Here is a 144,179-nt window from a genome sequence, read left to right on the forward strand (position 1 = left end):
AAAATCTAATCTATTCAAACATTTTTATTTCATTCACGGTACTATACTCATAGAGAAAATATTTAGCAAACTTTTTGCTAACATATCAAACAATCTGCATTTTGGAACAACAGACATACTGCAGCTGAAAAGTCAGTAGTTTGCAAATCCAAAAAAAAAAAATCTATAGAAATAAAATTTTGACACAATTTTCTACTGAAAAAAAAAATTTGTAAAAATTTTCTGTAGAAATAAATTTTTGACAAAATTTTCTATCGAAATAAAATTTGGGCAAAGATTTCTATAGAAATAAAAATTTGCAAACATTTTCTATAGAAATAAAATTTTGTAAAAATTTTCTATAGAAATTAATTTTTGACAAAATTTTCTATCGAAATAAAATTTGGGCAAAGATTTCTATAGAAATAAAAAGTTGCAAAAATTTTCTATAGAAATAAAAATTTGCAAACATTTTTTATAGAAATAAAATTTTGCAAAAATTTTCTATGGAAATAAAATTTCGACAAAATTTTCTATAGAAATAAATTTTTCACAAAATTTTCTATAGAAATAAAATTTTGACACAATTTTCTACTGAAATAAAATTTTGTACAAATTTTCTATAGAAATAAATTTTTGACAAAATTTTCTATAGAAATAAAATTTTGATAAAATTTTCTATCGAAATAAAATGTTGACAAATTTTCGATAGAAATAATATTTTGACAAAATTTTCTATAGAAAATAAAATTTTTTTAGAAATAAAATTTTGACAAAATTTTCTATAGAAATAAAATTTGGGCAAAGATTTCTATAGAAACAACAATTTGCATTATACGCTCAACTTTATTGTATACAAAACAGAAAAATCTACAATATTCTTAATTATATCTATATAATTGTAATATGTATGCAAAATGCAAATTTAATATAAATGAAATGAATAAATAATAGTTTAAAAAATCTAATCTATTCAAAAAATTTTATTTCATTCACGGTACTATACTCATAGAGAAAATATTTAGCAAACTTTTTGCTAAAATATCAAACAATCTGCTATTTTGGAACAACAGACATACTGCAGCTGAAAAGTCAGTAGTTTGCAAATCCAAATAAAACTTTGACAAAATTTTCTATAAAAATGAAATTTTGCAAAAATTTTCTATGGTAATAAAATTTGCAAGAATTTTTTATAGAAATAAAATTTTGCAGAAATTTTTAATAGAAATAAAATTTTGACCAAATTTTCTATAGAAATAAAATTTTGACAAAATTTTCTATAGAAATAAAAATTTACAAAAATTTTCTATAGAAATAAAAATTTGCAAAAATTTTTTATAGAAATTAAATTTTGCAAAAATTTTCTATTTCGACAAAATTTTCTATAGAAATAAAATTTTGATAAAATTTTCTATAGAAATAAAATTTTGACAACATTTTCTATAGAAATAATATTTTGACAAAATTTTCTATAGAAATAAAATTTTGCAAAAATTTTTTATAGAAATAAAATATTGCAAAAATTTTCTATGGAAATAAAATTTCGACAAAATTTTCTACAGAAATAAATTTTTCACAAAATTCTCTATAGAAATAAAATTTTGATAAAATTCTCTATAGAAATAAAATTTTGACATTTTCTATAGAAATAAAATTGTCTATAGTAGTAATATTTTGACAAAATTTTGTATAGAAATAAAATTTTGCAAAAATGTTCTCTAGCAATAAAATTTCGACAAAACTTTTTATAGAAATAAAATTATCACAAAATTTTCTATAGAAATAAAATTTTGACACAATTTTCTACTGAAATAAAATTTAGTAAAAATTTTCTATAGAAATAAAATTTTGATAAAATTTTCTATAGAAATAAATTTTTACAAAATTGTCTATAGAAATAATATTTTGACAAAATTTTCTATAGAAATAAATATTTGCAAAAATTTTTTTTAGAAATGAAATTTTGACAATATTTTCTATAGAAATAAAATTTTGCAAAAATTTTCTATAGAAATAAAATTTCGACAAAATTGTCTATAGACAAAATTGTCTATAGAAATAAAATTTTCTATAGAAATAAAATTTTGTAAAAATTTTCTATAGAAATAAAATTCTGACAAAATTTTCTATAGAAATAAAATTTGGGCAAAATTTTCTATAGAAATAAAATTTGGGCAAAGATTTCTATAGAAGTAAAAAATTTGCAAAAATTTTCTATAGAAATAAAAATTTGCAAAATTGTTTATAGAAATGAAATTTTGACAAAATTTTCTATAGAAATAAAATTTTGACAAAATTTTCTATAGAAATAAAATTTTGACAAAATTTTCTATAGAAATAAAATTTTGACAAAATTTTCTATAGAAATAAAATTTTGACAAAATTTTCTATAGAAATAAAATTTTGACAAAATTTTCTACAGAAATAAAATTTTTGTTGTTTTTTGATTTCAGCTTAAAACCATGCATTGACTAAACTACAAGTGTAGCTTAACCAACTGAGGAAAATAATGTTTGTCAAAAGGAAAAAAAAGATATGTTTGTACGAATTTATTTCGGCATAAATAAGCCGGCTATCATGCAAAACCTTTTTTCGGAAGGTTTAAGTGTGTTTCATTGTTGGGTTTAATGAACTGCCTGAATTTATTCTGATAATTGGTTGATAGTTTTGCTGCAAATAGAGGATGCTGATGAGGAATGTGTAATTCCGAAACGTGCGTCCATCCACCCATCTTGCAGTCTATAGGGCTTAGCCCAAATAAATTTGACAAACATTCTTTTCCTCTGTTGGTTAAGCTACACTTGTAGTTTAGTCAATGCATGGTTTTAAGCTGAAATCAAAAAACAACAACAATGCTTAAAGAACAAAAAGCAACAATAACAAAACAAAACGAATGAAATAAAATTTTGACAAAATTTTCTATAGAAATAAAATTTTTTTATTACACTTTTATTTTCCTATTATCTAATTTTTGCAATTTGAACCACTTGAACCTGGGTGTATTGGCACCAGAACGGAACTCTTAAGGACACTCGCCATCGAACGGGAAAATAGCGTAATTTGTAATCCCGCGATGGGCTTAATAAGAAATATTTGTGGACCGGCATCGAATTTATTTTCTGGGAACGTGTTCCATTTGCTAAACTATTCATATAAAAATTATTTTCAAATTTTTTTCAACTACTGACTTTATGGCTGTAGCTATAAAAATTGCCATTGCTTTGCAATATCATCAGAAGTGCTTCTTTCAAACTGTTGAAAAAATTTCTGTTGATTACCGAAGGAATTGTTAATCCTCCATGTCAATTTTGTAAAATATACCAACACTATGAGTGTTGGTATATTTTACCAGCCCCTTTTATCAGAGATATAACAATAATGGATTACTCCGTTGTATTTGTCCGTGAGTCCAAACAAACATCAGATACGAAATTTTCAAATGCAAATGTATATAAAAATTATACCGTGATGATGTTATTCTCCCTAAATGTCAAATCTAAATTGATTCATCTTCATCCAAATAAATGCCTAATAACAAAACAAAACAAAATCTATCATGAAAAGTTTGAATTTTTGTTTTATTTAAAACTACCGCAGACGAAGCTTAAAACTACACACATCGCAATGTTGGGAAAAATGATATCAAATAACACGCCACCCGCCTACTGATTGGTAGTACGCCTATACCAAAATCTTGCACGAAAATCATCAGAACATGTTAGGAATGCTGGAGAATTCGGTGAATGCGTAATAAAACGTACTGGACCATTGTGGCCCAAAGACATTAAATTCAAACGGCTGCCATTACGAGAATTCCAAGAGCATAATGAAGTTGTGGCTTCGTCAGGAAATAGAACATAGTCTTCGGTATGATTGAAAACGGCCTGGGTATTGTGCTCTTGTTTTCCTGTAGTTCCGGCACCCGTGTATGTCTGAATAGGACGGCTAGTACAAAGTTCCCACAAATAGACCAATGAATCTTTGCCAGATGAGAGTAAATACTTAAAAGAGACAAGAAAACATTTAATATGTGCTACAAATAAACACACAATCATTTCAGTTACCTTTCCATTGCGTGTAAATTGCACTGAAAATATTTCAGCACCACCATGAGCATCCGGTATGGTATTTATACAACGGCCACTTACACCATCCCAAATTTTAATGCAACCATCAATACTTCCAGTTGCATATAATTTGGCGGTGGGCGCAAACCTAACACAGGTTATGGAACCATTATGGTGCTGTGAGGCTATAGCACTAACAAAGCACTGAGCTGTTTGTACATCATACAGTCTTAGCAGAGAATGCTCGGTACCAATTGCCATATAATCACCAGTTGGATGGAAGCCCAAACATGTTACTGGTTCACAGTCAGTAAATACCTTGTGGGCCTTTTTCACCGAGGGCTTGGCAATATCAAATAACTTGACGGTACCATCACGTGAACCTGAAGCCAAAATATGCTCCTTAGGATGAAATTCCAAAAATGCTACCTCATCCGTATGATCATAGAGAGTACGAATAACAGGATGACCTTGCTGTTCTCTTCCCGTATCTATTTCTTCGGGAGCTGATTTTGCCAACATACGCTCAACATCCAAAATTTTTATACTAGCATCTTGACTACCAGTGGCCACCAATGATCCATCGTGACTAAATGCTCCTGCCCGACACGAGGCTTTATGGGAGGTGACATAGGCCGTTTCATAAGAAGCAGGTTCCGGTGCCATAGCAGCAGCATCTGGCTCGAATTCCAAATCAATACAAGGTAATACATCATCTTTGGCTGCTGGCTCCTTGTCGGACAATGATTGCATGCCGGCTATCATTACATGTAGAAGACGCTCACTAGGAGTACACTCGTCGGCTTTAACCAGCATGGAAAGTTCCATAGCAAACTTCTCCAAACCATCGTACATAAGTTGACTAGAAATATAGGAGAAAGGTTCAGTTTTTTCTGAAGAATGCCGATTAACTCCTCCTTGAGGTCTTATTATCGAGGTGTAACCAAGACTATAATATCTTACCTGATGATCAGCCTATATAGTATTTCTCGGTTTTTAACTAGATTTCTAGGATCCAATATTTGTATGTCTCGCATTCTGTTCGTTTTTTAATACCACACAAATTTACAAATGATTTGTTTATACTGTGTATTATTCACAATAGACTGATTCGGTGTTTCATTGTTTATAATTAATGTCAAACGTGTTGTAGCGTATCCACTATGTCGTATCAATGAATCTCTGAAAAGTAATTTCTTGAGAATAAATAAGGAAGAAATTAATTATTCTGTAAAGGTGTGTACTATGTTCGGTTTTCGAGTTGAAAATCACTTTATTTTCGCGATTACTTTTCCTGAAATAATCAAAATTATAAATGAATATAGACATATTTCTGTAAAGTCTTGCCGAAATCTAGAGGAACAAGAAATTGCATATCAATTGACTTAATCTATCTGCTTTATATTGAACTGTGTTAATAAAGTAACCGCGAAAATTTCAACACGAAAAGCGAACATAGTACTTACCTTAAGCCGGTAGCTTTGGTAAATAGTGCTTTCAAATTTATTAAAGCTTTTAAGGGTCACCGCAAGGCATATTAATTAAAGGTAAAGTCACGAGCAAGCGTGTGTACCCCCCCCCCCCCATGATATTAATAATGTCAAACTAAAATGGCAGATCACTCAAGTTTTGTTTGTATGTGTAGTGTTGTTGTGTTTGTGTATGTGTAGTGATGTTGTATTGTTGAATGCATATATAAAACATCAACATTGTTGAATACTAAACGTAAACAAAGCCTTTGACAAGATGAATGTCGATATTAGTCACCTGATTGCATGACTTTACCTCTTTAATATGCCTTGGGGTCACCGTTTATCATGAAATCATACACATAATATGTGTATGAATGTCCTATTAATACTATAACGCAATATATCATTCACAATAGTAATCAAGTCACATCCAAACCTACTGGCAACTCTCTCTCTGATTTTTTTTGGAGTATGTTTACATTCTCCTTAGAGATCTAGCACGTGTAAACATCTTGGTTGTTCTCAAGTTCCAATCCATAGTATCGCTTCATAATATCGCTTCGAATAAAAAGCTAGTAAAAATATGAAAATAAGAAGGAATCATCGCCAAAAACGTTATCGTTATAATGTAAATAGGAAAACGCTTAATAAAACAAGATCATCGACTGGAAAAATCAAAGAGTGAGTATGCAAACAGATTTGGATGCAAGAATATAGTGACAGAAAGAAACCCTTTGGACAAAGAAATTCTTTTACCAACAAAATCTTCCGGTCTAAAATATCCATACATCCTGTATTATCTTTTCTTCTTTAAAATTATTGTTTACATTTATTTTGTAGTCCCGTGTTAAAGAAACTATGGGAGGAAACTAAGAAACCCGGCACTAACTTTCGTGAAATGGGATTAGCTGTAAATCCCAATAAATCTGTGCCCATACCCAACTTCAAATCAGATCGATTGAAAATGACGAAAATTGTTAATGGTTTTGTGGAAGAAGAAATCACCGATGAGGATATCAAACAAACGCCAAAGAGGGGACATGTTGTCCATGATTTAGAGGAAATGGCCAAACAGAAAGCCGACTCTAAGCTTAGGTAAAATTGAAATGAATTGTTTTTCCAGAAACAGAATATCTAAACGCTTTTTGTTCTACTCTACTTAGATTACCAAAAGGTGTTGTTAGTCATCTTACCTACTTCTTGGATAAATATCAATTTAATTATAAAGCAATGGTTACTGATAGACGAAATCACGACCAATGGACATGGAAACAATTTCGTATGAAAATCAAACAATTTATGAGTATTCCTGAACAATTCAACATGTATTTAGAAAAGAAAAAATTACCTCTGGATAAAAAATTAGATTGGCCTGAATACGATTCGGATAGCGAATGGAAATGAATGTTTTATCGTGGATGTAAAGGCTATGCTACTAGGATGTAAGTCGTCATTTTATTATAGTTTTTGTAGACATTAATAAAAACAAACAAAATTTAGTCTATTGAGTTATTTTTGCCAACTTTGGTCATATTTTTTTTATGAAACACTGAATATGCTTGAATCGATCATATATTAAACGGACCTATCAAAGAAGAGAGTTTCTAAATATTTGGAATAGTCGACTTTGCTTGAAATATTGAACAGCGGTTAATCTTTGTGTGTTTCATTTTTTTACAATCACGTTATATCCTTCAAAAATAGAGCTTTCGTGATGAAATTTTGCACAAACTAGACTTTTGTTTGGTAGCAAGTAGAGTTCAAAGATGAACAATAGGCTATTTTTTTAAATAGCCGTTGCTACTTTTATGCGATTTTCATGAAATTGAAAATGTAGAGTTATTTTAGGTCCATAAGAAGCTGTGCTAAATTTTGTATTTATCAATCCATATTTTGATATAGCCTCGATATAAACCGATCTCCTGATTTGATTCCTTGGGGATGTGGAAGCAGCAATTTTCATATAATTTACTAGGAATTTGAAATTTAGAGCTATTTTTATATTTTGTAAAGAGTTGTGCCAAATCTGTCCATGTTTTTATAGAGACTGAACTACCGATTTGACCTCTTGAGGGCTACGTAGCACAATTGCGCCAATCAAGCCAAAAATAACCTGCCATAATTTGAAGAAAAAATTACCAAAAAACTACCAAACAAAAAAATCTTAATATATTGCAAAATTTTATTTCTATAGAAAATTATGTCAATTTTTTTTTTTGTATAGAAAATTTTGTCAAAATTTTATTTCTATAGAAAATTTTTTCAACATTTTTTTTTCTATAGAACATTTTGTCAAAATTTTATTTCTATAGAAAATTTTGTCAAAATTTTATTTCTATAGAAAATTTTGTCAAAATTTTATTTCTATAGAAAATTTTGTCAAAATTTTATTTCTATAGAAAATTTTGTCAAAATTTTATTTCTATAAACAATTTTGTCAAAATTTTATTTCTATAGAAAATTTCGTCAAAATTTTATTTCTATAGAAAATTTTGTCAAAATTTTATTTCTAAAGAAAATTTTGTCAAAATTTTATTTCTATAGAAAATTTTGTCAAAATTTTACTTCTATAGAAAATTTTGTCAAAATTTTATTTCTATAGAAAATTTTTTCAAAATTTGATTTCTATAGAAAATTTTTTCAAAATTTGATTTCCATAGAAAATTTTTTCAAAATTTGATTTCTATAGAAAATTTTTTCAAAATTTGATTTCTATAGAAAAATTTTGTCAAAATTTTATTTCTATAGAAAATTTTGTCAACATTTTATTTCTATAGAAAATTTTGTCAAAATTTTATTTCTATAGAAAATTTTGTCAACATTTTATTTCTTTAGAAAATTTTATTAAAATTTTATTTCTATAGAAAATTTTATCAAAATTTTATAGAAAATTTTGTCAAAAATTCATTTCTGTAGTAAATTTTGTCAAAAATTTATTTCTATAGAAATTGTTGTCAACATTTTATTTCTATAGAAAATTTTGTCAAAAATTTATTTCTATAGAAAATTTTGTAAACATTATATTTCTATAGAAAATTTTTTCAAAATTTTATTTCTATAGAAAATTTTGTCAAAATTTGATTTCTATAGAAAATTTTGTCAAAATTTTTTTCCATAGAAAATTTTGTCAAAATGATATTTCTATAGAAAATTTGGACAAAATTTTATTTTTATAGAAAATTTTGTCAAAATTGTATTTCTATAGAAAATTTTGTCAAAATTTCATTTCTGATGAAATTTTTGTCAAAATTTTATTTCTGATGGAAATTTTGTCAACATTTTATTTCTGATGGAAATTTTGTCAAAATTTTATTTCTATAGAAAATTTTGTAAAAATTTTATTTCTATAGAAAATTTTGTCAAAATTTTATTTCTATAGAAAATTTTGTCAAAATTTTATTTCTATAGAAAATTTTGTCAAAATATTATTTCTATAGAAAATTTTGTCAAAATTTTATTTCTATAGAAAATTTTGTCAAAATTTTATTTCTATAGAAAATTTTGTCAAAATTTTATTTCTACAGTAAACTGAAAAAATTTAAATTGAAGAGTTGACAAACAAAATTTTATTTTCTTTAAAATTCAGTCTAAAGGAACTCTTGACAACAATCTTCCAATGGAATTTTGTTTTTTGAAATATAGTGAAAAGTACTTTTTCGCTTAAAAAATACCTTTTTTGTACTTTCTTAAAAATTGTATTTTCCATCGCTGGCACGCACCTTTAGACAGAATTTAAAGTCTCCCTCTAAACATACAACTTTACTGCATATCTAAAAACTTTTGTTACAAATTTCAAATTTATATTCGGAAATCGTATTATTTGAACCGATTGGGTTGGAGGTAGGGTTTTTTTCCCGAGAACGGGATCCCGGGAATTCCCGGGAAATTGCTATTTTTTCGCTCCCGCTTTCCCGGGAATGAAGTGCGGAAATTCCCGGGAAATTTTCTTTAATAGATATAATAGAGGGTTTTATATAGCAAATGACGGTTGAAATCTAGTTAAAGTGAATTTTGGAAGTGTAATGTGAATAACTATGGTACCAAGTCGTAGTAGTTGCCTTGAGGAGCATACATAGTCGTGGGTTCCAATCCAGAATCCAACGGGCTCCCAATTGTTAAAAAGAAGTTTGCACTTCCTAATTTATGATTGTCATATTTCTGTAAACCGACATTCCGATAGACTGGTAGGCTGAGTAAACCTTTAAAAACAACGGGACATTTTACCTTATGTAACCCACGTTGGCAATTGCATAATTTCAAAATTTCATAATTATTGCAAGGATGTTCTTTTTATGAAATAAGAAAATTCCAACCTTTTTAAAGATGTTTAATTTAATTTCAAAGTTATACCTTATACACATTAGGCTTGAAATCTATTAAAATTGGGGTTTAAAGCCCTTATTTATAGGGCATACGACAATTGAAATCTAGTTAAAGTGGATTTTGAAAGTGTAATGTGAATGTCGTATTACATGGTAGTGTTTCCCTTTTGGGAATATTGACTGAATATGTGCATTTATTGACCCCGTTGAACGATGGTGAAATCGAAATAAGTTTCTTTCATTTTCAAACTGGTTTTTAGTGTTACAAAAAATCCCACTATATAAATAGTGTTCTTCCGAAAACTATACCGAAAGAGACTGCCTTAACCATTGTCAAAATGTTTTGTATTACAAAATATTTCTTATTTTAGTATGATTTATGGCTGATGTAAGAGAACAACATAATATATATTATTATTATTATTACTACCTTATAACCGTAGCTTTAGGCTATTTCTAATTTATTAAAATGTCTAAATGTATTCCACATCAAAGTAGGTTTCCCTTTGACCGGGATCCCGGGAAATTCCAAAAAAAAAATCCAGCTTTCCCGGGAATGCAAAAAGTCCGGGAAAAAGAAAACCCTAGTTGGAGGAGCGAGGGTTCCACCAAATACACCTGAAATACTTTGTATTAAAACTTGTTTATCAGCAGCAAAAAGTCATGATGTTATATAGGTACTGTATATGACCATCCTTTACGAGGAGATCCTTTAAAAGAAAATTATTGTAGGTGTTCAATGGTAGTGGTTAGTTAAGTTAGATTAGGTTAAGTGACTAATTAAATTCTAATATGGTTAAAGGACATCAAACGAATCGGCCACAGAATTGCTAATTTCATATAATTAGTTGTATACTCATATTGGCCCCCATTTTATTGCCCACTCGTTTAAAATTGAGAGATATATAAAAATATGGTATGTATTAATTTTATTTTTTTTTTTCTTTTATTTACGATGTTTTAAGAATGAAGCACATACATTTATAGTATTTCATTATTTTCTTTTTATTTCATGGTATTTTGTTTTTTTAATATAATATGAAGTTGTTGTTGATCTTGTTGTGTGTGTATTTTTTTATATAATATTTTTCAATTTGTATCCCTTTTGCTTGTTGTTATGTATTCATTTCGTGAAAATATGTCATCATTACATTTGCTGTGATTCTCTAAAACCAGCATCTACACATAAAAAAGATCTCTAGATTTTGAGATAATATTGAGGTTTTCATTATATGGTGTGTGTTTGTTTGTTTTTTAATTTCAAATCGGAGCTGTTCATTTACTGGTGTATTGCTTATATGCGTTTTGTGTTGGATTTTGTTTTGTTGAACAAACAGATGATAAACATAAAAGCTAGTCTTGGGGCTTTTCCTTTTTTTCTTCCTCATTGGAACCAATTATATTGGAATTTTAATGCCAAAATGGCAAACGATCAAAGATCTCTTTGCTTTTATAAATAAGTAAGTAAGTATGTATGTATGGTATGTAATATCAATCAATCTTTGAAAAAAATGCACACATTTAATTTTATTTCCTTTGCGCAAATGGAAATTTATTATTTTTTAGAAATATTTTAACTTTTTGTAATGAATTCTTCTTGGGTTTCATATCAGTTTATGTGTAATCATTTAACAAAGTCAAATGAATTAGAAGGTTTAATGCAATTATGATGTTTTATATAAAATTGTGTTATTGTGTTTTTTATGAGATGACAGTTATCAATGATTTTAGGATAAGCTACAAAGAATTCAAGCCAACTGAACTACGCATTGATATAGGAACTCGTTTTTAATTTCAATTGGGATACTAGAAGGATAACGTTTTGCAAGGCAATTTCTTGGTATTTAGGGCTTTTAGTGAATAGGTATCATAATCAGAAACACACAAAAAAATAATTCTGATTCAAAACGAAATTAATTGATTCAATTAATTTTTTAATTGAAATGTCTTCAATCACAGAAATGATAGTATCAATTAAAAAAGTTAATTGATACTATAAATTTTTGTGATTGATTTTTGTTTCAATTAAAAAAATTTTAAATTTTTAATTGAATATTTTTTAAAACTCAATTAAGAATTTAATTGGAAACATTTTCGTGAATTTTTTTTTTGTGTATAAGCCTCAATTCTTGGCTACCTTGGACCCACCATGGCCAAGCAATTTAATATTCTTCTTACTTCCACTATCCCATTCTTCTTCAGATGTATATATACATATACGATTATTAGGTCCTATTATCTTTTGCAGTAGACTTTAAGAAAATTGTGTGGCATGACAAATATAGTATTGAAAATAGGTTGTGATTATAAAACATCTACAATTGAAATGGGCTCTTTGCAGGATTTAAATAAAATTGGCATATTCCTAGATTGATGCTGCATACAAATCATATAGAGATCTGATAAAGATGAGTTTGTAGATGAAATTGTTGTTGTTGTAGTTGGTGACATTGATTTCCTACGAAATGATTTACGATGTCTGCGTAAATTTAGATACAAATAATTATAATAAATTAGGAAAAATTCTATAAAAAGTTGTATTATTAAAATGCTTTCCAAATATTTAGTAAAATCTTCATAATTTTTAGTGATGTTAATGATGGTTGTTATGATTGATGAAAATGAATGTAAACCAGATGTTTGCCTTGTATTGGACTTAAGGAATGAAGCTGTTGATAATGCTGATGATGATGATGATGATGAACATGATGATGTTGTAATTGGTGTGGTGTATGCTTTGGTAATGTGCTGTTGTTGTTGTTGTTGTTTAGTATTAGGAAGAAATGTCTTTTCTATGCTTTTGATGCGATGTTTATGGTCTTTTTGGGGAGTTTGAAAGCTGTTCACGGGTGTTTTTATGAGACTATACTCTTGAGATTTCACATTAATAACTGTGGTAATATTTTCTTGTTGTTGTGATAATAGCTGTGACTGAAGAAGGAGTGTAACATAATGATCACTATTATCATTATCATTATTATTATTGTTAGTTGTATTTATGCTGTCATTATAATCACTATATATGTTAATAAGTTTTATAATAATTTTTATCAATGATGATTTCTCATATGCCATCCTCCTACTACTATCAATGCTTTCATGCATATGTATGGATATTTGCTGCTTTTGCTGTTGTTCTTGCTGTTGCTGTTGTTTGTTTGTTTGTGTTTGTTGTATTTTCTGGCTGCTCCCTAGTTATTTCTTCTTTTGGGCCTTCTCAGCGGCTTTTGTGACTTTACCCGAAGTCGTCTCTTTAAATGTTACCGACTTGATAACACCCACCGCTACAGTTTGCCTCATATCACGTACAGCAAAACGTCCCAATGGTGGAAACTCTTGGAAACTTTCCACACACAATGGTTTGGTGGGGACCAGCATAATAATGGCTGCATCGCCCGACTTAATTGCCTTCGGATCGGTTTCAGTTGTTTTACCAGTACGGCGATCGCATTTCTCTTTGATTTCAGCGAACTTGCAAGCAATGTGAGCAGTGTGGCAATCCAAGACTGGTGTATAGCCATTGGCAATTTGTCCAGGATGATTAAGGACAATAACCTAGAATAAAAAGAGGAAGGTAAAAAACGCATTTAAGTAAGGGATTTTTTATAAGGGATCCAAATTTCGATTTATGACCGCAGGATTTGGATGCAGCCCATGACCAAAGGTTTTCAAATCCAACAAACTCAATTGGAAATATTTGGACAAAATTTAGTCTACTTTTGATAGTCATTTATTTATATATATAGGGAATGGCATCTAGGTTAGGTTAGGTTAGGTTAAAGTGGCAGCCCGATTAAGATTCAGGCTCACTTAGACTATTCAGTCCATTGTGATACCACATTAACTAAAAGTACCTATTACATATGGGCACTTCTAGTTTTAACCGCTGAACCTTCTTGATTATTTTTCTTTGTTGAACCAACCAGATTGTTCCAAAAATATTAGCAGACTGCTTAAGTTAACGTTTTCCAGATCCGCCAGTAATCTGAAGCTATATGCTCCTAAAAGTTGCTTGCGCTTTACACAAAATGCAGGACACTCACACAAGAGGTGTTTAATTGATTATTTTTCCTCCGCATCATGACAGCTCATACAATAGTCATTATACTTCGCGCCAATAGTTTTTGCAAAATCTCCTATCAGGCAGCGACCCGTTATAGCAGATGTCAGGAGTGATATCTGACGTCTCGAGAACATTAGCTTATCTAGTGTGCGGTTTAAGTTGAAATGGGGCCATATTTGCTTGGTGTCGTTACAACCCTTGCAATTCTCCCATCGAACATTTGCCATCATAACAGCCTTCTCACGCAGCATGAGCTTGCAGGTAGCTAGGGGCATACCAACAAATTCTAGTTCCCCTGGAATATGTAAGGTAGTCCCTAGCCTTGCCAACTCATCCGCTTCGCAGTTCCCCGGTATGTTCCTATGGCCAGGCACCCATATTAGGTGAATATTGTACTGCTCAGCCATCTCATTGAGAGATTTGCGGCAATCGATGGCCGTTTTCGAGTTGAGGAACACAGAGTCCAAGAATTTTATTGCAGGTTGACTGTCTGAGTATATATTAATGCCCACATTTTTTGGAGCATTACTTCTCAGCCAATTCGCCACCTCTCTTATTGCTAATATTTCAGCCTGAAAAACACTACAGTGATTAGGTAATCTTTTCGCTATTTGAAGTTCCAGATCATTAGAATATACTCCGAAACCCACTTGTCCATCCAATTTGGAGCCATCAGTGTAGAAATCTATATATTCTTTATTCCCCGGGGTCTGTGTGCACCACGCCTCACTGTTGGGGATTAGAGTCTCAAACTTTTTGTCGAAAAGTGGACTCGCCAAAGTGTAATCCACTACGTTAGGCATCTAGAAAATAACTCTCCAAAATGACAGTAGCGTTAATGATGGGAGATAAGTTTAGGTTAGGTTAAGTCTTTTGCCAGCCCTTTATTTCAGGCTCATTTAGACCATAGACAATAGATGTTATATAGATAGGCCATGTGTCTCTTTAAAAAAAATGTGTCAGTTCCAAAAATTAATTTTCTGACATTTCGTTTTGATTTTTTCGTAAAGAGTCAGTCCCAAATATTAATTTTCGTGCATTTGCTTTTGTGTTGTTCGTAAAGAGCAATGTTTTTCAAAATTAAATTTCGTATTTTCGCGGTTTTGGTCACAATTTTTTGTTCAAATATGAACTTTTAATATATTAATTTATTTATAAATCCTCTGGTGCATCATAAACGGTCTAATTTTGTGTAAAATTGGCAAACTACAAAAAGGAAAACGAAAGAGATTGTAAGCGTGCTCTTATTTTTCTCGTTTATTCTTAATCTTCGGAACTGTCAAACATAGTTTGACACCCATGGCCCATCTATGTATTATAAGGTCTATGATTTAGACTATGCAGCCTGTTCTGATACCACTTTCACTCTCTCTTAAAACTCTCAGAAAAGTCACAAGCAGGGTTGCCATTTTGGTCCGATCGGACCAAAATTGGTCCAAGAAAAATATTAAATTTTAAATTTGGTCCGATGGTCCGACCAAATGGAATTTGGTTGATTTTGGTCCACTTTCGTCAAATCGACAATTTTTCAAAATTTTTAAAATTTTGACAAAATCTTCTGTAGAAATAAAATTTTGACAAAAATTCCTTAAGAAATAAAATTTTGGCAAAATTTTGTCAAAATGTTATTTCTATGGATATTTTGTCAAAATTTAATTTCTATAGAAAATATTATCCAAATTTTATTTCAATAGAAATTGTTGTCCAAATTTTATTTCTATAGAAATTTTTGTCCAAACATTATTTCTATAGAAAATTTTATTAAAATTTTATTTCTATAGAAAATTTTTTCAAAATTTAATTTCTATATAAAATTTTGTCAACGTTTTATTTCTATAGAAAATGTTGTCAAAATTTAATTTCGGCACGCCTCTAGATTTCCAATTTCAGGCAAATAGGATAAAAACTTCGGATTCTAGAAGCCCAAGAAGTAAAATCGGGAAATCGGTCTATATGGGGGCTATACCAAAATATGGACCGATACTCACCATTTTCGGCACACCTCTTTATGGTCCTAATATACATCTAGATTTCCAATTTCAGGCAAATTGGATGAAAACTACGGTTTCTATAAGCCCAAGAAGTAAAATCGGGAGATCGGTCTATATAGGGGCTATACCAAAACATTGACCGATACTCACCGTTTTTGGCACACCTCTTTATGGTCATACAATACCTTTCAAATTCCAGGCAAATTGGATAAAAACTACGATTTCTATAAGCCCAAGACCCCAAATCAGGAGGTCAGTTTATATGGGGACTATATCAAAACCTGGACCAATATAGCCCATCTTCGAATTTGACCAGCCTGCAGACAAAAGACGAGTTTGTGCAAAATTTCAGTACGATTGCTCCATTATTGAAGACTGTAGCGTGATTACAACAGACAGACAGACAAACAGACGGACATTGTTATATCGTCTTAGAATTTCTCCCTGATCAAGAATATATATACTTTATATAGTCGGAAATCGAAATTTCGATGTGTTACAAACGGAATGTCAAACTTATTATAACATACCCCCGTCACCATTCTATGGTGGTGGGTATAAAAATAAAGTTTTCCCAAAAATTTTCTATAGAAATAAAATTTTCCCAAAAATTTTCTATAGAAATTAAATTTGTCCAAAATGTTCTATAGAAATAAAATTTTGACTAAAATCTTCTATAGAAATAAAATTTTTACTATAAAAATAAAATTTTGTTCAAATTTTCTATAGAAATAAAATTTTGACAAAATTTTCTATAAAAATAAAATTTTGTTCAAATTTTCTATAGAAATAACATTTTGACAAAATTTTCTATAGAAATAAAATTTTGACAAAATTTTCTATAGAAATAAAATTTTGACAAAATTTTCTATAGAAATAAAATTTTGACAAAATTTTCTATAGAAATAAAATTTTGACAAAATTTTCTATAGAAATAAAATTTTGACAAAAATTTCTATAGAAATAAAATTTTGACAAAATTTTCTATAGAAATAAAATTTTGACAAAATTTTCTATAGAAATAAAATTTTGACAAAATTTTCTATAGAAATAAAATTTTGACAAAATTTTCTATAGAAATAAAATTTTGACAAAATTTTCTATAGAAATAATATTTTGACAAAATTTTCTATAGAAATAAAATTTTGGCAAAATTTTCTATACAAATAAAATTTTGATAAAATTTTCTATACAAATAAAATTTTGATAAAATTATCTATAGAAATAAAATTTTGACAAAATTTTCTATAGAAATATAATCTACCAGTGAAAATAATCTACCAGTGAAAAACTTTTTGGGTCTCGGTCGAAACTGGTTTTTAGCCCATGCTACACTGTTAGAAAAATATGTTTTTCATATGTTCCGATGTAAAAAAAATGTGTTTCGGGCTCGACTTTAAACCACAATATATTTAAGTGCGAACATGTAATGTTCCTGAACTAACACTAAATGTTTGGGACATCTATGTTAATATGTTAGAATATATTATGTTTGGGGCATGAATGTTTCATAAAAATCATAAGGCCAAAAATTTGATATGTTTAAGTCTAAATATTATTTAATTTGAATAAAGAGAATATACATTCTGAACCAAGAGAATAGACATTTGAAAAACAAACAGCTTATGTTTTCGCCTTGAGAGCAGCATTTTATGTATGTGTGGACATGTGTTTTGTTTATCATTTTGGCATTATGGACACAATTTTTTTCTTGGTTCGTTAAAAGAAATCAGGGGTCTTCATAAAAATAACGAAAGGGCACTATACTCTTTTTAGAGTTGGGACAGTAAAATGAAATAAGGAGGAAATAGTGAAAAATTACACAGTAAAATGTAAAAAAACAAACTTTAGTTCCTCTTTATTAAAAAGTAGTCCACGAGGAGTTGACGGACACCATCAAATATAAAAGCGGGCATTAAGTTCGAGTTTTACAGCTAAAACAATTTAAAAAGTTTATTTTCTTTAAAATGAATTATTAAAGAAAAATAAAAGGAATTTTAGAGCGATGGTGTTAAATGCTAGTAAAAAACTGTTCACTCCTAAATAAATTTATGTTTATATTATAAAATTATGTATGTATGTTTATACTCGACTCCACGTTCTTCTTTTGTTAGTTTTTGAATTCCTTCCAAATTTTAAAGTTTTGTACAAAAACAGTTTTTTATTACAAGATTGTTATTTTTGCAATAAAAAATAATATTTTATCCAAAAATCAGTCAATTTCGTTTATATCAAGCACTGTTACTGACTATAAATCTTTAATAACGCACATTTCGAAGTTTCATTTTAAAAAAAATTAATATAGTATAAATATAAATGTGTAAATTAAAAAAAAAAACAAAAAAAAATGTTCGGTCGGAGCAGGGATTGAACCCACGACCCTTTGCATGCAAGGCAGACATGCTAACCACTGCTCCACGTAGCAAACAAATGTATGTTTCTGTTAAATAATGTTATGTTTGCATAGGCTCGTGGGCGCTGCAAACTATGCTACATAAATGTAACTTAAAACGATAATTATCTACTGGTGACTATAACAGCTACGTAGCCCAGTGGATAGTGTGTTGGCTTACAAACTGTATGGTCCTCGGTTCGATTCTCCGTGCAGGCGAAAGGTAAAATTTAAAAAAATTTATAAAAGTGAATAATTTCTTCAACATTATTTGTATTACAGAGAAAGGTGCCAATAACTAAAAAAAATTCGTGGAAGTGAAAATTACGAGTATGTTAGGGAATGAGCACAATCGTGTTTGGGAAAAATTCTTCCAAGCATATAATATTTTTGGCTCAAAATGCTTCCAAACATATAATATGTTCACATAAAACAAACATATTAATGTTTCGGCAGTATGCAATAATATATGTGCTTCCTGCAAAATATGTTTGGAACATATGTTAAAGAAGCGATTTTTTTTGAGGGTGTAGTCATTGCACCATCGTGCCTCCCAATGGGAAATAAAGCACTGCTGAAAAAATTACGTTCGTCCGTAACTGGGGTAAGACTGAGAGGAAATAATCTACCCCTGAAAAACTTTAGTGTTCGGTCGAAACTGGTTTTGAACCCATGCAAGGCACCATTGTACCAATCGGTCTGGATATCAAAATCAAAACGTTTCTTTTCTAAACGTCGACTTTAAAAAATTTTGTGATTTTTTTTTTTCAATGCAAGAGCAGCCACAAATATTGCCTCTTGTTGTGTCCAATTGTTTTTTCTATGCTGGATCCATGAATAAAAACTAAATTTAATATATATTATCAATACCAACCTGAGCAGTAAAATCGGCAGCTCCCTTGGGAGGACAATTCTTGGAATCGCCAGCTACATAACCACGACGCAATTCCTTAACAGAAACGTTCTTAACATTGAAGCCCACATTATCGCCGGGCAAAGCTTCAGACAAAGCTTCATGATGCATTTCAACTGACTTGACTTCAGTTACCAGATTGACAGGAGCAAAGTTAACTACCATACCTGGAATGGATAAACGGAGAAATGAAACATACGCATAAACCAAAAACGGCATCCGAAGAGAATTTAATATAAAATGCAAGAGAGTCTAATGTGAATCATTCTAGGACATTAGCTATAGATACTAGAGGTCTGCACAATTCCATTTGTAATTGCAGAGTACACGTGTACTTGCTAAATGAGTACATCTATTTGAGAGAGTCGCAAAACAATTGGTACACATTTTAATGAACACCAAAAGCCACGAGTAACTTATTGTTGCTACTCTGATGTCTTCACTACCAACAAACACATATTCCTCTTTCTCTCTTATTGAAGTGTACTCAGAGTGATCACGTCGAGTATGTTGCGAGAACAAAACTTCATAGAGTACTCCATGTACCACGTGCAGTTTCAGAAATACAAGAAAACAGTTACTCTCCATAATATATGTTTTCGGATTGATATAAAGAACGGCAAACGTTAAGGTAAGTGTGTGACATACATAAATATATGAAATATGTGACATACATACATATCTATGATTAATAATAATGGAAAGATTTGCTTCTCACATAGCTAAGCAATACTTGTGGTACCACATGAAGTGAAGATAATCCATGTTGTACTTTTTCTCAAGTACTTACATTTTTATTGTTCCTTTTTTTCGGAACACATATTGTTTCGGATAAGTACTTGGTGGTATTTGACAAGCAAGTGTTCTCTTCACTTCACTACTTGCGCTCTGAGAGAAAGACAGTGTATGTACTATATTCGACAGCGAATTGCATACATGTAGTGAAAAGTTATTCGATGCAGACCTCTAATAGATACACACTGAGAAACACCCACACCCAAACCCGACAATCACAAACACAGCAAACAGCAACATAAACCACATAGACTCGTAAATCAGTAACAGAAAATAAATATCCCCTACAATCCTTTTTAATTGCCATCACAATGGACTGAATAGTCTAAGTGAGCCTGAATCTTAATCGGGCTGCCACTTTAACCTAATTGCCATAAAACAAAGGAAGGCCTTGTATGCAAATTAATTTACTCCCTCAAATGAATATGTAACCCAACGACCCACTTTAATACCTAAACGTTATTTGAGCTCTCTCTCTTGCATAGTATACTTTCCCCCATTTTCTCTTTATTTTGTGGCCATTTATTTAACTTACCTGGTTTTAGGATACCAGTTTCTACACGACCCACTGGTACAGTACCAATACCACCGATTTTGTAAACATCCTGCAATGGCAAACGCAATGGTTTGTCGGTGGGACGTGATGGTGGCATAATGGCGTCCAAAGCATCGATTAAAGTTTTACCTTCAACTTTACCATCTTTGCGTTCAACGGTCCATCCCTTGAACCAGGGCATCTTGTCGGATGGTTCCAACATATTATCACCGTGCCAGCCGGAAATTGGTACGAAAGCAACACCAGCCGGATTGTAACCGATTTTCTTGATGTATGACGACACTTCCTTCTTAATTTCCTCATAACGAGCATCGCTATAGGGTGGTTCGGTGGAATCCATTTTATTAACACCCACAATCAATTGCTTAACGCCCAAAGTGAAAGCCAACAAGGCATGTTCACGTGTCTGGCCGTTCTTCGAAATGCCGGCTTCGAATTCACCCGTACCGGCAGCAACAATCAAAACGGCACAATCGGCCTGTGAAGTACCAGTAATCATGTTCTTGATGAAATCACGATGTCCAGGTGCATCAATAATTGTAACATAGTATTTTTGTGTTTCGAACTTCCACAAAGCAATATCGATAGTAATACCACGTTCACGTTCGGCCTTAAGTTTGTCCAAAACCCAGGCATATTTAAAGGAACCTTTGCCCATTTCTTGAGCTTCCTTTTCGAATTTCTCAATGGTACGCTTATCAATGCCACCGCATTTGTAAATCAAATGACCGGTGGTGGTTGATTTGCCAGAATCGACATGGCCAATGACCACAATATTAATATGAATCTTTTCCTTACCCATGTTAAGAGATTTCGTTCAGATCAACACAAAATTATTAAAATAAAAAAAATTATTGGTCTCTTTTTGTTTAGTAGAGCAATTGTTTTATCGATGATGATGCTGCAATAAGAAAAAATTAAAATGATTATTTTTTTTTTAGAGTTTAGAGTGATGGATTTCATTATCATTTATGTCCACATCATAATTTTAGTTTGCCCAGTTGTGGCGGATATGGATTGGGAGCCACCGTGGTGCAATGGTTAGCATGCCCGCCTTGCATACACAAGGTCGTGGGTTCGATTCCTGCTACGAACGAACACCAAAAAGTTTTTCAGCGGTGGATTATCCCACCTCAGTAATGCTGGTGACATTTCTGAGGGTTTCAAGGCTTCTCTAAGTGGTTTCACTGCAATGTGGAACGCCGTTCGGACTCGGCTATAAAAAGGAGGTCCTTTGTCATTGAGCTTAACATGGAATCGGACAGCACTCAGTGATAAGAGAGAAGTTCACCATTGTGGTATCACAATGGACTGAATAGTCTAAGTGAGCCTGATACATCGGGCTGCCACATAACCAAACCTAACCATGGCTGTAAAACGAATTTTTATAAACTTCAAACTCTACTAAGCCAATTATGTTATTTACTACTAGTTAGTCACATAATGGAGTTATCGAGACTAGTTGTAGTATACATTTAAGCACCGCTATTTTTTTATATGCTTAAATAAAAAAAAAAATATGTTATGCCTCAAAATTCTCCCCACTCGGCTTTCGGACAAAATTTTATTTGACTAAAATCTTTTTATGTTGACTAAATTCTACTATCTATATTGCCTCAAAATTAACTTTTAATGATTTTACGCAGAGATAAATTCCTCCTAATATATGATATTGCAATCAGCGCATAAGTCGAATGTCTTATTTCTAAATTTTGTAAACATCAGAAAGTTGATCTACCCAATGTTCGAAAAATTATTAAAGACCATTCCTCTTGATATGTGATTTCCCAATCATTGAAAAATTTGAAATTTGTATAATCAAAAAGTAAATCTACTCAATTGACAATGGACTTGAACCTAACCTAACATACACACAAAAAAAAAAATATGATTCAATCACGAACTTAATTGATCCAATTATTTTTTTTAATTGAAATGTCTTCAAACACAGAAATGACAGTATCAATTAAAAAAAAATTATTGAGAGTCAATTAAAAAATTAATTGATACTGTAAATTTTTGTGATTGATTTTTGTTTCAATTAAAAAATTTGTTGAATCAATTAAATTTTTAATTGAATACGTTTTCAAACTCAATTAAGACTTTAATTGGAAAATTTTTCGTGAAATTTTTTTCTGCACACAAAAAAATATTTTTTTGATTCAATCACGAAATTCATTGATCCAATTAATTTTTTAATTGAAATGTCTTCAATCACAGGAATGATAGTATCAATTAAAGAATTAATTGACACTCAATTAAATAATTAATTGATCTAATTAATTGATACTATTAATTTGTGTGATTGATTTTTATTTCAATTAAAAAATTTGTTGATTCAATAAAATTTTTAATTGAATATTTTTTAAAACTCAATTAAGATTTTAATTGGAAAAATTTTCGTGAATTTTTTTCTCTGTGTGTGTAGTATATTCGTATCAATATATTTAGTAGAGTTTCGAAAATTTCCCCAACTCTGACAAACCCCAACGAATTTTAGTGATGTCTGACGTCTTCTAGCGACATTTCGGAGTGCTTGCTCCATTCTCAGATGTTCACAGAAATAGCTATACACAAAAAAATTTTTTTCTGTTTTAATCACGAAATTAATTGATCAAATTAGTTTTTTAATTGAAATGTCTTCAATCACGAAAATGATGGTTAGGTTAGTTTAAAGTGGCAGCCCGATTAAATTTCAGGCTCACTTAGACTATTCAGTCCATTGTGATACCACATTTAACTAAAAGTACCTATTACATATGGGCACTTCTAGTCTTAACCACTGAACCTTCTCTATTAGTTACTTTTGTTGAAGCAACCAGATTGCTCCAAAAACATTAACAAACTGCTTATGTTAACGTTTTCCAGGTCCGCCAGAAATCTAAAGCTATATGCTCCTAAAATTCGCTTACGCCTTACACAAAAAGCAGGACACTCACACAAGAGGTGTTTAATTGATTCCATTTCCTCCACATCATGACAACTTATACAATAGTCATTATATTTCGCACCTATAGTTTTTGCAAAATCGCCTATCAGGCAGCGACCCGTTATAGCAGATATCAGGAGTGCTATCTGACGCCTTGAGAACACTAGCATATCTAGTGTGCGGTTTAATTTTAAATGGGGCCATATTTGCTTGGTGTCGTTACAACCCTTGCAATTCTCCCATCGAATATTGGCCATCATAATAGCCTTCTCACGCAGTAAGAGCTTGCAGGTGGCCAGAGGCATACCAACAGATTCTAGTTCCTGAGTATATATTAATGCCAATATTTGTTGGGACATTACTTCTGAGCCAATTCACCACCTCTCTTATTGCCAATATTTCACCCTGAAAAACACTACAGTGATTAGGTAATCTTTTCGCTATTCGAATTTCCAGATCTTTAGAATATACTCCGAACCCCACTTGTCCATTCAATTTGGAACCATCAGTATAGAAATCTATATATCTTTTATTCCCCGGGGTCTGTGTACACCACGCCTCACTGTTGGGAATTAGAGTTTCAAATTTTTTGTCGAAAAGTTGTTTTGCCAGGGTGTAATCCACTACGTTAGGCACATCTGGCATTACTTTGAGGACCGAACTGTGACCGTACATTTTTTCCGACCACAGTGATAGCTCGCGCAACCGCACAGCCGTTGTTGCAGCTGACTGTTTGGCCAAAATGTCCAAAGGCAATAGATGCAGCATGATATTAAGGGAGTCTGTTCCTGTCTTACTAAATGCGCCTGAGATACATAAGCTCGCCATACGCTGAACTTTATCTAAACAAGCCGGTTTCTGAAGTGCCGGCCACCAGACTACAACACCATATAGCATTATAGGTCTAACTACTGCCGTGTATAGCCAATGCACAATTTTTGGTTTTAGTCCCCACTTTTTCCCTATTGCCTTTTTGCACGAGTACAAAGCTACCGTGGCTTTTCTCGCCCTTTCTTCAATGTTAAGCCTAAAATTCAGCTTCCTGTCCAAAATAACGCCAAGGTATTTTGCACACTCACCAAAGGGAATTTCAATACCCCCTAAGGAAATGAGCCTAACCGTGGGAGTTTTGCGATGACTAGCTCTGTCTTTGCTGGATTTACCCCAAGACCATTATCTTTCGCCCATTTCTCAGTCATCCGGAGAGCTCTCTGTATAATATCTCTGATTGTGGATGGAAATTTTCCCCTGACTGCTAGCGCCACATCATCTGCGTATGCCACCACTTTTACCCTTTCTTTTTCTAGGGAAACCAGAAGGTTGTTTATAGCAACATTCCAAAGAAGAGGTGATAGAACTCCTCCCTGGGGAGTGCCTCTGTTCACATACCTTTGTATGTTGCGCGAAAATGATAGTATCAATTACAGTTTTAATTGGAAATTAAAAAATACTTGATTAAAAACTTAATTGTTTTTATTAGCAATTTTCAATTAATTTTTTAATTGATTCAATTAAAAATTGAATTAATGTTGATGCAAAACTCAATTAAGTTTTTTTTTTATTAAAAACGTAACTATTTCTTAACTGACGTAGTGTTTTTAGTTTGATTAAAAATGGATAGTTTGATATAATTTTTTAATTAAAAATTAAAAAATTTTCGATCCCTTTTTTTAAGTGGCTTCTTCCGAGTTTGATTAAAACGTTAATTGTATCAATTAATTTCTTAATTAAAAATTTTAAAATTTTTAATCATTGACTTAATTAGCTTAATGTTTCTATCTTGATTAAAAAGTTAATTGTATTATCAATTAATTTATTAATTGAAAAAAAAAATTCAACTTCAAGCAACTTTTTAATTGGACATATTTTTGTGATATTTTTTTCTGTGTACTTGGTCAATAAAAAAAATTTGAATTGTTTTGAATTGAATTTCGAAGAATTTTAACATTTTCGATTTTCGGTATAAATTTGATGAATAAAAAAATTTTTAATCCTCTATCACTTCAGTCATAATTTTGATGATTGATTTGAGTGGACTTAATAGGTTGGCTGATAAGTCCCCGATCTGACACATAGATGGCGTCGCTAGTATTAAATGCATATTATTTTTATACAGTATCAACCTTCAAATGATTCGTGTCAAAATTTGACGTCTGTAAGTCAATTAGTTTGTGAGATAGAGCGTCTTTTGTAAAGCAACTTTTGTTATTGTGAAAAATGGAAAAAAGGAATTTCGTGTTTTGATAAAAATACTGTTTTCTGAAGGGAAAAAATACGGCGGAAGCAAAAAATTGGCTTGATAATGAGTTTCCGGACTCTGCCGCAGGGAAATCAACAATAATTGATTGGTATGCAAAATTCAAGCGTGGTCAAATGAGCACGGAGGATGGTGAACGCAGTGGACGCCCGAAAGAGGTGGTTACCGATGAAAACATCAAAAAAATCCACAAAATTATTTTGAATGACCGTAAAATGATGTTGATCGAGATAGCAGAGGCCTTAAATATATCAAAGGAAGGTGTTGGTCATATCATTCATCAATATTTGGATATGCGGAAGCTCTGTGCAAAATGGGTGCCGCGCGAGCTCACATTTGACCAAAAACAACAACGTATTGATGATTCTGAGCGGTGTTTGCAGCTGTTAACTCGTAATACACCTGAGTTTTTCCGTCGATATGTGACAATGGATGAAACATGGCTCCATCACTACACTCCTGAGTCAAATCGACAGTCGGCTGAGTGGACAACCGTCTCCGAAGCGTGGAAAGGCTCAAAAGTCCGCTGGCAAAGTAATGGCCTCTGTTTTTTGAGATGCGCATGGAATAATTTTTATCGATTATCTTGAGAAGGGAAAAACCATCAACAGTGACTATTATATGGCGTTATTGGAGCGTTTGAAGGTCGAAATCGCGGCAAAACTGCCCCATGTGAAGAAGAAAAAAATGTTGTTCCACCAAGACAACGCACCGTGCTTCGAATTGCTTCCCCCGCCCAGATTTTGCCCCAGCGACTTTTTCTTGTTCTCAGACCTCAAAAGAATGCTCGCAGGGAACAAATTTGGCTGCAATGAAGAGGTGATCGCCGAAACTGAGACCTATTTTGAGGCAAAACCGAAGGAGTACTACCAAAATGGTATCAAAAAATTGGAAAGTCGTTATAATCGTTGTATCACTCTTGAAGGGAACTATGTTGAATAATAAAAACTAATTTTGACAAAAAACGTGTTTATCTTTGTTAGACCGGAGACTTGAAGGGAATAATAAAAACGAATACTAAAAACGAATTTTGATAAAAAATGTGGTTTTCTTTGTTAGACCGGGGACTTATCAGCCAACCTGTTATTGTGAAAAATGTGAGTAAATCAAATGGATTCGCGGTTTGTCTCCAATAGCGATCCTCCAAAACAGCCGGAAGAGACGACCACAGATAACACGTGGAATATAAAACATCCAGAAGCGACAAACAAAGACAATTCAAGGAATGTAAATAAACGTAATTACGAAACCACCCATAAACATTCAAATATTATGGGAGTGAATACCGAAAGTCCGGCCAACAAACAGTCAAGATGTGAGGATTTTAATCTGGATATTTCCAGTCGTGGCTCCTGTCAAATTGAGGAAAGAGAAAATCAGAAAACAGATTTGCTATTCTGGGTGAGTTGAACTTCGAAGAAGAACCAGTTAGCTCCAGAACAATAGCTCCTCAACACACAAAAAATTTTTTTTCTGATTCAATCACCAAATTAACTGATCCAATTAATTTTTTAATTGAAATGTCTTCAATCACGAAAATGATAGTATCAATCACAGTTTTACTGCCTGTTCATGGAATTTTCGTTCGCCTCGAGACGAACGATTCGCCAAAAATCACATATTGATATCTCGAAAACCAGGGACTGTGGAATCCCAATTGTTTCGGTGTTCGATAGTAAATCATAAATAATGAGTTTAGAACTAAACTCAGAATTTTCTAGAAAATATATCTAAAGTTATTTTAGTTTCAATCTAGATGAACGATTCGTTTCAAGTCGATTTTGTGTTTCATGAACTGGCAGTTAATTGGGCATAGAAAAAATTCTTGATTAAAAAATTAATTGATTTTTTCAGCAAATTTCAATTAATTTTTTAATTGATTCAATTAAAAATTTAATTGATGTTGATTGCTAAACTCAATTAATTTATTAATTAAAAAAGGTAACTGTTTTTAATTACTTTCTGAATTGGCTTAGAGTTTTTATTTGGATTAACAAATGATTGTTTAAAATACATTTTTAATTAAAAATTAAAAAAAAAAATCAGCACTTTGTATCAATTAATTTTTTAATTAAAAATTTTAAAGTGTTCAATCATTGACTTAATTAACTTAATGTTTCTATCATGATTAAAAAGTTAATTGTATCAATTAATTTATTAATTGAAAAAATTTTCAACTTCAATTAACTTTTTAATTGGAAATATTTTGGTGATATTTTTTTCTGTGAAGTCACCACATCCAAGCAGACATATTGTCCTCCGTTCTTCCTTTATAACACCAACATGTCAGATCTAGGCCAGCAACATAGATCCAAAGACATAGAATTCAAAATTGTCAACAAGACCAAACGGAAAAGTAAGTTGCGTTGCTTGTGCGTTGGTGGCTATAGCGATAAATGTCTGCTGATGACAATAATAGCTACGTAAAAAATTTAAAAAAATCGAATAATTTCTTCTATATTGTTTGTATTACAGAAAAAGGTGCTAATAACTAAAAAAACCTCGTGGAAGTGAGAAAGATGTGAGGGAAAATGCAATTAGCCAGAAAATATTGTCTTTTTAGTTAGTCTTTTTAAAATTGTTTTTAGAGCCTGGAAAAGAATCAACGTTTATCACAAAAATTATATACTTTTCTACCAAATAAACTTCCCTACACCGAAAAGCAAATGTGAAACGATCTTTGTTTGTCTACAATTTCGTTTGGGAGGAAAGAAATTTTTTTTTTCGTGTACCACAGACATGGCGACATAGCGATATTTTGTTTCACACATCTATGTATCCATCACAAGTTGTAGTTCCTTTTCATTTTATAAATAAATAATATTTTACATTATGGTTGGATCACCTTTTAGCTATGATTCATTCATTGTAAAAGAAAACTTTGTTTATTTGTTAAAATATAATGAAATAAAATATGGGAAATTATTAATATTTCCTATGGTCGTAACATCTAAGTATATTCACATGAGCATGCGAGTGTCTGTGTGTGCCGAGTGGAATTCAATCTAGTATTGGTAGGGTCTGCTATTGTCTGAGGGTTCGGAAATGGAATGGTGAAATACTTACACTTTTTATATGCCGCTATACAAGAAAAGTAGCACAATTAACCGCTATTTGCTGGTACACCCCAAAAAGTAATTAGAGAAAGCACTGCAATTATAAAGAGAAAATTAATTATTATATAATTAATACACATATATTAACAAGATTATTTTATTAAAAAAAATATGGATATGGGATTATTATATTTTCAAAAAAAAGAAAGCTTGGTTTTAAAAATAATAATTCTGGTGATTTTATTTTTTAACATTTTAAAACTTTGATATTTTCTAACGTCTTTTTGTTTTTGTTTTTTTTTTTCTTTTTAAAATTTCATAAATTAATTTAGTAAATTTTTACCGTTTTTTATTTTAAATTTATTAATAATTTTTATACACTTTCTACTGCAGGTTCTTTGTGTTTCCGCAAGTCTGTCTAGATTGGAAATGTTGAAAATTTTTGTTGGCTTTTCCTCGTCACACTGAGACTGTCGTCGTGATATTTCTCTATACGGAAAATCAATAAATGTGTATGAAAAACGACAGTGTATACCCATCCCAATCCCAATCAAGTCCCCGAATAATTTCTCTGCATTTTTACTGAGAGCTTATTCCCGGTGTCCACCCGGCAACCCTTACTACTCTTCCATGCAGTTTTATAGCCATGCACATAACACACACACCGATTAGAGCCTGTATGCAAACACTATGAGAATGGGGGCTTAGTTCATTCTCCACACCGAATGAACTACAACGCGCCATGCTATGCAAAAGAGGCCGGCATATGGTGGCATGTGCATTGGAAACCAAAGAGTTTTCAACAATTGAGCGAACAAATATGTACTTCGTGTTTCCCAAAGTTCTCGTTTGGTTCACATACACATATACATAGATTCATCCACATGGATTTTTGTTTTTTGGAGCCCTTATCCACACCGGCATTTTGTCTCGAAAAAACATACAATTGGAAAATAAGAAAAAATCAATTCCCATAACGATGAACAACGAACAAAAATCCGTTTTTATCCTATAACTATGTATGCCATCTTCCATAGCCCCGCTTCATAATATAGTGGCTCCCTTAGTTTTTCTCTCTCGCCTTATGAACTATTCTCTTTTTTTTGCGAAGTCTTTTGGTTTATTTTAGGGTGCAGTTTTGTTCCATGCATGAGAATGCTGGGTAACATTATGGTACGAAAGGTGCATATATCGACTATGGAAGATTTTGCACTCTTATGGTACATTGCAACTTGCGCATTGTCATTTATAGTTTTTTTTTTTGGGGGGGGGGGGGGATCCCGACCGAGCATAATAAGTCCCTCCCTCCTTCCATCGATTGTATTACTCCATAGGCGTTCTATTGCATGTGTCCATAAATTCTTGGTGAAATTTCCTTCCTCATCACGATTTCGTTTGTGTGATATTCTTGACATAGTAACAAAATTTCTGAAGTCAGTTCCCTCAATGAGACGTGTCATTCATTTGAAGACAAGGCAGTCAAAGGGATTGAAATGAGAAAAAGATCGATTTTTAATACTTTCCGCCACTACAAAATTTTGCGATCATTGTCTCTATTTGGCGGATCAAATTTTCAGCTGCTTAGTGATTATTCTTCGCTATTCACGGTTGCTACAGTGGTAGAAAATTTTTTCTATATAAATAATATTTTGACAAAATTTTCTATAGAAATAAAATTTTGCCAAATTTTCTATAGAAATAAAATTTTGACTAAATTTTCTATAGACATAAAATTTTGACAAAATTTTCTATAGAAATACAATTTTGACAAAATTTTCTATAGACATAAAATTTTGACAAAATTTTCTATAGAAATACAATTTTGACAAAATTTTCTATAGAAATAAAATATTGCGATAACTTTCTATAGAAATAGAAGTTCGACAAAATTTTCTGTGGAAATAAAATTTGGACAAAATTTTCTATAGAAATAAAAGTTTGACAAAATTTTCTATAGAAATAAAATTTTTACAAAATATTCTATAGAAATAAAATTTTGAGAAAATTTTCCATAGAAGTAAAATTTTGACAACATTTTCTATAGAAATAAAATTTTGAGAAAATTTTCTATAAATAAAACCAAAACCTACATTTTTGCTCGTGCGAACAATTTTCAATACCGTAACGAAAAAGTCATCAAAAGGCATAAAAATCTACCCAAATCGAATGTCCAATGCTTTATGAAGGCAAAACTCGGTCGAATTTCAAAAAATTTTGACAAAATTTTCTATAGAAATAAAATGTTGACAAAATTTTCTATAGAAATAAAATTTTGACGAAATTTTCTATAGAAATAAAATTTTGACAAAATTTTCTAAAGAAATAAAATTTTGACAAAATTTTCTATAGAAACAAAATTTTGACAAAATTTTCTATAGAAATAAAATTTAGACAAAATATTCTATAGTAATAAAATTTTGAGAAAATTTTCCATATAAGTAAAATTTTGACAAAATTTTCTATAGAAATAAAATTTTGAGAAAATTTTCTATAAATAAAACGAAAACCTAAATTTTTGATCGTTCGAATAATTGATTTTAAATACCGTAACGAAAAAGTCATCAAAAAGCATAAAAATCTACCCAAATCGAATGTCCAATGCTTTATGAAGGCAAAAGTCGGTCGAATTTCAAAAAAGGAGTACAAATTTTTAACTCTTTGGAAATTTTTTAAAATTTTGATTTTCCATAATTTCATGAAGCGGCTGATAAAATTATCAGTCAAAAATCAACCAAATGTGGAAAATGAAAAAGTATATGTCGATATGTCAACCGTTACATATTTCGTGTTTTGTTTTTGTTTTTGGGATTTCTTGACCGACATTTTTGAGTTTACTTTTGACGTACTTGGAGTTCGATTTTGTTTACGTACTCGTAGACGTTTTTCTATGAGTGTAGTAATAAATTTTCACTGTGAATCATTCCTAAACTGAACTAAAAATCCTTCATGTTAGGAATTTCATACTTGGGGATCGATTTATATGGGGGCTATAAATATTTATGGACCTATTTGGACCAGTTTTAGAAGACATATATATGACAAATCTCTACAAGATAAAATTATTTATTGACAGTTTATCGAAGGAATTTAAGTAGGCTTGAAGTTTTCTCCAAATCTTTTGCATATGGGGGTATGTCTTTTGCTCAAGAATCTATTTTGTTTTTAATTTATATATCGGCATAACAACAATCAATTAAGAGAAGAGGACATGTAAGAGGTACACAAACAATTTTTTTTTCATATTCAATCATAAAACTAATTGATCCAATTAATTTTTTAATTCAAATGTCTTCAATCACGAAAATGATAGTATCAAATCACAGTTTTAAATGGCCATCAAAAACAAACTTGATTAAAAAATTAATTGATTTCATTAACAAATTTCAATTAATTGTTTAATTGATTCAATTAAATTTTTAATTGATTCAATTAAATTTTTAATTGTTGTTGATTGCAAAATTCAATTAATTTTTTAATTAAAAATTAAACTATTTGTAACCGCTATACTATATTTCAATCACTTTCTATAACTATTTTTAATCCTTTTTAGTTTGATTCAAAAATTTATAGTTTTAAAAAAATTTTAATTAAAAATTTAAAAAAAATATATCGATCATTTTTTAACTGTCTTTTTCTTCCCAGTTTGATTAAAAAGTTAATTATGTCAATTAATTTTTTAATTGAAAATTTAAATAATTTCAATCATTGACTTAATTAACTTAATGTTTCTAGTTTGATTAAAAAATTAATAGTATCAATTAATTTTTTAATTGAAAAAGTTTTCAACTTCAATCAACTTTTTCATTGGGAATATTTTGGGGATATTTTTTCTGTGTATGGAATTCACTAAAAACTATTTTTGGTTATTGAACATCCCGTGGGTTACCATTTAGAAAAAATACGCGTTTTACTATAATAGCAGACACTAAGTGCTGATTTTAGCAGACTTTTCTGCATTTTTTCAGTTAAAATAAACAAATGCATTAAAACGTACACAGAAAAAAATCTGAATATAATATATAATAGTGAATAATTTGACCTTTTAAATTTTTAATTGAAATTGCATCAATCACGAAAATGATAGTATCACAAAATTATTTAGAAATCTTGATTTAAAACTTTGTTTTTTTTTTTAACATTGTCAATTAATTTTTTTAATTGATTCAAAGAAACTCAACTTATTTTTTTAAATGAGTTAACCAATTATTTATTTATTACTAATTATTTTACCTTTATATGAAGTAATTTTCTTGTAATTTTCTTACGATTTCTATAATTTTTTTATTTTACTTTGGTTTTGACCCAAAAATTAATGATTTCAGTATACATACACAGAAAAAAATTTCACGAAAATTTTTCCAATTAAAATCTTAATTGAGTTTTAAAAAATATTCAATTAAAAATTAAATTGATTCAACAAATTTTTTAATTGAAATAAAAATCAATCACACAAATTAATAGTATCAATTAAATATTTAATTGGATCAATTAATTTTTTAATTGACTGTCAATTAATTTTTTAATTGATACTATCAATTCTGTGATTGAAGACATTTCAATTAACAAATTAATTGGAACAATTAATTTCGTGATTGAATCAGAAAAAAAATTTTTTGTGTGTATAGAAACTAATTATTTCCGAAAAGAATTTTCAAGTATACATCTTATTTGGAAATATTTGTTTAATTTAATTGAAATTGCATCAATCACGAAAATGATAGTATCACAAAATTATTTAGAAATTAAAAATATTCTTGATTTAAAACTTTGTTTTTTTTTGACATTTTCAATTAATTTTTTAATTGGTTCAATGAAACTCAATTTATTTTTTTAATGAGTTTACCAATTATTTATTTATTACTAATTATTTTACTTATTTATGAAGTAATTTTCTTGTAATTTTCATACGATTTCTATAATTTTTTATTTTACTTTGGATTTGACCAAAAATTAATGATTTCAGTATACATATAGAAACTAATTATTTCCGAAAAGAATTTTCAAGTATACATCTTATTTGGAAATATTTGTTAATTTATTCAAAATTTCAATTGGGATAATTAATATTTTATGTAAAATGGTAAAAAATGTTCAATCAATTTCTTAAATGACTTTATTTTTTAATTTGATTAAAAAGTTAATTGGTAATTGTAATCGTGTCCACATTTGAGAGGTTGATTTTAATGCATTATTATAGCAAATGTCTCATTACAACTGCCCACATTTGGGAGGTGTTCAATTTTCAGAGTTTCCGAGTTTGAGGGGTTTCACTGTGTAAAAAGAAATTATATTTTCTGAACTTTTTCGACTTTTATATCTACGTAAAGACTTTTTAAATTGTACTAGCAATTACATTATCGCAAATCCCACTTCTAAAAAGGGATCGGTACACATTTCATATATATATATATATATATATATATATATATATATATATATATATATATATATATATATATATATATATATATATATATATATATATATATATATATATATATATATATATATATATATATATATATATATATATATATATATATATATATATATATATTTTTTTTTTTTTTTTTTTGCAAATTTCCATTAATTTATTTGTCCTTATTTAAAAAAATCCAGAAAAAAAATTTAAACATAAAAATAACTTTGTGGAGTGAAAATTAAGAGACTTTTTGGCATGTACATTAAAAGTAATGACTTAGGAAGATCTTCCAATTTCTGTTTTTTTTTTGTGTGTAATAATAAATTACATTAATTTAACTATGGACTTTATTCTGTGTATACATATATTTTCTTTTATGATGGATTTACTTTTTACTTAACCCTTTCACTACCGATGTCCACCTAGGAGGACATTCGAAAACGACACCAAACTCTATTTCCCCATTTAGTTTCGATTTATTTCTCGATGTTATTTTAATGTAGATGCTTTAATCGAAATAAGCTATAAATATTTTACATATTGGTGAGAACTAAAATGCATTTTTTAAACTTCTTTAACAATAAACGAAAAATGCGAAATTTTGAGTCCATTTCTCTACTGTATGCCTCTAGTAAATTGACATTCGTACAAAAACTATAGCTGATATTTTTTTCGGGTTCTTTTTGTATTTTTTTCACACTTCGATAGATATAATAGGTCAAATAGCGCTTATTTTCATAAAGCTGTTTGGTCACAATTCAAGAATCATGTTTTCAGAACAAACTCATATAGCTCTTGAAGTAATTGAGGTAGGTCCTCAGAATTACAATTTTTATTCTACATGCTGTTAATACAAGTAAAAACGGAAGAAAAATTTAACTTTTTAACATTAGGTTTATTTCGGTAGTGAAAGGGTTAACGCAGATTATTACGATCAATAAATGATATGTATGCATATATTGAAATACATATATTGGAATTGGAACATAATTGTCTAATTTCGAAATTTCGGTAGATACACCATTAAAAAAAAACGCTAAATAGAGCAATCAGAATTGCACGAAAGGTTCACTTCAATAATTAAAGGAATAAGATAATACAAATTAAAGGAAAAAAAAAAACAAAATTTACCAAACAGATGATTATCTATTTTTTTTTTAAATTTTTCTATGTAAAATATTTTATATATTTCAGTATTCACACAAAATTTTTACACTTCGAAATTTATCGATAGTATCTACCATTAAAAAAAACGCTAAATAGAGCAATTAGACTTGCACGAAAGGTGCACTTCAATAGTTAAAGGAATAAGATAATAAAAATTAAAGAAAAAATCGAAAATTTATCAAAACATATGAACACATATTTCGTTTTTTTTTTTGAAATTTTTTCTATATAAAATATTTTATACTTTTCAGTATTCACACAAAAATTTTTACACTTCCGGTTAGATAAGTATATAGGATTTTCCACATGTCGCCATATTGAATTACGAAATAGCGACACATTTATGCATTTGAGTCATTCAAAAACGGAAGTCAAAAAACAGTGTATAACTCAATTTAGAAAAAAAAATGTATTTCATTTTGGAATCGCAGTTTTCCAGATAAGCGGGTTTTATTGGTTTTCTTAATACCGGCCGGTGAGGAACATTTTCTGTATGTACAAAAAATCCATTCACTTCTTTATTCCGATATATATGCACATATATATACTATATATATGTAAAATATCTATGCACTTGCACATATTTGAATTTTTAAAATTTAATTGTGATTTTGTTTTTTCACTTGAAGCCACTTGAAACAAACAAAAACTATTTTTTGTAATAACTTACCAATGTGGTATTTAGAAATATTTTTTAAACTTTTTCAATGGATGTTTTCAAATTCTTTGGATTTTTTTAGAATTTTTTGGGAGATGCAAATTTTTGCCTACCACTTACCTCGAGCACAAAAGACGGAAAGGCCGATTTTCGCAGTGGCCAAGATGCACATGCGCTGGAAAGCGCATCATACCCCAATTGTCATCCGGCAAATATACATGCACACATATTTGGCAAATATATTTGTCGCATAGTTAGCCTGAGGATGACATGGTGGCCACCGACCATCAATAATCTGGCTGTCTCCTGTTCGTATATGTATATGTCCAAATGAATGAGTGCACTATACTAGTTTTAGTTTTAATTTTAATGGGACTTTCGAAAGCTTTAGCCCTTATTGGCATTAGTGTAAGTGGGAAAATTCTTTGGTTACATCGTTGCAAAGTGAAATAGAAATTGTCAGCAAAACGAAAGCCCATATTACAACAAAACTTATGCATGTAAATGCATTCACATCTCGAACGATATCGAACAGTTTCTTTTTGGCATTTATTTGGGGCTACTGCACCTATGTACGTTGAACCCAAATTTTATTTTAAATTTGTATTTGAATCATATTAAAAGTTATATCCATGGCATAATTATTTACTTATAAGGTATCCTTAATCATTAATTAATATTAATATTATAATTAATAATTTCAAAATTTTATAAAGAAATAAAATTTTGTCAAAATTTTCGGTGGAAATAAAATTTTGAAAAAATTTCTATAGAAATAACATTTTTTACAGAAATAAACATTAAAAAAATGTGTATGCAATTATTTTGTATGCACAGAAAAAAATTTCACGAAAATGTTTCCAATTAAAATCTTAATTGAGTTTTAAAAAATATTCAATTAAAAATGTAATTGAATCAAAACATTTTTTAATTGAAATAAAAATCAATCACACAAATTAATAGAATCAATTAATTTTTTAATTGAGTGTCAATTAATTTTTTAATTGATACTATCATTTCTGTGATTGAAGACATTTCAATTCAAAAATTAATTGGATCAATGAATTTCGTGATTGAATCAAAAAAATATTTTTTTTTTTTTTTTGTGTAGGAAGAAAAAACTTTCTATAGAAATAGGGCCTCTATGAGGCTATGTTACTAATAAAGTTGAAATAAATAAAAAAAAATAAAAGTTTGACTAAATTTCTATAGAAATGAAATTTTGACATTTTCTATAGATATGAAATTTTGACAAAATTTTCGATAGAAATAAAATTTTGACAAAATTTTCTATAGAAATAAAATTTTGACAAAATTTTCCATAGAAATAAAATTTTGATAAAATTTTCCATAGAAATAAAATTTTGAAAAAATTTTCCATAGAAATAAAATTTTTACACAATTTTCTATAGAAATAATATTTGTACAAAATTTTCTATAGAAATAAAATTTTGATAAAAATTTCGATAGAAATAAAATTTTTACACAATTTTCTATAGAAATAAAATTTTGAAAAAATTTTCTATAAAAATAAAATTTGCCAAAATATTCTATAGAAATAAAATTTTGACAACATTTTCTATAGAAGTAAAATTTGTACAAAATTTTCTATAAAAATAAAATTTGGACTAAATTTTCTATAGAAATAAAATTTGGACAAAATTTTCTATAGAAATAAAATTTTGACAAAATTTTCCATAGAAATAAAATGTTTACACAATTTTCTATAGAAATAAAATTTGTACAAAATTTTCTATAGAAATAAAATTTGTACAAAAATTTCGATAGAAATAAAATTTTTACACAATTTTCTATAGAAATAAAATTTTGAAAAAAATTTCTATAAAAATAAAATTTGCCAAAATATTCTATAGAAATAAAATTTTGACAACATTTTCTATAGAAGTAAAATTTGTACAAAATTTTCTATAAAAATAAAATTTGGACAAAATTTTCTATAGAAATAAAATTTGGACAAAATTTTCTAAAGAAATAAAATTTGGACAAAAAAAAAATCTATAAAAATAAAATTTTGCCAAAAAAAAATTCTATAGAAATAAAATTGTGCAAAACTTTGCTTAGAAATAAAATTTTGCAAAAATTTTCTACAGATATAAAATTGTAACAACAACATTTTCTATAGAAATAAAATTTTGACAAAATTTTCTATACAAATAAAATTTTTAAAAATTTTTCTATAGAAGTAAAATTTTGCAAAAGTTAAAGATCAACAGAGCATAACTAGAACAGACTACAAACACTATCATTATATCTGAGAAACTGTCTCTTTATTCCATTTGGAAATTCGAAAATTGTTTCACAATTTTAAGCGTAACAACTATGTTTTCAGCACTTCATTTTTATTTAAATAATTTATAATTAGGTAGTTGCGCTTGGTGTTTCACAAAATATAAAATGGCTCTCGTAACAATAATGATGACAAAATATTTTCATGTACATTTCGTACTTTTTGATATGCTTCCGCCATCACAGTTGGCGATTGTTGTAGTTTAAATCGATTGAATTTTTTGGAGTCAAACAGCGTTCAGAAAGTGGTACAAGTTAAGGTATATCCCCTGTTCTTTTCAAAACGCAAAATTCTTGGAAGCTGTCAACGTTTTTCTGTAAACATTTTCTCAATTTTTTAATGTTTCTTCTGTCAGAATTGCCCTGCTACTAGTACTGCAAACGTACACGAATAAACCTAATGGCCGACATACATTATGAAAAACAGATCTGGCAACGCTATTCGCCGGTATTAACCAAGTGACTCACTTCTACTCCAAACAAAAAGCAGCAAATAATCTTGGACAAAGGCTCAGACTGCTGTTTAAGAAACACACAAAAACCTAAATTAAAAACCAATAAAAAGGTAAGAAATATATTTGCTCATATTATTTTGTGCAAAATGTAGCAATTACTCGAAAATTTATTAAAGATATGGCTGATCCTCGTCTCAGACAGTTGACTATTAAAACGGGTGTTGTCAAACGTTTAACTAAAGAGAGGACTGTGTATGAGAAAGAAGTCTTGACCGAGCGTAAACGTTTGGAGAAATTCAAAACAGAAGGAGCAGATGACCATGTATTGAACAAACAGGAGGAAGTTATTCAGGAATGTTTAATGATGATACCCGATGCGCTTAGAAGGTAAGGTAGTCGCCGCATTATGACACCAAATATAGAAGAGAATGTCGTTCAACTGAAAAACTGCATGCTCACTTTGTGGGAAACAAAATTCTTTCATTCCCAAATCCAAATCTTGGATGAATAAGTAGAGCTTACTGAAATTGTATACCATTCCAAGGGATAGTAAACAAAATGGAACATATCTACTTCGAAGTTATTTGGACCGAATTTTTCTTATGGCGTAACAAACCATTATTAGGATGTTTTTTTATACACTTCGCCACACGGTGGAACAGGGTATAATAAGTTTGTGCATATGTTTGCAACACCCAAAAGGAGACGAGATAGTCATATGGTGTCTTTGGCAATATTGCTCAGGACCGGCCCCTGAGTCGATCTAGCCATGTCTGTCCGCCCATCTATTTGTGAAAACATTTTTGTGATCAAATTTTGTATGTGATTTCGATCAGAATAGAACCCTATTGATTTTGGAAGAAATCGTTTCAGTTTTAGATATAGCTCCCATATATATCTTTCGTCCGATATCTACTAATATGGCCCCAGAAGCCAAAATTTCAGGTCGATTTGCTTTAAATTTTGCACAAGAAACGCAATTAATAGTGTCATAAAGTATGCCGAATTTGGTTGAAATCGGTTCCGATTTAGATAGTTCCCATATACATGTCTTTCCGATTTCGGCCAAAATGGACAAAATACCAACATTTTCCTTGTAATCTCGCCACTGGTAAATCGAAAACTTTAAAAATGACCTAAAGTTTCCTATATTTCTATTGACTGATAAATCACTTTTACGATGTTGCTTAAAAATTGCTTCAGACTAAATGTTTCCTATATATTTTTTTTACTAACATAGTGTTCCACCCCAGGGCATTAGCCGACTTAAATTTTAAGTCTATAGATTTGAAAGAAGTCTAACATATTTTTTCCAAACCGAGTCAGATTTAAATGTATGTATTTGAGACAAAAACCTTTATATATAGCACATTTGATGGATTTGATATGGTATCGAAATCTGCAAAGTGGTGTCGGGTATAATATAGTCGGCCCCGTCCGACTTAAGACTTCAGTTGGGTAGTTCGCGAACGAACTATTTCAATGGAACGGATCACTGAAATGAATGGGATGAACTAGTTCACATCAGACTTTCTTTTTTGTTCAGCATGTCAATTTAACTAACTAAGCCCATTGTATCAGTCTCCTCGCTCAGTTATTTTCGCTTTCCTTGGCAATATTACAATTTTCAGTCTCTAAGGTCATATCACCTTTTTACACAGAAATTATTCGGGATTTTAATCGCATATGTTTCTGTGTTACTTGTAATTTATTATGAACTAGACAAGAGTAACAAAAGATCTTGAAATGAACCAGTCACTGACCGACACTGAACTAGTGAACTAACTGACCGAACTAGTTCACTGAGCGGAAAAGAGCTAAAGTGAGCGATAGTTTCATTGAACTACAATGCCCAATACTACTTCAGACTTTCCTTACTTGTTTTTTTAATTATCTTAGTAATTTACTTGAGCATCGAAAATAATGAAAAATTAAGGTGAAATACATGATAACGTTGGTTATCGTGCTCCAAACCCGAATCAATTCCCTTATCGTTCTACAGTTTTCTACGGGTAATTATCTATCTACTGAGTATAAATCCTCTCTAAGTCGACCCTCGGAAATCCTCCGCAAGATATTCCGCATTCTGACAAATATTCAGTCCTAGTCCCGGACTCTTCACAAGGATTGAGTTTAATTGATAACATATTCCCTGAAGATGATGTCGTCAACAAAAACTTTTACATACACTGCTTGAACCATAATCGTACCTATAAAAAGAATCGCGCAATTTTATATAAAATATTTATTATAAATTACATTTTGATTACTCTTATGTAATATAATTAATCAAATTTTGGTTTTGTCTAATATCTATTTTAATTACCAATTCATTTTTTCTATGATCCTTGTAGATTAACCAAAGAAGCTGAGGTATTGGAAAAATTCCTAGAAGACGAAAAAGAATTGGAAGAAAGCAAAGAATACCAGGCGGCTTCCCAAGTTCTAGCTGAAGCTAAAGAAGTAATGAGCAGAACATAACCATAATCTACAAAACCGCCGATAAATGAACACACAAACACACATCTCCAAATTTTTTATGATACTTAAGCATTTAATTCTGTCAAATCCTATTTAATTTACATTTTACATTTTAATAACATATTGTTAACAAATTGAATAGAATCAAAACACTTTAATAGACAAAATATAGTACACTTCTAAACCACTATGTCTTCATCCAGAGAAAGCATACTTCAGATCAAGACGGAAATCAAAGCCGTACAAGAAAATTTGAAGATTTTAGAAAGCACACAATTACCAGATAATAAACAATTACAAGATCTAATATATAATACAGAAACAATACTAACAAATTTGGAAAATAAGCCATTAGAATATATTGGAAAAGCTTTAAGGAAAAGACAAAACAGAAGGAAACGCAAAAATTGTAAAAGGAAAATGCTTAAGGCTACACAAAATGATCTCCTCCAAGATAATGAGCTTACAAAGGAAACTTGTGGCACACATACAACTTCAGACACGAAAGTAACACCTTTGGAATGTTCAAGAAAATATCACCACCATTTAAGAACTCTTCATGAATGCCAAAAGTTTCTAAAGACTTTTGAACTTTTAGAAGAATTACATTTGGCTAGAGGACAAGATGCTGAAAAAACTAGAATATTCGCAAGTAAATTGCAACCATTGAAGCGGGTTTGGAATAGTATGTTGCAAGAGAAACAAAACGAAAGTCTGAATAATGAAAAACAAATCCAGGAACAATGGAATTGTGTATTCTTTGGAAGAGCGGAAAAAACATTTCTTGAAGGCAAAACAGATGAGGAATATTTCATACGAAAAAGGTAGGCACTTACTAAATTTTATTGTAAGGCTCTCATGAATCACATATTTCAAAACATCACAAAAAGGCCTTTTTTGGTTTGTTTTGGAAAATGTTGACCTTGAAGTGAGCATAGCATGCACATAGATTTATTAATTCTAACTCATACATTTTACTTTGTTGTTGTTTTTTTTTATAGACATATATGGGATTCCTATATAGACAACAAATACGGAACATCTATCCCCATCGGTTGGGTTTTGCCTCCCGCAAATCCTTCTAAGGAATGGTCCAAATATTTGGAATAGCCATAGTGAACGATTGTTAATCAATATATGCAAATAATAAAATTTTATCCAGTAAGGAAAGTAATAGCATTTTTTAACATAACAAATGGCATAAGAGTGAGAACATAAAGAGGCAGAAGGATTTTAAAATCTTTATTGTATTTTGTATCCACTTTTGACTAGTAAAGGATAAATTCAAGCCATTTTTTTTAAATCAAACTTTTCTATTAATACCTGATTTCTGGAATCTGAAAACTCTTCTCTACTGTTGAGTCAATTATTATTATTAAAAATCCAGGAATTGAGCCAATTCAAATAAGACTTTGTATGCTTGGTGGACATGCTAATCATTGCATCATCTCGTCTTTGGGTTAGCTAGAGCAATGGAGTCGTAGTGCAAAAATTAGCTCGAGTCTGAAAAATTTATTTCAAAAACGCTTAATATTTTATAACACAAATACTGGCTTAGTGTGATACGCATTTGGTCTCACCGTTTTATCGCAAAATCCATGTACTATTGTGTTACATTCTCATAAACATAAGCTTCGAAAATATCTGCCGGAAACAACTCCTACTTTTGTTTTTATTGTGTGGAAGCGAATTTTAAAAAAATTAAATACGGGCAGTATCAGTTGATAATCGAATCTTGCTATTGGAAAGTGCATAGCGACATCCAAAAGCGTTGTATACACTTACTCTTCTCCTTCAATAGCTACCGTTAAAAATTGTTTAACGAGGTCGCAAATGTTGATTATCTTCCTTGTGACCTTTAAAAAGTTTACCACAGGGAATAAAGTGACAAAAATCCACGATATCGTATTTTGCAGACCACCGAAAGTTGCAGTAGGCATTTCTCACAATCACGTGAAGTGTTGTCCATGGGATTGCAGTCGACTATGTCTTCTACGATAACTCACTCCGGCGTAATTGAAAGACAATTTCAGAGCCATGTTTGATGCATTTTAAGCGCAAACCGAAGGAGTTTCACTGTTGTTTCCGTGACGAAATATGAATCCGCCAGTACTTCCCGGAGACCAAGAAACAAAAAAGGTGGACTGCGGCCGACGAATTCGCAAAGACTTTCCCATCGATTATGGTCACTTTTTTCATTTTATTTTGTAATTTGAAGCCACTAAGTAATGGATTTATAAAAAGTTCTATGGTCTACTTCTGGGAATCACAAGTTGTGATTCAAATTGACAATCCACCGAAGTGCAAAGAAACCTATTACGCTGATATTATAGGTGAATTGAATTCCACGCTGAAATTAGGAAAAACGCACCGACTTAACAAACTCCACCCCCCAGATTCGGTTAAATTGGACTGAAAATTGCTGCCACATCTACCGTATCTCTTGATTTGGATTTAAAAAAAATGAGACACTCGAAAAAGCTTAATTTCAAAAGGTTGGAACAGTGGATCGATTTAAAAGTGGAATATGTTCTTTTTGGTAGCCTTTAAGACAGAGCTTCCCAAACCAATTTGCTTCGCGCCCCCCTAAAAATGTATCAATTTAGCCGCTGCAAATAAAGTGAACGACTAATAATAGAAAACCTTCTTTTCTCACTGAAATGAAAATTTCGAAATGTACGAATGGTATGCTCTATTGTAGTATATTATTGATGTTTTGTTGAACTTAACAATTAATGTTGTTTTAACAAATTTAATGATACAAAACCTTGTCAACCAAAAATGACGCTGCGCCCCCCTGGAACCTCGTGGTGCTCCCCAAGGGTGGCGCGCCCCCTCATTTGGGAAGCTCTGCTTTAAGAGGAAGTTGTTAATACCTATACGTAAAAGTGGTCCTATATGGCCCATTTGCAATACCATCCGACCTACATCAGTAAAACCCACTTATGCCAAGTTTCAAGTCGATAGCTTGTTTCGTTCGGAAGTTAGGGTGATTTCAACAGACGGGCGGACATGCTTAGATCGACTCTGAATTTATGGGGTCTTAGAACAATATTTCGATGTGTTACAAACGGAATGACAAAGTTAACATACCCCCATCCTATGGTGAAGGGTAGGTTAGGTGGCAGCCCGATGTATCAGGCTCACTTAGTCTATTCAGTCCATTGTTATACCACATTGGTGAACTTCTCTCTTATCACTGGGTGCTGTCTGATTCCATGTTAAGCTCAATGATAAGGGACCTCCTTTTTATAGCCGAGTCCGAATGGCGTTCCACATTGCAGTGAAACCACTTAAAGAAGCTTTGAAACCCTCAGAAATGTCACCAGCGTTATTGAGATGGGATAATCTACCACTGACAAACTTTTTGGTGTATGGTCGAAGCAGGAATCGAACCGTCGACCTTGTGTATGCAAGGCGGGCATGCTAACCATATAAAAATATGTGGTGTGGTATGTTACCATATTACTCAGGAGAATCTCGGTTTCAGACCATACGTTGGTCGTCGGGTATCCATCTCTCCGCTAAATTAATTCCTTTTCAATTTGGCAAATATTCTTGGGATATATACAGCTTGAAAAGAGGTAGCATGGAGCAGGTTTTTCTTCACATAGCCCAGACCGATAAAGACGTAACATTCGCAAAATTAATTTTTTATGCATATAAAAGTATCGAAAAAAAATGTAATTTTAAAAGAAAATATAATTTATAAGCTCACATGTAGCCTTCAAGGAATAAATTCAATTGTCCCTATTTCAACAATAGATATCCATGAGATGGAGGGAATACAAAATGGATTGAAATATTGCGTGTTAGTTCTTTGACAATTGATGGTATTGCTTTTCAGCCCCCATTTTACCTGTAAATGTAATTGAGGTTGTAAATATGTAATCAATTTACAATTTACAAGTGGTTAAAAATAGATCGAAGAAATATTTTTTGTTACATACATATATCAATATTTCGTAAGAATATTCAATTGTTAGCATTTTTCTCTATGCAATGCTATAAAATGAGCAAAAGACTTTCATATGTACTCAATAAGGGGGGGACAAAAATACAAATGATTTGTTTTGTACACAATCATCCCACGACCTGCCTTAATGTACGTGCATACTTTAACTTTTTTCTAATAATTATAACCGTTTACTGAAGGAAAGATGGCGATGCGACTCATAAAATGGCTCAACTTCTTACTTCATTTGCCCTTGGCTATTACGGGGTTTTCTATGATTGCCATTTTGATACTAACAACCCTATAATTGTTTTTAATGAATGTCTGGTTAGAAATGCTTTGGTTTAGCATGACTAATGTCTGGTTTTTATTCAACAAACTTTTGATTAACAATGACAACTTGGAAAGCCACATTCTGCCCCAACACTCGCATTCACTCCACAGCTTATCCATAACTTGTCTATATTTGTAAAGACAATTGCTATACATCATTCTCCTCCGCCTATGTCCCCAGGAAATTCTATATTTAAACACCGCTCCCCAGTCAATAACTTATAACACATTGTGTCTTGTATTTTTTTGGGTAAATGTTTTATTTACTTGTTATGGAATTTTCGTTTTTTCAAAGCATAGCTTTACATTTATTCTTATAAACTATATCCCGAAATGCTGCTACTTTTTTCTCCGTTGATATACAACTTGCCGTCCAGTAGCAATGAATGTACTTGTGTTGATGGAATATTTATAATTTATTCATAAACCCAGTCAACGGCAGCGGGCTTCCAGTTAACAAGCTCCTTCTCATTGAACCACAAGGCAATTTCTTTGTTGGCAGATTCAACAGCATCAGAGCCGTGGATAATGTTACGGCCAACTTGAATGCAGTAATCACCACGGATGGTTCCAGGCATGGAGTCAGCGGGGTTAGTGGCACCCAACATTTGACGGCCGGTCTTGACAACATTCAAACCTTCCCAAACCATGGGTACAACAGGGCCAGATGACATGTAGCTCACCAATCCGGGGAAGAAGGGACGAGCCGACAAATCAGCATAATGTTGCTCCAACAATTCCTTGGAAGCCTATACAAAGTAAAGAAACACACAGAATTTAGCTAGTTACTTTCACTGACGTTTGTTAAATATAGAACAGCGTCGCCAGACAACACATGTCATTTTCGCAGAAAGACATAACCTAACAAATAAACTGCCAACTTTAATATAACTGCATATTTTCAAGGTTATGTCACCGTAAATTTCTAATCGAATTAGTGTGGTGGTGCTCGTCCCCATGGAATATGGATTTTTTTCAACTTACCCACATGAATTTCATGGCAACCAATTTGAAGCCCTTCTGTTCGAAGCGCTCGATGATTTTGCCCACGAGTCCTCTTTGGACACCGTCGGGTTTGACCATGATGAAAGTGCGTTCCGTGTTGCTCATGCTGCCCGTGTTGCTCGAAATCAGAGAGAAGAATGCTAATAACGTCGCGATCATGAACAATTTCTTCAATTCGCTGTCGCTACTTCTGCCGCCGGTAATTAATAATGACGAAAATAGTGACGTTTTACTTTTTTGCATGGTTTCGTGTCGATTGTGAATTGAATGTGTTATTTCGCATGTGCGATAATAGTGAATGGCCTTACATGTAGGTGGTAATTTATACGATGAGCCACCGCTCTTGCAAGTCGACCAAAAAGTTGATAATATAGTACAATGTTCATTCTTCTTCGATATTCGCGATTTCATTCTAAAATAATTTAATTGCAAAGTAGATAGAATTACTCACATAATGCGTAATGCGCTTTACAGACTATCAGTTATTCCGGACGACAGTGCTCGTGTCGAACATATCCCATATATTGTGCACATTATAAATTAAGTGATCGATAACACATTTACCGATTATTTAGTCATCGCCGACAAGTCGTATCGATCCGACACACTGTAAACACCGTCATTCCGTCCGGAATAACTGATAGTCTGTAAAGCGCATAAAGGTGTTTCTCCAAGTTTTAGCCGGAATATGTTTGTTTTATTACAGTGCTAAAAGAACACTGGATAAAACATTTGTATGGACTATCCAGAACATCGTAACTGTTCTATCCAGAACATTTCATCGGTGCAAGTCGCGTCGGTGTTGTCAAATTGCATTCTAATAAAGTGACGCATTTTAGTTTCACAATAGCAATTTATTATGACTAATTTATCGAATAAAATGAAATTTAAAGTGGTGCAGTAATGTGTTGAATTTCTGTTTTTTGTTGAGAACGCGATTTTCTCAACAATTTCTCAACTTGAATATTACCCTAATCCTTTGAAAAAATGTTTGAAAAATTGTTGAAATTTAACATTTTTCAAACGTTTGTGTTTATTGGGTAATTTATCGAATAAAATGAAATTTAAAGTGGTGCATTATCATAAATAATTTCAAGAGTAAATATTTGTTACTATTTGAGCATTTCATACATTAAAAATATAAGATTTCATTGGTTTTCTGTGTCATCAATTCACAGCTGATGACAGTGTTGCATATTTTTGGAGATGTCCTGGATAAACGAGTACTCTGTTTTCTTTTATGCGCTTTACAGACTATCAGTTATTCCGGACGGAATGTCGGTGTTTGTAAAGAATCTTATAGTGTGTCGGATCGCATTACAAATACTTGATAACGGCTTGAAAGTCTCTTTGAATTTAAGTGCATGAATTGTACCGTTTTGTTTGTGAGGCTCCCTAATTTACTAATTTAACCATACAATCACAATAGTGAGAATACCGCCTTTTTGTGTTTATTTTTTTCGTATACCGTTTTAACTTGTTTTTTGTTCATCACGGCTTATTCTGCTCTGTGAATTATTTGTAATCTGAAGAAAAAATGCAGGCATTTCTTAAAACTGGAAAGACTACAGTATCGGATAAGTCCCAACCAAGTACTTCTTCGGGTCATCAATCGGGAGAAAGACGTAAACCGCCAGCGCCATGGGTAGAGAAATAGTAAGTAATTGAATTCCTCGAGGCTGACAGCCGCCTTACCGATTTGTTTGAATTTGATGTAGCTTGGTGTTTGTGATTCTAACAACGGTATAATTTTTGTCCCGGAAGCGTCCGGGTTTTGTGTTTAGCCATTCAAAGGGTCAATTAAAACTTGTTATATCTCCTTTATTTATTGTTGAATCATATTCAAACAAATCGGTGACCGGTCCATAAACTGCAGTTAGCCGAATTCCTTTTTGTATATAACTTTGAATTACAATTTTTTCCATAGCCGTCCCAAAAGTGTCGATGATGTAGTTGAACAGTCTGAAGTAGTTGCAGTGCTTCGAAAATGTGTTGAAGGTGCAGATTTACCAAATATGTTACTCTATGGGCCACCCGGAACAGGAAAGACAAGTACCATACTTGCTGCAGCACGTCAAATTTTCGGTGACATGTTCCGTGAACGTATTCTTGAGCTTAATGCTTCCGATGAGAGAGGCATTAATGTGGTGCGTACCAAAATTAAGAATTTTGCTCAGTTGACGGCAAGCAGCACTAGACCAGATGGCCGTCCCTGTCCACCCTTTAAGATCATTATATTGGATGAGGCGGACTCAATGACACATGCTGCCCAAGCGGCTTTACGTAGAACTATGGAAAAAGAAAGTCGTAGTACACGATTTTGCTTGGTGTGCAATTATGTGTCACGCATAATTGATCCGATCACTTCAAGATGTACAAAATTTCGTTTTAAATCTCTGGGTGAAAAACAAATTATAGAACGATTGAAACACATTTGTGAATTGGAGGGTGTTCGAATAGAAGAGGGAGCCTTCAAAGAAATTGTTAACATTTCTGGCGGAGATATGAGACGTGCCATTACAACACTGCAATCATGTTATCGTTTGAAGGGAACCCAACACACAATTCAAGTTGATGATTTATTGGAAATGTCTGGAATAATACCAGAGTCCTACTTATGCGAATACTTGGAAGTATGTCGTTCGGGAAATTATAAGAAATTAGAAGACTTTGTGCGGAATATAGGATATGAGGCCTATAGCATTGGTCAAATGTTGGAACAATTCAATGATTACATTTTAAGATGTCCCACTCTCACTAGTATGCAAAAGGCCAGAATCTGTGATAAACTTGGGGTAAGTTATAACAACCTCACATATCAAAAGCAGCCTTTATTTAAAATATAATATTTTTGATTTTCAGGAATCCTCTTTTCGCTTGCAAGATGGTGGTTCGGAATATCTTCAAATTATGGATTTAGGTTGTGCAATTATCTTGGCCCTTAAAGACAAGTAATAAGGCTGTCGGGGGAACAATATTATTTTCAATCGAATCCTTTTTAATTGCGTTAAGTTTCCATATTTTTATAAATTAAATAATAAATTTAAGAGATTTCCTGAAAGTTTATTTAATTAATTCTACTAAAAGCATTATTGCTCCTGGTCTCTTTATTTGTATAACTTTCAACGTACTTGTGGAGATTAGTAAATAAAAGTATTTCGATTTACAGTTTTTCGATCAGGTAATCCAAGGATTTAAATTAATATCAAGTTTTAAATATTTGAGAAAGATGGCTTTTCTAGAGCAAATTGTATAGCAATCATCGCAATTATAAAACTACGTGAGAATGGATTTTCTATTTTTTTATGAGTCGTTTTGCTTTAGAAAGTTTTGATCACTAAGATTCGTTTTTCCGAATTTCAAGAACATGGAAATTCGATTTTGAGATTAGAAAAAGTCGAAGATTTAGTTCGACCTAAAATCTTTCGCTATGTGTGTGATATATGAAACTTATTACGGTATTATTTGTTATTCTCTTTTTACAACAGTTCTTCCATTTGTCATTTATACAAAACTTTATTGGTCACACTTGCCCATGATAGCTTTTGTAATCTATAATAAAATTTACAATTAAAATTTAATTGAAGACATGAGTATATTTTTCAAAATTCTTTATAATTGTTGATTCCTATCTTCATTGTTTGCTTATATTCTATGGTACAACTTCAAACTCGTCCTCATCGCGTTCTCTTTTCACTCCCGAACCCGATGGAACTGTTGTAACTGATCCTACAACTGTATTCTCTGCATCAATTTCCATTTTCACTTCGCCCTCCATTAAACCTGATGCAGACCCGGAGCTGCCAGAAATTCCTTTACTATCCACTGGAACAGTTTTGGCACTAAACTTTATAACCGGCTTAGGTATTGTGACAACTTGACTTTTTGGTGTTAGGACGGTTTGTCGCTTTAGGGATCCTGCACCAGCACCAGGTTTTACTTGTGATTTTATTGTACTACGGCCTTCTAGAGCAGATTTTGTCATTTTCTTTGCTTGATTGGCAGCTCTTAGCTTATAGTTACAAGCAGACAAACAATAACGATCAGGTGGTAGACGTAATCCACAATGTGGTTTGATGGCTGGTAAAGGCATGCTGTTACGTACTTCGGCCAACTTGGAAATTACCTATTGATAACATTGGCATAAATAGAATCTTAGCTCATTATTTGTATATTATAGAAGCACTTACATGTCTTGGCGGTGGACAGGTAAAAGCTTTGTCTAACACCACTTCTGTGGCCAGTTTGACATCATCCAAATCGATGGTTTTCTTGCGAGCATGATTAGCAAAAACTTTTGCATCATCTAAGATACAAGTCACATAACCTGTAATAATTAACTTTCATTATTTTATTATACGAATTTTAATATTTCGTTAACTTACGATATGAAAATTCCAACAATTGATTTATAACTCTTGGTTCGTACTCCTGTATTCCCAAATCTTTTAAAATTGACATAATAACCTGAGCATCTTTGGGAACATGTTTTACTTGTGTATTTATTTTAGTTTTTTCTACTTTCTCCTTTTCGTTGGACATAATTTGTTATAGATTTTCACAAATATTTATTATAGCTCGGCGTAAACAAAATTATGCTTCTTCTTTTTCTCCAATGACAATTGCTGGTTGTAAACAGTGATGGAAAACTGTTAGTACAAAATACGGTACATGACAAAAAATGAAAACGTAATTTTTTACCAGCATAAAGAAATAACATGGTGGATGCAGAGAAACAACTATTTAAAATCATTTTGTATGATCTCAGTTCGTGTACCTATGAAATTGTTACAATTCTTACAAATTTTTATTCTTTTTCTCTGAAAAGAGTAGCCCGTTATTATAGTCCTGCTTATGGCAAATTCTTTTCTCATAGAATATGTGCAAGTTTTTTGCATTTTGACCGAAACACGACTTTTTTACTTTATTTTATAAAAAAAAAGTTTTCTAATTCTGTTTTGCACAGTGACAAATTGAGCTGTAAATACAGCTCTTCCGACAAACGGGGGTGCTGCGACCCTGCCAAATTTTTTTGAATTTGACGACACTTCTGAGAATACCCACCACGTCGAAAACAGTCGTATACAATATCCAAAACTCGTCACAAAAGTGCCGTCACTATTGAGAAGTTGTACCAGGCCAAGTTACTACAAATATATATCGCATGTATGCAATTATTAGGTGCCTTTTTAGATAAATTTAGAACGACGCCAATTGTTTAGATTTTTATTAATTTGAATATAAATTTATAAATTATTATAGGTATAACAATTAAACGAATAAAAACACATTGAACATAATGCCTTAAAAAAGGAATTGTGTGGATTTATAAGTTGCAATTCTTCTATATACGGCAGATGTTCCAGAGTCTATCAGTGTTTATTCTTGATTGGAGGCAGCGTGTCTGGAAAAAATATCTGAAAAACGTTATCCCATTTGGAAAGTCGAAAATTGTTCGCCAATATATCTTTCACAATTTTAAGCGTAATAACTATGTTCACTGCAATTCATTATCGTTTTTATTTAAATAATGTATAATGAGGTAGTTGCGCTTGGTGTTTCACAAAATATGTAATGGCTCTTGTAACAATAGGACTGTTTTCTTTTAGCACTGGATATGCTAAGCCGTTAAGGACTAAAAGAAAACAGAGTATTCGTTTATCCAGGACATCTCCAAAAATATGCAACACTGTCATCAGCTGTTTAAAAACAATCACAGAAAAGAAGTGAAATCTTGCTTTTTTAATGTATGAAATGCTCACCCAGAAAACAAATTCGTTGCCTCAACCGAATTATTTGCCAACCGAAGCAGGTGGTTCCATCAACTATCAATGATATCTGTCAGCACAACTAACATTTGGCAATTGTAACTACATCCCTGCCAACATTTTTTGAATTTGGGGGCGCTTCTGAGAATCCCCATTACGTCGAAAACAATCATATACGATATCAAAAACTCGTCGGAAAAGCGCCGTCACTATTGAGAAGTTGTACCACGCCAAGTTACTACAAAAAGGTTTCGCATGAGTGCAATTATTAGGTGCCTTTATAGATCAATTTAGAACGACGCCAATAAGAGACCCTCCAACCAATCAGAAAAAGCACATTTTAAGATAGTGGTAAAAGAATCATTGTGGTCGAGTAAAACACGTTTGTTTAGATATTTATTAATTTGATTAATCATTTACAAATTCTTAAAAATATAACATTTATACCACTATCACATCACATTTAACATAATTTTTTGCATTAATGATGATGTAGAGTTACAAGTAGCGAGTTACATGTTGCAGCGTCTATCAGCCAGTGTTTTTATTCGATGGAGGCAGCGTGTCTGTAAAATATTTGAAAAACAATCACTTTATTCCATTTGGAAAGTCAAAAATTGTTCACCAATATACCTTTTACAATTTTAAGCGAAATAAATATGTTTTCAGAACTTTATTTTCGTTTTTATTTAAATAAAATATAACAAGCTGGTTGCGCTTGGCGTTTCACAAAAAATAGAATGGCTCTTCTAACAGTAGTGATGGCAAAATACTTTCATGTACATTTTGTACTTTTTGATATGCTTCCCCCATCACAGTTCTCGATAGTTGTGGTGACATTTACGAGTCTGTGGAAGCGATGAGGATGAAATGGAACTTTGAAATGCTGGCAGGGATGGTAGTATGTTGGATCAACTTTGCATTGGTTGTCACAATTTCATATTAATTGTTTTGTTTGTTGGTGCAACCGCCCTCGATTTTCTTTACTATTATCCTAACCAAATTCCAATATCAAATGAAAGGGCAGATTATATTGAGATTTTATTAATTTATTACAAGATTTACAATCATAATAAACTACGAAAATAAATACAAAAGGTGCTAACAACAAAAGCTTTTCATCTACATATATGTGAGATCAATTTACATTACAATTTACAATTTTTATAGGTAATGTTTGTATACCAATGACAGATGGTTATTAGGTTGCAATTATGTGGTCAAACTACAGAACCTAATTCAATATATACTTGCCAGAAATTTCTTCCTTAAGCCTCTAGATATAAATACAGATCGACTTAGACTCTTCCTGTATTCTTAATACAATAAAAAAAGATCGCTTTCCGTAAAAAGTATTTGTGTTTGTTGGTGTATGAAGCCTGCAATTTTTATGAAAACTTTTGTAATATTCCTTTTTATAAATCGGTGCGATACTTACCTGAAGGCAACTTCTTTTCTATGGGATAAACTTTCTTCAATGTATTGCGGACTATTATCAAGTGAATGTTGTTCCCCGTTTTGCAAATTTTGTAGCGTCATACCATTTACCATGTCGATGTTGATATAAATATTTATTTGTTGCAACAACTACCTTACGCCCGTTCTATAATTGAACTAAGATTTTATTAGTATACTCAACTTTTGGTTGTACCAACCATTTGTTGATTCCCATGATGTAAGTCTCACTATGCTGGTGGTTAGCTCAACAATTTTATGCAGCATAAAACCAAATTTATCGACATTGGTTATTGTAACCAATTGAATGGTTATGGGAATTTCGTTTTGATCCTGTGAACTTTTTTATGGTCGTGTTGAATGTATAGTGGGGAAAATAATCAAAACATTGTTCTTGTAACAAAAAATAAGTTACTGACATAATTTCCTCATTGTAATTATCGAATTACAACCAATCATTTCTCTGGGTGTGTATATTTCGTACTATTTGATACGTTTCCCACAGTTGGCGATTGTTGTAGTGCCTCTTACGAGTCTGTGGTAGCGATGAGGATGAAATTGAACTTTGAAATGCTGGCAGGGCACAGGCGGTTCTCTTTTATCAATGCCATCAATTCATTATTTAGCTCAATGATAAGAGACCTCATTTTATAGCCTGATTGAATGGCGTTTCACATTACGTTGAAATCACCGAAACACATATAGTGTGAAATGAAAATAAATATAGTGTGAGCCTCCCTTACCCATTCACAATATTAGCTTCGTTTGAGAATGCGATAATTTTTGATAATCATCACAAATCACTGGAAGTCCCTTCGGATATCAGAAATAGGCTGTAATTTTCTATGCAGAACAGTGCTGCTGCTAGTGAAAAATTGAGTGAAGTAGATTTTGGAAAAAAGTGGAGTAGATTAAATAAAATTGAAGTAGCATACATTTTTGAAAACAAAACAATAGAATTCATTTTATTATACCCTCCACCATAGGATGGGGGTATATTAACTTTGTCATTCCGTTTGTGACACATCGAAATATTGCTCTCAGACCCCATAAAGTATATATATTCTGGGTGAAATTCTGAGTCGATCTGAGCATGTCCGTCCATCCGTGCGTCTGTTGAAATCACGCTAACTTCCGAACGAAAGAAGCTATCGACTTGAAACTTGGCACAAGTAGTTGTTATTGATGTAGGTCGGATGGTATTGCAAATGGGCCATATCGGTCCACTTTTACGTATAGCCCCCATATAAACGGACCCTCAAATTTAGCTTGCGGATACTCTAAGAGAAGCAAATTTCATTCGATCCAGCTGAAATTTGGTACATGGTTTCAGCATATGATCTCTAACAACCATGCAAAAATTGGTCCACATCGGTCCATAATTATATATAGCCCCCATATAAACTGATCCCCCGATTTGGCTTGCGGAGCCTCTAAGAGAACCAAATTTCATCCGATCCGGCTGAAATTTTGTACATGGTGTAAGTATATGGTCTCTAACACCTATGCAAAAATTGGTCCACATCGGTTAATAATTCAATGATTAAAACCGCTATGTTCATCGTAAAAAAAAAAAATAAAAAAATTAAAAATTTTAAGCAGAACAAAAAGTGAAGCAGATTTTTGGAAGAAGGAGTGACGAAGTAAATTTTGTGAAAATGAAGCAAAATACTTCGATTGAAGTAGTAGCGGCAGCACTGATGCAGAACATCTCATCAATATCGCCAGTGCTGCCGGGTTGAATTTATGCCAGGTTGAATTTTCTTCGATTCACAATAGCTATTTATTGTGAATAATTTATACAGTAACATGAAATTATAAGCAAAGATATGTAAAAAACAAGTAAGTAAAGTAGAAAGTCGGGCGGGGCCGACTATATCATACCCTAAACCACCATTACAGAATTAGTAATCATATGCATTTGTGGGGTAACATATAGGTCTGGGAGATAAACCGCAGTTGCATATTTAAGAAAATTAAGGGGTACATGTCTATGGGTGCTTTGTGTCAATCTGACTATAGCCATAGATAAATTAGATAATAAGATGGCGAAGTTGGTTTTCAGAACTTTCATAACAGAGGGCATTGAGTAGCTGAGATAAATTTAAATTATCTAAAATCATGCCGTTTGCTTCATTTTTTATCTAAAATGTCTTGCCGCTTTTGTTTGTTTATCAGCTTCGAGTCTCTGCTGCCTCTCTCGAATTTCATTTTTATTTGACACAAGAGGCAAATGTTGTCTTGTCAACTAATCTAATTTTTTCATATTCGATATTCAAGAATTACATTTTCCTTCATTCACAGAATATTGAAAAGCCTCAATATTAGACCAATTTGCCTCAATGTGGGAGTATACTATTAAATATTTTTTTAATATATGGAACTAACAGTTAAATTTTTCGTTGTCTCACTTTTCTAGAGTACCTTCGATCATTACCATAGGATGGATGGATTAACACAACAAAATTGTGGTCTCACAGCCCATAAAGTATAGATATTTTAGATCGTGGTGAAACACAAAGTCAATCTAGCAAAGCCCTTCCGTCCATGTGTTTAAATCATGCTTCTTCCGAAGGAAAAAATCTACGGACTTGAAACATTCTATAAGTAGTTGCTATTGATGTAAGTCAGATGCTATGTCAATGGACCATATTGGACCACTTTTGCGTATAACCCACCCACCAGATTGAGCTGGCGCACACGGTTGTCAAAGTTAGTAGAATTCTACTGTTGGATGTTTTACTGTTTGGTAGAATCCTTGATGTGTTGCTAGATATTGGGAAATTACATTTTCCTTCATTCACAGAATATTGAAAAGCCTCAATATTAGACCAATTTGCCTCAATGTGGGAGTATACTATTAAATATTTTTTATACCCTTCACCACTACTGTGGTACAGGGTATAATAAGTTTGTGCATTTGCATGTAACGCCAAGAAGGAAAAGTCTGAGACCCATCGTTTAGTATACCGATCGTCTTAGAATTAAATTCTGAGTCGATTTAACGATGCCCGTCTGTCTGTCTGTCTGTTCATGTATTTTTGTGTGCAAAGTACAGGTCGCAGTTCAAATCCAATCGTCCTCAAATTTGGCTTGGGGTCGTTTTTTGGGACAAAGACAATCGCTATTTATTTTGAAAAAAACGGTTCAGATTTAGATATAGCTGCCATATATATCTTTCGCCCGATATGTACTTATATGGGCCCAAAAGCCAGAGTTTTACCCCAATTTGATTGAAATTTTGCACTAGAAGTACAATTAGTAGTAAAGTCAAGTGTGCCAAATTTTATTGAAATCGGTTCAGATTTAGATATAGCTCCCATATATATCATTCGTCCGATTTGCAGTCATATGACCATAGAGGAAAATTTTTTACTCCAATTTAGTTGAATTTTTGCACAGTGGGTAAAATTAGCATTGTAGCTATGCGTGCCAAATTTGGTTGAAATCGGTTCAGATTTAGATATAGCTTCCAAACTGAAGTGAAAATTTTTTGAATATTCATTTTGTATGTACACCCATTGATTCGAATGTTACGTCCATGTACGCTATGGTATTTATCTACGCCGCGCTGTTCTGCGCTGGCTTTAAAATTGCGCAAAGAGAGTTTAATGGTGTACACTAGCGCCCCCAACAAGTTTGACAGCTGTTCTCTCATTTCCACAGCACAAAGCTATATCTTATAGTCTAATTTATCTATGCTATAGCTCATAGTCAATGTTGCCAGGGAAAATGTTCGGCTTACCCTACAAGGACAAAAAAAGTTCCCTACTTTCCTATACATTCCCAAACAATTTTCCCTACTATATTTTTCGTTAAATTTAAAAATTTTACAAAACAAAAATGGTTCTAAGTACTTTATTATCTTAAACCATGAATATGCAACGTATATAACTTAGAATAAAAATTTGTATTACCACCACGGTTGCCACAGTTGGTAGAATTTTACTCAAATTAGTAATCTTTTTTGTTAAATCTCTATAAAAATAAAATTGTGGACAAAGTTTCTATAAACAAATTTTTGTGAGAAATTTTTCTATAGAAATAAAATTTTGACAATAAATTCTATAGAAATAAAATTTTGAGAAAAAATTCCATAGAAATAAAATTTTGAGAAAATTTTTTATAGAAATAATATTTTGAAAAAAAAAATTCTATAGAAATACAATTTTGACAGAATGTTCCATAGAAATAAAATGTTGACAAAATTTTCTACAGGAATAAAGTTTACCACACATTGTTAAAGATCAAGCCTTGCCGGCTTCTAATTTCCACCTCTAGAGCCACCATAATGTAAAAATTATTACAAATTGTGTTGAGTGAAAATGTCCTACATTGTGGCCCTACGCTAAAGACGCTAAATATTAGAAAAACCTACATATAGGGAATTTCCCCTACTTCTAGCAACACTGGCTTTGTATATATTGCGCCTACAGAGCTAGTATGCCACTAATATTGAGCCCATTATTAAAAAAGAGAAAATCGTTAAAGTAGTGTGGGTAATAAATACAAATTTGTAAAAATCGAGCAATATTCTTATGTAAGAGCTACAAGTACGTATAAGTACGATCGGCTAGTACATCAAAATTTGAAATTTGAGTAACATTGGTTAATATGTAAATAAGATTACTATGGCCAAATTTGGGAAAATCGAGCGATGCATATATATGGAAGCTATATCTAAATCTGAACCAATTTGCATAATATTTTGCGGGTTTGATTAATACCACAAAAGGTTACCTTGTGCAAGATTTGAGTAAGATCAGTTACGAAATGAGGCCTGTATGGTCAAACATAAGGTTATAAGGCGAATTTTTCAAAATCGGGCGATACATATATGGGAGCTATATCTAAATTTGAACCGACTTCGATGAAATTTTGCACATATAGTTAGTACTATAGATGACTGGATCTAGTCAACTTTTAGTAAGATCGGTTGATAAATAAGGGTTCTATGGAAAAATTTGGGAAAATCGGGCTATACATATATATGGGAGCTATATCTAAATCTGAACCGATTTCGACGATTTTTTGCACATATAGCTAGTGCTATAGAAGACTACATTTAGCCAAATTTGGGTAAGATCGGTTGATAAATAAGGGTTTTATGGCCAAATTTAGAAAAATCGGGCGGTACATATATATGGGAGCTATAGCTAAATCTGAACCGATTTCGATGAGTTTTTGCACATATAGTTAGTGCTATAGAAGATTATATTTAGCCAACTTTGAGTAAGATCGGTTAGGTTAGGTTAGGTATATGAGAGCTATATCTAAATCTGAACCGATTTGGATAAAATTTTGCAGACTTGAAGGGCGATGGAAAAGATTACCTTTTGGCAAATTTGGTGACGATCCGTTTGAAAAATCGCGCAACGTGACCCCATTTGTCGAAATCGGGCGATACATATATATGGGAGCTATATCTAAATTTGATCCGATTTCTTCCAAATTCAATAGCGTTCGTCCTTGTGCCCAAAAAACTCCCTGTACCAAATTTCATCAAAATCGGTTAATAATTGCGACCTGTGAACAACAAATACATAGACAGACGGACGGACACCAAGCGCTAGATCGACTCAGGAGGTGATTCTGAGTCGATCGGTATATATTTTATGGGGTCGAAAATCAATATTTCTGGTAGGCACATTTTTTGGCCGATCAAACTTATTATACCCCGACCACTATGTGGTTTAGGGTATAAAAACGGCATATGCAAAGGCATTTGTTACTATTACACTTTTTTTTTAAAGAAAATGCCATATATGTCTATCCTATGGAAAAAATAGCCCCAATATATTTTTCAATAACTCATATAAAGATCATAGGGCCATAGTTGCCATTGTTGTGTATATAGTGTGACTAGTTTATTTAATTTGAAAATTATATTCATGCATAATAAATGTTTTTCCATAAGTTTGTTTTATGTTTTATTTGTTTACCTAAAATATACAATAGTACATAACATACATACATAAAAAATTAGTGACCTACATATATAAATATTTATTATTTAAAATTATTTACTTATTGATTTATGATCGTTTTTCTTGATTTATTTTATACAAACATTGTTTATATTTTTCACATTTAATATATATAAACACAAATATTATTGGTTTTTATTTGCAAAATAAAAAACTTGGACGTATAGAAAACTTTGGTCAAATTACGAAAGGAATTTTTTTAAGTATATGATATGATTGTCAGAGGTTGGCTGAAACACAAGAGTATATAAATAGTTGCTATACATAATAATAAAGGCCTAGTTTTTTTTTTTTTGATTAAATTAGTTTGCCAGAATTTCATACTTATTCAATAGTCAATTTGTTTAAAGACAATACAATCGGAAATATAGATGAAATAAATGAAAAGAAAAACAAACAAACTATCATGTGAAACTATGTTTCAATTAAATAATAGATAATATGAAATAAAAATAAAAAAACATTAAGAACAATTATTACATTATGATTAGGCATTAAACAATTATTTGTTTATAAACTAAAGTATTTAAAATAAATACTTTTATATTTTCATCATGCGGCAGTCATGATGGTAGCGCCACCAACTACAGGAAATTACATTTGCGTGGTTTACTTTTTGGTTTCTTTTCTACCGCACGGACGGCTTCTTCGAATACATTTTCCAGATTCACCTTCTTTTTGGCCGAACATTCAACCCATGAATGGGCATGGATTTCCTTTTTTAGTCGTCTACCCTCTGCTGTGGTTACAAATTTTTCCGAATTGGCAACACGTAGATCGAGTTTCGTACCCACCAAGACAACAGGAACATTATTGGAAAAATGTCGTATTTCTGGCCACCATTTGCTTTTAATATTTTCAAATGAGGCACGACTACTAATGGAATAGCACAGAAGAAAACAGCTGGTCTGGAAATAAAAAAAAAAATAAAAATTTAGGAGGTTTAGAAACTAATAAAAAAAAAAAACAATCCATTCACAATAGTCATGTGCTCAAATCTGTTTACTACTTTGAATGGAACGCAGGGCAATGTTCTTTTTAGTTTTTACCCAGTACTAAGGACTATATTTTCCTTTCGTTTTATTCTACTTACATTTGGATAACTTAAGGGTCTTAATCTTTCATAATCCTCTTGACCCGCTGTGTCCCATAGAGTTAGACTGTACTCTTTGTCATCGACTGTTATTGTGCAGGCATGATTGTCGAAAACTGTTGGTATATATTCTTCGGGAAATTCATTTTGTGTATAGGTAATCAATAGGCATGTCTTTCCGACCATACCATCACCCACTATGGTGATTTTTAAGGGACGCACACTATTTGTCATTATGCTGGGTAACTGTAAACAAAAAAAAAAAAAAAAATATTAAAATAAAGTTTGTAAATCTAATTTTCTAAATTTCAGTAGAAAGTCTACTGTGAAATAGTTCATAGCAATTTAATTTAAAAAATCAAGCATAATCCTTAATACTAAGTTCTTTAGTGCGAAAACGTGATCTTAGTAGTAGGCTTAAGGGAAAACAAATTCATCGTGTCAAATAGATATCTGTCTGGCAGTTGGATGTATTTGGACGATGTTGCTGTAAGTGCCAGAACCTTTAGTAGATGTACCCTGAGTAGTGTTGCCAGTATTTTCCTGGCTCTTGTCCCCAACTTGGGATGTTTTCGTTCTAAAAAATCAATTTAAATTAAACTACGGCATAAATATGGACTAGATATTTATGCCGTAGAGAAGATCAATGTTTTCCATATTTTGAGGATGCGCTGTACTCTCTTTAAGCCCTTTTTAAGAATGTAAAAAACAGTATTTCATGTAAATTGTAAACCAGATATATATTATACTCAACAGATTCCCCACAAAAATGTCCAAATTTCTGGAAATTTCCCACCATATCTCTAATTCAAAAATTTCGTCCCCATTCACGAAAAAAATATCCCCAATTTAGGCAAAATCCTCAATACTGGCAACACTGATAATCAACTGGAATCGATGGGTTTAGCTTGAAATGCCAATAAAAGTTGTTTTCATGGTCGCCACTCGTACTAAAAATAATCTTACAAGATTTGAAGAAAATTTTACCAAAAATTTACCAAATTTAAAGATTTGATTTTGAACTTTTTAATCAAAATTTTTCCATTTTTTTTAGAAAATTTTGTCAACATATTATTTTTATAGAAAATTTAGTCAAAATTTTATTTCTGTAGAAAATTTTGTCAAAATTTTATATATACAGAAAAATTTTGCTAAAATTTTATTTCTATAGACAATTTTGTCAACATTTTATTTCTATAGAAAAATTTGTCAAAATTATAGTTCTATAGAAAATTTTGTCCAAAATTTTAGTTCTATAGAAAATTTTGTAAAAATTTTAGTTCTATAGAAATTTTTTTCAACACTTTATTCCTATAAACAAATTGTCAAAATTTTATTTCTTTCGAAAGTTTTGTCAAAATTTTATTTCTATAGAAAATTTTGTCAAAACTTTATTTTTATAAAAAATTTTGACAGAATTTTATTTCTTTAGAAAATGTAATGTAATGTGACTTTACCATAAAATATCTATATCTTTTTCTCTTCGACATGAATTCATTCACTTTGGCATGCATTTTCTGTTCATTGCTTTGAGACTATTGACCTTTTATCGTTACTTTTCTTTGAATGATATAACAACATTCAGTCATCAAAGTTCCTTTTGTACAATCATATATTCAATATTCCCATATGGGTTTTTGTACAGTGTTGCCAACTCCCCAAGGCCAAAAAGCACCAAAAATATATTATAAATTCTAACATACCACCTTCCGCCACAAAATCGAAAATTAAATGCTCTACTAAAAAAAAAAAAAATACTTCCGAAGATGTATTATAGAACTTTTAAGATCGAGTTTAGCTGCTAAAATAGTCATTTTTCACAATTACTTTTCTTTAATAATTAATTTTAAGGAATACAAACTTTGTGAAAATTTTCTTTTAACTATTCCCCATCAAGTCATAATAAAATTTGCAGCAAATATGCATAATTTTATGCCTTTTTTCCTGATATAGTTTTCGCTTTAGCGGCAAAACTCGAACATTTTGATCAGTGATGTTTTTCAACTTTCAAAATATTAATATATGGAAGGAGTCTATTGGTTATTTCAGTTGTGCGTGCTTTTGTGAATTTAATACAAACGTTTTTAATGACATCTTTACCAAATTCACAAATTCGACACTCATCGCTCGACTTTCCTACAGAATACCCTAAATAACAATATTAATTAAAAAATAATCTATACCAACTTCATTACAATCAAATTCTATATTTGGCAATAAATTTGATTTTCTTCGGCTCTTGAAAGTCTAATCAAAATTTTTGTATCAATTAAACTTAATACTGTTCAAAATAAAAAAAGCACCGAAAGCACTAAATGAAAATGCCAGAAAGCACCAAGTTGGTGCTTTTTTTGAAAAGGCACCAAAAAGGCAATTTGGTGCTTTTCAGAAATCAAAAAGCACTAAATTTGGTGCTAAAAGCACCAAATTGGCAACACTGTTTTTGTATATGCAAAGATTGGGCAATTGTATTCGCAAAATAAATTAGTGCATCGCTAATTGTTTACCCAACTAAAGTTCGGTGGAATTTAAAATATTTTACTATAATAATGTCAAATAAGTAATACGTCGTATTCTAATGAATTAAAAATTAAAGAAACTGTTTAAATAAAAGTATTTACAAATATAACATATTTTTTGGCCTGTAGGTTTCTATTTAAAATTGCTAAATTTAGAATATCATTTTGGAGATTTCATAGAAAAATTTACACGCAAAGAAATTTTGTTAGTAGACAAAGCAGAAACAAAAAGTTTGTTGTTTTTTCGTATCGCAAGTAAAATTGTGTGAGCTATCCAGAAAATCATGGCACTGCTGTTCTGAAAATGAAGTTGACCTATTTTTGTTGACACAAATATATATATATATATATATATATATATATATATATATATATATATATATATATATATATATATATATATATATATATATATATATATATATATATATATATATATATATATATATATATATATATATATATATATATATATATATATATATATATATATATATATATATATATATATATATATATATATATATATATATATATATATATATATATATATATATATATATATATATATATATATATATATATATATATATATAAAATGTTGACAAAATTTGCTATAGTAATAATATTTTGAAAAAATTTTCTATAGAAATAAAATATTGACAACATTTTCTATAGAAATAAATTTTTTGACAAAATTTTCTATTGAAATAAAATTTTAACAAAATTTTCTATAGAAATAAAATTTTGACAAAATTTTCTATGGAAATAAAATTTTGACCAAATTTTCTACAAAAAAAAATTGATAAAATTTTCTATAGAAATAAAATTTTTACAAAATTTTCTATAGAAATTACATTTTGACAAAATTTTCTAGAGAAATAAAATTTTGAAAAAATTTTCTATGGAAATAAAATTTTGACAAAATTTTCTATAGAAATAAAAATTTGACAAAATTTTCTATAGAAATAAAATATTGACAAATTTTTTTTGAAAATGAAATTTTAACAAAATTTTCTATGGAAAAAAACTTTGACAAAATTACCTAAAGAAATAAAATATTGACAAAATTTTCTATAGAAATAAATTTATGACAAAATTTTCTATTGAAATAAAATTTTGCAAAAATTTTCCATAGAAATAAAATTCTGACAAAATTTTCTATAGTAATAATATTTTGACAAAATTTTCTATAGAAATAAAATTTGGACAAAATTTTCTAAAAATTTTTGTTTTACAAAATTTTCTTTAGAAATAAAATTTTGAAAAAATTTTCTATTGAAATAAAATTTTGACAACATTTTTTTACCGAAATAAAATTGTGATAAAATCTTCTACGGAAATAAAATTTTGCAAAAATTTTCTATAGAAATAAAATTTAGGGCAAATTTTCTATATATAAAATTTTGAAAAAAAATTTCTACAGAAATAAACTTTTGACGAAATTTTCTATTGAAATGCAATTTTGACCAAATTTTCAATAAATGAAATTTTGACAAAATTTTTTACGGAAATAACATTTTGATTAATCATTTCATTATATATTTATAAGGGTCGAACAAAAAGAAAATTTATGAAATGAAATTTTGACAAAATTTTCTATAGAAATAAAGCTTTGAAAAAATATTTTCTATAGAAATACAATTTTGACAAAATTTTCTATAGAAATACAATTTTGACAAAATTTTCTATAGAAATAAAACTTTGACAAAATTTCCTAGAGTACTAAAACTTTGACAAAATTTCCTAGAGAAATAAAACTTTGACAAAATTTTTTAGAGAAATAAAATTTTGAAAAAATTTTCTATAGAAATAAAATTTTGACAAAATATTCTAGAGAAATAAAACTTTGACAAAATTTTCTATAGAAATAAAATTTTGACTAAATTTTCTATGGAAATACAATTTTGACCAAATTATCTATAGAAATAAAATTTTGACAAAATTTTATATAGATATAAAATTTTGACGAAATTTTCTATGGAAATACAATTTTGACCAAATTTTCTATAGAAATAAAATTTTGAAAAAATTTTCTATAGAAATAAATTTATGACAAAATTTTTTATTGAAATAAAATTTTGCAAAAATTTTCCGTAGAAATAAAATGTTGACAAAATATTCTATAGAAATGAAATTTTGACAAAATTTTCTATTGAAATAAAATTTGATCAACATTTTCTATAAATAAAATTTTGACAAAATTTTCTATAGAAATAATATTTTGACAAAACTTTCCATAGAAATAATATTTTGACAAAATTTTCTATGGAAAAAAATTTTTGACAAAATTTTCTATAGAAATAAAATTTTGACAAAATTTTCTATGGAAATAAAATTTTGACAAAATTTTCTATAGAAATGCAATTTTGACAAAATTTTCTATAGTAATAATATTTTGACAAAATTGTCTATGGAAATAAAAATTTGACAAAATTTTCTATGGAAATAAAATTTTGACAAAATTTTCTATGGAAATAAAATTTTGACAAAATTTTCTATGGAAATAAAATTTTGACAAAATTTTCTATAGAAATACAATTTTGATAAAATTTTCTGTAGTAATAATATTTTGACGAAATTTTGTATGAAATAAATTTTTGACAAAATTTACTACAGAAATAAAGTGAAAACATGAGTTTTTGGTACAATTTACTTCCAATTTTGGTAGATTATGTATACAGTACCTATTACAATAATTTATACAGTACATATGCAAGGTTTATACAGTACCTAAGCGACTTCGAAAATTTACAACATTTCATGCAGAATTTGATAAATCTAGATAAATGGTTTTCTTTTTAAAATCAGGGAGTTTCAATCCCACCTAACGAAAAGGTTTTTCATTATTTGGCGTTTTAGACAATGACAGGCATAAACCATGTTTTGAATTTGACATTCATTCAACATCAATTTCATGTAAAAATATTTTCCAAGTAACTCTCCATGACCTTAACCATTTTAATTACGACAATTGTTTATTACTTAGCAATATCTCTTTTATAGTATATTTCTCTTTTTGTGTCTCTTTCTCCCCTGTCCTGTTTACATTGGCATATCTTGAAACTTTTTTTCTTCATAAAAAAAAAACAGTAGATAAGATAAGAATGGCGAAAAATTCGTTTCATATGAAAAGCTACAGAAAATGAATAATACGAAGTATAGCGTTAGGTTTTTTATTTTATATTACTATATTACTATATTTCTGCATTATCTTGCTTATATGTGCTATGTGTTTCACTTAATGATTTATTCGCTCCGATTAAAATCGCCACTCATTAGTACAAGAGAAGGCTATTATGCAAATACTTATGCATATCCATGGAAATGAAAAAAGGCTACATTGTTTCCGCATTTAATTAATTGGCTATATATTAGTTATAAATAAATAAAAATAATGTAATAAAACAAATCACAAATATTGTCACTTGCTAAAGAGGAAAGGGATACAAATAGGCTTTGTTGGATTACGCTTCCATGGAGAAACTCAGATATCTAAGAGCACACGTGTCTGTTTTTTTTTTTTTTGTTGCTATCGATCCCTATGTCATTAAGAAAAAATCCAATTAAATGAACGATTGTAGATAATAACGGAACGAATATCGGATTCATCAAGTACGAAATTTGTATGGGGTTTCAAGAACATTAGGCTTGTATCTTGTTGGTACTGGATGAAATAGTTGTAGGGGCTATTCAGAAACTTTGATACTCCTTTACTTTAGTGTGGTCGATATGTATTGTAACCAACTTCAAGTTGCTATCATTTTATAAAACGCTCGTCTAACAGATGACAGATTTATTCCATTGACAGTACACAGAAAAAAATATGTCCAATTAATTCAACAAGCTGTTTAATAAACAAGTACGTACGGACTTAACTTCGGCCGGGCCGAATCTTAAATACCCACCACCATGAATCAAAAAATATAATTATTTCCTTAGAAAACTCTTCGTCAGGTTACTTGAAAATACATATAATGAATTTCAGGTGGATTTTATGACATATACTGAAACAAGCAAACGTATATATATATCAATATAGAAATCGGGAGATTTAACACATGACAGCTATACCAAAACATCGACCGATCCACTCCATATTCGCTACACATATTTGTGGACCGAAAATACCTCTAAATTTTAATTTCCAGCAAATTGGGATGTCTACACACTTAAGATGTCAAATCTGGAGATCGGTCTATATGCCGTAAATATTTCTGGTAAATCGGAAAAATTGCGGTGTCTAGAAGCCCAAGAAGTCAAATCGGGAGATCAGGCTATATGGTGGCTATACCAAAACATGGACCGATGCACACCATATTCGACACACTTATTTATGAACCCAAAGTACCTCTAGATTTTGAATTTTAGGCAGATCGGATAAAAGTTTGAATGTCTAGACCCTCATGAAGTCAAATCGAGAGAGGGCTATATGGAGGCTAAACTAAACCTTGAACCGATACACACCATATTTGGCACACCTTATTATGGACCCAAAATACCTCTAGATTTCCGATTTTGGGCAAATCGGATAAAAATTGTCTAGAAGCCTAAGAAGTCAAATCAGGGGATCGGGCTATATGGAGGCCATATCAAAATATAGACCGATTCCCACTATTTTCGACACACCTATTTGTGATACTAAAATACCTCTAGATTTCCAATTTCAGACAAATTGGATAAAAAACTATGGTTTCTAGAAGCCCAAGAAGTAAAATCGGGAGATCGGTCTATATGGGGGCTATAGCAAAACATGGACCGATACACACCATTTTCGACATACCAATTTGTGAACCTAAAATAACTAGAGTTTCCAATTTCAGACAAATCGTATAAAAACTACCGTTTCTAGAAGCCTAAGAAGTAAAATCAGGGGATCGGGCTATAGCAAAACATGGACCGATACACACCAATTTCGACACACGGATTTGTGGTCTTAAAATACCTCTAGATTTCCAATTTCAGACAAATCGAATAAAAACTACGGCCTCTAGAAGTCCAAGATCCCAAATTGGGGGATCGGTTTAAATGGGACCTATAACCTAGCCCATCTTCGAACTTGACCTGTGTACAGACTAATGACGAATCTTTATCAAATCGTCAGGACGATAGCGCCATTATTCAAGACTGTAGCGTGATTACAGCAGACAGAAAGACAGACAGACGGCCAGACGGACATGCTTATATCGTCTTAGAATTTCTTCCTGACCAAGAATATAAGGTTGGCTGATAAGTCCCGGGTCTGACACATAGATGGCGTCGCTAGTATTAAATGCATATTATTTTTATATAGTACCAACCTTCAAATGACTCGTATCAAAATTTGACGTCTGTAAGTCAATTAGTTTGTGAGATAGAGCGTCTTTTGTGAAGCAACTTTTGTTATTGTGAAAAAATGGAAAAAATCGTGTTTTGATAAAATACCGTTTTCTGAAGGGAAAAAAATACGGTGGAAGCAAAAACTTGGCTTGATAATGAGTTTCCGGACTCTGCTGAAGGGAAATCAACAATAATTGATTGGTATGCAAAATTCAAGCGTGGAACGGAGGACGGTGAACGCAGTGGACGCCCGAAAGAAGTGGTAACCGACGAAAACATCAAAAAAATCCACAAATTATGATTTTGAATGACGGTAAAATGAAGTTGATCGAGATAGCAGAGGCCTTAAAGATATCAAAGGAACGTGTTGGTCATATCATTCATCAATATTTGGATATGCGGAAGCTCTGTGCACATTTGACCAAAAACCACAACGTGTTGATGATTCTGAGCGGTGTTTGCAGCTGTTAACTCGTAATACACCCGAGTTTTTCCGTCGATATGTGACAATGGATGAAACATGGCTCCATCACTACACTCCTGAGACCAATCGACAGACGGCTGAGTGGACAGCGACCGGTGAACCGTCTCCGAAGCGTGGAAAGACTCAAAAGTCCGCTGGCAAAGTAATGGCCTCTGTTTTTTGGGATGCGCATGGAATAATTTTTATCGATTATCTTGAGAAGGGAAAAACCATCAACAGTGACTATTATATGGCGTTATTGGAGCGTTTGAAGGTCGAAATCGCGGCAAAACGGCCCCATATGAAGAAGAAAAAAGTGTTGTTCCACTAAGACAACGTACCGTGCCACAAGTCATTGAGAACGATGGCAAAAATTCATGAATTGGGCTTCGAATTGCTTCCACAACCACCGTATTCTCCAGATCTGGCCCCCAGCGACTTTTTCTTGTTCTCAGACCTCAAAAGAATGCTCGCAGGAAAAAAATTTGGCTGCAATGAAGAGGTGATCGCCGAAACAGAGGCCTATTTTGAGGCAAAACCGAAGGAGTACTACCAAAATGGTATCAAAAAATTGGAAGGTCGTTATAATCGTTGTATCGCTCTTGAAGGGAACTATGTTGAATAATAAAAACTAATTTTGACAAAAAAATGTGTTTTCTTTGTTAGACCGGGGACTTATCAGCCAACCTGTTATATACCCCAGCAAAAAAAAAAAAAAATGGATGTAATATTCGAGGTCAAAAGTTTCGAACAAAGGTTAGAATGCATTAAAAATCATAAAAAAATATAAAAAATTATTTATTTGGCAAAATATCACAAATGTTTTTAATTTACATCCAAAACACTGAATTCGGATCACACCTTAAAAAGTGAAGCAAATTCAGTGCAACGGCTGTGGAAATGGTGGACAACCGTCCTATGACAAGCCCATGTTAAACTCATCGGTTTCGCGCCAATTTTGCACCACTTCCGGATCCAAAAAGCACATTTTCACTACTTTTTTGGCGATCCTTTTTTTTGCTGGGACTTTATATAGTCGGAAATCGATATTTCGATGTATTACAAACGGAATGACAAACTTTTATACCCCCATCACCATTCTATGGTGGTGGGTATAACAAGTGTGTCAAACTATTCGTATCTCTCAAGCGATCTTTGGCAACTGAATAAAGTTCAACTGTAGAACATTATGTTCGAGCCATTTAATAAGGCGATTTTTGTTTGGTTTGCAAATTATTCAAAATTTAAATAATTGGATATGAACATGATTAGATAATATTACTTGAACTTAATAACACACATATGTACATGTCATGTAGGCTTTAATTAATTCACTCAATATAAAATACATAATTAACACTCGTTGTGGCTATGATACAAATAGTCTGGGGATTGTAGTTAATTACGAACGTGAGCATTGAAGAGTGTGAGAGTGGTAGCCGATAATGTTGGTGATTCATTCTTAAATACAACAGCAATCTGACTTTGAAAATTGATGACTATTTTTACCTCCTCCTTTGGTTACGCTGTACATAGCAAAATATAATGAGCTAGTAGGGAAAGGGAATTACCTTTGTTTACCATTTTACTGTTATTAGCAACAAAAACAAAAAATAAATACAACAGCATCTTTACGGTATCAAAGTCCACATACACACTAGCTGAGTGTAGTCACTTCATTTAATTCTCCTGTGTGTTATTGTGGTCTTCTCCAAAAACCTTTCATTGAACGATGATGAGTCACACATCTCCAACTTGGGGTAGTCATTGGGGCTGACAAGAAAATACATTGAATTTCTAAAGCAATGCTTTTTCTTGGAATTCAAATGAGTTTTGTTTTTGTGTGAAGAAATATGGGTGAGAGAATTCCATATAACCAAATCTATCCGACTTTGTCAGCTGTTTAAAAAATCCTATGCGAAAAACACAAGGCAAGATATTCACGCATGCTCAATGACATGAACAAAGATGCTGCGACCACTGACCGGTTGGCAAACGTGATCATTATTTCCTGATGCCTATCAATTTACACTCTCTTTAAATATATTAGTTGCGTATAATCTGGTTCTCAATTTGAGATCATTTTGACTTTTATGTGTGTGTGTGTAAATTCTGGAATATCTCTTTTATGGCTTTAGGAATGCAACAGGTTTTTTGTTATGGACATTCGTTTTATAGTCTTTAGTGTTTTTCTTAGCATAAGCCATCGTTTTTTTTTGTTTTGAATAATTCATGAGATCGTGTATGACATGACCCTGATAGTTTGATATATTTTAGTTTCTTTTATTATGGAATTCGGTCTTCTAATAAATTGTTGCATTCTATATATTGGAAATATTGAAGAGAGAAAGTGACTTCAAATCTCAAGGAATTTTTAGTGCAATAAAGAATGTGGATAACTTTTAGTGATTTCGATTCTTTAATTCAAAATAGGCTTATTTTCTTTTAATAGGGTAAGTGCAGCAAATGTGGTATAGGCTGGTAATGTGGTACAGTAGCTTTTTTCTCTATCTAACAACATACGAATAACCAAACCAAGCTGAATATATTGTGGCTGTCAGAAAATGAAGCAATCAAAGATCAATTTGATTTTTGCAACTCTTTCTTTGTGCCAGTTGAAAGAATTCTCATTTACCTGTTCTCGAAGGTTTTTTTTTTGTGGTTCTTAATCATTTCGTTTTGTGTGAAGATATATTTTAAATTTATTAATTTTCGGATGTAAATAACTGACGAGTACTAAATAAGCATAAAATGTATGCAATTGCGATACACATATTGCATTTATTTTTTTACAAAAAATCTACATTATGGTGTACCACATTACCTGCACATTTTATGAATTCGTGCTTAATGAGTTTTTTAATAAATTTGCAAATATATCCGAAATTATAGGTTTCTTATTTTTCGTTCATAGTTGCGTGGATGACTAACACTAGTAAAATGAATGTAGTAAAATCTTAGCCTCGTCGAAGAAAAACAAAAAATTTGGCTTTCGAAAAACAAATAGGTATACCACATTTGCTGCACTTACCCTACTTGATCTAACGTATTTATGAGTACTGGACTTGTGATCAATACTTATCATCAGTGCCAGGTTAAATTGAGTCACAGAGTAGGAAACAAGAGAACCAAACTGTAAAGTGAGACTGCGTCATTAGGTTGCAGTCATGAGGTAAGATTCTCTAATGTCAGCGTTTCTCTCAAATATCATACTGTTTAGTTCTATTCTCTTTCGGCTTTACGAAACTTGAAGAAATTAGAATTTAGAACCTATTTTGTAATAACAAATGTTCTTTTTTATAAAGGTTTTCATTCTACTAAATTTTTGGCAGACAATTTGAAATTATAACTGTCGATGTTTCTATAACCGTCTATACTATAAGCCCAAGCTTTTTCTAAAACATTTACAAAACTGGGAATTTTCCCCAAATGACCCAATTTTGCGAAATCTTGACACGCCTATGCCTACTAACATATACGAGTACATAATTGTCAGTAATTCTATACACTTTGATCTTTCAGGTGACATATCGATATTTCTATTTTTTATACCCACCACCATAGAATGGTGACGGGGGTATAATAAGTTTGTCATTCCGTTTGTAACACATCGAAATATCGATTTGCGACTATATAAAGTATATATTCTTGATCAGGGAGAAATTCTAAGACGATATAACGATGTCCGTCTGTCTGTTGTAATCACGCTACAGTCTTCAATAATGGAGCAATCGTGTAGAAATTTTGCACAAACTCGTCTTTTGTCTGCAGGCAGGTCAAGTTCGAAGATGGGCTATATCGGTCCAAGTTTTGATATTGTCCCCATATAAACCGACCTCCAGATTTGGCGTCTTGGGCTTAAAGAAATCGTAGTTTTTATCCAATTTGCCTGAAATTTGAAATCTAGAGGTATTTTATGACCATAAAGAGGTGTGCCAAAAATGGTGAGTATCGGTCCATGTTTTGGTATAGCCCCCATATAGACCGATCTCCCGATTTTACTTCTTGGGCTTATAGAAACCGCAGTTTTAATTCAATTTACCTGAAATTGGAAATCTAGAGGTATTGTAGGACTAAAAATACGTGTGCCAAAAATAGTGAGTATCGGTCCATATTTTTGTATAGCCCCCATATAGACCCATCTCCCGATTTTACTTCTTAGGCTTATAGAAACCGCAGTTTTTATATAATTTACCTGAAATTGGAAATCGAGAGGTACTTTAGAACCGTAAAGAGGTGTGCCACAAATGGTGAGTATCGGTCCATGTTTTGGTATAGCCCCCATATAGACCGATCTCCCGATTGTACTTCTTTGGCTTATTGAAACCGCAGTTTTTATTCAATTTACCTGAAATTGGAAATCTAGAGGTATTGTAGGACCACAAATACGTGTGCCAAAAATTGTGAGTACCGATCCATGTTTTGGTATGGTCCCCATATAAACCGACCTCCCGATTTGGGGTCATGGGCTTAAAGAAATCGTAGTTTTCATCCAATTTGCCTGAAATTTGAAATCTAGAGGTATTTTATGATCATAAAGAGGTGTGCCAAAAATGGTGAGTATCGGTCCATGTTTTGGTATAGCCCCCATATAGACCGATCTCCCGATTTTACTTCTTGGGCTTATAGAAACCGAAGTTTTTATTCAATTTCCTTGAAATTGGAAATATAGAGGTATTGTAGGACAACAAATACGTGTGCCAAAAATTGTGAGTATCGGTCCATATTTTGGTATAGCCCCCATATAGACCCATCTCCCGATTTTACTTCTTGGGCTTATAGAAACCGCAGTTTTTATCCAATTTACCTGAAATTGGAAATCTCGAGGTATTGTAGGACAACAAATACGTGTGCCAAAAATTGTTAGTATCGGTCCATATTTTGGTATAGCCCCCATATAGACCCATCTCCCGATTTTACTTCTTGGGTTTATAGAAACCGCAGTTTTTATCCAATTTACCTGAAATTGGAAATCGAGAGGTACTTTAGAACCGTAAAGAGGTGTGCCAAAAAAAGGTGAGTATCGGTCCATGTTTTGGTATGGTCCCATATAAACCGAGAAATTCTAAGACGATATAACGATGTCCGTCTGTCTGTCTGTCTTTTGTAATCACGCTACAGTCTTCAGTAATGAAGCAATCGTGCTGAAATTTTGCACAAACTCGTCTTCTGTCTGCAGGCAGGTCAAGTTCGAAGATGGGCTATATCGGTCCAAGTTTTGATATAGTCCCCATATAAACCGACCTCCCGATTTGGCGTCTTGGGCTTAAAGAAATCGTAGTTTTTATCCAATTTGCCTGAAATTTGAAATCTAGAGGTATTTTATGACCATAAAGAGGTGTGCCAAAAATGGTGAGTATCGGTCCATGTTTTGGTAAAGCCCCCATATAGACCGATCTCCCGATTTTACTTCTTGGGCTTATAGAAACCGCAGTTTTAATTCAATTTACCTGAAATTGGAAATCTAGAGGTATTGTAGGACTAAAAATACGTGTGCCAAAAATAGTGAGTATCGGTCCATATTTTGGTATAGCCCTCATATAGACCCATCTCCCGATTTTACTTCTTAGGCTTATAGAAACCGCAGTTTTTATATAATTTACCTGAAATTGGAAATCGAGAGGTACTTTAGAACCGTAAAGAGGTGTGCCAAAAATGGTGAGTATCGGTTAATGTTTTGGTATGGTCCCCATATAAACCGAGAAATTCTAAGACGATATAACGATGTCCGTCTGTCTGTCTGTCTGTTGTAATCACGCTACAGTCTTCAGTAATGAAGCAATCGTGCTGAAATTTTGCACAAACTCGTCTTTTGTCTGCAGGCAGGTCAAGTTCGAAGATGGGCTATATCGGTCCAGGTTTTTATATAGTCCCCATATAAACCGACCTCCCGATTTGGGGTCTTGGGCTTATAGAAATCGTACATTTTATCCAATTTGCATGAAATTTGAAATCTAGAGGTATTTGATGACCATAAAGAGGTGTGACAAAAATGGTGAGTATCGGTCCATGTTTTGGTATAGCCCCCATATAGACCGATCTCCCGATTTTACTTCTTCGGCTTATAGAAACCGCAGTTTTTATTCAATTTACCTGAAATTGGAAACCTAGAGGTATTGTAGGGCCACAAATACGTGTGCCAAAAATTGTGAGTATCGGTCCATGTTTTGGTATGGTCCCCAGATAAAACGACCTCCCGATTTGGGGTCTTGGGCTTATAGAAACCGTAGTTTTTATCCAATTTGTTTGAAATTGGAAATCTAGAGGTATTTTAGGACCATAAAGAGGTGTGCCGAAAATGGTGAGTATCGGTCCATATTTTGGTATAGCCCCCATATAGACCGATCTCCCGATTTAACTCCTTGGGTTTCTAGAAACCGTAGTTTTTATCCGATTTGCTTGAAATTGTAAATATTCTGGTATTTTAGGCTCACAAAAACGTGTATCGGATTAAGTTTTTATCGGTCCATTTGGTAATGCCTCCATATAGACCGACTTCACTTCTTGAGGGTGTAGAAGGCGCACTGATCATGAAAATTGCTTGAAACTCAATGTAAAATTTCCAGATTTTACTTCTACAGATTTAAGATTTCAAATCAAGACGTTATTTTATAATTTTCTTGCACACTTACAAGAGATTTTAATGATTCCTCTAAAACTCAAACAAAAATGGTTCTTATAAATCCAGAATCTGATATAGTCCTCATAGGTGAAATCTTTAAATTTATCTTCGGGAAGTGTCCTCAAGTCCTCAAGCCCTCCTGAAATTTCAAAGGAAACCCTAATATTTGGTTCATGGTGGTGGATATTTAAGATTCGGCCCGGCCGAACTTACTGCTGTATATACTTGTTTTATATCAGATAACCATCACATCCTCTGAACTTTCATTTAATTATGATTCATGTGATTACCATCCCATGACATGAATCATATTATTTTATTAATCTCTGGAATTTGTTTCGTGTTAGTTTCACGAGTTCTGCTCCTAAAAAAAATATTATAATAATGGTAAGTCAATATTTGCACCCCAGCATCTTGTGATTAGATATAATTTACGCCATATTACTGCTACAAATATCAGCTATTAATGTCAATTTCTAGACATAGATAAGATTAGATTTCATTGGTTTATTGTTAAGTGCTCACACGATTGTTATACAAAATCATGTGGTGGAATATGTTTTTTGGATGGCAGTGCAAAAATTTTGGCAAATTAGATTTTTGAATTAGATCGAACGGCTTTGAGTCTCTAACAAAGGTTGTTCAACGAATTTTCAAGATGGCAGATGATTGCCTCGTAGACTTTCAATAAATTGGCGTTACAAAGGCGAAAATTGTTTTCTTTTATTCAGAAACAGCTAAATATTTACCCGATCTCATGTAGAAGGAAAGGATAGTTTTATAAATCAAAAAAAAATCTAGACAAACGAACTGGAAAAGTTCCATTTGTACTTATTTTAAAATCGATTTGAACGGTAATTGATTCTTTGATCTAACCAATGAAAATTGATTACAATTCCAATTAAGGATACCCGTTTTATTTTATGGCCCATGAATTATATACGAAATGTGGCCGACAACAATTTCATTACATAGTTTTACACTTTTCAACTGCATTTGTAATGAGTGATAGTCTGTCTTATAGTGAAGCAATGAAAACGGAAACACTTTATCATTTATTTTCATGCCTTACGAGTATGCTTTCTTTAGATTTAAAGTCGTCTCGTTCATATTTACATAATATAATTAAGTCGATATACTACGATTTTCATTGTAAAGTAATAAATTTGTGTATTTTATTTTAATAATATATTTTTTTATCTTCTACTCTACAATGTCACAATACAAGAATAACATTTCAGTGTGGTTTGATTGTGAATGAAAGAAGCAAAAAGTTGAAAAAAAAAAAAAAAATAAAAACACAAAAAAACAAAAAAATGTTTGTAAAGAAAAATTGTCATAAAGACTTGAACTGTGGGTGTGACATATAAAAGGGATAAAATGCGATAACGCTTTACAAATACGTAGTTTTTTTTTTGTCTTTGTAATTGCATACAAGAAACTGATGGCGACAGAGTGAACGGAAATTATGATAAATGTATTGAATATCATATAAAAAGTGGAAGTGTTAAACAATTATTCGATGAATGTCATAATTTGTAAATGCATTACACAAACCAAATGACATTTCATTCTAGGAAGATACAAAAAAAAATCTAAAATTTTAGCAAAATTTTCTATAGAAATAGAATTTTGACAAAATATTCTATAGAAATACAATTTTGACAAAATTTTCTATAGAAATAAAATTTTGACAAAATTTTCTATAGAAATAAAATTTTGACAAAATTTTCTATAGAAATAAAATTTTGACAAAATTTTCTATATAAATAGAATTTTGACAAAATTTTTTATAGAAATAAAATGTTGACAAAATTGTCTATAGAAATAAAATTTTAACAAGTATATACGGTCGTAAGTTCGGCCAGGCCGAATCTTATGTATCCTCCACAATGGATTGCGTAGAAACTTCTACGAAAGAATGTCATCAACAATCGAATTACTTGGGTTGTGTTATCTTAAAACTTAACATCGTTAACATCGTTTTCTAAATTGTGAGTTAGTCCATACGTGGTATATATTAGACAAAAAATATGTATAGGTAAGTCTACAAATGATTACGAATCGATATGGACTTTTTGCACGATACTTAGGTTAGGTTAGGTTAGGTTAGGTTAGGTTATGTGGCAGCCCGATGTATCAGGCTCACTTAGACTATTCAGTCCATTGTGATACCACAGTGGTGAACTTCTCTCTTATCACTGAGTGCTGCCCGATTCCATGTTAAGCTCAATGACAAGGGACCTCCTTTTTATAGCCGAGTCCGAACGGCGTTCCACATTCCAGTGAAACCACTTAGAGAAGCTTTGAAACCCTCAGAAATGTCACCAGCATTACTGAGGTAGGATAATCCACCGCTGAAAAACTTTTTTGGTGTTCGGTCGTAGCAGGAATCGAACCCACGACCTTGTGTATTCAAGGCGGGCATGCTAACCATTGCACCACGGTGGCACGATACTAAGAGAGCCAGAATTGAAATATGGGGGTCGCTTATGTGGGGGCTATATACAATTATGAACTTGATATGGATCAATTTTTGTGTGATTGGGGATCGATTTATTTGAGGGCTATATATAACTATAGACCGATATGGACCTAGTTAGGCATGGTTGTTAACGGCGATATACTAGCACAATGTACCAAATTTCAACTGACTCGGATGAAATTTGCTCTTCCAAGAGGCTCCAAAACCAAATCTCGGGATCGGTTTATATGGGGGCTATATATAATTATGGACTGATATGGACCACTTTTGGCATGGTTGTCAAATATCATATACTACCACCACGTACCAAATTTCAACCAGATCGGATGAAGTTTGCTTCTCCAAAAGGCACCAGAGGTCATATCTGTGGTCGGTTTATATGGGGGCTATATATAATTATGGACTGATATGAACCAATTTCTGCATGGTTGTTGGATACCATATACTAACATAACGTACCAAATTTCAACCGAATAGGATGAATTTTGCTCTTCCAAGGGGCTCCGGAGGCCAAATCTGGGGATCGGTTTATATGGGGGCTATATATAACTATGGACCGATTTCGACCACTCTTTGCATTGGTATTTGAGGCCATATATTAACAGCACGTACCAAATTTCAACAGAATTAGATGAATTTTGGTCTTCCAAGAGGCTCCGGAGGTCAAATCTGGTGATCGGTTTATATGGGGGCTATATATAATTATGGACCGATGTGGACCAATTTTTGCATGGTTGTTAGAGATCATATGCTGACACCATGTACCAAATTTCAACCGGATCGGAGGAAATTTGCTTCTCTTAGAGGCTCTGCAAGCCAAATCTGGAGATCGATTTATACACAGAAAAAAATTTCAGGAAAATGTTTCCAATTAAAATCTTAATTGAGTTTTAAAAAATATTCAATTACAAATTTTATTGAATCAACAAATTTTTTAATTGAAATAAAAATCAATCACACAAATTATTAGTATCAATTAATTTTTTAATTGGATCAATTAATTTTTTAATTGACTGTCAATTAATTTTTTAATTGATACTATCATTTCTGTGATTGAAGACATTTCAATTAAAAAATTAATTGGATCAATTAATTTCGTGATTGAATCAGAATTTTTTTTTGTATGGGGGCTATATATAATTATGGGCCGATGTGGACCAATTTTTAGTTGGTTGTTAGCAAGGCCGTATTCAGGGGGGGGGATGAGGGGGATCAAACCCCCCCCGAAATGAATGAATATTTTTATATAAAGAAATATATATTTTTAGCTGCATAGGTTTTATTTTGAAAAACGCTTACCTATAAAACTTGCACAAATCATAGAATACTAGTTGAAAAGCCCGTCAAACGACGGTCGAAAAAAACAAATTGTTTTTGTTCTCGCACCACAAATTTCATTTTTGGAAAATGTATTTCTGCTTTTTATGTGTGTTTGTTGTTCTTTTTGTGAACATGACTTGCTTTGTTCGGCCATAGCAACAACAACGAAACAGCCAAACACACATGTGTAAATGAAATGGCGCAAAACCTGCGAAAAGAACCTGCCTAATTCAGCGATGGAAGCACTTTGGGAGTGCAATAAAGAGATATTTCCAAACGTGCATATTCTTTTAAAAATTTTGGTCACTTTGCCAGTTACTCAGGGATGGAAAATACAATTTTTAAGAAAGTACATAAAAGGTATTTTTTGAGCGGAAAGGTACTTTTTACTAAATTTCAACAAAAATTTCACTGGAAGATTATTGTCAAGAGACTGAATTTTAAAGAAAATAAAATTTTGACAAAATTTTCTATATAAATAAAATTTTGACAAAATTTTCTATATAAATAAAATTTTGCAAAAATTTTCTATAGAAATAAAATTTTGCAAAAAAATTCTATAGAAAAAAATTTTGCAAATTTTTTTCTATAGAGATAAAATTTTGCAAAATTTTCCTATAGAAATAAAATTTTTACAAACTTTTCAATTGAAATAAAATTTTGACAAAATTCTATATTTCTATATAGAAATAAAATTTTGACAACATTTTCTACCGAAATAAAAAATCGATAATATAGAATCGCATTCTTTTTTCGACTAAAACATTCTTGAAGTTCAATAAAATCCTGTTTTTGCCTATGTCTTTTACAAAATCGAGATTTTCTTCCCACATGAACATGTCTGTTTTGCCATATTTGTAAAAGATTATTAGCAAATAAGGTTGATAAAGACTTTCTCAAAATATTAAAATATTTTGTCAAAGCTATTGTACCATAAATCTGATATCGACTCAAAAATGTCTACACAAAAGGTACTATATCATTCGCTGGGGTACTACGGTACTGACCGGGGTGAAAAAGTATTGAAAAAAGTACTTTCGTACTGCATTTTCCATCCCAGCAGTTACCAAACACAAAAATTTTTTTTTCTGATTCAATCACGAAATTAATTGATCCAATTAATTTTAATTGAAATGTCTTCAATCACAGAAATGATAGTATCAAAAGTTAATTGATCCAATTAAAAAATTAGTTGATACTATTATTTTTGTGATTGAGTTTTGTTTCAATTAAAAAATTTGTTAAATCAATTAAATTTTTAATTGAATATTTTTTAAAACTCAATTAAAATTTTAATTGGAAATTGGTGTACGTGCTTATCCGAACGTTCATTTTCAACAATGAAGAGATTAAAGACGTATCTTAGAAATTCGACTAGCGAGAGTAGACTCAATGGATTGGCATTAATGTCGGTTCATCGCCAAATAAATGTGCCGACTGAAAAAGTCATTGATTTATTTGCTGCCCAAAAAGCCCGTCGGCTCAATTTAATATTATAACAAGTATATACAGCAGTAAGTTCGGCCGGGCCGAATCTTAAATACCCATCACCATGAACCAAATATTAGGGTTTCCTTTGAAATTTCAGGAGGGCTTGAGGACTTGAGGACACTTCCCGAAGATAAATTTAAAGATTTCACCTATGAGGACTATATCAGATTCTGGATTTATAAGAACCATTTTTGTTTGAGTTTTAGAGGAATCATTAACATCTCTTGTAAGTGTGCAAGAAAATTATAAAATAACGTCTTGATTTGAAATCTTAAATCTGAAGATTTTCACCCGAGAAGTAAAATCTGGAAATTTTACATTGAGTTTCGAGCAATTTTCATGTTCAGTGCGCCTTCTATACCCTCAAGAAGTGAAGTTGGTCTATATGGAGGCATTACCAAATGGACCGATAAAAACTTAATCCGATACACGTTTTTGTGAGCCTAAAATACCAGAATATTTACAATTTCAGGCAAATCGGATAAAAACTACGGTTTCTACAAACCCAAGGAGTTAAATCGGGAGATCGTTCTTATGGGGGCTATACTATAATATGGACCGATACTCACCGTTTTCGGCACACCTCTTTATGGCCCGAAAATACCTCTAGATTTCCAATTTCAGGCAAATTGGATAAAAACTGCGGTTTCTATAAGCCCAAGACCCCAAATCGGGTGATCGGTCTATATAGGGACTATACCAAAACAAGGACCGATACTCACCATTTTTGGCACACCTTTTGATGGTCCTCAAGTACCTCTAGATTTTCAATTTCAGGCAAATTGGATAAAAACTACGGTTTCTATAAGCCCAAGACCTCAAAACGGGAGGTCGGTTTATATGGGGACCATACCAAAACATGGACCGATGCTCATCATTTTTGGCACACCTCTTTACGGTTCTAAAGTACCTCTCGATTTCCAATTTCAGGTAAATTGGTTAAAAACTGCGGTTTCTATAAGCCTAATAAGTAAAATCGGGTGATCGGTCTATATGGGGGCTATACCAAAGTATGGACCGATACTCACCATTTTTGGCACACCTCTTTATGGTCATAATATACCTCTAGATTTCAAATTTCAGGCAAATTGGATAAAAACTACGATTTCTATAAGCCCAAGATCCCAAATCGGGAGGTCGGTTTATATGGGTACTATATCAAAACCTGCACCGATATAGCCCATCTTCGAACTTGACCTGCCTGCAGACAAAAGACGAGTTTGTGCAAAATTTCAGCACGATTGCTTTATTATTGAAGACTGTAGCGTGATTACAACAGACAGACAGACGGACATCGTTATATCGTCTTAGAATTTCTCCCTGATCAAGAATATATATACTTTATACAGTCGGAAATCGATATTTCGATGTGTTACAAACGGAATGACAAACTTATTATACCCCCGTCACCATTCTATGGTGGTGGGTATAAAAATATTGTATACATACCTATGCATAAATAAAATTTTCTACACATGAGCTTATATGAATATTTTTTTTCTAAAGTTGAACCCCCCCCGAATTAAAATCCTGGCTACGGCCTTGGTTGTTAGAGATCATATGCCGACACCATGTACCAACTTTCAACCGGATCGGATGAAATTTGCTTCTCTTAGAGGCTCCGCAAGTCAAATCTGGGGATCGGTTTATATGGGGGCTGTACGTAAAAGTGGACCGATATGGCCCATTTTCAATACCATCCGACCTACATAAATAACAACTACTTGTTCAAATTTTCAAGTCGATAGCTTATTTCGTTCGGAAGTTAGCGTGATTTCAACAGACGGACGGACGGACATGCTCAGATCGACTCAGAATTTCACCACGACCCAGAATATATATACTTTATGGGGTCTTAGAGCAATATTTCGATGTGTTACAAACGGAATGACAAAGTTAATATACCCCTATCCTATGGTGGAGGGTATACATTTTTTTTAGAAATACAATTTTGACAAAATTTTCTATAGAAATAAAATTTTGACAAAACTTTCTACTGAAATAAAATTTTGACAAAATTTTCTATAGAAATAAAATTTTGAGAAAATTTTCTATAGAAATAAACTTTTAACAAAATTTTCTATAGAAATAAAATTTTAACAAAATTTTCGATAGAAATAAAATTTTGACAAAATTTTCTATACAAATAAAATTTTGCATACATTTTCTATATAAATAAAATTTTGACAAAATTTTCTTAGAAATAAAATTTTGACCAAAGTTTCTATAGAAATAAAATTTTGACAAAGTTTTCTATAGAAATAAAATTTTAACAAAATTTTCTATAGAAATAAAATTTTAACAAAATGTTCGACATTAATAAAATTTTAACTAAATGTTCTATAGAAATAAAATTTTAACAAAATTTTCGATAGAAATAAAATTTTGACAAAATTTTATATAGAAATAAAATTTTGAGAAAATTTCTATAGAAACGCTATGATCACCTAAAGTTCCGGCCACTGCTAGTGTAGCCTTCGAGCCGTTGTTGAAGCTGACTGTTGGTGGAATATGTCTACGGGCAATAGATACAATATGGCATTAAGAGAATTTGTATTTGGCGTATTAAATTTATCAGAGATACCCAAAGACGGAATTCGCAGAATTCTATTTAAAATTGTTGATTAGTTAATCGGAAAACCCGTTGAAATTTGATATGTGATGTCAGAATACGGTTTCTTTCCAGGAGAAAATTTCATTCGATGCCGTTGAAATATGGTAATATTGCTATGACCCAAGTAATTCGATTGTGAACGACAGTTAAAGAATATTTGTTTAGATTTAAAACTACCTATGTCCAAAATTTAGTTCCTCAGAAAACAAAACTTTCCTTTCAGTGTACAATAGCAATTAAGGCCAAAGAGGCAAAGTGAAAGCAAATGTGAGAATTCTAAGAGAATTGAATAACAATCACGAATATATTTCGTGTGAAATAAATTATAAAGGAAAATCATTTATAATGATGATAAAAAGAAGTGAAATTAATTTATATAAAAAGAAAAACTCAAAATGATTGAAAAATCTATAGCCTGAGATTAAGTAATGACGATTATTTATTATTTTTTTTAAATCGTATAGAATTGAAAAATAAAAAATAAAATAACGAAAAGAAAACCCGACAAACTATAAAGAAGATGCAATTTATTACCACAACAAAAAGAAAACTAAATTGATAAGAAGAATGGGATCTTTAAGAAGAAGAAAAAAAACTTAAATGTGAAAGAACTTCAGTAGTCCAACTGAAATAGCCTTATACGTATGCCCATTTACTGGAGATGGTGGTATGATCTGGCAGCTGTAGCGGCAAGATTAAGATGACAGACGATTGTTACAATGATGGTGATGTCTTTGATAAACATAAGTGAACAACTTAAAAGTTCAAATACATTGTTGACATTTCCCCATCTGGCGTTCGAGTGCAATCAAATAACAATAATAAGAATATATATTTTCATGAAGCTAAATTATACTGTAACGTTGTTCTCATAATTTTCGTTGTAGTAAATTGACTTGAAAATATATACATAAAAAATACATAAATTTTAACAAATTATTATAAACATGGGTATTTCTGCTATAGATACCCTTCATTATTTATTATCTCATAATCTTTTGACCACTGCGAGGTTAATGTCAAGGGAATTTAATTGATGAGAGATTTGGTGAGGGAGAGAGAGAATTACATATACAGAAATTATATCGTTATTTGATAACGGTGTCTTGCCTAAAACCCTATACATGATATTTAATCAACACAATTTCAAATTTCATATTTAATTGCAGTTAGTCAGCGTTGTTTGAATGGAATTCCTCTGCCACTTTTCTTTTTTTCTCACCATGTTTAGGCCAATGTGAGATTAATTTCAAAGGAATTTCATTGAAGAGTGGTTTGGAGAGAGAGAGAGTAGGACAAATAATGAGATATTGTGAATTACATATACAGAAAATATATCGTTATTTGATAACGGTGCCTTGTCTGAAACCCTGTGCATGATAATTAATCAACACATTTTATATTTAATTGCAGTTAGTCAGCGTTGTTTGAATGAAATTCCTTGTTATTGAAATATGTGCAACAAAAAAATGTAATTCAATATGATTCAGTTGTATTATTTACGCAATACATAAATAGTGCTTGTCTTTGATGTTAACATGGTGTTAAGCAATTGTGATAATAGTTGCGTTCGAGTACACTAACATTTATGACAATAGTCACAAATTATTACTGAAAGTCGTTCGTTTACTCCAAGAAGCCAACAAAAGAGAGCCAGAGAGAGATCAAATGTGACAATAGCTCCGTTTGAGTATTCGAAAAATTTTGATAATTATACCAAATGTTTACAGGAAGTCGTTCGTTTACTCCAAAATCCAGCAAAAGAGAGAGATCAAAATTGGGATTTGAGAAATAAAGAAGTGGCAAATTTTTATTGGAGTTTTTTTTTCCAATACAAATATAACAAAATTGTACATTTTTTCAGAGGGCAGGTGTTAATAAAATGTTTGTATATGATCAACACGAATAATTATAACAAAACGATCAGAAAAAACACGCCAAATGAATGTTACCTTCGGATCTATTATTAAAGGCATACTCGAGTGATTAGAACCAGTGGATAAAAACAGGTGGACCGGTTGATTATCTTATACCGTTTTGGGTTTTCGTGCAAATTCCATATTTAGCTGAGTACTATGTTCAGTTTTCAAGCTGAAAACCAGCTTTTTTTCACGGTTACTTTTCTTAATGAATTAATTTAGAAATATAAAATGATTATCCATCAATTCATTGGATCTTTTCCATCCATTATTTGATAAGACTTGATAAAAATATAATAGTCTTCATAAATATTTTTGTACTTTTGATTTAGAGTTTTGGTGAAAACCCCGAACATAGTACTCACCTTTTGCTGGACTTGTAGAATCGGTGTTTTCAAGGCTCCAACAACCGGTTTTCGGTTTTTATATTTTCTAAATATAGTATTGCCAATTTAATGGCAAATTTAGACAATTTTATCTGGGTATTTTAATAAAACTACAATGAAACCTTTTCCAAATAGGTGGAACGTATATTTGAATAACAAAAATTGTGTCCATTGCGAAAAATATTTACGTGATATTAAAGACTATACAACCTAAACCTAAAGGACGCGCAATTTACAAAATATTAAGGCCAAATTTCTTCAAAGTAATAAAATTTTAATTAAAATAAAGTTTATAATCATTGCTTAAAAAAATTTCAATTAAATTTAGCACAAAAATTTTGGAAATTTGAACAAAGGAAAATTTTCCTTAAAGTAAAGAAACACATTTTTAATTTAAAGAAATCGTCCTTAAATTAACTGAAATATTGAATCATTAGATAAAAACGCTTCATATATAGGCTAAGCTATTTTTTTTGAGGATTTAGCATTTTAGGATTTTTTTGAGGATTAAAGTTTTTTTTTGAAATCAAAATTTTTTACTTTGAAGTATCCGTTATAATTTGATTAGGTCGATTGGTATTGCAAATGGGCCATATCGGTGCACTTTTACGTATAGCCCCCATATAAACGGACCCCCAAATTTGATTTGCGCGGATTCTAAGAGAAGCAAATTTCATCCGATCCGGCTGAAATTTGGTACATGGTGTCAGCATATAATCTCTAACAACCATGTAAAAATTGGTCCACATCGGTCCATAATTATATATAGTTCCATATAAACCGATCCCCCGTTTTGGCTTACGGAGCCTTCAAGAGAAGCAAATTTCATCCGATCCGGCTGAAATTTGGTATATGGTGTAAGTATATGGTCTCTAACAACTATGCAAATATTGGCCCACATCGGTCTATAATTATATATAGCCCCCATATAAACCGATCCCCCCATTTGGCTTGCGGAGTCTCTAAGAGAAGCAAATTTGATCCGATCCAGCTGAAATTTGGTACATAGTGTTAGTATATGGTCTTTTCTGACCATGCAAAAATTGGCCGAAATCGGTCCATAATTATATATAGCTCCCATATAAATCGATCCCAAGATTTGACCTCCAGAGCCCCTTGGAAGAGCAAAATTCATCCGATTCGGTTGAAATTTAGTACGTGATGTTAGTATATGGTATCCAACAACCATGCAGGAATTGGTTCATATCAGTCCACAATTATATATAGCCCCCATATAAACCGATCCCGAGATTTGGTTTTGGAGCCTCTTGAAGGAGCAAATTTCATCCGAGTCAGTTGACATTTGGTACATTGTGTTAGTATATGGCCGTTAACAACCATGCCTAACTAAGTCCATATCGGTCTATAGTTCTATATAGCCCTCAGATAAATCGATCCCCAATCACACAAAAATTGGTCCACATAAAGTTCATTATTGTATATAGCCCCCATATAAGCGACCCCCCATATTTCAATTCTGGCTCTCTACCACGTATGGACTAACTCACAATTTAGAAAACGATGTTAAGAAGTTTTAAGATACCACAACCCAAGTAATTCCATTGTGGATGACAGTCTTACGTAGAAGTTTCTACGCAATCCATGGTGGAGGGTACATAAGATTCGGCCTGGCCGTACTTACAGCCGTATATACTTGTTTATTATATTTATTTTTTGATATAATTATTATTGTGCATTTGTCGTAATTATTTGATATTTTACAATTATTTTTTTATGATTAATACCCTAAACCACATAGTGGTCAGGGTATAATAAGTTTGATCGGCCAAAAAATGTGCCTACCAGAAATATTGATTTTAGACCCCACAAAATATATACCGATCGACTCAGAATCACCTCCTGAGTCGATCTAGCGCTTGGTGTCCGTCCATGTATTTGTTGTTCACAGGATTCCGGTCGCAATTATTAACCGATTTTGATGAAATTTGGTACAGGGAGTTTTTTGGGAACAAGGACGAACGCTATTGAATTTGGAAGAAATCGGATCAAATTTAGATATAGCTCCCATATATATTTATCGCCCGATTTCGACAAATGGGGTCACGTTGCATTTGTTTTCAAACGGATCGTCACCAAATTTGGCAAAAAGTAATCTTTTTCATCGTTCTTCAAGTCTGCAAAATTTCATCTAAATCGGTTCAGATTTAGATATAGCTCCCATATATATGTATCGCCCGATTTTCCCAAATTTGGTCATAAAAACCTTATTTATTAAGCGATCTTACTCAAACTTCGCTTACTCTAATCTTTTATGGTACTGACAATATGTGCCAAAACTAATCGAAATTGGTTCAGATTTAGATATAGCTCCCATATATATGTATCGCCCGATTTTGCCAAATTTGGCCGTAAAACCCTTATTTATCAACCGATAGTGCTCAAAGTTGGCTAAATATAATCTTCTATACCTCTAACTGTATGTGCGCAATTTCATCAAAATCGGTTCAGATTTAGATATAGCTCCCATATATATGTATCGCCCGATTTTGAAAAATTTGCCCCTAATAACCTTATTTTTTATCATAGGGGCCTCATTTATTAACTGATCGTACTCAAATTTTACACAAAGTGACCTTCTGTGGTGTCAATCATACCTGCAAAATATTATACAAATTAGTTCAGATTTAGATCCCATATATATGCATCGCTCGATTTTGTCATATTTGGCCATAATACTCTTATTTATTAAGCTATGTTATTCAAATTTCAATTTTTGATGTACTAGCTGATCGTATTTAGACTTACATGTAGCTCTTACATAAATCTATTGCCCTATTTGCAGAAATTTGGATTTATTACCCACAACTAATTGACCGATTTCCTCTTTTTTAATAATGGACTCAATATTAGTGGCATACTAACTCTGTTGGTGCAAAATAAACTATAGCTCCTAATATTAAACATTTCTGCTCAGAATGTGACAAGACACCCATAAACATGTACCCCCCTTTATGTTCTCCAAAACCTATACCAATGATACCCCACAAAGGCTTATATTTACTAATTCAGTAGGGGTGGTTTAGGGTATAATATAGTCGGCCCCGCCCGACTTTCTACTTTACTCACTTGTTTTTTATATATTTTATCAGCAACTGTAAAAAATCATTAATTTCAAATAACGATATAATAATTTCACTCAATTTGCTCTTAATAATATCACTCACAGTAACTATCATTTCTCTCTTTAACTCGACAACATAACTGAAACTTTTTTTCTCTCACATTGAATTAGTAAAAGTATTATTTATTTTCACACATTCTAAGAAGACATAAATGAAGCAATCATTTGCATTATCATTTGAGATCATTCTGCTGTAAATGCAGATGGCGCCCAACGTGGGGCGCCAATTTGAGAAGGGTGAATACCTTCTTCCTCCAAATGGGCTATTCCCCATTCTACATATTTTATATTGCCACCTTATGCACACAATCAAGCTGGAATACAATGTGCTATAGGACGTTCTCGTAGATGGTATTGACTAGAGGTCTGCACAATTCCAGTTGTAAATGCAGAGTACACGTGTACTTGCTACATGAGTACATCTATTTGAAAGAGTCGCAAAGCTATTGGTACACATTTTGATGAACACCAAAAGCCACGAGTAACTTCTTGTTGCTACTCTGATGTCTTCACTACCAACAAACACATATTCCTCTTTCTCTCTTATTGAAGTGTACTCAGAGTGATCACGTCGAGTATGTTGCGAGAACAAAACTTCATAGAGTACTCCATGTACCAAGTGCAGTTTCAGAAATACAAAAAAACAGTTAATCTCCATAATATATGTTTTGGTTTATTATAAAGAACGGCAAACGTTAAGGTAAGTGTGTGACATACATAAATATATGAAATATGTGATATACATACATATCTATGATTAATAATAATGGAAAGTTTTGCTTCGCACATAACTGAGAAATACTTGTGGTACCACGTGAAGTAAAGAGAATCCATGTTGTACTTTTTCCCAAGTACTTACATTTTTATTGTTCTTTTTTTTCGGAACACATATTGCTTCGGATAAGTAATTGGTGGTATTTGACAAGCAAGTGTTCTCTTCACTTCACTACTTGCGCTCTGAGAGAAAGACAATGTATGTACTATATTCGACAGCGAATTGCATACATGTAGTGAAAAGTTATTCGATGCAGACCTCTAGTATTGACTATAGCTAACTAAGATATAGATGACCCATTTTCCATCATCTATTTTAGTCAGATCTGGTGATTCCTTTTTCCATAAATTCTCTTCAATCATTCGAAACAGATTGACAGTTTCTCTCAAAATTTTGTGAGGACAATTTATCGAAGTTTTTTTTTTTATATATAACTCTCTTCTCGTTAATCTTACTCTCTTTAGTTTGAACATTTTCCCCATTTGTTGAATTTTCAATAATACAGTTTCAAATAAACAGAACACGAATTCCTTAGATGAAAAACTTGTCTACATTAGACGAATATTAATGATGAACTGGTCAATAAGAGAAGAGATATTCTTAGGAATTGTGGTGATTTATAAAAACCACGAATAATGACTAGAAATTTACCAAGAGATCTATTCTCAAACCCATGTGTATATATAAAAAAAATTATGGACATTGGTTTGGATGAGTAAACCACATTTGGTTTTATAATAATGGGAATTAACATTACACACAGTAAAGTGAAATAAAGAAAAAGTAAAAGGAAACAGAAAGCTACAAAAACAAAAACGTAAAATAATGAAACAAAAACAGATTGAAATCACCAATGAGTAAGGCATCACCGCACAGAATCACTGTGACTGAGTGTTGTATGACCATCAGAAATCATTAGAATTCAAGTAACGCCTGGGTTCACAATAACGTGATTTTACTATTAATTGAATAAAACCACTTACAGTTTTGTTTTTCTAAAACAGTAATGGAAGTATAGGAAATTTATTCTCTTGAATGATCTTTAATTGTAATGAATATCAATTTAAATGAATGTGAAAATTTTGATCACATTCAAAAATCGGTTACTATCTTTAAATGGTGTTGCAGTGAGAAATATGGTCACAACATATAACATATGACTCGTTGAAAAATTCCTTAATCTTTAAAATGCTTTTTTATTCGCAAAATCATAGGTCTTACATTCTTATAAACAAATTTTAATTATAATTTCCTTTATTAAATCAAATTAGTGATCAAATTGGAATATAAATTAAAAATTGATTTGTTCGTGATGATTTTTGTAAATTCGCCGTACCGCAAAAGGTCTCTTTGAAAAAAAGTATGTAGATTTTGTATACCCTCCCCCATAGAATGGGGGGTATATTAACTTTGTCATTCCATTTGTAACACATCGAAATATTGGTCTAAGACCCCATAAGGTATATATATTCTGGGTTGTGGTGGAATTCTGAGACGAACTAGCTATGTCCGTCTGTTGAAATCACGCTAACTTCTACACGAATCAAGCTATCGACTTGAAACTTGGCACAAATAGTTGTTATTGATGTAGGTCGTATGGTATTGAAAATGGGCCCCCCATATAAACCGATCCCCATATTTTTGTTGCGGATCCTCTTAGAGGAGCAAATTTTATCCGATCCGGTTGATATTTGGTACGCTATGTTAGTATATGGCCTCTAACAACCATGCAAAAATTGGTTCATATCGGCCCCATTTAAACCGATCCCGAGATTTAGATTTCGAAGCTGCTTAGAGGAGCGAATTTCATCCAATCAGATTGAAATTTGGTCCATAATTATATATGTATGCCCCATATAAATCGAGATTTAGATTTCGGAGCCTCTTAGAGGGGCAAATTTGGTCCGATCAGATTGAAATATGGCCCCCATATAAACCGACCCCCCGTATTTCACTTTTGTTTGTAATGGAATTCAACCGTGATAATGTGATTGCTTTATATTTCACTGGAAATCGTCAAGTGACTATCGTTAGAGACCTTCATTATTTAAATATGAAATACCCCAACATTTCAGACCCCCAAGAATAGGCGAAATGCACCCAGCCTAGTAGAGACGAACCGAGGAAAGAAATTTAATATGTGATCGAAAGAAGTGCTGGCATCCACTGGGGTAAATAAAGCTTCCGAGGTAAAGTTTGCCATCGACTGCCGCAAATCTCTCAATGAGATGGCTAAGCAGTACAATATCTACCTAATATGGGTGCCTGGCCATATGAACATACCGGGGAACTGCGAAGCGGATGAGTTGGCAAAGCTATGGACTACCTTACATATTCCAGGGGAACTAGAATCTGTTGGTATGCCCCTGGCTACCTGCAAGCTCATGCTGAGTGAGAAGGCTGTTATGATGACAAATGTTCGATGGGAGAATTGCAAGGGCTGTAACGACACCAAGCAAATACGGCCCCATTTAAACTTAAACCGCACACTAGATATGCTAGTGTTCTCCAGACGTCAGATATCACTCCTGATATCTGCTATAACGGGTCGCTGCCTGATATGCGATTTTGCAAAAACTATAGGCGCGAAGTATAATGACTATTGTATGAGCTGTCATGATGCGGAGGAAAAGGAATCAATTAAACACTTCTTGTGTGAGTGTCCTGCATTTTGTGTAAAGCGCAAGCAACTTTTAGGAGCATATAGCTTCAGATTACTGGCGGATCTGGAAAACGTTAACTTAAGCAGTCTGCTAATGTTTTTGGTACAATCTGGTTGGTTCAACAAAGAAAAATAATCAAGAAGGTTCAGCGGTTAAAACTAGAAGTGTCCATATGTAATAGGTACTTTTAGTTAATGTGGTATCACAATGGACTGAATAGTCTAAGTGAGCCTTAATCTTAATCGGGCTGCCACTTTAACCTAACCTAACCTAAATTTTGCGAGCGCGAAAGGGAGGAAACCGAAGAGAAAACCACGACAAAAGGCCCAAGGTAACGCCCAGATGTCGTCGTTATAAAGCCCCGTGACGGACACAGTTATGTGGATGTGCTGAGAAGTTTAAGGGATAAGGTGAATCCAAAGGAAGCTGAGGTGGCAGTTCAAGCCGTTCGGAAGACTAGGGCTGGCTCCATTCTCTTAGTGATGGTTAGGTTAGGTTAGTTTAGGTGGCAGCCCGATGTATCAGGCTCACTTAGACTATTCAGTCTATTGTGATACCACATTGGTGAACTTCTCTCTTATGACTGAGTATTGCTCGATTCCATGTTAAGCTCAGTGAAAAGGAAACTCATTTTTATAGGCGACTCCGAACGGCGTTCCACATTGCAGTGAAACCACTTAGAGAAGCTGTGAAACCCTCAGAAATGTCATCAGCATTACTGAGGTGGGATAATCCACCGCTGAAAAACTTTTTGGTGTTCGGTCGAAGCAGGAATCGAACCCACGACCTTATGTATGCAAAGCGGACATGGTAACCATTGCACCACGGTGGGTCTTAGTGATGGTAAAAGGGGGACAAAGAGACTTTCCGCGAGGATAAGGCCGTTGTACAAACCATCAAGGCGAAAGCCACAATAGAGTTCAAGGACATGGATGCGCTCACGACAGAAGAAGAAGGAAAGTGACAAAGACACCTAATGAAGACTACAGATCATAGATATTCCAACAGGTCTCAGCATCATCAGAAAACGTCAACCAAGAACGAATTTAAAAGGAGGTTCCTCGTTATATTTCTAGCGTTCAATGGCCAAAAAAACATGGGATTTCTATATGTTGGTATTTGTCGCTTGGGTCATTTTGCAAAGAGTTGGGACTAAAATGTGATTAGGTATAGTGGCAGCCCAGGCTTACTTAGACTATTCAGTCTATTTTTATACCCTTATCAATGAGTGCTGACCGATTCTATGACAATGGACTTCATTGTTATAGCCGAGTCCGAACGGTATTTCACGGTACGGTGAAACTACTTTTAGAGCACTTTGATACACTCGGAAATGTCACCAGCATTACTGAGAGAGGATAAACTTTTTGGGTTTCGGCCAAAACAGGGATTGAACCCTTTGTATGTTCATCGAGATGATGCACCCTGACGACCCTGCTTAGCCGCGAATGAACCAAAATACAGAAGAGCCACTATCGTGCCAAAGATAGCCAATTCGCACATACACAGAAAAAATTTCATGAAAATTTTTCCAATTAAAATTTTAATTAAGTTTTAAAAAATATGCAATTAAAAATTTAATTTATTCAAAAGTCAATCACAAACATTAATAGCATCAATTAATTTTTTAATTGGAACAATTAATTTTTTAATTGACTTTCAATTAATTTTTTTTTGATACTATCATTTCTGTTATTGAAGACATTTCAATTAAAAAATTAATTGGATTTCGTGATTGAATTTGTGTGTATCTATTATACTGATTCTAAAATTTGATGTCATTTCCAACTTGTTTCGCTTTTGACCAATAAAATAAAAACGAAAAAAAAGTAATAATTTTAAAACTTATTGGGCTTTACGTTGTTGAATTACATGTCAACCACCCTGTAGGTATTTAAAATGAAAAACCCCTGACAATATTAATATTTTTTCGATCTCCTCTCTCTGGTATTGACAGATGTCCTACTTAGCCGGGAATGGATCAAAACACCGCAGAACCATTAACGTGCTACGTGTGATAACTTCGCGGCCATAATTCGTGCCAAAGATAGCCAATTCGCACATATCTATACCGATTCTAAAATTTGATGTCATTATCGACATTTGTCGCTTTTGAACAATACAATTAAAAAATAATAAATTTTAAAAATTATTGCGCTTTACTTTGTTGCATAACATATCAGCCACCCTGTACATATGTGAAAGGGAAAAACCCCCTGACGCTTTGAACATTTGTTTTTATCTTTACCCTTCTCTGGTATTTACAGATGCCCAACAACATTGTTGTTGAAAGCATGAGCCATCTACCTAATTGGGTCGAATTCTAATTAAAAAAAAAAACTCTGTGCTAATTACCAACTTTTTCCATCCTGTGTAAAATTACCCTCAAGTGACACTATGTGGCGCTTAGGGTTGCATTGATTGACGATCAATAGTGGCGAGTTGTGAAGAAAACCGCACTTTCCTCTAAACATCTGGGTTTTTTGAAATGGATGCTGCATTTTGTATGGCAAGTTTTACTGTTTCTCCATCTCTATTTGTGGCCATACAAAAAATCGCAATTGTGAAAATAACACGTTTTTGTTAAAATAAAAAAATGGAAAAAAGAAGAAATTGGAAAACAGGCATTGTAGTTTTTTGTGTTTTTGTTTTTTATTAGCCTCATATGATCACATAATAGCCGAGATTTTTGACAACACCCTACAGAGAGCCAAACAGAGAGAGAGAAAGCAAGAGTTTAAGATGATCATAATGAGAGGAGTTGCTTATACACGAAAAAAAAACACGACAAGTTGTCAACAGGTAAATAAATATTCGCAGAGAATAATCAACCACCTCTCTTCCCCTTGCTTCCTTACAGACACACCTGTTAGAGGTGGTATTGGTTAGCTGCCATGATTGGTAGTACTTACAAATATAATTTTCTGTTGTCTAGGGAATTTTTGTTGGTCGTTCACTTTAAAATGTTAACATAAAAAAACAGTAAACAACAAATTTGATATGATAGGGACTATAAGAAGAATAACACACACAAACACGCACAAACGAAACACTCACGAACTGATATTGTGTAGGTGGCAAGAGTTTATAAACGCGAGGGGGAACTGATAACTGATACAAAAAACACAAGGTCAGCCACAACAACAATAACAACAAGAGCTCTCTAGATTACGTTTACGAATTTATTGATACTCCAATATCCAATGAATTTAAACAAAACAACTAAAACAAAAATCAACACATTTCCAAACCATTTTTGTTTTATAAATTCCAGCAAATTTAGTAGTCTGCCTGGAGAATATACATATGTATATACAAATGCCATTTAATACATAGACAAACCATTAACAATTAATTTTTGCACTCAATAAAATAAATATCAATTCCCCTCGTTTTATATTCATTCCATATATCCATCCATACTGGGGGGTAATCAAAACTAAGTACATATATTAATTATTTTTAGCAATACATATGTATATTTTTATTATATACATAGGAACGTATGTATGTATGTATATATTTATTTCTTTTTTTTTTTGTTTTTGATTTTCTACTTTTTCAAAATTTGCTAAACTTAGATTTTTTTCTATGGAATTGTTTAGAGAATAGAACAAAAAAAAAAACAACATACTTTATTTATTGCACCAACAACAAAAATTTATTGAGAAAATTGGCAACTATTCCACTTGGTTTTCAGCACGTTAAATTCAATTCAACACGTTGTTGTTATTTATGTTTGTTTGGTTTTTTTTTTCGTAACGTTTTGCCGTGAAATATTTTTCGTGTTTTTTCTTTTGCAAATAACCGCACTACAAATTAAACCGAATGAATTTCTTTTATGTATTTTGCCTTGTTTTTGCAACGGTTTTGTAAAATTCTTTTGTCCCTATTCACTTTCACACGGGAGCAAATTTGTACTGATCGCTTACGCTGTCACTTAACAACTCCCCATAGTCTGTGGTCAATATTGGTTGTTGGGTTATTTACTTGTCTCTGTTTGACTACATTTATCTCTCAGATACATGAATCCACTGGGCGAGTGTAAATTTCCGTTGAAGCTACTCTCTCTCCCTCTCTTTCGACCATAGATTTCTCTTTTGTTGTTATTACAGCTCTTTGATATAATTGATAGTGTAAATACGCCTTTTATAAGGTAGAGGTACACTACAAGAAATCATTAACATTGATTTAGCTATTTTCGTTCATGTAAATTCCTTTAGGCGATCATTGATAATTTATAAAAAAATCCATGACTAAACTGTAGTATAGGGTTATGCCCATTTGCAAAACAATTTATTAACTGGTAAAGATGGGCTTGAAGTTTTCTTTAATGTTATTTGTATGTGGGGTTTATTTTTTTTAAAAACCTAAAAATGTTTCATTCTGATTGTCCATTAAAAAATTTCAAAGGAAAGTGATATAAAAATCCCCAAAATATTTTAATTTACAAACAAACTTGTTCAATAACAAATAACGTCATATCATCCATTAATTTTTCACTTACATTAATTCCAAAATTACGTCACAAAAGTTTTTTTTTTTCGCACACACACACGCAAAAATTTGCAATTAATTTCTCCGATACTCTTCAGCCATATTTTAATGTCTATAATTTATTATAAAAGACATTATTAAAAAATGAGCCAGTTTTTCATAGCCATTGAATTTCTCCCAACAAATGGCTCTCCATTATTGAGTACTCGTTCTCTTTCAAATAAAAAAGATAGATGGCTCTCAAAATCTCTTTTACAATATAAAATAATAAAGAGTAAACGACACACATACAATTATCAATGAGATAATGTTAAGAGGGTGGTTTTTTGTCAATGTCAACAGTGGTACTAGTTGGGTTATACACTGAGAAAATAACAATCATTGGGTGCGTATGTAGTAGATGTTTATAATTGTGAGAAATGGAGATCTGAAAATGTGAACATATAATGAGGAACAGAAACTTGTGCCAGGCCGAATTTTATGTACCAGTGAAACCATTTAGAGAAGTTTTGAAACACCCAGTAATGTTACCAGCATTACTGAGGTTGGATCATATACTAACATAAAATTTCATCCATATCGGATGAAATTTACTGCTCCAAGAGCTTCAAGAAGAAAAATCTGGAGATAGGTTTATATGGAAGTACGCGTGATTTCAACATATTTAGCGGACTCAGAACTTTACAATGGCCCAGAATATGTAAATGGTGATTTTTTAAGAGCTGTGGGAAAATTAAAAAGAAAACACATACACAGAAAAAATTTCACGAAAAATTTTCCAATTAAAATCTTAATTGAGTTTTAAAAACTATTCAATTAAAAATTTTATTGATCCAATAAATTTTTTAATTGAAACAAAAATCAATTACAAAAATTAATAGTTTCAATTAATTTTTTAATTGACTTTCAATTATTTTTTTTAATTAATACTATCATTTCTGTGCTTGAAGAAATTTCAATTAAAAAATTAATTGGATCATTTAATTTCGTGATTGAATCAGAAAAAAAATTTTTTGTGTATAAAATTTAGAAAAATGCAGGATTTTTTGTTTTTGAATTGATAGTGAACATTTTTATTTGAGTCGATGTTTGAAGATTTATCTAATGCAAACTGTGATGTTTTCTCGATTTGGCTGATCTTCACTCCATTCTGCCTATTTACGTTTTGCGTTATGAAAACTGTACGTTGCTACTATTTGGAAATATTTTAATTGCAGTTTATTAAAAAATTTGGCGTTAAATTGGCAATTTTACAACGAAAATATAAAAACCGAAAACTGGTTGTTGGTGCCTTGAAAACACCGAAAATGGGATTTTCACGAAAACCGACAATGAGTGTAAACCGGTTCACCGGTTTTGATCACTCTATTGACGTCCTCATTGAGCTAAAAAATGAGCTCAAATCCAAGAATGGAAGAAGCACGAGATCAACTTAACGGAGCACGTATTATGATAATAAAATTCAAAAATTTGCAAGTGTTATTTGCTTAAAAGGTAATTTATGGTTAAATTATAGACTAAACTGAACTGAGACATGTTGGACGGTGAAAAAAATACGAAACTCAAGTGAAAACTAAATCAGTAAAAAAGTCATAAAATTATACATATTTGTTGCAGATTTCATTATAATTTGATGGGGAATATCCTAAAACAAATTTTCACAAAATTTGTATTCCTTAAAATGGATTATTAAAGAAAAGTAATCGTGAAAAAATGACGATTTTAGCGGCTAAACTCGAACTTAATACCCACCTTAAAAGATAATAGCTAAAAAATTACCCTTTATACTTTATGGAGACCAATAATGTGATGCATTATACAGGGAATGAGAAATTTATTATACCCCCATCCTATTCATAATGGTACTTTTGGGCGGAAAACATGGAAAATTTTATCTAAAAAAATATTGTTTTATCGCCAAACCTAATATATTACGACATGGTTGTTCTACGTGAAAAAGTAGCATTATGCTCTTGAAATATGTTTGGGGTGATCTCTTGTTTATTCCTTCTCTGTGCGTGGAGGAGGTTATACAAAATATTTTCACAATTGAATTGGTAACTCGTGCCAGCTACCGTGTAAACATATTCTAATAGGATCACTTTTCTAAATTATTTCTATACAAATTATTGCTATTATGAATATTATTCTCTTTGTGTTCTAACCATTTTCAATAGTCTCCATTTAGAGAAGAGAGATTAATAAAGAGAGTACAAAGTGACAAAGAAACACTTTTCGTTTTGGGTATTATAATGGCATTTGTATTTTCATAATTGAATTGATAACACTTCGTGTCCGCTACCGTGTATACATATTCGAAAAGGATAATTTTTTTGAATTATTTTTATACAAAAACTGTAATAACATCATTGCTGTTATGAATGTTATTCCCTTTGTGTAATAAGCATTTTCAATTGTCAACATTAAAATAACAAAGAGAGAGAGAGAGAGAAACTATCATTAACATTATGAATCTGTTTTCTCTCTGTGGACTAAACATTTTCAATTCTCTTCATTAAGACCTCATGATGGGAGAGATTAATAAGGAGAGTACAAAAGTGCCAAAGAAACACTTTTTGTTTTGGGTATTATCATGGCATTTGTTTTTGTAGTGTAGATAATGTATGTTATTTTCCGATCCATAAGATTGTATGAATGGGTTTCACAGTTGGTTGCTGCAAATGGAAGCACGATAACCCATGGCGTTTGTATCGATAGCTCTCTTATGGTTGTCAATTTTGATGAGAATGGTGGTGATAGATGGATTAAAATAAATACAAATAAACACACATACACATAAAGGATTTTCTCTCAACTAATACTTTACTCAGCGGCTGCATTTGCATTTGTCCGTCAGTAACCGTTTATCATTGAATCAACCAATTTTGGACATTTGCTCTTTTCTAATTGCAACAATAAAAAACCCCGAGAGATTCCTAGTGCAATAATATTTGCTTGGCATCTATTGATTATTTTTAAAACAAATACGCATCCATTTGTGATATTCAGTTTTATTTTTGAGCGCAAAGGAAATACGTAGATCGTCAGGGGATTTCAGAGAGGGCGTTGTGGTTTTTATATTTCTTTTTGTGTTTGTCGATAAGATATATTTTTGCGCTTTGTTAAAGATAAGCATTTTAGTTATCAGTGAATAATTTCTATTATAGGGGTAACAATGTATAGAAAAGAAGGGTAAGATTATGCTGCTCTACGATAACGGTTTCCTGAATTATCCAAATGACTAGCATTTGTAGTTTTGAGATTACTCGCTGCTTGTAAGTGTGTAAACACAACCATAGCGGTAGGCGAAAACTTGTGTACGTGGGCTATAATTTTTATGGGAAATATAGTTATCATACTGTAGGAAGACAAATCTAATAAATACAAGTGGTATTTATGGTTATAATAAAAAAGTGACATTGTCCAATTTCCTGAAGACAGTATTGAAGCCCTGGACAGGCAAACATTTCGAGAGCAGACTATGGAAAGCTTTACACCATGCTAATCTTCTCTGTCACGCGGGAGACCGGGGTTCAATTCCCCGTTGGGAAGAGCAGACTATGGACATTCCAGTCAGTACGAGTCAACCAAGAATGGAGGTTCATCGCTTCATTTCTACCACACAATAGTCACCAAAATCTCCAGATCTCAATCCGTTGGACTTTTGCTCGTAGGCATTTTGGAGAGTAAGGTTGATGCTAAAAACATAACCAAGTTTCAATCATTTCAAGACGACACTTCGCCGGAAATGGGCCAAAATACCTCTGGATACCTAATTCGTTGGACTTTTGCGCCTGGGACATTTTGAAGAGAGAAGTTGGCACTATAAAATACCAAAACGTGGATCATCTTAAGGCGGACTTGTGTCGGAAATTGGCCACTATACACCAGAGCCACTTTTGTGCAACTTGTGATGTCTTTGTCGGCCACCATAATTCGTGCCAAAATTAGCCAATTCGAACGAATCTAAACTGATTCTAAAATTTGATGTTATTTATTGCCATTCGTGGTGCAATGGTTAGCATGCCCGCCTTTCAATTCAAAGGGTCATGGGTTCTATCTCAGTTTCGACAAAACACCAAAAGCATTTTCTTCGGTGGATTATCCCCTCTCCGTAATGCGGACGACATTTCTGAGTGGTTTCATCGTACCACATTGCGATGAAACCATCATCGCAATGTGGAACGGCATTCGGTCTTGGCTATAAAAAGGAGGTCCCTTGTGATTGAGCTAAAGAAAGAATCGGTTAACACTCAGTGTTAAGAAAGTAGTTCATCACTGTGGTATCGCTGAATTGACTGAATAGTCCAAGTGAGCCTAAAATATTGGGCCCCCACTATACCTAGCATAACCTAAGGTTCCTGTCTTGCTGAATGCGCCTTAGATATTTTATATGAACTTCTCGACTGGGCTTGGTTGTATGTCAGTCGACAAAAATAGAGAAACCTGGATCTGGAAGAAAAACACAGTTTTTTGTCAAAATTCGTTTTTATACCCTCCACAATAGGATGGGGGGTATATTAACTTTGTCTTTCCGCATCGAACATCGAAATATTGCTCTAAGACCCCATAAAGTATATATATTCTGGGTCGTGGTGAAATTCTGAGTCGATTTGAGCATGTCCGTCCGTCCGTCCGTCTGTTGAAATCACGCTAACTTCCGAACGAAACAAGCTATCGACTTGAAACTTGGCACAAGTAGTTGTTATTGATGTAGGTCGGATGGTATTGCAAATGGGCTATATCGGTCCACTTTTACGTATAGCCCCCATATAAACGGACCACCAAATTTGGCTTGCGAGGCCTCTAAGAGAAGCAAATTTCATCCGATCCGGCTGAAATTTTGTACATGGTGTTAGTATATGGTCTCTAACAACCATGCAGAAATTGGTCCACATCGGTTCATAATTATATATAGCCCCCATATAAACCGATCCCCCGATTTGGCTTGCGAGGCCTCTAAGAGAAGCAAATTTCATCCGATCCGTCTGAAACCATGTAAAAATTGATCCACATCGGTCCATAATTATATATAGGCCCCATATAAACCGATCACCAGATTTGACCTCCGGAGCCTCTTGGAAGACCAAAGTTCATCTGATTCTGTTGAAATTTGGTACGTGGTGTTAATATATGGCCTCAAACTCCCATACAAAAATTGGTCGAAATCGGTCCATAATTGTATATAGGCGCCATATAAACCGATCCCCAGATTTGACCTCCAGAGCCCCTTGGAGAGCAAAATTCTTTCCATTCGGTTGAAATTTGGTACGTGATGTTAGTATATGGTATCCAACAACCATGCAGGAATTGGTTCCTATCAGCCCATAATTATATATAGCTCCCATATAAACCGATCCCCAGATTTGACCTCCGGTGCCTTTTGGAGAAGCAAAATTCATCCGATCTGCTTGAAATTTGGTATGTGGTGATCGTATATGATATTTAACAACCACGCCATAAGTGGTTCATATCAGTCCATAATCATATATAGCCACATAAAAACCGATCCCGAGATTTGGTTTTGGAGCCTCTTGGAGGAGCAAATTTCATCCGAGTGAGTTGAAATTTGGTACATTGTGCTAGTGTATGGTCGTTAACAACCATGCCTAACTAGGTCCATATCGGTCTATAGTTATATATATCCCTCAGATAAATCGATTGTGGATGACAGTCTTTCTTAGAAGTTTCTACGCAATCCATGGTGGAGGGTACATAAGATTCGGCCTGGCCGAACTTACGGCCGTATATACTTGTTATTATTCAACATAGTTCCCTTCAAGAGCGATACAACGATTATAACGACCTTCCAATGTTTTGATACCATTTTGGTAGTACTCCTTCGGTTTTGCCTCAAAATAGGCCTCTGTTTCGGCGATCACCTCTTCATTGCAGCCAATTTTTTCCCTGTGAGCATCCTTTTGAGGCCTGAGAACAAGAAAAAGTCGCTGGGGGCCAGATCTTGAGAATACGGTGGGTGGGGAAGCAATTCGAAGCCCAACTCATGAATTTTTGCCATTGTCGTCAATGACTTGTGGCACGGTGCGTTGTCTTGGTGGAACAACACTTTTTTCTTCTTCATATGGGGCCGTTTTGCCGCGATTTCGATCTTCAAATCCTCCAATAACGCCATATAATAGGCACTGTTGATGGTTTTTCCTTTCTCAAGATAATCGATAAAAATTATTCCATGCGCATCCCAAAAAACAGAGGCCATTACTTTGCCAGCGGACTTTTGAGTCTTTCCACGTTTCGGAGACGATTTACCGGTCGCTGTCCACTCAGCCGACTGTCGATTGGACTCAGGAGTGTAGTGATGGAGCCATGTTTCATCCATTGTCACATATCGGCGGAAAAACTCGGGTGTATTACGAGTTAACAGCTGCAAACACCGCTCAGAATCATCAACACGTTGTTGTTTTTGGTCAAATGTGAGCTCGCGCGGCACCCATTTTGCACAGAGCTTCCGCATATGCAAATATTGATGAATGATATGACCAACACGTTCCTTTGGCATCTTTAAGGCCTCTGATATCTCTATCAACTTCATTTTACGGATGGATTTTTTTGATGTTTTCGTCGGTAACCACCTCTTTCGGGCGTCCACTGCGTTCACCGTCCTCCGTTCTCATTTGACCACGCTTGAATTTTGCATACCAATCAATTATTGTCGACTTCCCTGGGGCAGAGTCCGGAAACTCATTATCAAGCCAAGTTTTTGCTTCCACCGTATTTTTTCCCTTCAGAAAACAGTATTTTATCCAAAAACACGAAATTCCTTTTTTTCACAATAACAAAAGTTGCTTCACAAAAGACGCTCTATCTCACAAACTAATTGACTTACAGACGTCAAATTTTGACACGAATCATTTGAAGGTTGGTACTATATAAAAATAATATGCATTTAATAACTAGCGACGCCATCTATGTGTCAGACCGGGGACTTATCAGCCAACCTATTATAACGGCCACTCTTGCTTTTCTGAAAACACCAACACTTATGGACTCTTGATTTCACAAAAAATTCCAAAACTGTCCTTACTTACTATATGACCTTGAAATAATAAGCGTCTCGCAGCATCCAAGTACATCCGTGAGAAAAAGTATTACTCATAATAATTCCATTACATTCTCGGTAAAAGCACCTGCCTCAAGAGGATGCAGCAACGGGAGTACTTGGCAATTGAAGTATTTTTTTACAATATTCCCAATATCCCAACAATGAAAATCAGTGAACATTCCGTAATCTAAGCTAAGGAGGATCATCTGGGCTAAAGTACAAGAAGATGTTTGTTTATAATAATGTACAATATCTCAAGAGTATACATTGTTCAGCAAATGCACCACCATCAGCACCACTCCTCTTAACCACAAAAGATAAGAGGGCAACATGTGATCGAAGAAGCAAAGAAGATCCATGTACATACAAAATAAATCCTTGTCACAACAACATCTTGAACCTTATGTTTTGTGTAGTAATAAGGGATCTTCTCACACCCATATTTTCCCCTTATTTGAATGACAAACGTATGAAAGACAAAACGTATGAAAGAGAAAACTATTTTTATAGCCTCTCCATGTAAGATGAAACAAAAGTGCTGCTGTTTCCTTTTCTGATTTGATGGCGTCCGCAAAAAGATATTACCAAGCAAAACTATAAAAAGATTTATATGAAACCTGGCGATGAAAAACATGCGACAGCCTTTAAAAACTCTCTACAGAATAGAATCTATATAGCAACAGTTGCAATATGCAACCTGAAATCTATGGTAATGGTGAATGAATTATGACCTTAAAATAAGGAGGGGTTGGGAAGATTTCAGGGTAAATGTCGCAGTGCCTCATTTGCTAGAGACTGGAATATGTGCGCCGTAAATGCATTCATTTCAAATATCAGATCGTTTATGAGCAGAATTTTCTATAAATTGTGAATTGCTTCATTTTCTTTTCCTGTTGCACCTATAACAAACTAATTGTTGAAAATTTACAGTGGCTCAAAATAGGATATGAGCGTATACAGGGTGGCAAAAAAAGACAAAATTTTCAAAATAACAATACAATACAATTAGTTTAAATTTGTTCGAATTAAATTTGTTCGAATTATGGCTTCTTCTGAGACCGATAAAGCCCCACACGCTGCACTAAAGTGGCTCTGCGATATTTTAACCCATTCCCGACAAAGCGCTGTCTTGAGTGATAAACAAGTATATACGACCGTAAGTTCGGCCAAGCCGAAGCTTATGTACCCTCCATCATGGATTGCGTAGAAACTTCTTCTAAACACTGCCATCCACAATCGAATTACTTAAGTTGCGGTAACGCTTGCCGATGGCAAGGTATCTTAAAACCTCCTAACACCATCTTCTAAATTGTATGTAAGTCCATACGTGGTATATATTAAATCAAAAAAGATCGATCCAATACGTATATAATTCAGTTTGACAAAGTAGACATAAAATTTTGACAAAATTTTCTACAGAAATAAAATTTTAACAAAATTTTCTATAGAAATAAAATTTTCACAAAATTTTCTATAGAAATAAAAATTTTGACAAAATCTTCTAGAGAAAGAAAATTTTGACAAAAATTTCTACAGAAATAAAATTTTAACAAAATTTTCTATAGAAATAAACTTTTGACAAAATTTTCTATAGAAATAAAATCTTGGCAGATTATTTTTGGCTCGAGTGGCAACCATGATTATGAACCGAATAAAATTTGAACAAAATTTTCTATAGAAATAAACTTTTGACAAAATTTTCTATAGAAATAAAATTTTGACTATGATGAAAATTTTATTATGAACCGAATAAAATTTTAACAAAATTTTCTCTAGAAATACAATTTTGACAAAATTTTCTATAGAAATAAAATTTTGACAAAATTTTCTATAGAAATAAAATTTGGTATATTATTTTTGGCTCTAGTGGCAACCATGATTATGAACCGATATGAACCAATTTTTGTGTGATTGGACCAATTTTGGTATGGTTGTTAGCGACCATATACTAACACCACGTTCCTAATTTGAACCGGATCGGATGAATTTTGCTCCTCCAAGAGGCTCCGGAGGTCAAATCTGGAGAACGTTTTATAGGGGGGCTATATATTATTATGGACCGATATGGACCAATTCTGGCACGGTTGTTAAAGATCATATTCTAACACCATGTTCCAAATTACAACCGGATTGGATGAAATTTGCTTCTCTTGGAGACTTCGCAAGGCAAATCTGGGGATCTGTTTATATGGGGGCTATATATAATTATGGACCGATGTGGACAAATTTTTGCACGGTTGTTAGAGACCATATACCAATATCATGTACCAAATTTCAGCCGGATCGGATGAAATTTGCTTCTCTTTGAGGCTTCGCAAGCCAAATCTGGAGATGGGTTTATATGGGGTCTATATATAATTATGGACCGATGTGGACCAATTTTTGCATGGTTGTTAGAGACCATATACCAACATCATGTACCAAATTTCAGATGGATCGGATGAAATTTGCTTCTCTTTGAGGCTCCGCAAGCCAAATCTGGGGATCGGTTTATATGGGGGCTATATATAATTTGGACCGATGTGGACCAATTTTTGCATGATTGTTAGAGACCATATACCAACACCATGTACCAAATTTCAGCCGGATCGGATGAAATATGCTTCTCTTAGAGGCTCCACAAGCCAAATCTGGGGATCGGTTTATATGGGGGCTATATATAATTAAGGACCGATGTGGACCAATTTTTGCATGGTTGTTAGAGACCATATACTAACACCATGTACCAAATTTCAGCCGGATCGGATGAAATTTGCTTCTCTTAGAGCAATCGCAAGCCAAATTTGGGGGTCCGTTTATATGGGGGCTATACGTAAAAGTGGACCGATATGAACCAATTTTTGCATGGTTGTTAGAGACCATATGCTAACACCATGTACCGAATTTCAGCCGGATCGGATGAAATTTGCTTCTCTTAGAGGATTCGCAAACCAAATTTAGGGGTCCGTTTATATTGGGGCTATACGTAAAAGTGGACCGATATGGCCCATTTGCAATACCATCCGACCTATATCAATAACAACTACTTGTGCCAAGTTTCAAGTCGATAGCTTGTTTGGTTCGGAAGTTAGCGTGATTTCAACAGACGGACGGACGGACGGACATGCTTAGATCGACTCAGAATTTCACCACGACCCAGAATATATATACTTTATGGGGTCTTAGAGCAATGTGTTACAAACGGAATGACAAAGTTAATATACCCACATCCTTTGATGGAGTGTATAAAAAGCATCAGGCGCAAAAGTCCAAGAGATTGAGATCCCAAGAGTTTTTGTGGTCATTGTGCCGGACAAGTGAATCGAAGAACCTCCTTTTAAGCCATTCTTAGTTGACGCGTGCGATGGTGCTGTTGGTCTGCGGCCGAAATGTTTATTTGCCCAGGGCTTCAGGACATTTTCCAGATAATATTCGGCATTTATTTTGAACTCACGGTCGATGAGTGCTAAAATCACTCTTCAAAATGCATCAGGCGCAAAAGTCCAATGGATTGAGATCCGGAGATTTTGGTGGCCATTGTGCGGTAGAAATTAAGCGAAGAATCTCCATTCTTAGTTCACGTGTGCTGAGTGCGATGATACTTGGTTAGTTTAGGTTAGGTGGCAGCCCGATGTATCAGGCTCACTTAGACTATTCAGTCCATTGTGATACCACAGTGGTGAACTTCTCTCTTATCATAAATCGATCCCCAGATTAGTCCTCCAGAGCCTCTTGGAGGAGCAAACTTCATCCGATCCGGTTGAAATTTGGAACATGGTGTTAGAATGTAGTCTCTAACAAACACGAAAGAATTGGTCCATATCGGTCCATAATTATATATAGCCCCCATATAAACCGTTCCCCAGATTTGATCTCCGGAGCCTCTTCGAGGAGCAAAATTCATCCGATCCGGTTGAAATTTGCAACGTGGTGTTAGTATAAGGCCGCTAATAACCATGCCAAAATTGGTCCATATCGGTCTATAGTTATATATAGCCGATCCCCAATCACACAAAAATTGGTCCATATCGGTTCATGGTCCATAATCATGGTTGCCACTCGAGCCAAAAATAATCTACCAAAATTTTATTTTTATAGAAAACATTGTCAAAATGTTATTTCTATAGAAAATTTTGTCAAAATTTTATTTCTATAGAAAATTTTGTCAAAATTTTATTTCTATAGAGAATTTTGATAAAATTTTATTTCTATAGAAAATGTTGTCAAAATTTTATTTCTATAGAAAATCTTTTCCAAATTTTATTTTTATAGAAAATTTTGTCAAAATTTTACTTCTATAGAAAATGTTGTCAAAATTTTTCAAAATGTTATTTCTATAGAAACTTTAGACTTAATTATATAAGTATTTAATCGGCCCTTTTGTAGTTAAATATATACCGCGTATGGACTATGTAGTATATATTACGTTGTTAGGAAGTTTTAAGATACCTTGCCATCGGCTTCAGTATAAGTTTCTACGCAATCCATGGTGGAGGGTACATAAGCTTCGGCCTGGCCGAACTTACTGCTGTATATACTTGTTCTTGTTTGCTTTGCCCCATGGAATTTTCATCCCTCTTCCAATCGTTACTCTATACCAGACCGCTATGTCTCCAGTGCCCGAATCAAGAGACTTTCCGTTCACTTCCCGTAGCGCTGTATCGCCCATTTATACAATTTTATTCCGCCATGTCCAGTTGCCCATATTATTCTCCGATGTTTATTTCCCTTCCTCTTCTTGAAACAATGACATCTCCGCCTTGATCTGTGTCTACCGGTTCATATATTTGAAAAGGTACTCCCTCATTCTCTGACTGAGACTTTATTCGAGATCTTAACTCTTATATGGCCACAGTGCTCAAGCACAATGATGCGCGTATATAGCTGGTTGATTTTGTGGGGGCAGCATACTTGTATAGGAACATTTCCCTATAATTTTGTCTCTATATTTATGAATTTTTTCATATTTGGCATATGTGGTTTCATATTTGGTGAAGATTCATTTCTGTTCAAATTGCAATGCATTGCACATATTGCAATGCGGCCTGGTCCGACGAAGCGACAGTACCATTAAATTATACATCACATGTCTTTTTTTTATATCCTACATAAGGTAAACCATGGCTAACGTAAGCGTGAGCGTTAACATAGTCACTTTGAAAGTTCACTGTACTCCACTACGTTCGACAATGAGAGAAGATTCACATCCCATAACTGGAATTTTAGTTTTTTTTAATTTTTGTTGTCTTGTTTTTTAAATGTCAATGCTTTGTGAGGGAGGTTGTCCATTGTGGAGAGACTGAATGCATTTCAATCATTCGTTGTATCTTGAGGGGAAAATATAAATTTGAAAATCTACTAAATCTTGTTTGATGGGTTTCACATTAAACACCTACATGCTGGAAATGTTTTGCAGATGTTGTTTTTTTAGCTTTGAACTACAAACAAGTTTTTCGAAATAGAAATCGTAAGTTATGCTAAAAGAAGACTAGGAATATTTTGAGCAAGTGTCATAGGTAACACTAAATAAATTTAGGATGTGAGGAAAACACAAGAAGAACCATCCAGGAAGAATTAAAGGTCGAATTATATAAACCGGTACTATCGATTAATGAAGCCAACCCATTTATGTCAGTGACGGAGGAGACAAAATTTTTGAGGATACATATTTGACAATTTGGGAATGGGCAGTAATAATTTTCTAAATTTTTTATGGAGTGAGGTATCACAATGGACGGAATAGGCTAAATGAGCCTGAAATATCGGGCTGCCATTATACCTAATCTATGGATCAACAGAGTATGAAGTCACCCCATTTTTCTCGACGGAGGCCGACACTATATTTGTCATCTTCGGCGGCTGATGGCTGAGCCGATACAAATTTATCTGTTCGCCGCCGGTCATTTATCCACAAAAAAATCAAATTAAAAGTCAGACAAGTAGATACGGCCGTAAGTTCGGCCAGGACTAATCTTATGTACCCTCCACCATGGATTGCGTAGAAACTTCTACGAAAGACTGTCATGCACAAATTTCAACTCACTCGGATGAAATTTGCTCCTCCAAGAGGCTCCAAAACCAAATCTCGGGATCGGTTTATATGGGGGCTATAAATGATTATGGACTGATATGGACCACTTTTGGCATGATTGTTAAATATCATATACTACCACCACGTACAACATTTCAACCAGATCGGAAGAATTTTGCTACTCCAAAAGGCACCGGAGGTTAAATCTGGCGATCGGTTTATATGGGAGCTATATATAATTATGGACTGATAGGAACCAATTCCTGCATGGTTGTTGGATACCATATACTAACATCACGTACCAAATTTCAACCGATTGGGAAGAATTTTGCTCTTCCAAGATGCTCCGAAGGTCAAATCTGGGGATCGGTTTATATGGGGCCTTTATATAATTATGGACCGATATTGACCAATTTTTACATGGGTGTTTGAGGCCATATATTAACATCAAGTACCAAATTTCAACTGAATCAGATGAATTTTGGTCTTCCAAGAGGCTTCGGAGGTCAAATCTGGTGATTGGTTTATATGGGGGCTATATATAATTATGGACCGATATGGACCAATTTTTGCATGGTCATTAGACCATCATGTACTAACATCATGTACCAAATTTCAGCCGGATCGGATGGAGGCTCTGCAAGCCAAATCGGGGAATCGGTTTATATGGGGGCTATATATAATAATGGACCGATGTGGACCAATTTTTGCATGGTTGTTAGAGACCATATACTAACACCATGTACCAAATTTCAGCCGGATCGGATGAAATTTGCTTCTCTTAGAGGCTCCGCAAGCCAAATCGGGGAATCGGTTTATATGGGGGCTATATATAATTATGGACCGATATGGACAAATTTTTGCATGGTCATTAGATACCATATACTAACACCATGTATCAAATTTCAGCCGGATCGGATGAATTTTTTTTCTCTTAGAGGCTCTGCAAGCCAAATCGGGGGATCGGTTTATATGGGGGCTATATATAATTATGGACCGATGTGGACCAATTTTTGCATGGTTGTTAGAGACCATATACTAACGCCATGTACCAAATTTCAGCCGGATCGGATGAAATTTGCTTCTCTTAGAGGCTCCGCAAGCCAAATCGGGGAATCGGTTTATATGAGGGCTATATATAATTATGGATCGATGTGGATCAATTTTTGCATGGTTGTTACAGACCATATACTAACACCATGTACCAAATTTCAGCCGGATCGGATGAAATTTGCTTCTCTTAGAGGCCTCGCAAGCCAAATTTGGGGGTCCGTTTATATGGGGGCTATACGTAAAAGTGAACCGATATGACCCATTTGCAATACCATCCGACCTACATCAATAACAACTACTTGTGCCAAGTTTCAAGTCAATAGCTTGTTTCGTTCGGAAGTTAGCGTGATTTCAACAGACGGACGCACGAACATGCTCAGATCGACTTAGAATTTCACCACGACCCACTTTTTTTGCCACTGCCGGCGACATCGGGTTGATGGCTGAGCCGAAAAAAAATTGTATGTTCGGCTTAGGTTTTAAGATTATAACAAAAATATTTTCATTATTTCTGCAAGATCAGACGGCATAATCGGCGGCTGCATCGATTGGCCAAAATAGTCGACTGTGGTTAAAATCCTCCCAAAGTGATTCCGAGTCCTCGTTTTCAGGATTGATTTACTAAATGTAGCAGAAAACGGCTGTACGACTAGGCAGCTTAACTTTGTAGCGGTGGCTAGCGATTCATACAGCGTTGCCAGATGACGATTTTTAGGACCAAAATATGGAAATAAGATGATATCTACAAAGGCGGTTGTAACTATTGCGTTAAATGGGGCAATGTCTTGGTCTCCGGTACGAGCGGATCCCTTAATGCCCATCGATTCATGCGTTGGAGATTAAGTTTCAATAGCGTCAAACACTGAAATTAGTGTAGGCATTGGATAGGTTAGGTATAGTTGCAGCCCGATATTTCAACCTCACTTAACATAGACTATTCAGACAATTGTGATACCTCAGTTTTGAACTTTTCTCTTAACACTGAGTGCTGGCCGATTCTATGTTTAGCCCAATGATAAAGGACCTACATGTTTTTAAGCCGAGTCCGAACGGCGTTCCACATTACGGTGAAACCACTCAAAGAAGCTTTGAAACTCTCAGAAACGTTATCAGTATTACTGTGAGGTGATAATCCACCGAGGAAAACTTTTTGGTGTTTAGTCGAGACTGTGGTTGAACACACGACCCTATGTATGCAAGGCGGGCATACTAACCATTGCACCACGGCGGCTATTATGTCATTGGTTTCCTCCACCCAAATTATTTCAAAACTATTCATGCGCATTAGGTATGAATAAAATGAAAATTTGATTCTGGTTGGTTGTACGATTAATTCCATAGCAGTTCCGATATTTAGGTTTGATATTTTAATGGATAATTGATCAACGCCGAGAAGACTTATTAGGGTCGGCTAAGACGTCAAGGCTCTGCCGTCGCTAGTGGCAATAATTGGGTGTCAGCCGCCGCCGAAAAAATTGGGTCGGCTTCAGTCACTGGTTTAGGACTTTAATCGGCGCTTTTTCAATAGCAGATGGCGTCTTTATCTCATTGAGAAACTATGGGTCATAACACTGAAATTCGTTGGACCAAGTATTGAGGTGAGGTTAATTTGAAAAGAGGATCCAGGTTGCCCTGTCTCATGACTGGGCTAGGTGTATGTCAGCCGACATGAGGCAGGGCAACCTGGATCCTCTTTTCAACCTAACCTAAACTCTTTTCAACCTAACCTAAACTAGGTCCTCCACACACACGCGCAGACCAGTTCTCTCTTTCATCCCAGTTTTAGGTTAAGAAGAATCTAGTCAATGACCAATTTTTCCCTTTTTTAATTCTTCTAGAATTAGGTCTCACTTCTCATGACACCAAAGGAAGAAGACGCACGGTATCAAATCATAAGATTTCGATAGTGGAAATTTGATCATCTCTTGGAAAGATAACATTGCTCGGATAGTTTTTCGCTGGACCGTTGTCCAATACCACCCATCTTCGATCCTAATATCTTTTTTCCATCGTACCGTTCTTCTATTCCAGGGACTCGGTGTCTAAGGAATTCCCTAATTTGTTTCCAGTCCCTGTTTCCAAGCTAGGTCATGCCCTGAATCATCTCTTCGCCAATATGGTTAACTCTTTGCTAAGTTCTGCTCGGTAATAACACGAGGCCACAAAATGTGAACATTTTCAAAGATTGCCGGAGGGCAATGAAGACAATAGCAGACATTACGGTTCGATCGCGAACCGTATTGGAACGCAAACCAATGATCAACGAATACTCGAAATACGGAAGGATCCGTTTCATATGGGTGAGGAAATTGAACTCGCGATAGAAGCTAGGCAAAGCCATAGAATAGTAAATCCGGCAGAACAGTAACAAGGTAGTATTACAAGGTCTCATAATCCTCAAAACACGCCCTTTATGCATCATCCTCTGCTGCTCCTAATCGGCACAGATATGATCTCAATTTTAGGTGCCGGCTCATTATTCCCACGGCCCTCCTGAATGTCGTCCTAATCTCCTTGAGTAGTTCTCCAGACGAAGAAAATACTATGAGGTAAGTATTTTCTTCGTCCTTTCGGCAGTGACAAAGGTAGTGCTTCTAGGTCCCATCATCCTCAAAACACGCCCTACATGTACCATCCTCCACTGCTCCCGTTATGCACAGATGTGCTTTCAATTCTAGGTGCCCGGTCATTATTCCCATGGCCCGCCTGATTATCGTCCTACTCTCCTTGAGTAGTTCTTCAGACCTTTTCTTTTCTGGGTTGCACAATAGAATTATCGTCGTCCTTCCGACCATTGCATTGCATTATATGTCTCCTGTGTCCATGCATTCAACTTGTCTCTATGTTCTTTGCGGTCTCTCTGTTCATTTCCCTATGTGTCCTAGTTCGTATCGCGAGTTCCATTTCCTCTTACTCCGGCACGTCCCGGCACCCATATAATGCGGATGCTGCCGTGTTCCGAATAGCCGTTGATAATTTGTTTTATTCTAATACGGCTATTGTCTTCATTGCCCTCCGGCAATCTGTGAAAATTTTGACATTTTGTGGCCTCGTGTTATTACCGAGCCAATTAACACATTCCGTTATGGTGCGCACTTCAGCCTGCAGGATTGTACTGTGGTCAGGTAATGGGAATAGGATCTCGGTTTCTTGGTCCTCCACACACACGCGCAGACCAGTTCTCTCTTTCATCCCAGTTTTAGGTTAATAAGAATCTAGTCAATGACCAATTTTCCCCTTTTTTAATTTTTCTAGAATTAGGTCTCACTTCTCATGACACCAAAGGAAGAAGACGCACGGTATCAAATTATAAGATTTCGATAGTGGGAATTTGATCATCTCTTGGAGAGATAACATTGCTCGGATAGTTTTTCGCTGGACCGTTGTCCAATACCAACCAACTTCGATCCTAAGAAAATCATTAATCATCGCAATCCACCATAATTGTAGCATCTCAGGTTTAAGGTTGTACATTTTTGTTGGATGGAAAATGAAAAAAAAAACATAAAATCAACAATAAGATCATGTAGCGCACCATCTACAAATCTTAGAACAAGATCATTGTCAAATAAGGGTATCCAGTGTAGAACATCTTCATTCTCAAATGAAGTAGCCCCCTTCATTCACAGAAACCAACAAAAACAAACAGGTCTCACAACTCTAGCAATCAATCAGCTTCCCCTTTCTACAAAACAAAAAAACAAAAACGTTTCCACGTAGACCGGAAATAGACACTCTCTGTAGTCTGTTCCATACTCTTCCTTCCATACTCATTTCGATATTAATTACCCTCATCAATAAAGGTAATGTGGTTGCCACTGACACTTGCGTATAGAACAGATTTCAAATTGTTTTTAAATTAAGTTACAATAACATATAGAGAAAAATTAAATTATGGAAAAGCAGAAGATCGTGAAAGATTTGTTATGGTTTATAAGAAAAATAAACCGCATTTACACCACATTCTGGTAAACAATGGACTACTACCTGACCTTGATTTTATTAACACACCCATCATCAGCACACAAGTAACATCGCCACTATAGCTTTTAAAATACACATGATTTTTATTGGCACGCTATGGAAGAATATCGACAGAAAGACAGCATATTCAAACAATTGTGTGTGTGTGAATTACACTCGAATTGAAATGTGGATTCAAATCTGACAAATAAAAAACAAACCCTCGCTTGAATTCCACCACAACGAAATTTATTTCTAATTGCAATAGATCAAAATGCTTTTGTAAACATGTAAATAATAAAATGAAGTGTCACTGGAAAAAATCTGTCAGTTCTCAGAGGAAATGATAACAACCTGAAGATGGTTGTAATACATTTCACCCACAATGTATGTAGTACTTTTTTTATCTCGTTAGTATAATTCAATTAACCCATTCGGTGCGCGGTTAAATCTGTCTGGTATATGGTATGTCATAGCTAATTACAATTTATCTTCATGGACATTCTGCCTAACTCGTTTTGAAACGTTAACGCCGTCCATGATTATTTGTATGTATGTGTATATCTTCCTGATTTCTTTTTTTCTGAAATTGGTCAAAATAGATGTGTAGAAGAGTAATTGAAGTACCTCCTTATTGGAAGGGAACCACTTCTTCAAAATCTACCAAAAATTTCATAAATGACCCATTTCTCTCCCGTTCCATTCCAAAAATTATTTTTCTGACATCGTTTGGATTTTTTCGTGTCAGTTCCAATATTAATTTTCCGCCATTTAGTTTTTGACGATTGTAAACAGTGTTGCCAGTATTGGGTATTTTCCCCAAATTGGGGATATTTTTTCGTGAATGGGGACGAAATTTCTGTGTTAGGGACTTGGGGATTTGGTTAAGAATTTCCATAAACTTGTGGATTTTTTCCGAAAATCGGTTTAACCTTTTTTAACAAAATTTGATTTCTATAGGTAATTTTGTCAAAATTTGATTTCTATAGACAATTTTGACAAAATTTTATTTCCATAGAAAGTTTTGTCAAAATTTTATTTCTACAGAAAATGTTCACAACATTTTATTTCTACAGAAAATTTTGTCAAAATTTTATTTCTATAGAGGATTTTGTCAAAATTTTATTTCTATAGAAAATTTTGTAAAATTTTATTTCTATAGAGAATTTTGTCAAAATTTTATTTCTATAGAAAATTTTGTCAAAATTTTATTTCTTATAGAATATTTTGTCAAAATTTTATTTCTATAGAAAATTTTGCCTAAATTTTATTTCTATAGAAAATTTTATCAAAATTTTATATGTATGGAATTTTTTTTTAAATTTTATTTGTATCGAAATTTTTGTCGACATTTTATTTCTATAGAAAATTTTGTCACAATTTTATTTTTATAGAAAATTTTGTCAAAATTTTATTTCTATAGAAAATTTTGTTAGAATTTTATTTCTATAGAAAAATTTGTCAAAATTTTATTTCTATAGAAAATTTTGTCAAAATTTTATTTCTATGACAATTTTATCAAAATTTTATTTTTATAAAAAATTTTGTCAAAATTTTATTTCTATAGAAAATTTTGTCAAAATTTTATTTCTATAAAAAATTTTGTCAAAATTTTATTTCTGTAAAAATTTTGTCAAAACTTTTATCTATGGAAAATTTTGTCAAAATTCTATTTCTATAGGTAATTTTGCCAAAATTTTATTTCTATAGAAAATTTTGCCAAAATTTTATTTCTATAGAAAATTTTGTCAAAATTTTATTTCTATAGAAAATCTTGTAAAATTTTATTTCTATAGAGAATTTTGTCAAAATTTTATTTCTATAGAAAATTTTGTCAAATTCTATTTCTAGGTAATTTTGCCAAAATTTTATTTCTATAGAAAATTTTGTCAAAATTTTATTTCTATAAAAATTTTGTCAAAATTTTTTTTATCTATGGAAAATTTTGTCAAAATTCTTTTCTATAGGTAATTTTGCCAAAATTTTTTTTCTATAGAAATTTTGTCAACATTTTATTTCTATAGTATTTTTTTTTTAAATTTTATTTCTGTAGAGAATTTTGTCAAAATTTTATTTTTATAGTACATTTTTTTTTAATTTTATTTCTATATAGAACATTTTGTCAGAAGTTTATTTCTATAGAAAAAATGAAGTACCTCTTTGCAAAATCTACTAAAACATCAAAAATTCTACCAATTTAATAAACAATAAAAATCTACTATTTCCGGTAGAATTCTACCAGCTTTGGCAGACACGTTACCCAATTTTACTACTTGAATATTTAGAAGTAAATTTTCGTTCATAAATACAAGGTGACCAAACTCCCATTTTCATACTTCCAGCATGTGGAAAACCATAGCCAGTCTCTTGGTGTTGTGGTTCGAAATCGTGATCTTATTGCAGCTAGCTGGATTTGACAAAATTTTAGTTTTTAAATTATTTCTGATTTTCTACAGCAGAGCCTTTTCTTTTACTTGTCAAAAATGTATTGGGGATTTTTGTGAGAAATTTAAATTTAAATTGGGGATTCGTGGTGACGAAAACATCATAATTTGGGGACAAGAGCCAGAAAAATACTGGCAACACTGATTGTAAAGAGGAAATCGCTCCAAATTTTATATCGGATATTTGCTATTTTATTCTCAATTCTTTAATCCACCATTGTTACCTATAATCTACGATTCATTGCAATATGAGTAAGTATTGAAATATACTCTCTCGTGAGTACTTTCTTTCCATTCTCTGCAACAGATTTCTCTTCGAGTGTAACTTCCGATTTAGTTTGCATAAAACCATCCACCATTCACAACATTTTCATATCAGCGGGGGTGTTATTGTTATTATTGGCTTTATTGTAGCGCACACATATTATGGAGCGACTGAATGAACCAAATAATGAAAGACGATTTGTCTCTAAAGACAAGCATGTTTAGTGACGTCACAATTAATTTTTTTAATTCTCACCTGATAAACGTGTGCCATTTAGCTCTTAGACTTCTTCTGCGAAGCGCTTTTGCTATGGGTATACAGCCATCGTCTTATGCGTGTTTTGTTATTTTATGACTGTGATGACGACAACGACGCTTCATTTAATTTTGCTATTGTCGCATTTTTATGCTGATTTGTGCTAACCTGCGTTTTGATTTATACATGGAATTATGTTTATTGGCCATTGAATGTCATTGTACCGATAGCGACTGTGAAAATAACAATTTTGAATGACTTAATTTGGACCGATGACCCAGTAATTGATGGATACGTATTTACAAATACTTTATTGGCTAACGGTTTGACGGTGTGGGCGTTTGTGGAGAGTGACATTATGTAGGCAATTTGTGTGTGTGTGTTTTTATGAGATTCCAAAGGCCTACAAATTAAAAAAATAAACATTTTTCTCTCTATCTCTCTCTGAGGTATCTTGTACAATTTGGATTTGGAGACCCATCGCTTAGAATACCTCGTCTTAGAATTAAATTCCGATTCGATTTAGCAATGTCCCACTGTCTATCCATGTATTTTTTTGTATAAAGTACAGTTTGCAATTTAGGTCCGACAGTCCTCAAATTTGGTTCTGGTCAAAGACAATCGCTATTGATTTTGGAAACAAATTGGTTTAGATTTAGATATATCTGCATATATATTTATCTGCGATCTGGTCATTATTGGCGAGTTTATCAATCTGAAAAGAAACCAAAAATAATCTAACAAAAATTGGGAGAGAATTTCAACATTTTATTTCTATAGAAAATTTTATCAAAATTTTATTTCTAAAAAAATGTTGTCAAAATTTTATTTCTATAGAAAATTTTGTCAACATTTTATTTCTATAGAAAATTTTGTCTATATTTTATATCTATAGAAAATTTTGTCAAAATTTTATTTCTATATACAATTTTGTCAACATTTTATTTCTGTAAACAATTTTGTCAAAATTTTATTTCTTTAAACAATTTTGTCAAAATTTCATTTCTACAGACATTTGTGTCAAATTTTGATTTGTATAGAAAAATTTGCCAAAATTTTATTTCTATAGAAAATTTTGTCAACATTTTATTTCTATAGACAATTTTACCAAATTTTTTTCTTTTTCTATAGAAAATCTTGTCAAAATTTTATTTCTATATAAAATTTTGTCAAAATTTTATTTCTATAGAAAATGTTGTCAAAATTTTATTCCTATAGAAAATTTTGTAAAAATTTTATTTCTATAGAAAATTTTGATAAAATTTTATTTCTATAGAAAATTTTGTTAAAATTTTATTTCTGTAAACAATTTTGTCAAAATTTTACTTCTGTAAACAATGTTGTCAAATTTTTATTTCTATAGACAATTTTGTCAAATTTTTATTTCTATAGAAAAATATGTCAAAATTTCATTTCTATAGAAAATTTTGTCAAAATTTTATTTCTATAGAAAATTTTGTTAAAATTTTATTTCTATAGAAAATTTTGTCAACATTTTATTTCTATACACAATTTTGTCAAAATTTTACTTCTGTAAACAATTTGTCAAAATTTTATTTTTGTAAACAATTTTGTCAAAATTTTATTACTATAGACAATTTTGTCAAATTTTTATTTCTATAGAAAAATTTGTCAAAATTTTTTCAACATTTTATTTCTATAGAAAATTTTGTCAAAATTTTATTTCTATAGAAAATTTTGTCAACATTTTATTTCTATAGACAATTTTACCAAATTTTTTTCTTTTTCTATAGAAAATTTTGTCAAAATTTTATTTCTATATAAAATTTTGTCAAAATTTTATTCCTATAAACAATTTTGTCAAAAATTTATTCCTATAGAAAATTTTGTTAAAATTTTATTTCTATAGAAAATTTTGTTAAAATTTTATTTCTATAGAAAATTTTGTTAAAATTTTATTTCTATAGAAAATTTTGTTAAAATTTTATTTCTATAGAAAATTTTGTTAAAATTTTATTTCTGTAAACAGTTTTGTCAAATTTTTATTTCTATAGAAAATTTTGTCAAAATTTTATTTCTATAGAAAATTTTGTTAAAATTTTATTTCTATAGACAATTTTGTCAACATTTTATTTCTATAGAAAATTTTGTCTATATTTTATTTCAATAGAAAATTTTGTCAAAATTTTATTTCTATACACAATTTTGTCAAAATTTTATTTCTGTAAACAATTTTTCAAATTTTATTTTTGTAAACAATTTTATTACTATAGACAATTTTGTCAAATTTTTATTTCTATAGAAAAATTTGTCAAATTTTTATTTCTATAGAATAGAAAAATTTGTAAAAAATTTGGTTCTATAGAAAATTTTGTCAAAATTTTAATTCTATAGAAAATTTTGTTAAAAATTTATTTCTATAAAAAATTTTATAAACATTTTATTTCTATAGAAAATTTTGTCTATATTTAATTTCAATAGAAAATTTTGTCAAAATTTTATTTCTGTATACAATTTTGTCAAAATTTTATTTTTGTTAACAATTTTTCAAAATTTTATTTTTGTAAACAATTTTGTCAAAATTTTATTACTATAGACAATTTTGTCAAATTTTTATTTCTGTAGAAAATTTTCTCAAAATTTTATTTCCATAGAAGATTTTGTCAATTTTTTTTTTGTGGAAAATTTTGTCAATATTTTTTTGTCTATAGACAATTTTGTCAAAATTTTATTTCTATAGAGAATTTTGTTCAAATTTTAGTTCTATAGAATATTTTGTCAAAATTTTATTTCTATATAAAATGTTGTCAAAATTTTATTTCTATAAACAATTTTGTCAAAATTTTATTTCTATAGAAAATTTTGTCAACATTTTATTTCCATAGAAGATTTTGTCAAATTTTTTTCTGTGGAAAATTTTGTCAATATTTTTTTTCTATATAAAATTTTGTCAAAATTTTATTTCTATAGAGAATTTTGTCACAATTTTATTTTTAGAGGAAATTTTGTCAAACTTTTATTTTTATAGAAAATTTTGTCAAAATTTTATTTCTATAAACAATTTTGTCAAAATTTTATTTCTATAGAAAATTTTGTCAACATTTTATTTCCATAGAAAATTTTGTCAAAATTTTATTTCCATAGAAGATTTTGTCAAAATTTTTTTTCTGTGGAAAATTTTGTCAATATTTTTTTTTCTATAGACAATTTTGTCAAAATTTTATTTCTATAGAGAATTTTGTTTTAATTTTAGTTCTATCGAATATTTTGTCAAAATTTTTTTTTCTACAGAAAATTTTTTCTAAATTTTATTTCTTCAGAAAATTTTTTCAAAATTTTATTTCTATAGACAATTTTGTAAACAAATTATTTTTATAGAAAATATTGTCAAAATTTTATTTCTATAGACAATTTGGTCAAAATTTTATTTCTATAGAAAATTTTATAGAAATTTTATTTCTTTGGAAATTTTGTCCAAATTTTATTTCTATAGAAAATTTTGTCAAAATTTTATTCCACAGATAATCTTGTCAGTATTTGATTTCTATGGACAATTTGGTCAAAATTTTATGTCTATATAAAGTTTTCTAATAATTTTATTTCTATAGAAAATTGTCTAAAAATTTTATTTCTATAGAAAATTGTCTAAACATTTTATTTCTATGGAAAATTTTGTGAAAATTATATTTTTATAGAAAATTTTGTCAAAATTTTGTCAAAATTTTATTTTTATAGGAAATTTTGCCAAAATTTTAGTTGTATAGAAAATTTTGTCAAAATTTTATTTCTATAAACAATTTTGTCAAAACTTTATTTCTATAGAAAATTTTGTCAACATTTTTTTTTATAGAAAATTTTGTCAACATTTTATTTTTATAGAGAATGTTTTCAAAATTTGATTTCTATACAAGATTTTGTCAAAATTTGTTTTCGGTAGAAAATTTTGTCAACATTTTATTTCTATAGACAATTTTGTCAAAATTTTATTTCTATAGAAAATTTTGTCCAAATTTTATTTCTATAGAAAATTTTATCCAAAATTTTATTTCTATAGAAAATTTTTGTATTTATACACTAATAAAAAAGATTTTAATTTGGTGAAACGCCACTATCCGTCGTAGAATTTCGTCGCATATTTTGGACTTCCCATAAGATATACACAAAAACAAATGATCGCCCCCGCCTATCGCTATGGTTGTAATTTCACACTTAGCAGAATGACAATTGCATGATATTCATATGAAACCCCCCCCCCCCCCCCCCCCTCAAAACTACCACTACACCAAAAGTTTATTAGATCATGGGTGGTTTGTGAACTTCTAGGTTATTTTGTAGTGTTTGAAATTCTTGACCCTATTAATTCGGAAAATATTTTCCAATTGTGTTTTTCTTCTCATCATGATCAACTGCTCTTGATTTTGTAGCTTAAGAAACATTTATGTTACGAGCAAATGCTCGCTAGTGGCTGCTGTCTATTAAGATCGTAAATTAGCCCCGGGGCAACAGTTTAGAATTATGACAATTAATTATTACAAACGTTGTTGTTGTATTATTCGTTTCACTTTTTGGCTTGGTTTCATCTTAAACTTAGCTCGTATTAACAGCATTTGAAATAAATTCTGTCGACACTTTACATTCATGGGCTTAATGCTATAGATACGAATTAAAGCCTTTATAACTGCAGATGTATTCATTGCATGTCTCAACGAATGTTCACTACTTTGACTCTTTAATTAAATTATTTTCCACTAGGAAACAAAATAAAACCAATGACTGCATTAATTATGAAAAGCAACATAATTTTCAATTTTCTTTTCTTGTGCGTTTTTTGGTAATTTAATGTCTCATTATTACATACAAGCGTTTAGATAGTGGGCACATTATGTGACCGCTGCTGGCAGATTAATTGATTGAATAAACATGATAATAGTGCTACTAAAAGGGTTCAATGAAGTCACTAGGATTAATTAAATTAATGCCTTTAAACAATTATGACAAACATTAGATATGATCATGCACGCAGAGAAGGAATATGGTCACCTCAAACATGTTTTAAGAGCAAAATGTTATTTTTGGACGGTGAACATGGATTATTTTTGTCGCTAAAATGTTCTTTCTACCCCAAATATATACATGGGTGCCGAAATCAGATACATAATTTTCGAGAAAATAATATTTTTGAGGCAAAAATGTTCCATGTTCAACATTCAAAAATAACATTTTGCTCTTGAAACATGTTTGTGGTGACCATATTACTTCTCTGGGTGTGGTCTCTGCTGATATCTCCCCACCTAAGCATGGAAAATTCTAACCAAATTCTAAAAAAATCGAAATTTTCGAAGGGGATTAATTCATCATCAACCCCGAAAATTCGAAAATTCCATCCAAATCCTAAAAACTCCAAGTTTTTTATGAAATTTTTTTTTGTTCATATCTCCTAAACTAAGCGTTCTAGAGAAAAACATTGAAAATTCCATCGAAAACCTACAAAAATTGAATCTTTTATAAAGGGTGGTTAAATTGTAAGGGCCGATGTTGAATGTGAACCACACCTAAACGCCAAGTTTTTTCCGAATTTTATTTGACATTTCTCTATTTCAGACTTACTCAATTTGAACCATGGACGTCGTGAATGGGCAGAATGGTTCCAAGAAATGGCAACAGTGGATGATCAATTTTCGGAGAAAATCATCTTCAGTGATGAGATAAACAGAATTGCCGCATTTGGGCGAATGAGAATCCAAGAGTGATTGTCGAAAAACCAATGCACCCACAATGAGTGACTGTTTTGGTGCGGATTATGGGCTGGCGGAATCATCGGGCCGTATTTTTTCCAAAATGAGGCCGGTCAGGCAGTTACTGTGAATGGTGTTCGCTATCGTGAGATGATAACGAACTTATTATGGCCCGAATTGGAAGATATGGATGTGGACGATATGTGGTTTCAGCAGGACGGTGCCACTTGCCACACAACTAACGAAACAATGGCTCTTTTGCGCAACAAATTCAATGGCCGTGTTATCTCACGTAATGGCGATGTCAATTGGCCGCCAAGATCATGTGGTTTGACACCGTTGGACTTTTTTCTTTGGGGTTATTTGAAAGAAAAGGTGTACGTCGATAAGCCAGCAACAATTCAAGAGCTAAAGGATGAGATACTTCGGCACATTAACGGTATAGAATCTCTATTATGCCTCAGCGTCATCGAAAATTTGGACCATCGGATGAAGGTGTGCTACCGAGGTCGCGGCGCCCATTTGGCCGATATTTTGTTCCATACATAATTGAGTAATACCAATATATCATAATAAAATAAAATTACAATAATTTCCTAAATAGTTTGTGCTTTAATTATATTTGCTTAGTTCGGCTTGAGGTCATGTGAATAAAAACAGATGTTGTTGTTTTTTGAGTTGTATTTTTATATTTAAATTTTTTTTTTCACTATTTCGAGACACCTCTGATGCTCGTCTTCAGGGAAATTACTTTAAACAAAAAGAAAAAACATTTAACACATTAACAAAAATATATCATTACATGAAAAACACAGATAATTACATTTAAATTTAAAGAACAGTGAGCTTCTTTACAAGGGAGTATATTTAAAACTAAAAGCTAATCTGTCTTTCTATATTTTTGTACAATATTTCTATAAATATGTGCATAATGGTCCGTATCAGTCTTAAAATTCATTCGTCTTTCTGCAGGTACATTTATAATATGTAGCATCTCCAGAGTAAATCTCCTTTTATAATTGGTTTCTTGCGTCAAAATATCTACGTCCTTAAAGTTTGGTTTGTGTCCTGTTAAAGTGCAATGTGCTGCAAGTGCCGTCTTTTGCTCCAAGGACTTATCAGTGGCTTTCTGATCAGATTTATGCCCTGAGAGTCTAGTTTTTGCATTTGATCTTATATACTACGTTTGACTTGTCTTCTTTCTTAATTTTGGATTTTGTCTTGCTGAAGAATTGATTTACTGTATTATGAGTCCTTTGTGCAATTTGAAATTTGTCCTTATTTAGCATGTTTGATGATTTGAATCTTTCCGAGAATTGGGGGACATATGTCAAGGGTTTATAAATTTTGGGTTCAATTTCGTCATGTTTGATATGTTGTCGTTCTTTTACATGTTGTATTAGGTCGTCAATCGTCTTATTCGGGAAATCATTTAATCGCAATATGGTCCTTATCTTATCTTCGTTGTCCTTATGAAATATTTTGTCGCTGATATCGTGTACTCTTCTTATAAAATTTGTAGCCGTATTCATTATAACTCGTCTAGGATGTTTGGAGTTGAAATTTATCAATCGTCCTGTGGCTGTTGGCTTTTGATACCAGTTAATTTTTATTCCATTTCTGTGCCTTAGAATTATAGTATCTAAGTATGGTAACTTGTTGTCCTCTTCTGTTTCCATCGTAAATTTAATTTGTCTATCAAAGGCGTTTAAAGCTGATAAAGTGGCCTGAACGTCATTTTTATTCCAAATATAGAACAGATCACCTACATATTTTGTCATTATTTTTGGTTTAATAGTCAATTTTTCCAATACTGAGTCCAAGAGTACTTCCATTACAATATTTATTCTTAAATTCAATTGCGTCCTTTACATTATATTTGGAATCTTTCGTCAAACAGTTTGTGCTTTATTCAAAATCAACATCGGCCCTTGAAATTTTAACCACCCTTTATGAAAAATTTCCTTAGGCCACATCTCCTTTAATATTCGTCCTAGAGCGAAAAGGACTTTAATTCGTGACCACCCCCAAACATTTCAAAATTCCATCGAAATCCTAAAAAAAATTGAAATTTTCATATGAAAAAGTTCTTTTGGCCATATCTCCTTAAATATGCGTCCTAGAGCGAAAAGGACTTTAATTCGTGACCACCCCCACAAATTTGAAAATTCCATCCAAATCCTAAAAAAATGAAATTTTTATAGGAAAATCTACTTTTGACCATATCTCCTAAACTAAGCGTCCTAGAGCGAAAATTCGTGACCAACCACAAAAAAATCAAAATTTTGTTGAAAATCCTCAAAAAATCAAATTTTTTATATGAAAAACTTAAATTGGCCATATCTCCTTAAATATGCGTCCTAGAGCAAAAAGAAGGTGAATTCGTTACCACGCCCAAAAAATCAAAATTTTGATGAAAATCCTCAAAAAATCAAAATTTTTATATGAAAAACTTAAATTGGCCATATCTCCTTAAATATGCGTCCTAGAGCGAAAAGGACTTTAATTCGTGACAACCCCTAAAAAATCAAAATTTTGATGAAAATCCTCAAAAAATCAAATTTTTAATATGAAAAACTTAAATTGGCCATATCTCCTTAAATATGAGTCCTAGAGCGAAAAGAAGGTTAATTTGTGACCACCCCCCCAAATTCAAAATTTGATGAAAATCCTCAAAAAATCAAATTTTTTATATGAAAAACTTAAATTGGCCATATCTCCTTAAATATGCGTCCTAGAGCGAAAAGGACTTTAATTCGTGACCACCCCTAAAAAATCAAAATTTTGATGAAAATCCTCAAAAAATCAAAATTTTTATATGAAAAACTTAAATTGGCCATATCTCCTTAAATATGCGTCCTAGAGCGAAAAGGACTTTAATTCGTGACCACCCCTAAAAAATCAAAATTTTGATGAAAATCCTCAACAAAAACAAATTTTTATATGAAAAACTTAAATTGGCCATATCTCCTTAAATATGCGTCCTAGAGCGAGAAGAAGGTTAATTCGTGACCACCCCCAAAGAATAAAAATTTTGATGAAATTCCTCAAAAAATCAAATTTTTTATATGAAAAACTTAAATTGGCCATATCTCCTTAAATATGCGTCCTAGAGCGAAAAGGACTTTAATTCGTTACCACCCCTTAAAAAATCAAATTTTTGATGAAAATCCTAAAAAATCGACTTTTTTATATAAAAATCTTAAATTGGCCATATCTCCTTAAATATGCGTCCTAGAGCGAAAAGGACTTTAATTCGTGACCACCCCTAAAAAATCAAAATTTTGATAAAAAATCATCAAAAAATCAAATTTTTTATATGAAAAACTTAAATTGGCCATATCTCCTTAAATATGCGTCCTAGAGCGAAAAGAAGGTTAATTCGTGACCGCCCCCAAAAAATCAAAATTTTGATGAAAATCCTCAAACAATCAAAATTTTCATATGAAAAACTTAAATTGGCCATATCTCCTTAAATATGCGTCCTAGAGCGAAAAGGACTTTAATTCGTGACCACCCCTAAAAAATCAAAATTTTGATGGAAATCCTCAAAAAAACAAATTTTTATATGAAAAACTTAAATTGGCCATATCTCCTTAAATATGCGTCCTAGAGCGAAAAGAAGGTTAATTCGTGACCACCCCCAAAAAATCAAAATTTTGATGAAAATCCTCAAAAAAACAAAATTTTCATATGAAAGGCTTAAATTGGCCATATCTCCTTAAATATGCGTACTAGAGCGAAAAGAAGGTTAATTCGTGACCATCCCCAAAAAATCAAAATTTTGATGAAAATCCTCAAAAAATCAAATTTTTTATATGAAAAATTTAAATTGGCCATATCTCCTTAATTATGCGTCCTAGAGCGAAAAGGACTTTAATTTGTGACCCCCCCAAAAAATCAAAATTTTGATGAAAAGCCTCAAAAAATCAAATTTTTTATATGAAAAATTTAAACTGGCCATATCTCCTTAAATATGCGTCCTTAAGCGAAAAGAAGGTTAATTCGTGACCACCCTCAAAAAATCAAAATTTTGATGAAATTCCTCAAAAAATCAAATTTTTTATATGAAAAACTTAAATTGGCCATATCTCCTTAAATATGCGTCCTAGAGCGAAAAGAAGGTTAATTCGTGACCACCCCCAAAGAATAAAAATTTTGATGAAATTCCTCAAAAAATCAAATTTTTTATATGAAAAACTTAAATTGGCCATATCTCCTTAAATATGCGTCCTAGAGCGAAAAGGACTTTAATTCGTTACCACCCCTTAAAAAATCAAATTTTTGATGAAAATCCTAAAAAATCGACTTTTTTATATAAAAATCTTAAATTGGCCATATCTCCTTAAATATGCGTCCTAGAGCGAAAAGGACTTTAATTCGTGACCACCCCTAAAAAATCAAACTTTTGATGAAAATCCTCAAAAAATCAAATTTTTAATATGAAAAACTTAAATTGGCAATATCTCCTTAAATATGAGTCCTAGAGCGAAAAGAAGGTTAATTTGTGACTACCCCCCCCCCCCAAATTCAAAATTTGATGAAAATCCTCAAAAAATCAATTTTTTTATATGAAAAACTTAAATTGGTCATATCTCCTTAAATATGCGTCCTAGAGCGAAAAGAAGGTTAATTCGTGACCACCCCCAAAAATCAAAATTTTGGTGAAAATCCTAAAAAATCAAATTTTTTATTTGAAAAACTTAAATTGGCAATATCTCCTTAAATATGAGTCCTAGAGCGAAAAGAAGGTTAATTTGTGACCACCCCCCCCCCCCAAATTCAAAATTTTGATGAAAAGCCTCAAAAAATCAAATTTTTTATATGAAAAATTTAAATTGGCCATATCTCCTAAATATGCGCCCCAAAGCGAAAAGGACTTTAATTCGTGACCACCTCCTAAAAAATCAAAATTTTGATGAAAAATTCTCAAAATATCAAATTTTTTATATGAAAAACTTAAATTGGCCATTTCTCCTTAATTTTGCGTCCTAGAGCGAAAAGAAGGTTAATTCGTGACCACCCCCAAAAAATCAAAATTTTGATGAAAATCCCAAAAAAAAATCAAATTTTTCATATGAAAAACTTAAATTTGCCATATCTCCTTAAATATGCGTCCTAGAGCGAAAAGAAGGTTAATTCGTGACCACCCCCAAAAAATCAAAATTTTGATGAAAATCCCAAAAAAAAATCAAATTTTTCATATGAAAAACTTAAATTTGCCATATCTCCTTAAATATGCGTCCTAGAGCGAAAAGAAGGTTAATTCGTGACCACCCCCAAAAAATCAAAATTTTGATGAAAATCCTCAAAAAACAAAATTTTCATATGAAAGGCTTAAATTGGCCATATCTCCTTAATTATGCGTCCTAGAGCGAAAAGGACTTTAATTTGTGACCCCCCCAAAAAATCAAAATTTTGATGAAAAGCCTCAAAAAATCAAATTCTTTATATGAAAAATTTAAACTGGCCATATCTCCTTAAATATGCGTCCTTAAGCGAAAAGAAGGTTAAGTCGTGACCACCCTCAAAAAATCAAAATTTTGATGAAATTCCACAAAAAATCAAATTTTTTATATGAAAAACTTAAATTGGCCATATCTCCTTAAATATGCGTCCTAGAGCGAAAAGGACTTCAATTCGTGACCACCCCTTAAAAAATCAAATTTTTGATGAAAATCCTAAAAAATCGATTTTTTTATATAAAAATCTTAAATTGGCCATATCTCCTTAAATATGCGTCCTAGAGCGAAAAGGACTTTAATTCGTGACAACCCCTAAAAAATTAAAATTTTGATAAAAAATCCTCAAAAAATCTAATTTTTTATATGAAAAATTTAAATTGGCCATATCTCCTTAAATATGCGTCCTAGAGCGAAAAGAAGGTTAATTCGTGACCGCCCCCAAAAAATCAAAATTTTGATGAAAATCTTCAAAAAATCAAAATTTTCATATGAAAAACTTAAATTGGCCATATCTCCTTAAATATGCGTCCTAGAGCGAAAAGGACTTTAATTCGTGACCACCCCTAAAAAATCAAAATTTTGATGAAAATCCTCAACAAAAACAAATTTTTATATGAAAAACTTAAATTGGCCATATCTCCTTAAATATGCGTCCTAGAGCGAAAAGAAGGTTAATTCGTGACCACCCCCAAAAAATCAAAATTTTGATGAAAATCCTCAAAAAAAAAAATTTCATATGAAAGGCTTAAATTGGCCATATCTCCTTAAATATGCGTACTAGAACGAAAAGAAGGTTAATTCGTGACCATCCCCAAAAAATCAAAATTTTGATGAAAATCCTCAAAAAATCAAATTTTTTATATGAAAAATTTAAATTGGCCATATCTCCTAAAATATGCGTCCTAGAGCGAAAAGAAGGTTAATTCGTGACCACCCCCAAAAAATCAAAATTTTGATGAAAATCCTCAAAAAATCAAAATTTTTATATGAAAAACTTAAATTGGCCATATCTCCTTAAATATGCCTCCTAGAGCGAAAAGGACTTTAATTCGTGACCACCCCTAAAAAATCAAAATTTTGATGAAAATCCTCAAAAAATCAAATTTTTTATATGGAAAACTTAAATTGGCCATATCTCCTTAAATATGCGTCCTAGAGCGAAAAGGACTTTAATTCGTGAACACCCCCAAAAAATCAAAATGTTGATGAAAATCCTAAAAAATCAAAATTTTTATATGAAAAACTTAAATGGGCCATATCTCCTTAAATATGCGTCCTACAGCGAAAAGAAGGTTAATTTGTGACCACCCCCCCCCCCCAAATTCAAAATTTTGATGAAAATCCTAAAAAATCAAAATTTTTATATGAAAAACTTAAATTGGCCATATCTCCTTAAATATGCCTCCTAGAGCGAAAAGGACTTTAATTCGTGACCACCCCTAAAAAATCAAAATTTTGATGAAAATCCTCAAAAAATCAAATTTTTTATATGGAAAACTTAAATTGGCCATATCTCCTTAAATATGCGTCCTAGAGCGAAAAGGACTTTAATTCGTGAACACCCCCAAAAAATCAAAATGTTGATGAAAATCCTAAAAAATCAAAATTTTTATATGAAAAACTTAAATGGGCCATATCTCCTTAAATATGCCTCCTAGAGCGAAACGGACTTTAATTCGTGACCAACCCTAAAAAATCAAAATTTTGATGAAAATTCTCAAAAAATCAATTTTTTTTATATAAAAAATTTAAATTGGCCATATCTCATATCTAAATATGCGTCCTAGAGCGAAAAAAAGGTTAATTCGTGACCACCCCCCCCAAATTCAAAATTTTGATGAAAATCCTAACAAATCAAAATTTTTATATGAAAAACTTAAATGGGCCATATCTCCTTAAATATGCGTCCTAGAGCGAAAAGAAGGTTAATTCGTGACCACCCTCAAAGAATCAAAATTTTGATGAAATTCCTCAAAAAATCAAATTTTTTATATGAAAAACTTAAATTGGCCATATCTCCTTAAATATGCGTCCTAGAGCGAAAAGGACTTTAATTCGTGACCACCCCTAAAAAATCAAAATTTTGATGAAAATCCTAAAAAATCAAAATTTTTATATGAAAAACTTAAATTGGCCATATCTACTTAAATATGCGTCCTAGAGCGAAAAGGACTTTAATTCGTGACCACCCTCAAAAATCAAAATTTTGATGAAAATCCTAAAAAATCAACATTTTTATATGAAAAACTTTAATTGGCCATATCTCCTTAAATATGCGTCCTAGAGCGAAAAGAAGGTTAATTCGTGACCACCCCCAAAAATCAAAATTTTGATGAAAATCCTCAAAAAATCAAATTTTTTATATGAAAAACTTGAATTGGACATATCTCCTTAAGTATGCGTCCTAGAGCGAAAAGAAGGTTAATTCGTGACCACCCCCCAAAAATCAAATTTTTCATATGAAAAACTTAAATTGGCCATATCTCCTTAACTATGCGTCCTAGAGCGAAAAGGACTTTAATTCGTGAACACCCCCAAAAAATCAAAATGTTGATGAAAATCCACGAAAAATCAAAATTTTTATATGAAAAACTTAAATTGGCCATATCTCCTTAAATATGCGTCCTAGAGCGAAAAGAAGGTTAATTCGTGACCACCCCCAAAAAGTCAAAATTTCGATGAAAATCCTCGCAAAATCAAATTTTTTATATGAAAAACTTAAATTGGCCATATGTCCTTAAATATGCGTCCTAGAGCGAAAAGAAGGTTAATTCGTGACCACCACCCAAATTCAAAATTTTTGATGAAAATCCTCAAAAAATCAAATTTTTTATATGAAAAACTTAAATTGGCCATATCTCCTTGAATATGCGTCCTAGAGCGAAAAGAAGGTTAATTCGTGACCACCCCAAAAAAATCAAAATTCTGATGAAAATCCTCAAAAAATCAAATTTTTTATATGAAAAACTTAAACTGGCCATATCTCCTTAAATATGCGTGCTAGAGCGAAAAGAAGGTTAATTCGTGACCACCCTCAAAAATCAAAATTTTGATGAAAATCCTCAAAAAAATCAAATTTTTCATATGAAAAATTTAATTTGGCCATATCTCCTTAAATATGCGTCCTAGAGGGAAAAGGACTTTAATTCGTGAACACCCCCAAAAAATCAAAATGTTGATGAAAATCCTCGAAGAATCAAATTTTTATATGAAAAAACTTAAATTGGCCATATCTCCTTAAATATGCGTCCTAGAGCGAAAAGAAGGTTAATTCGTGACCACCCTCAAAAATCAAAATTTTGATGAAAATCCTCAAAAAAATCAAATTTTTCATATGAAAAACTTAAATTGGCCATATATCCTTAAATATGCGTCCTAGAGCGAAAAGGACTTTAACTCGTGACCACCCCCAAAAAATCAAATTTTTTATATGAAAAACTTAAATTGGCCATATTTCCTTAAATATGCGTCCTAGAGCGAAAAGGACTTTAATTCGTGAACACCCCCAAAAAAATCAAAATATTGATGAAAATCCTCGGAGAATCAAAATTTTGATATGAAAAACTTAAATTGGCCATATCTCCTTAAATATGCGTCCTAGAGCGAAAAGAAGGTTAATTCGTAACCACCCCCCAGAAATCAAAATTCTGATGAAAATCCTCAAAAAATCAAATTTTTTATATGAAAAACTTAAAATGGCCATATCTCCTTAAATATGCGTCCTAGAGCGAAAAGAAGGTTAATTCGTGACCACCCCCAAAAAAATCAAAATTTGATGAAAATCCTCAAAAAATCAAATTTTTTATATGAAAAATTTAAATTGGCCATATCTCCTTAAATATGCGTCCTAGAGCGAAAAGAAGGTTAATTCGTGACCCCCCCAAATTCAAAATTTTTGTTAAAAATCCTCAAAAAATCAAATTTTTATATGAAAAACTTAAATTGGCCATATCTTCTTAAATATGCGCCCTAGAGCGAAAAGAAGGTTAATTCTTGACCACCCCCCAAAAATCAAATTTTTCATATGAAAAACTTAAATTGGCCATATCTCCTTAACTATGCGTCCTAGAGCGAAAAGGACTTTAATTCGTGAACACCCCCAAAAAATCAAAATGTTGATGAAAATCCTCGAAAAATCAAAATTTTTATATGAAATACTTAAATTGGCCATATCTCCTTAAATATGCGTCCTAGAGCGAAAAGAAGGTTAATTCGTGACCACCCTCAAAAATCAAAATTTGATGAAAATCCTCAAAAAATCAAATTTTTTATATGAAAAATTTAAATTGGCCATATCTCCTTAAATATGCGTCCTAGAGCGAAAAGAAGGTTAATTCGTGACCACCCCCCAAAAATCAAAATTTTGATGAAAATCCTCAAAAAATTCGTGACCACCTCCAAAGAATCAAAATTTAAATGAAAATCCTCAAAAAATCAAAATTTTTATATGAAATACTTAAATTGGCCATATCTCCTTAAATATGCGTCCTAGAGCGAAAAGGACTTTAATTCGTGACCACCCCCAAAAAATCAAAATTTTGATGAAAATCCTCAAAAAATCAAATTTTTTATATGAAAAAATTAAACTGGCCATATCTCCTTAAATATGCGTCCTAGAGCGAAAAGGACTTTAATTCGTGACCACCCCCAAAAAATCAAAATTTTGATGAAAATCCTCAAAAAATCAAATTTTTTATATTAAAAACTTAAATTGACCATATCTCCTTAAATATGCGTCCTAGAGAGAAAAGAAAGTTAATTCGTGACCACCCCCAAAAAATCAAAATTTTGATGAAAATCCTCAAAAAATCAAATTTTTTATATGAAAAAATTAAACTGGCCATATCTCCTTAAATATGCGTCCTAGAGCGAAAAGGACTTTAATTCGTGACCACCCCCAAAAAATCAAAATTCTGATGAAAATCCTCAAAAAATCAAATTTTTTATATGAAAAATTTAAATTGGCCATATCTCCTTAAATATGCGTCCTAGAGCGAAAAGAAGGTTAATTCGTGATCACACCCAAAAAATCAAAATTTTGATGAAAATCCTCAAAACATCAAATTTTTTATATGAAAAACTTAAATTGGCCATATCTCCTTAAATATGCGTCCTAGAGCGAAAAGAAGGTTAATTCGTGACCACCCCCCCAAATTCAAAATATTGATGAAAATCCTCAAAAAATCAAATTTTTTATATGAAAAACTTAAATTGGCCATATCTCCTTAAATATGCGTCCTAGAGCGAAAAGGACTTTAATTCGTGATCACCCCTTAAAAATCAAAATTTTGATGAAAATCCTCAAAAAATCAAATTTTTTGTACGAAAAACTTAAATTGGCCATATCTCCTTAAATATGCGTCCTAGAGCGAAAAGAAGGTTATTTCGTGACCTCCCCCCCAAATTCAAAATTTTTGTTAAAAATCCTCAAAAAATCTAATTTTTATATGAAAAACTTAAATTGGCCATATCTCCTCAAATATGCGTCCTAGACCGAAAAGGACTTTAATTCGTGACCACGCCCAAAAAAATCAAAATTTGATGAAAATCCTCAAAAAATCAAAATTTTTATATGAAAAACTTAAATTGGCCATATCTCCTTAAATATGCGTCCTAGAGCGAAAAGGACTTTAATTCGTGACCACCCCCAAAAAATCAAAATTTTGATGAAAATCCTCAAAAAATCCATTTTTTTATATGAAAAACTTAAATTGGCCATATCTCCTTAAATATGCGTCCTAGAGCGAAAAGGACTTTAATTCGTGACCACCCCCAAAAAATCAAAATTTTGATGAAAATCCTCAAAAAATCAAATTTTTCATATGAAAAACTTAAATTGGCCTTATCTCCTTAAATATGCGTCCTAGAGCGAAAAGAAGGTTAATTCGTGACCACCCCCAAAAAATCAAAATTTTGGCGAAAATCCTCAAAAAATCAAATTTTTTATATGAAAAACTTAAATTGGCCATATCTCCTTAAATATGCGTCCTAGAGCGACCACCCCCCCAAATTCAAAATTTTGATGAAAATCCTCAAAAAATCAAATTTTTCATATGAAAAACCTAAATTGGCCATATCTCTTTAAATATGCGTCCTAAAGCGAAAAGAAGGTTAATTCGTGAAAATCCTCAAAAAATCAAAATTTTTATATGAAAAACTTAAATTGGCCATATCTCCTTAAATATGCGCCCTGGAGCGAAAAGAAGGTTAATTCGTGACCACCGCCCCAAATTCAAAATTTTGATGAAAATCCTCAAAAAATCAAAATTTTGTATATGAAAAACTTAAATTGGGCATATCTCCTTAAATACGCGTCCTAGAGCGAAAAGGACTTTAATTCGTGACCACCCCCAAAAAATCAAAATTTTGATGAAAATCCTCGAAAAATCAAATTTTTCATATGAAAAACTTAAATTGGCCATATCTCCTTAAATATGCGTCCTAGAGCGAAAAGGACTTTAATTCGTGACCACCCCCAAAAAATCAAAATTTTGATGAAAATCCTCAAAAAATCAAAATTTTTATATGAAAAACTTAAATTAGCCATATCTCCTTAAATATGCCTCCTAGAGCGAAAAGAAGGTTAATTCGTGACCACCCCCCCCCCCCCCCCAAATTCAAAATTTTGATGAAAATCCTCAAAAAATCAATTTTTTTTATCTGAAAAATTTAAATTGGCCATATCTCCTTAAATATGCGTCCTAGAGCGAAAAGAAGGTTAATTCATGACCACCCCCATAATTCAAAATTTCGATGAAAATCCTCAAAAAATCAAAATTTTTTATATGAAAAACTTAAATTGGCCATATCTCCTTAAATATGCGTCCTAGAGCGAAAAGGACTTTAATTCGTGACCACCCCCAAAAAATCAAAATTTTGATGCAAATCCTCAAAAAATCAAATTTTTATATGAAAAATTTTAATTGGCAATATCTCCTTAAATATGCGTCCTAGAGCGAAAAGGACTTTAATTCGTGACCACCCCCAAAAAATCAAAATTTTGATGAAAATCCTCAAAAAATAAAAATTTTCATATGAAAGACTTAAATTGGCCATATCTCCTTAAATATGCGTCCTAGAGCGAAAAGAAGGTTAATTTGTGACCACCCCCAAAAAATCAAAATTTTGATGAAAATCCTCAAAAAATCAAAATTTGTATATGAAAAACTTAAATTGGCCATATCTCCTTAAATATGCGTCCTAGAGCGAAAAGAAGGTTAATTCGTGACCACCCCCAAAAAATCAAAATGTTGGTGACAATCCTAAAAAATCGATTTTTTTATATGAAAAACTTAAATTGGCCATATCTCCTTAAATATGCGTCCTAGAGCGAAAAGGACTTTAATTCGTGACCACCCCCAAAAAATCAAAATTTTTATGAAAATCCTCAAAAAATCAAAATTTTCATATGAAAAACTTAAATTGGCCATATCTCCTTAAATATGCCTCCTAGAGCGAAAAGGACTTTAATTCGTGACAACCCCTAAAAAATCAAAATTTTGATGAAAATCCTCAAAAAAAAACAAATTTTTATATGAAAAACTTAAATTGGCCATATCTCCTTAAATATGCGTCCTAGAGCGAAAAGAAGGTTAATTCGTGACCACCCCCAAAAAATCAAAATTTTGATGAAAATCCTCAAAAAAACAAAATTTTCATATGAAAGGCTTAAATTGGCCATATCTCCTTAAATATGCGTACTAGAGCGAAAAGAAGGTTAATTCGTGACCATCCCCAAAAAATCAAAATTTTGATGAAAATCCTCAAAAAATCAAATTTTTTATATGAAAAATTTAATTATGCGTCCTAGAGCGAAAAGGACTTTAATTCGTGACCACCCCGAAAAAATCAAAATTTTGATGAAAATCCTCAAAAAATCAAATTGTTCATATGAAAAACTTAAATTGGCCATATCTCCTTAAATATGCGTCCTAGAGCGAAAAGAAGGTTAATTCGTGACCACCCCCCAAAAAATCAAAATTTTGATGAAAATCCTCAAAAATCAAAATTTTTATATGAAAAACTTAAATTGGCCAAATCTCCTTAAATATGCGTCCTAGAGCGAAAAGGACTTTAATTCGTGACCACCCCCAAAAAATCAAAATTTTGATGAAAATCTTCAAAAAATCAAATTTTTTATATGAAAAATTTAAATTGGCCATATCTCCTTAAATATGCGTCCTGGAGCGAAAAGGACTTTAATTCGTGACCACCCCCAAAAAATCAAAATTCTGATGAAAATCCTCGAAAAATCAAAATTTTCATATGAAAAACTTAAATTGGCCATATCTCCTTAAATATGCGTCCTAGAGCGAAAAGAAGGTTAATTCGTGACTTCCCCCCAAATTCAAAATTTTGATGAAAATCCACGAAAAATCAAATTTTTCATATGAAAAACTTAAATTGGACATATCTCCTTAAATATGCGTCTTAGAGCGAAAAGGACTTTAATTCGTGACCACTCCCAAAAAATCAAAATTTTGATGAAAATCCTCAAAAAATCAAATTTTTATATGAAAACCTTAAATTGGCCATATCTCCTTAAATAAGCGTACTAGAGCGAAAAGAAGGTTAATTCGTGACCTCCCCCCCAAATTCAAAAAAATCAAAATTTTGATGAAAATCCTCAAAAAATCAAATTTTTTATATGAAAAACTTAAATTGGCCATATCTCCTTAAATATGCGTCCTAGAGCGAAAAGAAGGTTAATTCGTGACTACCCCCAAAAAATCAAAATTTTGATGAAAATCCTCAAAAAATCAAATTTTTCATATCAAAAACTTAAATTGGCCATATCTCCTTAAATATGCGTCCTAGAGCAACAAGAAGGTTAATTCGTGACCTCCCGCCCAAATTCAAAATTTTGATGAAAATCCTCAAAAAATCAAATTTTTCATATGAAAAACTTAAACTGGCCATATCTCCTTAAATATGCGTCCTAGAGCGAAAAGAAGGTTAATTCGTGACCACCCACCCGAATTCAAAATTTTTGATGAAAATCCTCAAAAAATCAAAATTTTTGTATGAAAAACTTAAATTGGCCATATTTCCTTAAATATGCGTCCTAGAGCGAAAAGGACTTTAATCCGTGCCCACCCCCAAAAATTTCAAAATTTTGGTGAAAATCCTCAAAAAATCAAATTTTTTATATGAAAAACTTAAATTAGCCATATCTCGTTAAATATGCGTCCTAGAGCGAAAAGAAGGTTGATTCGTGACCACCCCAAAAAAATCAAAATTTTAATGAAAATCCTCCTTTTTATATGAAAAACTTAAATTGGCCATATCTCCTAAAATATGCGTACTAGAGCGAAAAGAAGGTTAATTCGTGACCATCCCCAAAAAATCAAAATTTTGATGAAAATCCTCAAAAAATCAAATTTTTTATATGAAAAATTTAATTATGCGTCCTAGAGCGAAAAGGACTTTAATTCGTGACCACCCCGAAAAAATCAAAATTTTGATGAAAATCCTCAAAAAATCAAATTGTTCATATGAAAAACTTAAATTGGCCATATCTCCTTAAATATGCGTCCTAGAGCGAAAAGAAGGTTAATTCGTGACCACCCCCCAAAAAATCAAAATTTTGATGAAAATCCTCGAAAATCAAATATTTTATATGAAAAACTTAAATTGGCCATATCTCCTTAAATATGCGTCCTAGAGCGAAAAGAAGGTTAATTCGTGACCACCCCCAAAAAATCAAAATTCTGATGAAAATCCTCAAAAAATAAAAATTTTTATATGAAAATTTTAAATTGGCCATATCTCCTTAAATATGCGTCCTAGGGCGAAAAGGACTTTAATCCGTGACCACCCCTAAAAATCAAAATTTTGATGAAAATCCTCGAAAAATCAAATTTTTTATATGAAAAAACTTAAATTGGCCATATCTCCTTAAATATGCGTCCTAGAGCGAAAAGAAGGTTAATTCGTGACCACCCCCAAAAATCAAAATTTTGATGAAAATCCTCGAAAAATCAAATTTTTTATATGAAAAACTTAAATTGGCCATATCTCCTTAAATATGCGTCCTAGAGCGAAAAGGACTTTAATTCGTGACCACCCCGAAAAAATCAAAATTTTGATGAAAATCCTCAAAAAATCAAATTGTTCATATGAAAAACTTAAATTGGCCATATCTCCTTAAATATGCGTCCTAGGGCGAAAAGGACTTTAATTCGTGACCACCCCCAAAAAATCAAAATTTTGATAAAAATCTTCAAAAAATCAAATTTTTTATATGAAAAATTTAAATTGGCCATATCTCCTTAAATATGCGTCCTAGAGCGAAAAGGACTTTAATCCGTGACCACCCCCAAAAAATCAAAATTTTGATGAAAATCCTCAAAAAATAAAATTTTTATATGAAAAACTTAAATTGGCCATATCTCCTTAAATATGCGTCCTAGAGCGAAAAGAAGGTTAATTCGTGACCACCCCCCAAAAATCAAAATTTTGATGAAAATCCTCAAAAAATCAAATGTTTTATATGAAAAACTTAAATTGGCCATATCTCCTTAAATATGCGTCCTAGAGCGAAAAGGAGGTTAATTCGTGACCACCCTCAAAAATCAAAATTTTTATATGAAAAACTTCTTTTGGCCATATCCCCTAAATAAGCGTCCTAGAGCGAAAAGGGCTTTAATTCGTGACCACCCCCAAAAATTTGAAAATTCCATCCAAATCCTAAAAAAATTAAATTTTCATATGAAAAACTTCTTTTGGCCATATCTCCTAAACCAAGCGTCCTAGAGCGAAAAGGACTTTACTTCGTGACCACCCCCAAAAATTAAAATTACATCCAAATCCTAAACAAATTGAAATTTTTATGTGAAAAACTTCGTTTGGCCATATATCCTAAACTAAGAATACTAGAACGAAAAGGACGTTAATTCGTCATCACCCTCACAAATTGAAAATTCCAATTTCAAAAACTTCTTATTTTACACATATCTCTCTGAAACTAAGAAAACAAAACCGAAAATTCCAAATCCTGAAAAAAGTGTAACTCAAATGTGCTTTGACTTATTTTAGCCCCATTGTAAGCATATTCTGCATCTCAAGTGCGCCATCTATTAAAATGTATCTTTTTAATTATATTGACTAAGGTTTGTGTCTCAGCTATTGAGAATATCTGAAATCGTGTGTAGCACCCTGTTGTTACATTGATTTAATTTAGCAATAACCATAACCACAAACGGTATTCATTCACAATAGAATATCGTATGGAATGTTTTGATATAGCCTAAGAAAATGCATTGACAATTCACAATGATTTTGTTTCATCGCACTCAATTAACTGCGCAATTGAGTGCGATGTGACTTAATTTCTAGAATTACCGTACAAATAAGTAAATTTGCATTACAGAAAGGTGTGGATGTCCATAATTTTATCTGCTTTTACAATATTTGGTGTTTAATCGAAAGATCAAAGGAAAGAAAACAAATTACAGCCAAATTAAAAAATCACTCAATTGCAGACGAAAAAGTGTCATCTACGGTATGCAGACAAACTACAGCGCTGTGATTTGACATGAGACGTCTATACATATTCTTGGTCTATGTTGATACGTCTATACATTCCTTCGTCTATGATGTTATTTACAGAGATTGAAGTTGGCCCAGTTTTGTTGGCGAATTTCGACAATAATTTTTTTTCATCGGCCATTTAATGGCTTAGCCGACGGTAAAATGCCTTTTCGGTGTCTATAGTTATCTATCAAGCAAAAAATATTCCGACCGCTATGAGATTAATCTTAGGTTAGGTTAGGTGGCAGCCTGATGTATCAGGCTAACGGCGTTCCACATTGCAGTGAAACCAATTGGAGAAGCTTTGAAACACTTAGAAATGTCATCAGCATTACTGAGGTGGTATAATCCACCGCGAAAAAAATTTCTGGTGTTCGGTCGAAGCAGGAATCGAATCCACGACCTTGTGTATGCAAGGCGGGCATGCTAACCGTTGCACCACGGTGGCAATGGTGCGATAAATCTTACACCAATCTTAAAATCAAATTTAATTTTTATTCATATCTTTTGTGTATGATTTTTTTTTTTTAATTATTATAGAATATTGGTATGGGATTATTTTCGGTGAATGATTAAATTCTTGACAGAAAGTGGGAAATTTTTGAGGCATATATTTATATGGCCAGTGACCACTACAAAGGTAAACTTGAAGTTATTGTGATTGAATATTTACAGTTGCCTTTGATACAGAGAATGAAGCCGCAGAGCCGCGCCGCTAATTTTAGCCACCGCCGACCATTGTTTGTCTGGGTGTATCGTCTACAGCCGTGCATCGAGCCAAAAAACGAGCCGGACTACCGACTTACAAGAAGGTAGTGACTCCAAATCGCGATGATAAACAAAATACGACGGCCAAAGCGCGATCCCGGATGCTGTACACGACGATGCTGACGAAGTTTGACTGCGTGGTAATGGACGACAAAACCTACGTCAAAGCCGACTACAAGCAGCCGTGCAGGTGGTTCCCAAGGACAAGAACTCTCCCAACACGCCAGAGCTCCGCCCAATTGAGAAATACTGGGCTATTGTCAAGCGGAACCTAAAGAAGACCAAAAAAACTGCTAATGACAAGCAGCAGTTCAAGGCAAACTGGCTTTCTGCGGCGAAGAAGGTGGACAAGGTGGCTGTACAAAATCTGATGGCAGGTGTCAAGCGTGAGGCCCGGCAATTCGGATTTGGAAAAGCGAAAGCCTAACTGAATATTTTTCCTGAATTTTATACTAATTGAACTTGAAAAAGAAATTTAATTTGATTTTTTAAATAAACGATTTCACCGATTTACAGGCGTTTTCCCTTGACCAAATTTTTTCATTTTTATCAAGTCCCTTCAAATTATGGATGGAAAAGATCCAATGTATTGATTGCGAACCATTTAATATTTCAAAATTAATTGATTGAAAACTGAACATAGTACTCAGTTTTATTCAAAATCAACATCGGCCCTTGAAATTTTAACCACCCTTTATTATTGCAAACATCTTTACATAGATGTAGAAATCGAAAAATTAAGGAAAACGTTTATTTTTCTTATTCACATCTAAAGAATCAATGCGAAATAAATGCCCTAAACATTTGTTTACTGGGTATCATAGCATTTTTGGCGGCATTACGCTTTACGTCATACGTTTTGATTTAGGTCACAAGAGCAAATCACAAAAATAATAAAAACAACATAAATGATTTCATTGGGGAGTATGCGCGCAAACCAAACAACCAAAACAAGTGCATAACAAGCAAATAAAGTGAAATTTGAGACAGTGCTAACAACTCGAATGCGGGAAACAAAGTATTTCTGTTTTATAACAAAATAATAAAAAATTAAAGGTTTCATAAAAGTAATAAGAAGAAAATAAATTTACTAAAATTAAATAATCAAGAAAATTAGAAGTAATAACCAAAGGGATCTAGGGGTTATAATACAATTGCTTTTATAAATGACATGAGGCCGAGAGCAGTGCTGCCGCTACTACTTCAATCGAAGTATTTTGCTTCATTTTCACAAAATTTACTTCGTCACTCCTTCTTCCAAAAATCTGCTTCACTTTTTGTTCTGCTTCAAATTTTAAAATTTTTCCCCGTATTACCTAATTGCTTTTCCTATTCCTTTAATTACGATGAAAATAGCGGTTTTTATCATTGAATTATTAACCGATGTGGACCAATTTTTGCATAGGTGTTAGAGACCATATACTTACACCATGCACCAAATTTCAGCTGGATCGGATGAAATTTTCTTCTCTTAGAGTCCCCGCAAGCCAAATTTGGGGGTCCGTTTATATGGGGGCTATGCGTAAAAGTGGACCGATATGGCCCATTTGCAATTCCATCCGACCTACATCAATAACAACTACTTGTGCCAAGTTTCAAGTCGATAGCTTCTTTCGTTCGGAAGGTAGCGTGATTTCAACAGACGCACGGACGGACGGACATGCTCAGATCGACTCAGAATTTCACCACGACCCAGAATATATATACTTGATGGGGTCTTAGAGCAATATTTCGATGTGTTACAAACGGAATGACAAAGTTAATATACCCCCATCCTTTGGTGGAGGGTATAATAAAATGAATTCTATTGTTTTGTTTTCAAAAATGTATGCTACTTCAATTTTATTCAATCTACTCCACTTTTTTCCAAAATCTACTTCACTCAATTTTTCACTAGCGGCAGCACTGGCCGAGAGAGATAGAGAGAGCGAGAGAGGGTTATAAAGAAATGAGATTCCTATCAGAAAGTCAATATTGTTGTTGTCCTTTGGCTCCTTTCATTTATATTTATTGCTGTTGTTGTTGTTGCTGTAGAGAATTGAGCATTAAAATTCCATCGAAAGTTTTCTTTATATTCCATTGAGACAGTTGTTTTGCAATACAACCAACAGCCATCAGTCAGTAGTGCGGTAACATTAAAGCGAAACGAAACGAAGAAACGGATAAACATAATAAAGGAATACAACAACAAAAAGAAGAAGGAAAACACAAATGAATGAACATATACTTGACAAAAAATATATATATTTATCTGAAGGATAAAGGTGCAAGAGTGTGAAGTTATTAACAAATCAAAAAGGATAAGGTTAAAAAAATTTTCAACAAAACAAAACAAAAAAAGAAAAAAGAAATATATAATTAAAAAAATTCATTGCTTTCCAAAAATTAAAGGATTTGGTGATTTGCTTTTTAAAGAATTGAAAAATTCCTTTAATATCTTGTGAGTGTTTAGTGTGTTGGATTTTAGTTTTTTTTTGCTTCACTCTAACATTAGGGGTGGTTTGGCACATCGTTTTGGCTGTCGCTCGGTTTGTGTTGGCTCATTCGTAATTCGTGTCTGGTCGTGTGTGTGTGT

The 144,179-nt window shown here is 32.2% G+C and overlaps 9 protein-coding genes across 11 annotated transcripts; 4 read left to right on the forward strand and 5 right to left on the reverse strand.

Moving 5' to 3' along the window:
• Nucleotides 1–3,531: 3,531 nt before the first annotated feature.
• Nucleotides 3,532–5,167, reverse strand: CstF50 (cleavage stimulation factor subunit 1 Cst50). The gene is made up of 3 exons (XM_075290079.1): nt 5,010–5,167; nt 4,044–4,908; nt 3,532–3,980 (listed from the first exon to the last, which is right to left on the reverse strand). The coding sequence occupies exons 1-3, from the start codon at nt 5,081–5,083 to the stop codon at nt 3,642–3,644; spliced, it is 1,278 nt and encodes a 425-aa protein (XP_075146194.1). The 5' UTR covers nt 5,084–5,167; the 3' UTR covers nt 3,532–3,641.
• An 826-nt stretch (nt 5,168–5,993) lies between these two features.
• On the forward strand, nt 5,994–7,017 carry LOC142220762 (nucleolar protein 16). Its single transcript, XM_075290080.1, has 3 exons — nt 5,994–6,199; nt 6,359–6,613; nt 6,682–7,017. Exons 1-3 carry the CDS (start codon nt 6,102–6,104, stop codon nt 6,920–6,922), a joined length of 594 nt encoding a protein of 197 aa, XP_075146195.1. The 5' UTR covers nt 5,994–6,101; the 3' UTR covers nt 6,923–7,017.
• A 5,779-nt stretch (nt 7,018–12,796) lies between these two features.
• eEF1alpha2 (eukaryotic translation elongation factor 1 alpha 2) lies at nt 12,797–36,214 on the reverse strand. Its single transcript, XM_075290086.1, has 5 exons — nt 36,160–36,214; nt 28,803–28,886; nt 20,530–21,451; nt 19,161–19,366; nt 12,797–13,395 (listed from the first exon to the last, which is right to left on the reverse strand). Exons 3-5 carry the CDS (start codon nt 21,350–21,352, stop codon nt 13,036–13,038), a joined length of 1,389 nt encoding a protein of 462 aa, XP_075146201.1. The 5' UTR covers nt 21,353–21,451; nt 28,803–28,886; nt 36,160–36,214; the 3' UTR covers nt 12,797–13,035.
• A 2,540-nt stretch (nt 36,215–38,754) lies between these two features.
• On the forward strand, nt 38,755–41,472 carry Tbca (Tubulin binding cofactor A). The gene is made up of 3 exons (XM_075290088.1): nt 38,755–38,911; nt 38,978–39,188; nt 41,156–41,472. The coding sequence occupies exons 2-3, from the start codon at nt 38,980–38,982 to the stop codon at nt 41,280–41,282; spliced, it is 336 nt and encodes a 111-aa protein (XP_075146203.1). The 5' UTR covers nt 38,755–38,911; nt 38,978–38,979; the 3' UTR covers nt 41,283–41,472.
• LOC142220765 (uncharacterized) lies at nt 41,472–42,452 on the forward strand. The gene is made up of 2 exons (XM_075290087.1): nt 41,472–42,106; nt 42,284–42,452. The coding sequence occupies exons 1-2, from the start codon at nt 41,472–41,474 to the stop codon at nt 42,390–42,392; spliced, it is 744 nt and encodes a 247-aa protein (XP_075146202.1). The 3' UTR covers nt 42,393–42,452.
• A 3,359-nt stretch (nt 42,453–45,811) lies between these two features.
• On the reverse strand, nt 45,812–46,794 carry awd (nucleoside diphosphate kinase). The gene is made up of 2 exons (XM_075290089.1): nt 46,555–46,794; nt 45,812–46,319 (listed from the first exon to the last, which is right to left on the reverse strand). The coding sequence occupies exons 1-2, from the start codon at nt 46,732–46,734 to the stop codon at nt 45,987–45,989; spliced, it is 513 nt and encodes a 170-aa protein (XP_075146204.1). The 5' UTR covers nt 46,735–46,794; the 3' UTR covers nt 45,812–45,986.
• A 1,208-nt stretch (nt 46,795–48,002) lies between these two features.
• LOC142220769 (replication factor C subunit 4) lies at nt 48,003–49,636 on the forward strand. The gene is made up of 3 exons (XM_075290090.1): nt 48,003–48,231; nt 48,503–49,370; nt 49,438–49,636. Exons 1-3 carry the CDS (start codon nt 48,113–48,115, stop codon nt 49,528–49,530), a joined length of 1,080 nt encoding a protein of 359 aa, XP_075146205.1. The 5' UTR covers nt 48,003–48,112; the 3' UTR covers nt 49,531–49,636.
• A 515-nt stretch (nt 49,637–50,151) lies between these two features.
• Nucleotides 50,152–51,193, reverse strand: Taf9 (TBP-associated factor 9). The gene is made up of 3 exons (XM_075290092.1): nt 50,961–51,193; nt 50,766–50,902; nt 50,152–50,701 (listed from the first exon to the last, which is right to left on the reverse strand). Exons 1-3 carry the CDS (start codon nt 51,115–51,117, stop codon nt 50,228–50,230), a joined length of 768 nt encoding a protein of 255 aa, XP_075146207.1. The 5' UTR covers nt 51,118–51,193; the 3' UTR covers nt 50,152–50,227.
• Nucleotides 51,194–59,564: 8,371 nt separating this feature from the next.
• RhoL (Ras-like GTP-binding protein RhoL) lies at nt 59,565–96,548 on the reverse strand. 3 transcript variants are annotated; one of them, XM_075290094.1, is made up of 3 exons: nt 96,231–96,548; nt 60,879–61,124; nt 59,565–60,693 (listed from the first exon to the last, which is right to left on the reverse strand). In XM_075290094.1, exons 2-3 carry the CDS (start codon nt 61,110–61,112, stop codon nt 60,370–60,372), a joined length of 558 nt encoding a protein of 185 aa, XP_075146209.1. In that variant the 5' UTR covers nt 61,113–61,124; nt 96,231–96,548; the 3' UTR covers nt 59,565–60,369. The 3 variants fall into 3 exon arrangements, with proteins under 3 accessions (XP_075146209.1, XP_075146210.1, XP_075146208.1); XM_075290095.1 differs by lacking the exon at nt 96,231–96,548 and adding an exon at nt 95,509–95,527; XM_075290093.1 differs by lacking the exon at nt 96,231–96,548 and adding an exon at nt 90,389–90,519.
• Nucleotides 96,549–144,179: the final 47,631 nt, after the last annotated feature.

Source organism: Haematobia irritans, chromosome 1 (assembly GCF_050003625.1).
Source record: "Haematobia irritans isolate KBUSLIRL chromosome 1, ASM5000362v1, whole genome shotgun sequence".
Classification (NCBI taxonomy): Eukaryota; Metazoa; Arthropoda; class Insecta; order Diptera; family Muscidae; genus Haematobia; species Haematobia irritans.

Excerpts from the sequence above, each read along its gene's own strand:
- LOC142220765 (XM_075290087.1), top strand. The coding sequence starts at position 41,472 with ATGTCTTCATCCAGAGAAAGCATACTTCAGATCAAGACGGAAATCAAA. Across the intron at positions 42,107-42,283 it reads GAATATTTCATACGAAAAAG|ACATATATGGGATTCCTATA; the intron begins GTAGGCACTTAC and ends TTTTTTTTATAG.
- LOC142220762 (XM_075290080.1), top strand. The coding sequence starts at position 6,102 with ATGAAAATAAGAAGGAATCATCGCCAAAAACGTTATCGTTATAATGTA. Across the intron at positions 6,200-6,358 it reads TCGACTGGAAAAATCAAAGA|TCCCGTGTTAAAGAAACTAT; the intron begins GTGAGTATGCAA and ends TTTATTTTGTAG. Across the intron at positions 6,614-6,681 it reads AAAGCCGACTCTAAGCTTAG|ATTACCAAAAGGTGTTGTTA; the intron begins GTAAAATTGAAA and ends TACTCTACTTAG.
- Taf9 (XM_075290092.1), bottom strand. The coding sequence starts at position 51,117 with ATGTCCAACGAAAAGGAGAAAGTAGAAAAAACTAAAATAAATACACAA. Across the intron at positions 50,903-50,960 it reads ATTGTTGGAATTTTCATATC|GTTATGTGACTTGTATCTTA; the intron begins GTAAGTTAACGA and ends TAATTATTACAG. Across the intron at positions 50,702-50,765 it reads CCTGTCCACCGCCAAGACAT|GTAATTTCCAAGTTGGCCGA; the intron begins GTAAGTGCTTCT and ends TGTTATCAATAG.
- RhoL (XM_075290093.1), bottom strand. The coding sequence starts at position 90,415 with ATGGGGAAAATGTTCAAACTAAAGAGA. Across the intron at positions 61,125-90,388 it reads AAATGTTCAAACTAAAGAGA|TTACCCAGCATAATGACAAA; the intron begins GTAAGATTAACG and ends TTTTGTTTACAG. Across the intron at positions 60,694-60,878 it reads GACCCTTAAGTTATCCAAAT|ACCAGCTGTTTTCTTCTGTG; the intron begins GTAAGTAGAATA and ends TTTTATTTCCAG.
- Tbca (XM_075290088.1), top strand. The coding sequence starts at position 38,980 with ATGGCTGATCCTCGTCTCAGACAGTTGACTATTAAAACGGGTGTTGTC. Across the intron at positions 39,189-41,155 it reads ATACCCGATGCGCTTAGAAG|ATTAACCAAAGAAGCTGAGG; the intron begins GTAAGGTAGTCG and ends TGATCCTTGTAG.
- CstF50 (XM_075290079.1), bottom strand. The coding sequence starts at position 5,083 with ATGCGAGACATACAAATATTGGATCCTAGAAATCTAGTTAAAAACCGA. Across the intron at positions 4,909-5,009 it reads CTATATAGGCTGATCATCAG|TCAACTTATGTACGATGGTT; the intron begins GTAAGATATTAT and ends CTATATTTCTAG. Across the intron at positions 3,981-4,043 it reads AATTTACACGCAATGGAAAG|TATTTACTCTCATCTGGCAA; the intron begins GTAACTGAAATG and ends GTCTCTTTTAAG.
- awd (XM_075290089.1), bottom strand. The coding sequence starts at position 46,734 with ATGATCGCGACGTTATTAGCATTCTTCTCTCTGATTTCGAGCAACACG. Across the intron at positions 46,320-46,554 it reads TTGCCATGAAATTCATGTGG|GCTTCCAAGGAATTGTTGGA; the intron begins GTAAGTTGAAAA and ends TACTTTGTATAG.
- eEF1alpha2 (XM_075290086.1), bottom strand. The coding sequence starts at position 21,352 with ATGGGTAAGGAAAAGATTCATATTAATATTGTGGTCATTGGCCATGTC. Across the intron at positions 19,367-20,529 it reads AACTGGTATCCTAAAACCAG|GTATGGTAGTTAACTTTGCT; the intron begins GTAAGTTAAATA and ends TATCCATTCCAG. Across the intron at positions 13,396-19,160 it reads CTGCCGATTTTACTGCTCAG|GTTATTGTCCTTAATCATCC; the intron begins GTTGGTATTGAT and ends TTTTTATTCTAG.
- LOC142220769 (XM_075290090.1), top strand. The coding sequence starts at position 48,113 with ATGCAGGCATTTCTTAAAACTGGAAAGACTACAGTATCGGATAAGTCC. Across the intron at positions 48,232-48,502 it reads GCGCCATGGGTAGAGAAATA|CCGTCCCAAAAGTGTCGATG; the intron begins GTAAGTAATTGA and ends TTTTTTCCATAG. Across the intron at positions 49,371-49,437 it reads GAATCTGTGATAAACTTGGG|GAATCCTCTTTTCGCTTGCA; the intron begins GTAAGTTATAAC and ends TTTGATTTTCAG.